Genomic DNA, 121,896 nt, shown 5'->3' with positions numbered 1-121,896 from the left:
ACAAATGTTCCAGAAAGACTCTTCCAAAGATTAATGCATTGCAGTAAATTGAGTGAAGATGCAGGGGCTTCTATGGCTAGGCCATCTGACTTCCCTAAACATAACAACTTTCCAGAAGATAACAAAAGGGAAGTAGTAAGTTAGAAATTTCTAATCGATTAAAAGAGACATAGTGATGCTACAGAATTATGAGCATCTCGGAATTAAACATGAATGCTAAAGACATGCTAGCTACTTAGTGGATACTAAATGTCTGTTCTAGCCCCAGGAGTGTTTATTACTGAAATTTGTTGGAGGGCAACATTAAGAGCAATTCTGTTCAACAGAAAGTGTTTGCTTTTTGATTTTCTAAACTATTAGTCATAGCTTAACTATAAACTATTAGAATCAGTTTATTACTATTAGTTTTGATATTGTTTTTTCTAGAAAAATTGTTTTAATACAGTAGTGTCTTTTCAGATTTTTTTTTTTAAATGTGGAAAGTTGCTCCCTTGAGAATATACTCATGTGAAGCAAGCAGAATCTTGAATGTTATGAAGAATTAACCCACTTTTCTACTTAAATTTTCAACCCCTTTCCTAAGATTCTACAATAAACTAAGCTTTAATAATCAACCCAGCAGATTATGTCTCATCAATACTGTGTTTATTCTGTGTTATGGATCATCCTATTATAAGTTATCACTACATTATTTAAATAGCATTTAGGCAGACAAATGCATTTGTTAGTTACTGGTTTAAGACTTTTATATAAAACTCAAGCGTGTGGGATTTATTTTAGGACCGAGATAGTAACAATATAAAACTTGTAGTTGCATAAGGAAGCAGCAGCTCCAAAGTGAGAGGACTGGGAACCTGCAGAATTAGTTTTCATCCAAATGTTGGTTCAGAAATTTCATAGTTGAAAGCTTCACAGTTAAACCACAAAATGACACAAATGGAAGAGGGTATGTGTAAATCTGATTTTTGTTGTTAAGACATGTTTTCCATCTTTACATGCTATGATGCTGTTGTCCCTTACAGGTTTATACCCGTATATCTGTTATCAGCAAAAACTGAAGATAAATCTGAATAGAGAGCTAATTAAGTCATTGCATACACAAGGCATATCAGCAGCTACATAATTTGGTTATGAATAAAAGTACAACAACTTATTTTTGAGGGGGAAAATTTACTTATTTTGTCTGAAAAAATATGCTATAGAAGAAAGCTGAAAGTTTGTTTGTTGGTGGCTAAGATTTTGCTCGAAAATATGGTGAGAAAGAAGACAAGAATTTTTTTTTTTTTTTTTTTTAAAAAAGGAAAGCTGCACATCTAGAAATTTATAGATGGATGAAACCCAAAATAGGAGTTTGGATCCCAGTACCCTAAGGCCTCTTTGGAAATTCCAGCTTTTACCTTTATTAGAAACAGACAGTTAAGGAGAGAAAAAACTAAACAAACAAAACACATTAAACAGGACACATCTTAAAGAGCAGAGATAATTCTAATAAGTTATAATTATTTCTGCATTTAATTCAAAAATACTGCAAATTAAGTGTAGTGTAAGAAGAAACTTAAACTTGTCTGAATTTTGATTTTTTTAATTTCAAAATCATAAACAGTGGTTTCCATTTTACCATGTAAATAATTATTTCCTGAACAGGATAAGATGGTACATTACCAGTTATGGAAGAATTTCAAGTAAGGTTCAAGTTGATAACATTAATTATTGGCTGGTAGAAGGATTCTCTTCACATTTTATGAAAATGGAAATGCGTTTTCCACAATTGCCAAATAATATATATATATATTTTAAATCCTTAAAGCAATTTTGTCTACATCTTCAAGGCCATGAAAAAAGATTTTTTAGCAGCAAACAGGACTGATCTGTCTTAGTCTTTTTTTTCTCCCTGTATGCAAGTGCAGCAATAAATGAACTCTCATAAAGTCACAGAAGCGGGAGGGAACTCAACAGCACTGTTTGCCCACAGAGATTTTTTTTTTTTTTTTTTTTAAATACATAAGTTTACTAATGTCCATGTTTTCAGTTCTCTACAGAAAAAAGTTCGCAAACACAGCTGTAGCAGTCTACAAACATTTCAAACACATTTACACAAGGATTCAGTAAACAATCAACATTAATAAATACTATTTCCTCCTTCAAAAAATCAATTCTTGAAGAAAATAGATCATTTATTTGGCTTGCACACAATTTTAGTGCATTTTGAAAGGATCAGGTTGAACAATAAAACCTTGAAAATGGTCCATTTTTAGTACCTGCCCTTATCTACATGTTTTACCTAGTAAACAAATACAAAACATCATGGCTTTTATTAAAACGCTCAAACAATCTATTCAAGAGCAGGGGTCCATGGTAGGAGACAATATTAAAATCCATAGTTTTTTGGACTAGCAATCTAAAATAAAATACCCATGTCTCTTTAAACTTTAGTTGAGGATAGTTTATGCTGCTGTCCTGTGAATCCAGATGCTTTAGCCAAAGGAGAGAGAAGGGAGGGAAGCTTTTAAATGAACGAACAGCCTGCATTGCAATTTAACAGTGCTTCATATCCCTCATGATTCTTGCTGGGCCCTCTTCTGTGAGGTTTTCCGAGTTATGTATTTATTGGAAAGGCTGCCTAAGATTGGGGGGGAGGGGGGAAGCATTAAACTTTAAAAGTTAAGAAAAACAAACAAACATAAAATAACTGAAACATTCAAACATCAGTCAGGAGAAAAAAAACTGTTGAACTATGATAAAAACAAACACAAGTCAACTTAATATTATTAGCTGCTAATGGACAGCAGGGAATATTAAAATATAAAGATGATAATTTTTATAACTAAATCCTAATGACAAATCACTGTGTAAAAAGCCCAACCTTAAGTCTTGAGAAGTAGTGAAAATAGAAAATACTCCAAAATTGAGAATTTAATTTGAGACACTTGATTGCAGTTTAGTTTTCAGAAGTTTGTGAACACTGTTTATTTAATTCCCCCTTTAGATGCCCCAAATGAGAGCTATGTGAAGGTTTGCAGAGTTGCATTCAAGACTCAAGGTAATTAAAAAAGCAGTTTTAAAAAATCTTCATTGTACCATTAAATGAGTTAAGTGTGTAAAATTATTGTAAGCAAGCTGCAGTTGCAACCATACATCTAACAATACACACATCTCTGATCCAGAGACAGCACATAAAAGCCTTTGTCATGATCTGACTGTTGCTTGCCAGTATAATTAACTTTTGTGCATGCTGGCAGCTCAGACAAAGGATGTGCTTCCATAGACTAAAGTTAGCTATCACGTGGAATTTTAGATGATTATTCTGAGGAAGCCCCACAAGAAAGTGCTCCACATGTGGTCCCTGAAGAGAAACACAGAACCCCATATATGCCAAAACAGGAAGGATAAGAGAGAAATGGATAAAACCCAATACATCAATCTGCAAAATAAATCTATTGGAGCTCACTAAAGAACAAATTACAGAGAAAACTGGCATGCCTTACAAGTTTCACTTCCAAAACAAAACCAAAAAAACCTGTACACTTTTTCAGTTAGAAAAAATGGCTTCACTTCAGAATTACCTAGCAACCTATCTGGACTGCTGCTGTGTTCAACATATTGGGCAGAGTTCCCATAGGGATTGATGGGGAAAGCAAGAGACATGCTTTTACACTGAATTTCTGAATTAAGAGATACAAACCTGATTGGGGACTCAAAAACACTTTTCCTTTTTGTTTCTTTTTTTCTTCATGTATAGGCATTCCCTATAAAGAACATATACACAGTGATGAATAAAAATGAATTATGACATTCCACAAAGAAAAGTAAAAGGGTCTCTTTGAAAGCTTATGTAAATCTATTGCTAGTTACTTAATACGGGCTTTAGCACATTTAAAGAGAAAAAGACTTAGAAAGAGACATTTGGTGTTTACCTGATTCAATCTACCAACATGTTTAGCAGCACTGGGTAAAGAAGAGGATCCACACAACACTTCTGATTTTGAACTACCTGAAGAGATCGTAATATAACAAAGATTTATTAATTTGAAACTCAATTTCTCTCTCAGATACCATAAGATATAAAAATACCAGAATACTTAAAATCTACCTTCATAACACATAGAAGGTAGGACATTATTTTCATTAATTTTATAATATGGAAAATGGGCACAATAAGGCAAGATCCATCTCACTTACAACTAAACATTTAAGTTTGTAACTGACAATAAGTTAAGCTCTATATCTTCCTCTAGCATCAACCAAAGGGGTTAGGGATCTTCAGAGAAAGAATAAAGATGATATTGGGATAGTGTGAATTGTCCATAGTCTCACAAAACGTTTATAGCACAGCAAGGAACAAAAATCAGATCCCTCAGGTCCTCTATTTAACTAGAGGGAACACTTTGGGCATGAAGCAAGAAAGGGAAGGGGGGGGGGGAAAAGAGGAAAAAAGACTCAACCCACCATAATACTCTTCTTCCTCAAATTCAATCTTTCCCAAAATATGAATAATAGACAAAAACCTCTGCTCCAGAATTAATGATTTTTGGACACATGTACAGTCACCATTCCCATATACTGAATGGTATAAAATACAGCAGTGTCAGTGACTCCAGAACAGTCCCTTTCATCTTAAGGAACTGATATCATAGCAAATGGAAGGGTAACAAGAAACACTCACAGAGACTGGGTCAAAAATACAGAAATTCAAAAGTTTAGATTTAGACTTGATTTGAACCTTCAAAAGGTCAGCAAGTAAATGCAGTGTAGCTTGGATTTTTTTAAACATTTTTGTCCACCCAATATGTCTAGTGGTTTGATCAAGTTGTGAATAATTTTGAGCATCTTGAACATTCTGAATATATTCGTACCATTTTCCTCCCACTTCCAGTATCTAGGTATAGCATACTCTTATGCCTTCTTACACTGCATACATCTGACATAAGGAGAATTTGTTTATCTAATCAGGACAGAATATTTTTGTTGGTAGAGAAGAGTTGGTTTAAGATTATATTTATGCAAAGGATTCCTATTATTACCTGGCCTCTTAAAGTAACAGAGTAATCTGCATAGCAGAATTTTCTAGCATGAATTTAAGTTTCTCTAGCTATATCTAAAGAAAAACTGTAATACTATGTTCATTTGGAAGCTAACTAAAGACACCATTCACCATCTTAGAGTCTCATTTTTCTCTTAAGAGTGATCTTCTTAATTTACAAGGCAGATGATAATAGATTTTTCTTATCTGAAGGACGACTTAGCTACTGTATAGTAGTTCACTGTTGCTTACATGTCTGTCGGTCAGGATCTGTGTTTAGGGACATTCCTGTGATTTTTGGATTTATTTTTAAGCAAAAGTTGCAGGTTGGGTCAGAGGAGAAAAAAAAGATTGCTGTGGAGAATATCCCTCTGACAGCTAAAGTTGGGAGGAATGTTTTTTATTCTATTGCATTCACAATATTCTATTAGAGCAATTATACACTGTCATAATGACTTGAGTATTTATGGGAGAAGTCTGTTTCAGGTGACAGCAATAAAAGCTAGCCTGTAGCTCTTCCTATTATGATGTACTGAAATGAAATTTATAATTTGAAGTGTTAGCAAACTATTATATGGTGAAGGCAATGGAAGCAGTTTCAACATATTAGAAACTAACACCCTTTCTATACAAGCATCTTACCTGCTACAAGAAACTATGTCATATCTCTCTGCTACAACAATGTTCCAAAAAGTAGGTGAGGATGAAGGGAAAACTGTTCAAGTGTGACCACATTTTAAAATAAAGTAACTTTTAATGACATAACATAAATGCAAAAGCCTTATCCATTAGTCAATCCTGTTAAATAAACCAAAAACCAAAACAAACAAAAAAAAAACCAACACACAGTAAATCGTTTAAGCTATTCAACTATATTGGTTTCATACCTGTAGCTCCTTTATACTGTGGGCATTCTTTTTTAATATGACCACCTCTTCCACAGAGAAAACAGCATTTTTCTCTCAAGTCTCTGTCTTCTAGGCACTTCCACTTCTCCACTGATTGCCTGGGAGTCTTGTCTCTTCCAGTTTCTACTATTCCCCTTGCTAGTTTGCTCTTCTGAGGTGTACATAGCTGCAACTTTCCCTCCTTGATTGAGCTTTCTCTTTCTGTTGTTTTATTCTGAATTTCTTTGTCCTCTTTGCTTCTTTTCTCTTTGTTTTCTGTGCATCTTTGGGTTTTGATCTCTTCATAATCATGTCGCCGCCTCAGTCTGCAGGAAAAGAAAAAGGCTGCAGTGTTCATAAGTCTTACAATCATACGTGGAAGAAAAAAAGAAGTTGCATACAGATGACAATCCTCGTGTATTTCCTCAGTGGGTTAAATAAATTGAATTAATGCATCCATCCCTTTACTATAGCACTGTTTGGTAGGAGAGTGAACCGAATGTATCCTTAATAATGTAACTTTACAATTAAGATTACAACATAGCACTAAAATCTAATAATTACACTCAAGAAACATAAATGAAGATCTAGATGCTGGAGTTGCAAGAAACATGCAGGAGAGAAGAAACACCAAGCAAAATGCTAACAAGCTATAAAAATGGGACTGTAATTTTATTTCTTTTTTGTATACTTCCATCAGAAGTTTTGCTTCCCTCCACTAGTCTGAAACTGTGTATATTCACAGTATTTCTAAAAGTCTTTCCTACTGGGAGAAGCTTCTAACATTCTATGTGACAAAGATCCAGCAATAGGAACCCAGGTATTACTGTTGGACTGGTTTATTCCACCTCTTCATTCATTATACGGAGGAGCGGAAACATCAGCGGAAACTTCCAAGTCCAGGCTCTTTCAGTCACATACAGCGCTAATGGCTAGCAACTTGAAAATAACCTCAAAAAACTGAGTGAATGAGTAAAAAGGTGGCAGATGAACTTCAGTGTAGGTAAGTGTAAGGTAATACATCCAGGGGAAAAATAACCTAAACCATGTCTATATGTTGTTGAACTGGGAGCTGGCAGTTAGAACTAAGGAAACAGATCTTGAAATAGTTTTAGAGAAATCTCAAAAATTAACAGATCAAACAGTAGCAGCTGAAAGGATAACAGGATATTGGTATCATCAGATAAAATATGAGAACAGAAAACATTTTGTTGCTATACAAAAACCATGGTGTGCCTACATGTGAATACTGCATGTTGGTCTGGTCTCCATAATTTAAGGAAGTAGTGAAGTTAGAGAAGGTACAGAGAAAGGTAACTAAAACGATCAAGGGAGCAACTGCCTTTGGAGGAGATACTGAAAGACTCTTCACCTCACAGAAGGTGGCAGAAAGGAGAACACAATCACGACTCAAACTCACCAACGCAGAATTATTACTAAATCCCACAATACTATAGCTATGGAATGCTTGATGAAATTAAAGTGAGTTTGGTTTAAAACAGATAGAGTAATACTCTAAACAGCAGTTAGCTTACTTCTGGAACTAGATGCCATAGAAGATTGCTAAGGAAGACAGGAGAAGCAGGTTCAAAACAAAAGATTAGACAAAAATCGAGCACAAGTCTGGTCCACAAACGAATACTACAAGACCAGGGCAGGTATGTGCTCTCATACAGCAATTGTGGATGCTGGGGGAATACAAGAGAAGAGACTGCAGAAAACAACCAACTAGCATCTCCTATTGTGAGTGCTGAACAGAGGACTCCGCTAGATGAACCAGTGGTCTGACCCCAGAAGGCATTTATGTTCTTGGAAGTAAAATCCCATTGCTTTGTGCATAGAGCATAGCTGCATACGTGAAATGAACTGGGGTTTCGCTCCAGAATGTGGTATTAAGTCAGGCATATCTAAAACAGCAATTTAGACAGAGTAGATTTTCAGAATGTCTTCAGCATTCTTTATTTTCAAGTATAGTAGCTGATGATAGCTTAAGTTTGTTGAAGTTTAATAGATTACTAAGGTAATGATCTTAGCAATATTAATTCAATTCTCTACAGTGCAAAAAGGCAACTTGATCTAATCTTTCTACATCAGCTTTTTAGCTACTTACATAAAAGCACAGGTGATTTTTAATTACAATTTAAGATAATACAGACTCTAAACAAAGGTTATATTTTCCATTCACCTTACAAATGAGCACAAAGGCTTTCATGATTTCCTCCTCTTGAGGTTTTATTTGCCGATTTTCACTGTCTTATAAACATGAAGTCTTTAAAGGGCTTTAGTGTCTTTACTAGAAAAAAAATCAATGGATCAGTTTTAAGTTTAGACTGTTTGTCATGTAAAGAGCAAGATAATCAACTTAGCATTCATTTGCTACAGGAAGGTATTTACTGAATTTTGAATACTTGGTGACTGAGGATCAGAAAGCCTTGCTCTTGAATATAGACAGGACATTGTTCTGATCTATATGTGCTTAAAAAAAGTTATGCTGTCATGCCATTATTTTGCTTTTGGACATGAATGGCATGATTCTGTGAATATGACAAAAATGCATCTCCTGCAAGGAGCACCAAGATTCTAGAAACAGGAGCTATGAAATGAAAATATGTAAAAAGCTTTCATGAGTGCTCTTCACAGCACACAGCTATTCAGCTTTGCATTTAGATTCTCTTCAATTATTGCTTTCCTACATAAAAAAGCTCAGAATCAGCATCTACCTCCTTAGGCTAAGTAGAGAGGATATTGGGTAAAGCATTTCTTGACCCAGGTAGTGGAGGAGCCAACGAGGAGGGGTGCATTGCTAGACCTTGTACCAACGAACAAAGAAGGTCTGGTTGGAGATGCGAAGGTTGGGGGCAGCCTTGGCTGCAGTGACCATGAGATGGTGGAGTTGAGGATCCTGCAAGGAGGAAGCAGGGCAATAAGTAGGATCACAACCCTGGACTTCAGGAGAGCTGACTTTGGCCTCTTCAGGGACCTACTTAGGGGAATCTCATGGGGTAGGGCCCTAGAAGGAAGAGGGGTCCAATAAAGCTGGTTAATATTCAAGCATCACTTCCTCCAGGCTCAAGATGGGTGCATCCCTCTGAGTAAGAAGTCCAGCAAAGCGGGCAGGAGACCTGCATGGATGAGCAAGGGACTCCTGGCAAACCTCCAACAGAAGAAGGAAGTCTACAGAATGTGGAAAAGGGGACAGGCCACTTGGGAGGAATACAGGGACGTTGTCAGAGCGTGCAGGGATGCGACAAGGAAGGCTAAGGCCCATTTGGAATTAAATCTGGCAAGGGATATCAAGGACAGCAAGAAGGGCTTCTTCAAATACATCAATAGCAAAAGGAAGACTAGGGAAAATGTGGGCCCGCTGCTGAATGGGACGGGTGCCCTGGTAACAAAGGTTACAGAGAAGGCAGAGTTATTGAATGCTGCCTTTGCTTCAGTCTTCACTGCTAAGGCCAGCCCTCAGGAATTCCAGACCCTGGGGACAAGAGAGGAAGGCTGGAGAAAGGAAGACTCTCCCTTGGTCGAGGAGGATCAGGTTAGGGATCATTTGTCCAAACTTGACATCCACAAATCCATGGGCCCCGATGGGATGCATCCACGAGTGCTGAGGGAGCTGGCGGATGTTATCACTAGGCCACTCTCCATCATGTCTGAAAGGTCCTGGAGATCAGGAGAGGTGCCTGAGGACTGGAAGAAAGCCAGTGTCACGCCAGCCTTCAAAAAGGGCAAGGAGGAGGAGCCAGGGAACTCCAGGCCTGTCAGCCTCACCTCCATCCCTGGAAAGGTGATGGAACAGCTCCTCCTGGAGGTCCTCACTAAGCATGTGGAGGACAAGAAGGTGATCAGGAGTAGTCAGCCTGGATTCACCAAAGGGAAATCATGCTTGACCAACCTGATAGCCTTCTATGATGGGATGACTGGCTGGGTGGATGAGGGCAGAGCAGTGGATGTTGTCTTTCTGGACTTCAGCAAGGCTTTTGACACTGTCTGCCATCACATCCTCCTAGGTAAGCTCAGGAAGTGAGGGCTGGATGAGTGGACAGTGAGGTGGATTGAGAACTGGCTGGATGGCCGAGCTCAGAGGGTTGCGGTCAGTGGTGCAGAGTCTAGTTGGAGACCTGTAGCTAGTGGTGCCCCCCAGGGGTCAGTCCTGGGTCCAGTCTTGTTCAATGTATTCATCAGTGACCTGGATGAAGGGACAGAGTGCACCCTCAGCAAGTTTGCTGATGATACTAAACTGGGAGGAGTGGCTGACACACCAGAAGGCTGTGCTGCCATTCAGAGGGACCTGGACAGGCTGGAGAGATGGGCGGAGAGGAACCTCATGAAGTTCAACAAAGGCAAGTGCAGGGTCCTGCACCTGGGGAGGAATGACCCCAGGCACCAGTACAGGCTGGGGGCTGACCTGCTGGAAAGCAGCTCTGCAGAGAAGGACCTGGGAGTCCTGGTGGACCACAAGTTAAGCATGAGCCAGCAATGTGCCCTTGTGGCCAAGAAGGCCAATGGCATCCTGGGGATGCATTAGGCAGAGTGTTGCCAGCAGGTCGAGGGAGGTGATCCTGCCCCTCTACTCAGCCCTGGGGAGGCCTCACCTGGAGTCCTGTGTCCAGTTCTGGGCTCCCCAGTACAAGAGAGACATGGCACTACTGGAGAGAGTCCAGCAGAGGGCTACAAAGATGATGAGGGGACTGGAGCACCTCTCCTATGAAGAAAGACTGGGAGAGCTGGGCCTGTTCAGCCTGGAGAAGAGAAGACTGAGGGGGGAATCTCATCAATGTCTACAAGTATCTGAAGGGAGGGTGTCAAGAGGATGTGGCCAGTCTCTTCTCCGTGGTGCCCAGTGACAGGACAAGAGGCAATGGGCAGAAACTGAACCACAGGAAGTTCCATCTGAACCTGAGAAAAAACTTCTTTCCTGTGAGGGTGACTGAGCCCTGGAACAGGCTGCCCAGAGAGGTTGGAGTCTCCTTCCCTGGAGATATTCAAAACCTGTCTGGATGTGATCCTGGGCAATATGCTCTAGAGGCCCCTGCTTGAGCAGGGGGGTTGGACTAGATGATCTCCAGAGGTCCCTTCCAACCTAAACCATTCTGTCATTTTATGTATTGTAGTCTTCTATGAAAAAAATTCTGGTAAACACTAGAGAAGATGCTAGCAAAAAGTGAAGTTGCAATTCAACACTGACTGAAAACTTAAAAACAGCCCCTTCCACCCCTGCTGCCGAAGTTGACATTGATACATATTCATCTTAACAGTAAAGAAATCATTTGCAGTACATACAATTTTTGCTTTAGCGTTAGTATCCTAGTATTTCTTCCAAAGCAAGCTAAGGAAGTGTTCCACACAGATCCCAAATACTCACTTTCTTCTCATGGGACAATCTTTCATGAAATGGCCAATTTTACCACAAATTCTGCAGCATCTATCATTCGGTGCCAATTCTCCTTCTGTCAGTACCTCTGGATCAAAGAAATACTCCTGAAAAAGAAATCATGCATTCAAAAAACAAATCCACACACTCGAGAATCTAAGACAGATAAACAAGAGTTAAAATACATTGAGTTATGGAAAAGAATAAACCTCTGTGTGTAGCTGAACTCCTGAAAGACCAGATGAGATAACTGGCCACTGCCGCCTCTTCTTCACAGGTAGCCTGCCGACCACCATGTCTGCAAGCTGTTTTTTAACTGCAGTTTTTTTTTTTTAAAAAAATAGTAAGTTATTTTGATAGGGACTAAAATTTACAAGTCTGTACCATGAAGCCCTGACTTGACTAGTATGCTGCACATTACCACTTTTCACATATTACTGAGTACTGTTTTTGTGGTGTTTATAACTGTCACAAAGATTTGTTAGAGTACCATTTAAACGAGAAGAGCGTAAAGAGAGTGCAACCATACTCCCACAAGTGATACCTTATATACCGTAAGATCAGGCCCACGTACACACTGCCCTTTTAAAACTGCCGCATCCTTTAAAGCAACTTACCATTTTTGATGGATATTCTTCAGGGAATATTTTTATAGGGGTACCAAATACCCTCCTCCCATTGATAAAAGCCTTCATTATAAAGTTTGTCACTGAAGGGGGGGGGGGAAAGGGGGGGGGGAGAGAAGAGTCATCCAAATATGAAACAAACCAAAACAAGATCTAAGATAAGATCATCATTTTATGCCCAAATTTGTGAATAGAAAACTTACTTTTTCTTGACAATCCAGCTCCAAGATTGTGGTTCAGGTCAAAGGGATCTGTATAAAAAGCATTACATGCATTACTCGAGTCCAGGGCAAAATCAGCATTGTATATATACATGAACAACTCAAGGCAGCTATTCCTGATGCAGAATTAATATACTGAAATTAAATTCTTTGCAAGTTTATTGAACGCAAATTCACTCCAAGGACAAAGAATCACAGCAGTTTAGCTCTGAACTGACTGAAATATTATAAAAGAATTAGTTTCGTGTTGGGGCAGGAGAATAGAAATCCTTCCTGTGAAAATCAGATGGGCCAGTGAATCATGGCTTAAGGAACTTTTCTAAAACATGTCAGTCCATTTTCTTCATACCATGGTATTACTTAATAGTGTAACACATGCATTTGGTATGATCAGTCATAAATATGGAGTCAACAAAATATAAATTAGTGAAAAAAAAAAAACTTCAATTGCGTTACAGCTAAGTTCTTCTCCAAAGCATTTGGATAAGTTCATTTAAGTCAGTTGCTGCCGTTATGCAAAGTATGAAGTTTACTTTACAGCTTCTTTTCAGATAGAAAAGAAAAATCGAAGAATTTCTAGCATTACTGGAACTCAATGATAATTTTGCTAAGATTTCAAAACATGCATAAATAGCAATTTCTAATCTAGCAATAGAAAAATGAAACAAACCGTGTGGAAAGACCAAATTTTTCATGTGGGCGTTAAAGGAATTCCACATATTCATGTGCTTTATGTGCTTTTACCTTCAATTACAATGTATTTAGAAGTCCACCGCTTTTTGAAAGTTGTGAGTAGATTTTTTCTCCTAATGCATATGACATGCTCTTTAAAATCAAATTCCTCTGTGTAGAAACGGAGAAGTCCCAGCCACAGCTGCCCAACAGATTCAGTGTTTTTGCCACATTCTGGCCAAACAACAGACTAAAAAATGATAGAAATATTTATTTTTCCAATACTTACATTGTTTGAGTTTCAAATAATGAAAATAATTATACTTAATATAAATTATTTTATAAAGAAACACAATTGAGTTACTCTGGAATACCTCCCTTTTCTTCATAACTAGTATTAATAAATCAATTTGGACTTTAAAATGATCAGTATTTTTTAAGCATTGAGATTCGCAACAGAAAAGTAATATTTCTAACATTTAGTTTTGCCTGTTATCAAAAAGTTTATTAATTCACTTGCAGGGTATTTGATCGATGTAATACAAAATTATTGAAGTGGATTAAACAAACTGTGACTAGACATGCAGCTGATATTTGTAGGAGATATCTCCACCCAGTAACGTGACATACGCAGCAATTAATCATCATTAACACCTTAAAATCATTTCTATCAAATCTATTTATTCAGATTTTGCAGTTTTTTTTTTTATACTTAAATACAATCAGTTACGTTCCGAAAATTTCACAGCATGGGATTGGGATGTTCAAAACAATAGCCACTCCGCTTCCATTTCTTTGTCTAGTGTTTATGTGTATTACTAACATGGTTTTCTTCTTTGTCACTGATGCAGAACTTACAATCAAAGATCGTTTTTTTTAGAAACCATTTTCTATATTCAACCACCATGTTTGAAGACAACGTTCCTTAAAATGAATTATTTTTCGTTTGCTAAGCTACAGATAACATCATTTCAAATTCACTTTCTGATATACTCACCAACTCTTCTATCTTATCAAAGAAATAAACGTTCCAGCCATCAACTAAGATTTCAGGCTTCTTTGGATCTTTGTAGATCTAAAAATATAATATTAACTCATTAGAAGAGCTGTTCAGATTCAGCACTTTGATATCAGTACACAGTATTGACCAGAAGAATGTCAATTTCTTCCTTGAGATACTGTACCTCTTGAAGAACAGGGATGACAGGTGGATTTCTCTGTTGAAGAAAATAAAGCACCATAAGAGTATATGCATAAGAAGAAAGGCTACCTCGAGATGCATCTCCAATGTCACACATCTAGAAAGAGAAATATGAATTATGATTTTCATAGTTATCATTTCTTACTGTAGGTGCTACTGCTTCTAGTATACTTACCTTCGTAAAAACTTTCATTGTGTAGCATAGATATTTTACTCTAGGATCAATGGCTGCATATGATGACAGGAGTCTTGTGTTATGCAAGGCCTATAAAAATAAGAAAGTCATACACAAAAAATATGCCCTGCAGAAAAGAGGTAGTAAGCTAAAGCCTCTGAAAACATGTAAAACATTTTTAGTCAAAATAAGCAAAGTCAAGGAATGATTCAGAGTACTGTAGTTGGAGAGTTCACATGTATACGTGCATGCTTTTTCCATTCCAATTTATTTAAAAGTCATAATGAATTTGTGGACAAAAACACTAGAGTTGTGTGCTCAAAAGCAAGTGTGAAGCCCTGAGTAGCAGAATGTATATAATTGAGAAAGGAAGCATTCAAAACAATGAGGTTATCACCTGCTAAAGAGGTGATAAACATCTTTAATCTGCTCACAAGCGGTACAAAGCAGCATTCACAGAACAGTACCTCAGAAAGGGAAGCATTATTCTATTACTGTGTTTTCAAAACGTTTGGTAGAATGTAAGTTCTTGAACTAAAAGATTTTCAACTCAGATGTGAGAGCTATCAGCTGACCCATATGGATGCATAGATTCAAGAACAGACTTTCAGACTTGCTAAGTGGCTGAAGTATCCTCCTCCTTAAGACTCCCCTTGGGCTGATACAGAAACTTCAGAAAGTTTAAAGCTTGTCTCTAAAGCTTATTTTCCCCCTTTGACATTTCAAGGAACTGGCTTTTGAAGTTCATAGACATTGAAGAAAACAAACAACTTTTTTTTTAAAAATATTTGGCCAAGGACTTGTGCTCTTTTGTAGATTTTAACACATGTCCCAGTTCATGCAAGTTGATTTCAAAAAACACTATCTCAGGTCTCAAATTCTAAGTAACAGCCATGACTGGGGGTGGGGGGAAAGACTGAAGTTACATTACTTTTCCTTTGAGTTACAGAAAGGCTCAAACACCTAAAAGACTAGCGCTTACTCTTACTGAAGAGGAAACATATCATCTTAGAGAAGTGACAACTCTAACGTCTCAACTGTGTAACTGACTCTGCTTGTAGTCTGGTACTCAAAAATCTAAAATTGAAATAGGTAATTGATAAGTTATTACTGAACCTCAACAAAAACAGCATTTCATCCTCACCCAGAAGCCCCACTTTTTCCCCTATTAATAGAAAAGGGGATAACTTTACCAGAGTGTTATATAAACTGATGTCTACTTCAAGACCGCTTCTGACATGGAAGAATTTGACAATTGGGACTTTAGCAGTTGTTATAGGCAAGACATTCCTTAGACCTAGAATGAGAAGTTTAATTATTGAATGACTACATATAGTCATAACAGTATCAAATGCTCAAAACACAACCCAAAACTGCATCAGAAGTGTTACAAAATAAAATCTTAGCTGATGTTAAAAAATTAATTTTTTAACATCCATTTTATGCATTTGTCAAACACTGTGAATCTATGAACAATTATACATATATGCACACATATACATACACACAAATGAACTGAAGATCTGTCTAAATTTTACAGCAAAATAAACTTTAGATCATTGATAGTTCACTGCAAATATCTTAAATTTATGTGAGATGCACCAAAACCCTGTACAAATCAGGGTTTTTGCAAATAAAACAGAATGCCTAGTGCGAGCTTCTGTCAACCTGCCTTTTACTATTAACTTTTTGAGCACAGAACATACAACGTAGCTACTAACCTGAAGCCCCAAACTTTAACTTAAGGCTTCTTCTCATGCATATAGGTTATGAATAGCTGTTTGCCCAATTTAGAACTGGTCCTACAACATTATAACCTCAAAGACCACCATATGTAAACAAAAATAAGAATGAGGGTATATGTTGTGAACATTTTACAAATATCAAACTCTTTAATGCAGTTTTATCTTAACAATTATCATGTACAATGCCCCAGAAGTTTCTCACTGCATCAAAGTCACATAAACAAAGCCACTTATTTTCAAGAAAGTACCTGAATGTTTCTTGAGAACTTTTGCTAAGTCTTCAATGATTCTGATGCAATCAAGGCTCTAAGATATTACGGAAAAAAAAAGAAATCAATACTAAAGTTGCATCGGCTTGAACAGCTCTAGACAAAGTATGACAGGTAATAAAAGGTTTGTCTGAAATTAAGTTTAAAGCTAAATAACTCAGGGTTTCAAATTGTACAGAATGATGTGAATACCAAAAAACATTTCAAAATGGCACTTCTTGCAAAACCAATACTAGACAGGGTCTTAACAGTGTCTTTTTAAAAATTATTTTGTATTAGGCATGGTCCTTTCCCACTATCTTCCATTTCTAGTTTTATGTTACAAAGCTACAACAATGAAACAAATCCATCCTATTTATTTGCAGAGTTAATATTAGAAAAACATTAGTGCAGAATTCAGAAAACTGAGTACTGAGTAAAAATTTTTAAAGGCATATCTAGAACAGCAGCAAACAATTCCCAAGATACTACCCGCATTACCTGATTTTGAGGCACCTATTTGCATTTTCCTCTAATCTGAAGTACTTTTACAAAAAGTAAATTTGTTTCAATATATTACACAATTAATTTACCTAGAAGTTTTGCATTTGTTAAAAAAGTCTTGTCAAACTACCTCAGCCGTTTCAAGTCCATCAACTGTCAAACAGATATCAAGGTCACTTTGTTTGAAGCCAAAACCATTTTTGGAGGAGCCAAACAAATTCAGCTTGGTTCCTGTAAGAGGTGCAACAGATTATAACATATTGATGCAGAATCTCAAATTTTATACAGCTTCACACCACAGCATGTCTTAAAAATAGTAATGTGTTCACGCATGTGTTATGTGGTACTTCAAACCTTACTTTCTCAATCTTTTTGATTAGGAAAGAATCCCTGCTTTTTTTTTTAATTTTTTTTTTTTTTAAAGTTCAAATGAGTCTTTTACAGATCCAGAAACAAATTAGGTGGTCAAATAATTAAGTCACCAGCATGCAAGCTAAAATCTAGAAAAAATATAAAAGATTGCTCTCTATAGAGATCTTCGGGGTAAGGAACAGATCTGTCCACATACCAGGCTCCAGTCAAAAATGCTTTTGCAAATTTTAAAAGACTGAAGTCCAGGTACTACAGATAAGAATTCCAGAAATAAAAGAAACAGCGTCAAACAACTAGGCTTTGCAGACAGGTCAGATGTTTAATATATTTAAGTTTATATATTTATATAAAGTTTATATATTTAAGTTTAATATATTTAAGATATTCCAAAAACAATAAGTTGTGGTAGGGACACAAACTCTCCTGGCCTTGTGCAAGTGGGGTTTGTTTGTTTTTTTTTTTTTTAATACTTCTAGACATTATCAATTTTTCTCTGTCACAGTCAAAATAAGAACAAAGAAGAATGTTGAAATTAAGGGAAACATATGTATATGAACTAAAATATCGTTTCTTAATCTTGGAATCAGGACTCCTAAGGGGGTTCTTAAGGACTACAGAAAACTCGCTGTTGTAACTGTTCTTACAAACAAGACGACGACTGCCTAATAAATGAGGTTAAAATGACAGTTATAGAACTGTTCCACTACTGCTTTGACTGTTGTTTTCTTAACTTGCCATTGTTCCTTCCTACTTACGTGTTCTATTTCTGACTAAGAAAAAAAAAAAACCCCAAAGTCAATTTTGTTTTAAGGTTTTAAATAAACACAACTGACATGATTTTGAAGCCTTTGTTTTTTTAAAGGAAGGGAATCCATGTCAACAGGGAGGGAGCCCAGGACATGACTTAATGTCTCATCTGTGTATATCATATTAGTTATATGGTTACTGTAATGGAAGATAACACAAGTTAATGTAATATTATATACTAATTTTGAGCAATGTCATTTAAATGTTCAAATACCAAAATGTTTATTCTGCTGACATGCTAACATACTTTGAAAACACTGAAGTATAAAGCCAGAACTACATGATTACCTGGAAAGTCCTGTCTAATGAAGTTTTCTAAATTTTGTCGTATATGTTCCCGAGCCTGATCCTCTACAATATTTGGAGCAAAATCCTCTTAAAATAAATAAATAAATAAATTAGGCAAAGTGATTTGTAAAAACAGTCAACAGCAAAGATTCAAATGAAAAAGTGGGAGGGTGGAGGGCAGGGAGCAGGGAGAAAAGCAAGAGAAGATTCACATGTAAAAGAAAAAGCAAGGATGAAGTAGAAGAGAAATACCTGTTCAAAGAAATACATTAATTAAAAAAATACATTTTGTCTGGTCAGAAACAGCAAGAGAGAAAGGAAGAAAATTGGGTCACTTTGAAAAGAACAAAAATGGAGAAGTGTTATAAAACAGTATTCTTACTCTGATTTTTCTAGAGCATAGATGTCTTTGTTTACTAGAAATCACAACCAGAGGAATAGCAATAAAATTCAAAGTAGAGACAAATGTAAAAGTGTTAGTCAAAAAAAAAAAATCACTAAAAATTAAATTCTTGGATTTATATTAAGATGCCTAAGTGAGTCATCAGACAGTCAGAACCTTTCAGTATGCAGAAGATAAACCTAAAAATGTTTTATTTCTCTAGATAAAAAATGTTCAGTAGTCCTATAATAGCCCTTACAAATCTAAAATTGTATATAATGGAGTTGGATGCTGTGTAGCAGATAAATTGGTCCCCTTTATAACACCATTAGTCAGTGGTTATTTCATTATTTTTTGCAATGCTTTTCTTCCCCACAATGATATTCAAAGGAAAAACTTACGGTAACACTGGACACAAACTTGATCTAAAATAAATGAAAATTTGGGTGTCAGCACTGGCAGTGGGTCTAGCTCAATTTTCTTGAAGTCTTCTGGACAATCTCTCTTTAAGTGACCTTCCCGTTTGCACAAGCTACATACTACTGTAGGAGACTGCATGAACAGAAAGCAATATTGGTTTTAAAAAACATACAATCTTTTAATGAAACTGAACAATGCTTTCATATAACTGATAGAACATAAGCAATATGTTAATGTTCCAATAAAGCTCACTTACCTTGCCCTTTGTAAAAGCTGGTTTACTGAATTCATAAACAAGTTCAGAGTCTAAACACTGTTCTATAGCTGTGTTCTCTTCAAAAGAGCTTCTTGTCTCAGTAAGATCCTCTTGACTCAAATTGATCCTCGGAGGTCCATCCATTTTTGATTTGAGACGCTTGTCTTCATATTTAATAGGGATGGACAAATCCTCCTCTTCCTCAGACAGTGCATCCTCATCTCCAGATCCAGTGTATGTGTTATGTAGTTCACCTTCAGCTCTTCTGATATCATCACACTTTGTCTGGTTTAGAAGACATGATTCTTCCTCATCATCCGAGTTAATCATTTCGGATAACCGATTCTGTGTTGAAGGTATGAATTTGTTTGGGGATTCATCTAGTTCATCAGTACCTTCAGTGCTCTCCTCGTCAACATCAACCTTATCATCCATTATACCACTGCACTCTAAACCAAATTCAATCTCTGTAAATGCAGTGTTTTGAAAACCTTCAAAGCCTAAAGTACTGCATGTTTCTATATCGTGCTCATTCACTGTAACGGGGAGATCCCCATTTTCACTACATTCATCTATTCCCTGATCAGTAGTCATCAAGTTATTACTCCATCTTCTTTCTTGTTCTTCCTCATCTTCCTCTTCATTCCCACTCTCTGTCTCTTCACAACTTGGTTTAAAGTCTTCATTACCTCCAGAAATAATTTCTTTAATTACACAGTCCAAATCTTCATGGGCAATTCCCAAATGACTTGTATCATCAGCCAGTTCTTCTGTCAAGCTTTCTGAGCCATCACATAGAATTGATCTTTCAAAACTATGTGCTTGAGGGATACCAGTACTCTCAATTATGCAATCATCTACTCTTGCTCTGTTTGTTTTGCCATCCAAGCTTTGCAATTCAGAGTTTTCATGCTTTATAGCATCTTTTTCAGGGTCCAGCATGTGGGATTTCTCCTCACTGGCATTTAGAGGGCTTTTTTTGATGAACTTTGTGGTTTTTTTGCGAGGCAAGGCAAAATACCTGTATGTTGCTCTCAGGCAGTGAAGAATATAGTCATACACTAGCTGGCTGTTCAGAGTTCTTGCCACGTTCCTTTTGACCGAATATGGGTCTAGTAGAAAGAAGTGAGCCAGCAGTATAGGAGTTAAAAAAGTTATTTATATCCTTACAAAATTTAAATTTAGTACCATCAATTACAGTAAGGATATAAAAATCTAAAAATTGTGCTGAAGTTTTTATTTATTTATTTTTAAATCTATTTAACTACGTTTGATGTTGATAAAAATACCTACCCAAAAGAAACATTTAAATTGATTTTTTTTCCAAAACATATTATTAGGAATCACAGACCAAGATAAAAAAATTCTAAGTTATTACACACAATGTCAATAGCCAAGGCAATATCCCAGGAAATTTAAGGTAACAACTCTTTAAAGTTTGATGTTAAATATCATATACCTTCCACAGCAATGCGCTTCTTAGGCCAGTCCTTTAATTCACGAGACACTGTTTCTTTGAGCCGTATGCTAATAACCAAATCAGTCAAATTAAACTCCAAGGCATAGAAACGAAGCAGCTCTACCCAGAGCTGCCCAACTGGCGCTGAACACTGGTGTCCTGAATCAAACACTAAGGGAACCTGTGAATTACAGAAGAAAAGCTTAAATGATATTTAATGCATACATAGGTATTTGGGGGGGGGGGGGGGGGGGCAACAACAACAAAAAAATCCAACACACCTCACCCCACACACCACCAATCTAGAATATGCACTTGTTAATAATGTCATGTAACTTGATTTCACTGTACTTGATCTGTAACGTAATATAACAAAATTTATAGTTGTCTCCATATTCCATGCTCATGTCTCAACATGAAAGATTAATACTTTACCCAGATAAGAAAAATTGCAATAAAAGAAAAAAATTAGAGATAGTATAAACTAGGATTATAAAACTTCAAAATCTAAGATTGTAGTAATGGTTTAAGAATGACATCAATGATTAATAATAATTGCATAAGTGTTTTTCCATACTTAATATACTTCAAGAAAATATCACATCAAATTTAAATTAAGAGAATGGATATAGCCTCTTTTGAGGTAGAACGAGTGCACAAAATATACTGAATCTTCCTTCAAGTCTACAGAAGGAAAACACATCCAAGGAAGGCATGAAACAACAGAAATTTTATCACTTAGACTTTCTGGATGCTTATCCTGCCAAGTCTGCAAACATTTAACCTCCATGAAATAGTTGTTTTTTTTTAATCTTATATCTACTTGGTACACAGCAACAGGCAATAGATGCCATCAATATTATCTCAATATTAAAAGATACAGTGCATGGTTTTTTAAAATAGATATTTTTTGTTTGTCTTATGCATTTCATCTTAATATTTGTAAATTTAATAAATTAAATAATTTGTCAATGTATTCATATAGCACATTTAGAAATATTTGACACAAGAATAATTTTAGAGGTTTTAACAAAAAGATATAACAATAACAGATAGTTTTACTCTTTAAAAAGATACAATTAGCTATTAAATGAAACTGCATCGTTAAATGTCATAATATGCAATTATATAGTGGTATGTTTATTGAAAAAATGCTATAAAATAATTTTTAAGAATAGTTCAAGACTAATATTATTCATATACTTAATCTAATTTTGAAATAAAATTGCTTCAAGTCTGTAAGCTCTATTTTCTCCTCTGGTTCAGATTAAAACTGCTGTCTCAGAGTTCGAAGTAGCACCATTTTCTGCTAGCTTCTCAGCACCAAAAGATAAGCATAGTAAGCCTTATATCAAGCAGCCATGCAATTTCTTAGTTCATCTTATGGCTTTGCAATACAGAGACAAAACAAAAATAGAAGATGGGTCTTTTTCCAAGAACAGCAATGACTGCTAGACTACTGCAGAAGTAAGTTAAAAGGTCAGACCTTGCCCTTTTTAGGAGACGTTTCTTTTGGCGAATCAAAATCATCAGTGGGGTTATACTCCCAAACCACAGTATCATTCTCAACTTCTTTAAGATTAAAGTTTGTTAAATTGTTTAATGAGAATCCTCCAATCTGAAGGAAGTAGAAAAAGCATCATAAAGTTTAATATCATGTGAACTTTAAATTATTTCCCCCCAAGGTTAACAATCCAAAGAAAAGCAGAACAGAGTTTAAAGATGGCTGTTCCCCATCTAGAATATTCTCTGCCCTGCTTCTCTCTTCCTTATACTTTTCTACAGAAAGCACTCAGGAGTTCAGTGCTTTTGAAAGTGTATCCATATGTCATAAAACCTTGTCTTAGCAGATAAAAACAAAAACAAACAAAACCACACACACCTGGAAGATACTTTTCCTGGAAGAGAAGATTCCTGATTTCTGGTCTCTGTTCTAGGGACTGCTTAGGCATTTCACATTACAGTGTTTTTGAATAAAATACATAAACAGTGCTGGGACCAGAAACTAGAACTTGGGATTCCTCTCAGCAAATCATACTTCTGCTTTCTCTGGTCTGAGGAGTGTTGCATTCTTGCCTACACAGTGGCATAATTTCAACTAGGAGAGTTGATAGTACTTTCCATTCCAGCCCATCCTAGAGCTGAGTGCTTAGGCTACTCACTTGAAAAGCATTAAGAAATGTGTCTGAATCCCTTCAAATTGAGGAAGGCATAAAGTAGACATCAGGCCCATTAGGCTTATACATAAAAAGCTGAGCATGCTCACTACTATTTCTAAAGGAGGAGCCAATCTTCTTCATTGGAAACAAAGAGTTAGATATAAGTCCAATACGTTGTTTTGGCTTGTATCTATGTGAATTCAAACTTTTCAAGAGTTTGGAAAAAAGGCTGAACAAGTGAGGAAGTAGGTGGGGTTATGAATCACATTCTTCATTGCCCAACTCTCCCTACTCACTAAAGAGGAAACAGAAGCACCTAGTTCAGTGATTATGATTGTGAATTGCATCCTGAAAGCCAAGCATACAAAGATCAGGTGTAGGCTGGCTAAATTCACATTCTTTCCAAATCCAAGCATAAACGACTGGCTTATAGCTCGCTCAGTGGAGCAAGAAGCGCCACAAGTGAAGGACCATCCTCTTGTTCATAATGTTCAGCGTATTAATACACATACCCATGATCCCAAATAAACAGGTAGAAATGGCTCTTTCCTCTGTTGCAGAAAGAAGATAACCATTAAAGCAAATACATAAGGTGACAAGCCTCCTTCTTCAGGACAATCAACACAGCACAGCTGTAAAGATAAATTGTGCAGTCATTAAAATGTCTTTTCAAGTGACACTGAAAAATATTCTTATAATTTCTCTTCCGAAGTCTGTCAAATTAACTACTGAGGGAGACTCAGATGTCTTTGACCTCCTTTTATGAGACGGAATTGGCTCTGAAGGCCTTCATATTTTCTGGAGTCATATTACTACTATAATCTTTTCAGTTAGAGTCCTACTCTTCAAATACACTGAAGAGTCATTGTATGCAGACTGGCAAAACAGACGGCATATTGCACATATGCAAAAAAGGATAACTCATTTTACATAGATATAACAGAAGTTCAAACTCGATGCTTTTCTTAAGTCATATTTTAATCGCATGTACACAAAATTTTGGAATAAGTCATTTTGGTTTATAGGGTTTTTTTAAGTTTACATATAGAGATATAAACATTTTTTCCTTTCAACTTTTTCATGATGGATTAAGTTTATAGGAAATCAGTGATTCTATCTCATATAGATTCCTCTGACTTGTTTGGTAATGTAGAAGAACAGGACACCTGTAATCTGTATGCCACTGGCTGAAACTAAAAATTCCCCTTTTGCAATTTTGCACAACACTATATGTGCAAATAATAATTATATAATTTATAGAATTTACAATTTATAAAAACTTAATATCCCTTTTCCAACTCCTTCCTTAAAAAGAATTTCAACAATGGTTTTCTAAATCATACCTTCAGTCTCACTAGCATAACATTAATGTTCATTCAATATTCATTCACAGATGGGAGAATACAAAGAACTCTTACCTTTGCCCAGTACCTGAAGGCAATCACTAAAGGTACAACAGTAGGTTCTAGTTTTCCAAGAGTAGCCAAATGGTTTGTTGTCAGGTAAGCATTTTCATTCCCTGCACTTACTTTACAAATAAGACCACTAAAAAACAAAAAGAAACAAAGTAAAAAATCTTGGAGGTGTTATGAGAAGAGTGATAGATCAGATGACATCTCTCAAAACATCATAGTTTTGAGGCTGTAAAGAAAGGATTTAACAACCTCTCAAAGACACCACATTTACATAAAAGAAAAAACTAGTTTGATTTGTGATTAGATCAAAAACACATGCATTATAACTTTCTATAAAAGTGTTTTCAAATACAATTCAAATTTAAGTATTTGTTGCTAATAAAATATTAATACACTAAACTAAATCTACAGTACTAAATTTCTTCATGAAATAAAAACATCTTCCCATTCCACACCCATAATAAGGTGGTTTCTATAGTGTTTCTAGAGCACAAGAAAAGTTTTCAAACAGTGAAAGATCAAGGTAGCAGCAAATAACCAGTAACATTTCTGTATCAGTAGCCATTTATAGAACGTTTCATGAATCTTAAGTGATATCCATTAAATGGGCAAAATAAAATGTCATTCTCCTGTTCTCAACATACTACTGAAGTTAAGCAAGCTGCTCTTAAAGAAATCCTTAATTTAATATGGTATCTACATTATCTAGAAGGAAAGAAGGAAGTTTCTGCTTAAGCAATTATCCCAAGTGGAAGGATAAGGGTACATGCTGGAAATCGTAACTCTTTAGGGGATTAGGAAATAGGCAGTTGAGGACAGAACAACCCTTACCCTCTTATTCTAGGCTAGGAATGACTTGCCCATGAGTGTTAGTTTGTGTTTCAAGATCCATGGAACTGTAATAATTTAGTACAAAAATGTTATTTTTCAGATGTTGGTATATATAATTTACATTGTTACATGCTATTAGAACACACAAAGTGACAACTGAGACCTTTGCTTTTCTCTGCACACCACCACTGGTATTCTAGCATGGAAATCTGCATCAACTTCAATAAAAGATTCTAGGGGGGAAAAAAGAAAAAGCTACATTAGGCACGGTAGTGATAAAAAAATTCATGCAGCTAGAGGAGTACACCTAGAGTCTGAATCTCAGTTTCTTAACAATCTCAAAATTAGTTATTTAATTAATTCAACCAAGAATGCAGTACATCTGACAGATCAATCCTGTTATTCTTTTAAAGCATGTTTTAAAAACGTAACGGGAAGAACGTGGTCTAAACTACGTTAAGCAGTGTTGTTAAAGAAAATACTTAAGAAAAAACAAAACTTTCCAAAATTCAATATATACAGTAGGTATAATACAATTAAGCAGATGTATTCAGTTAAGTGTTGGCTCTACTGCAGACAGGTTAATCTCTAGAAGAACTTCAGGCAGACCAATGACATTTGTAAAAACAAAATTAAAGTGAAAGATGAAAAATATAGAGTTATCTCAGTACTAAACAGAAAGAAAATATCTCAGCTTATTTTCCCTGGTAATCTAGGAACAATGCAAGTGTTAGAGCCAGCTTTTTGACATGATGTAATGTCTTCTTTCTATACTTTTATCCCCCCTCCTTATCTTTTATATAGGTTTCCAAATTCAGTTCAGTTTTGTTTTTATCTTTACATTTAAGAAGTTCAAATGCCACTCCGTTCATTTTTCCAATAAGAGCATATTGATCAAAACCAGAAGCTACTATTTGACACCTAGCTGTTTCACTGGGCCAGATCCAGAAGAAACTATGATGCAATTTTAGATACCTAATTCAGAAATGTTGAAACTGAGAAGTGTTTTCTTGGTGCCACCTAGCCATTGTGACACCTAACCTTTTTGAAAACATCTTGGTTTTGACACTGGGTTCTTCAAATGCCTAATGTTCTGCCCCTGTATCTCCTGACTCACAGGAAAAGGCTTTGCACAAGGTGTTAAAGCAACTGTTCCTTCCTTTTAAAACACTTTAGGGATCCTGAGTTCTTTTGGGATCTGGGCCTTCATACCTCCACTCTGGTTTAGCAATAAACAATTCCATTCTAAAAGACTGTACAGGTCATTTGACAAGAGAAGATGATGCACAGACGTTAAGGGAGGGAGAGGTGAGAAAAAAGACAGAAAATCTAGTTCAATAAATATATTCATACTTAATATACATGTTTGGAACTATACTTCTACTTTCCCTCCTATGGACATAAAGCAAAAAAAGACAAAAAATTAATTGAAATTCACATTTAAAAGGAAAGGGCATCTTCTCTTTTTTTTTTTTTTTGCCTGTATATGCTCTATTTGGTTGGAGTGCAATTTTTAAGATCTTAAATTTTATTCGCCTTTATTAGTACATAGAGTTGTACTTGTTACATGAAAACACATGTCTGTATGCATTCATTTGTACATGGCATCAGTGCGCTACCAGGCATATGCACTTAACCGTATATATAAGAAAAGTGACAACAATCTGAAAATAAGTCCCTAAGCTTCTGAACACAAGTTAGAAGAGCCTAAGCTACTTCCTCTACTATATGATAAGGGTAATAGAGCAGTATGGGGAAGGAAAAGTAGCACAGTCATGGCATCTTTGCTTATAATGTAGAAGAACACTCAACTAGAATTTCTCACACCAACAAAAATAATTGGACTTCAGTAGCCTTTAAACAGAACACAAACAAAAGCAAGTTTTGTCAACATATTTTCTACAACATTTTTCACTCTCACATTATTCAACAGAACAGCATATGGCTTATCTGCTCAGCAGAAGTAGAATTCAACATTATTAAATAGTAAGAATAATGCAAAAACTAAGAAGGAAGTTTTCTTACCACTGTACTTTAGACTTTCTTGCACAAGTAAGAGAACATCTGGTTGAGCCATCTGTGAATAAGGCAATAAAGTTGTTTTCATTGCTGTCAAAAAGGTGGTTTTCCATAACTCAAAAAATTTTTAGACATACCCGCTATGCCACTTCTGCTCCCCCCAGAATGGGCAGCAAGAAGGAAACAAAATAACAGCAACTAAGAAAATATAATCTAGCACTAACTAAGGATGAAAAGTTATATCAAAAGGAACATGAACTCTGCTTATTTACAAGAAAAAAATCCTGGATTAATTGTAAATAAAGCTATTTTTACCTCTACGTCAAAGACTTGGTTATGTAAAAACCTGAAGAAATACTGTTTCAGTGTTTAAATATGATTGCTTCCTGACATAGGGGATCTACCTCATGTCAAAGCTTGAAATCACAGTCTTATTTTTAATTATATATATTTATGAACTTGAATAGTTTTTTTCGCCCCCATTACATTTCCATCTTCGTGTCCTCGAGAAAGTGCTAAATTTTAGCTATGAGGCTGTCACACCTACTACAGCAGAAATAAGTTCAAGCACAGAATCAAAAGCTTTTCACAATCCTTAACTTCTTTTCAGTGTTCAAACAGAGAAACGTAAAGAAATAACTCGAATAGCAAATGAAGACTTTAAATTGCTTCACAAAAATGACAAAGATGGTTTCATGGCTCAAACATAACCTAGCAGTTGGGAACCCTAACGCGCATATACCAGTGTAGAGGCAAAAGCACGGATCTGCCTTTTTATTCAGCTATAAGAGAAAATAACTGTGTCTTATAGGACTACCAGGAGTCCAGGTGTTTTAAGTTTTTTTTAGAAGGAAGGTTCAATAAAGCACAAAGTCACATTATATTACACGACCATTAGTGGTGTATGAATGTTATTTTAAGACAGCATTAATGTGGTAGCTCTGTTTTATCTAATGCATTTTCATTAAAAAAACAAAAAAACTATTACCACACTGTTGCAAGTTATAGTTAAGCCATAATCTACATAAAGGTGCAAACATCTGAAACCACTTGGACATATGTGATAAAAATGGTCTTACTTACATTGGCAGGAAACTGGATATCTATGTTTACATCTGAAGTTTTGAAACCAAATCTGCTACAGGAGGAGCCGTACAATCTCAATGAGCCCTCTGCAATGGAAAGAATTGTACTGTATTCACTCTATATCCAGTTGTAAGTCTAGAGCTACTTTACAGCACTGCCAGTAGATCTTAAACCTACACCTAGTTTCGATAGCCACAGGAAGTGAAGGGTCTTCCAACAGCACAGAGCTGAGTTAGGAAGTCCTATCTCCCATGCTGTAGGTAGTAAAGGCTTATTGTGAAGGTCAAATGTTCCCCATGTCCTGTTCATCTTTCCCTACAATACAGGTCTGTTTGGGTCGTTAGTACCCATTGTAATTTAATTCTGATATGAGGCTACTTTGTCACATCACGTCATTCAGCAGAATGTAGTAACTAAATATAATGTTTTATTATTTAATTAATCAAGGTTTTTACTTAAGTTTTCACCTTTGTGAAATTTTTCAAGTTAGCATATCTAGCATTAAAGCAAAACAACAAATAATACCTGGCAATTTTTGATGCAATAAGTTTTCCATCGTTGTTTTAATTTTGAGCCTTTCTTCTAAATCTTTATTATTTAAGCCAAACTCTTGCACTACATTTTCAATGGTGACACCAATAGCTTGTATTTGGGAAGGTGTTGGACGAGGCAAGGTAGTCAGCAGCTGTTCCTCTTTCTTTTCCTTTAAAAGATAAGACTGATGTTTTAATGATTTTCTTTAGTTGCTTAGTGTGTTAGAATGAATGCATGTAATTTATCCCAATTAACATTACCACAGCTTTTCAAAATACTGGATGTAATTGGAAACAAGTATATCAAGACAGAAACCATAATAGATGCAAAGAATTCCAGGAGGCTTTAGTAATGTGCAGAGGTACATTACATATATTTGGAACAGAAAAAAATGCCACCAACCCTTTCATCTGCTATGAAGTGGGAAAGGGTAGGAGTTAAAGAGGAAAGAAAAAAAAGGAAAAAAAAAAAAGGAAAACCTGCACAAAACATTGATTTTCATCCACTTCAAGCTGAGAAAGTAAGAAGGACCAGGAGAAATTTAATTAAAAATAAGTAAAATCGAGGTTATGCTGGAAGTTGTTTTGGTGTTTGATTAAAAAAGTAGTAATAATTTGTTTGAGCATACTTATAAACATGCCTATAATACTCAACAAGCTCTGAATTTCATTTACAGTATTTCCAAATGGCAAGCTTCACCTATACACATAGGTTATTATTTCTAGTTCTGTCATACCAAGTATATTTGCTTACTGTTACTCCTCATTGCTCTGGACTTGATTAAAACACTTCATTTTTGAAATATGCCAATAAAACATGCACTAAGATGACTAAATATAATTATACTATTAGAAGGATTAAAGAACAGCAAGATAGAAGAGTCTGGTACTGCTTTTTAATTATACTTAAATCACCAGTAACAAGATATTACTGAACTATACTTTAAACGAGGATTTATTTCAATAACGGACATGAAAAGGTACAAATTAAATTCCCAAGGTGAGGGGGAAAGCAAAGTCCAGGTCCCAAGTGTATTCTTTTCACCAGCATCACAGAGTTTTTGAGAAGCACTTCGAGTTTTAAAAAACATGTATATGGTAAAAAAAATACATAAGAAATGATTTTGAAAGTAATGCAGTTTCATTGTCATTAGCAGGGTAAGGACAGTTTCATGAATCTGTGCTTTATGCTTCTTTTACTGTCCTTAACTCACCTTTATGCTTTTCTTGTGTCTTTTCTCTTTCATGTGCTTATGAGCAAAAGCCACCGACTCAATCAAAACATCACACAATTTGCAGGTGTATTTTGCTGATGGGTAGCTTTGAGGTTGCTAAAATAGAGATGATAAAAAACCCTTAAGATATAGAAAAATACTACCTTAATTTTATTCAATATCCCTCTCAAGTAGAGCAGTGGTAACTCTAAAATGCAGAAATATGCACACTAGCTTTCCTAATTCAATTTTTTTACAGACAGAAAGTTTGAATATCAAATATAATGCTAGAAGAATGGTGGTATCGGACCAATCAAGCCCAACATCTGGTCTTTTACAGAGGAAAAAAGCCAATACCCATGGAAGATTATATTAATTGGGCAGGCACATAATGAAACTTTTCTAGTATACTGGCCCAGCCTATAGTTAATTCACAAACTAGAAGAACAGCCTATTTGTGCTTAACTTGCTTTCATAAATTTGTGTATTTGATTTTTTTTAATGCTTAAAATTCCTATGAAAGTACAGATATCGACTAAGATTTAATATAGTAAAAAACAAAGGATAACTTGCCTTGTCTTGACAATTCATTAACAGCACCAGTTTTGTCAGTTACCTCAATTATATAACTAGACTTTTTAGCTGCAGTCAGAAAAATTGCTCAAAGTGTACCCTCTACATTGTATTTACAGATTAAACAAATAGGTGAGAACTATATAGGTAAAGACAATGGCACCTTCTTCAGTCTATAAATGCAGTCTTGCTTCAATCTTTCTTCAGCTTGCTGCAACCCAAGAAGGTCCTTTGCCAACAGCACAGATTCATTTATGACAGGATCATCCACTTCATCTTGATCATACTCATCTTTTCTAGTTCTTCTTGATCTTCTTGGTTTCCTATGCTTCTTCATTTCTTATAAAGAGTTATGAGAGCAAACATGTCAAATAACTTCAGAGTACTACACAGCATTTCCCCCCCCCCCTTTAGTTTCTACTCTGGTTACGTGCTAACCAAAGAAGATACAAATCTACCCTGCATGGTTTCCTAGTCTGTTCTGTGCAAATCTGATAATAGCAAGAGCATACATGTATGTCATAACCTACATTATCTTTGTTTTGACTCTCACCAACTAAAGAACTGCAAACAGTTTGCCCCATTAAAGAGAGAAAAAAAAGTCAACCTTATTTAGTTTTGTTAAAGTTGGCAAAAAAAATAAAACTAAATGCAGTAGATTTAACTGCCTACTTGAGATATACCTGTATGCCATTAGAATGGAAAGATAGACTATGTCCAAAGATTTCAGGATGCCCAGTAAGGCTTAGATGCACAAATCATTTGGAAAAAATCAGCAGTCCCACAGACCACCTAGAATATTACAGAATTACTGAGTATAGGCCAATTTGAATGATCTTTTATTTGCAAGAGCTAAGAGCACTAAGATACAGCACTGCAGTGAATTAGTTGACATACAGCAATTTATTATCAGCAGTAACTGCAACAATCGTAAACAACCGTGCGCTTGCCTTTCATTTAAACCAGTATATGGATCAGGATTGCCATCATATTATTAAACTGACAACTGAAAATCAAGATAATAGCCCCTTTTGGCTACTCATGTCAATAAATAATTAACTTGAAAGTATCTGCATACCTTGCTTAATAAAGCTACACATCTTGCAAAAATGAACATGCTCGTAGAGCTAGTTATATTTATATCAATAGTTCTGGAAGACATTAATGGACATATAATTTCTAGCTTTAGGTAAACTTTGCTAGTTTTGAAGCAGGAATTGATAGTGGTCCGAAGAACACATGTAAAAAGTGATCTCAGGAACCTACACAGGCCAATTCATGAGTTCAGATCACATCTTACCTTTCATTTAAGCATCTACACAAGATGTCCAGATGCATGGAATTTTTAAGTTCTGAGTGCTTCTGAAAAAGTTTTATGCAATTTTCTTAAACTCTGAAACCCTTAACATAGCCTGAGGTTTTAATTTGCAGTATTAAAAAAAGATAAAAACACCCATACCAAATTTTTGTCTCTAATAATTGGCAGATGAACTGGTTGTGAATTTTCAACAAGCTGTTTGATTCAGTTCACTGCACTGCATATGTGTGCTAGTGTTGTCAGCAGGAATAGGGAAAGAATAGTAATACACTTCCTTTCAGCAGAATTTTATGCTAGAATAAACAAAACAGAACTAAGGCTTAATAGTTTGCAGGGACAGTACTCCAATGGAACTCCCAGGAAGCAGAAAGAGAAGTCTAACTTATCTTTTAACTTTATGCATCCCTTCCATTTTCCATACTGACTCTCCTGCTAAAATTCCTAAGACATACAACAGCTGTTTGGTTGCATTTCTACTGATCAGTGTAGACAGAACTTGCAGAAAACGTCCAATATATTACTTTGCAAGAAAGTCTATGACAGGTACCTACTAATCACTTATTTCCGTGAGCACAAAGTAACTTAAAAAAAGTTTACAAAGTAAATATTTCTAATATTATTCAGCAGTTACAGTACTGGCAATCTAATTATAGGCTAATGACTAAAAGTACTAAAGGCAAGTTAAAGTTACAGGTCACGCAGAAGAATCAGTGCCTCAGGTTTACTAAACTCCTTCATTATGAGTTACAATGAGATAAGTAAAAAGGTTTAAAAAAAAAAAAAAAAAAAAAAAAAGAGACAAGTACATAAAAGATCTCAAGTACAAGGAAATGCCAAGAGAAGCATTTTTAGTAATTGTTTGTTACCTGTCATAGAATTAGAGCTCAGGAAGGAACCTCAAGGGGTGAGCTATTCCATGCCCACGCTTCGCAGCAGGATTAAATGAGCTTGGTCAATCCTGAGTGATGCTTGCCTGACCTGTTCTTAAAGGCCTTCAGGTACAGGCTCCCTGAGCTCCCCAAATAGCCACCCCAGTACTTCACTAGCTTTACCATTAGAAACTTCTCCTTTATTCCTTATCTGAATCTTTCTTGCTGAACTTTAGGCTCATTGCTTTGTGTCCCATCTGTTAGAAGCACACAAAACAGATTGTAATACTCCTTTAGATAGCTGAAGGCTATTATTATACCCCCATCCCCCCTTTCCTTCTGTAGAAAGATCAGGGATTGTTTAAACTTTCTGTAGTTTTTGCTTCTTTTTGGTCATCTTTGGATTGTTTCTATTTTTTCTGTTGAAATGGGATGTCCAAAGCTGAGCAGAGCACTGCAACTGAGAGCTTGCCAAACACTTACAAAATAAAGAATATTTCAGGTTGCAACTGTTTTCATGCCTCACAACAGCATGACACTGACTACTCATGATCATCTTCTGATTCATTATAACTTTAGATTCTTATCTGAAAAATTACTACCTAGCAGCTTTTTTCCTGCATTTGTGCAGTTGACATTCCTACCTAAAATAGAAATATGTGCAAATACCATTATTTATTTCATCCTATTTTTAGGTCATGTCTCCAATTTTGCAAAATTATTTTAATATCTCTTCCTGCTTTTCTGCATTCAGTTCCTACCAGCTCCATGGCACATGCAGACTAATAAGCATGCTCTCTTCATTCATCATCTGGATAGCGTAATGAACATCAAACAGAATAGGATCTTCATAGATGCTTGCTCAATGCTTCCTTTTGTTTTGACAAAAATCACTGATAAATATTCTCTGAGTATAGTTATCAAATTGGCTCTGCAACACTCCTATTAATTTCATCTAGAGAAATATCCTCTAGTTGACTTATGGGACTATCACATAAAGCGTCTCAAGTATTATTAGCAATATCTATCCACTGCTTCTCCCATGTCCGCAAGAGCTGATCACCCTTTTGAAGAAATAAATTAGACAGACTCAATTTATTCTTGACAAATTCATGCTGACTGCTACTCATCTCTCTGTTACCTTCCAAATACTTATAGTAAGCTATATTATTTGTTCCAGAATGGATTCCCGAGGTTAAAATTGTGTATCTTTTTTTAAATTTTGTGTTTTGTTGTAGTTTAAGAGATGTTTGCCTTTTCCTATTTGTCAGTACCTCATTTCTCCTGAATAAGTTCTCAAATGTAAATGCCAATGATCCCAAAAAACTACTTCAGCAAGTTCATTAAGTTTCACAGGATGAAATTAATTAGACCCAACCAATTTGAGAACATTAAGTATTCTACTCCGCTCTTTCCTCATCTGAGGTTGAGCTCAAGTGTGCAACACAATTTACTTCCAACAATGAAAGGTTGGTACCTGCTCACAGTTCATCTTTTCAGTGACACCTGATACCAAGGGAAAGGACACGTAACTCTTGGCCTTCTTGGCATCAACCATCAATATCCTTCCTTCTCAGCAGAGGGGCAGACCAATGTCGCCCCTGGCCCTTTTCTTAACTAAAGGGAGATTTCTTGTTAACTTCAGAGTTCCCTGTTAGCAGCAGCTCATCAGTGCCTCAATCTTTCTCATTTTATCCAATACATACTCTATTCTTTAAAGCTTTGTACTGCTTTCATCTAGTTGCACTTCTTTCTGGGCTCAAGTTCAATGAAGAACTGATAACACCAAGCACCTTAACCCCTCCTGCCTCTGTTCTCCTCCGCATTTCAATATTTAAGAAATGTACTCTCATTATTAGTATCAGTTGTCCCATTTCATCTAGAGAAGTTCAATATGCACAGAAAATTATTTTTGTTATTACTGTATTATTGCCTCTTGCCAGTAAAAAATCCTTACAATATCTATAATGCATTGTTTTTATCTTCATTGAGATATACGGTTAGGGACCTCATTGATAGCTCCAAAAATCTTATTCTGCAGCAGTTTAACTGAAATACCCCTTATCAGTCTTGACAGATTCAGTCAAATTGTACCTGGAAAACTGCAAACAGGGATGCTACACAGATGCCGCAATCTACTTATACCTACCACTTATAAATCAATTAATCAAGCCAACACAATTTATGAGGCAAGTTCTGTATCATGTGCTGTAACAATTTGTTGTGCTGCAATATAGTACAGTTGACAGTTTGCAAGGTGTTACAGAACAAAAACGATTTTTTGTTTTAACAATGAATCTTGAAATTGTACTTTTCAATAGTATATACAGAAAGCTACTTTATGGAATAGGTATGTAAAAATAAACAAACATGTTGATTACCAGAGCTTCCTTTCTGCATGTCTGAAATGTCTTCACTTGTTAAGTCTTTCTGAAGTTGTCTTCTTACATTTCTGTTTCCTGCACCTTCGACCTCCTGAAAAGAGTCCTTTCTTGTCCTATTAAGCATGGGAATCCAGACTGCAGATCTGTACTCTCTCCAGCTGTCAGAACTATCACAATGGTCATCAGATATCCACTTCTTCATTTGGTCTTCTTGGATATCAAGTAACTTTGACCCTTGATTGTGACATATGTTTTTAAGTGAATTTGGGCAACTCAAAACACTACGTGGCCCTCGTCTGGGACTGTTTCCATAACGAGCTGGTGTTCCCTTTTTCTTCTGAAGGCTGATATCTATTTTATTGCTATGACCATTTCTGTAATCATCCATGACTTGGTAGTCTTTTTGTAAGGGATTCCCTTTTAATTCTTCACGTAAAATTTCCTGTTCCTTATTTTGTTTGGCAAAACAAGGTTTTGCAGCATCTCCCATTGTTATTGCCATTCAATTTAATGATTTGCACCTAAAAATTAGAAAGTTAAAGTAGCATTTTAAAATAATCAACTGATAATAACAGTGCACCTGTGTTTATTTGAGAAGGAAATTGCCAACAATCAAAGCCCTGGCCCTGTAATACCATCAAGGCATGCAAGTCTTGGCAGAAAACAAAATTTGCTCCTACCAAAAGGCAGTCTGAAACTCAGCTGGGCTTTCTCCTCTTAAAGTGCCTAAACCTATGGGTGGTTCACAAAATTCATTGACAGCCCACACACTTTTGGATATGAAGGTCTAGATGCCTTTAGGACAGATAACAAAGTTGCATAAATTGACTGTTTCAAGAGTCCACATCAGAGCCTCAGCTCACAGCACAGGAAAGCTTTGAAAGAAAGATTCTAGGAACTTAGGCACACATAGAATATATGTGAGGCAATAAAGAGGATGCCACAAAAGCCATTCTACTTCACCTGAATAATCACCTTCTCCCAATAGTAGACACTGCTCACCTTGTTAAAAATGAAAGTTGTGGTCAGATAGGATAGAGATTCAGAAGTTGAGCACCAATCTGTCTGTGAAGCAATTACCACACAATGATTAAGAAACAACCCTGCTTTGCCCAGTGCACTTTGCATATTTTATGTAGACCAGCAGTCTGAGGTCTCGTATCACTGGATATTAAACACTTCTATGTTATTTATGTTATTTTAATATTTTCTAAGAAGTTTGGGCTATCAACTTGCCCCCCAGACTTGGTCATGTCCATGTTCTTACTGCAATGTTTCCAGAAAGCTGTAACTCAAGCACTAGCATAAACCTGAGTGGACTGTGAAAAGAGGCGCTATCTGAAAAAGACTAGCCCAACATAAATAAACAGCAGCAATCACAACTACACTGATCATTGTTTGTTTTAAGTAAAGACACATGCAAATGAGAACAAAATGTTTTCTCTTTCAAAAGACATGTATGTGCTTAAGGACGCAGAGAAGGCTGTAGGGCATTTACTAGAAGCAGTTAAGCAGATGTACTTCTGTTGTCTTTAATATGGGAGCAAGGTGTCTGACTTGCCTGAAAGCACCTTTAAGGCCTGCAGAATTTAAAAAGGCATCTAAGCATCTCAGTGTCTGCTTTCTACAGGCTTGAAGCTTTTATTATTTACCTCTCTCGTAAGCAGAAAAGGTGTTTTGCTCTTAAGAGTGACAAAAATAAACTGGATGCCTGTCCCAAAAAACTAAATTTATTATTGTGGAGAGCCAGTTATTCTAGCTAGTAAGCAAAAGACTTTAAAACGCACAAAGTGAACTTGCTACCTATTTTAAGAAGGAAACAGTTACGAAATCTGTATTTTAAAGTGACCTAGAAACAGCCTGTTTGAGAGTCATCCCAAGAAGCAAAACCCACTACCCAACCATCAGGTTGGATGATGAAACACACCCTATGCTGGAAGAGAGCACAAAGTCAAAGTTCACTTCAGCATTTGGTTCAGAAACAAGTGAGGTGCTGTGCTAGACAGTTGGGCAATGCAAGAGGCTCAAGAGCAAGTGTAACTGAAGGATGAAATCACTCTCTACGGGCTCAGAAGCAGCAGGTAGCAGCAGCCCAGTTATCAACCGGACCCAGACACCAATCTTATGACTCCAGATTGCCACCACCCCCGGGCAACCTCCTGCTGCCACTCCGAGGCCCGCCACCCCTTTCTCCAACACCCCCCGCCCCCGACCATGGACGGGGGCCTCCAGCCCTCCCCGCCCCAACGACTGCAAACAGAAACGTGAAACATGGCCCGGGGGACAGCCCGCCAGGCGGTGGGAGAGGGGGCCGCAGGGCCCACGCCGCCCCGGTCCGAGCCCCACGACACCAGGCCCGAGCCAAGGGGGAAAACAGGGCCCCGGGCTAGGCGGGCGGCGGAGAGAGGGCGGAAGACCCCAGAGGAGCCGGCGTCAAAGGCGCTCCCTCCCGCCCGGCCCGGCCCCGCCGCAGAGAGGGTACTTACCCGGTCACCGCCACCGCTACCCTCACCACTACGCCACCATTGTGCCACGCCGGAAGCAACCCCACTACCAGTCCCTCACGAACGCCGTCCGCCACTGCCCTTCCGGCAGCGCTCACCCCGCCCCCAACAGGCCGCCCCGCCCCCGTGCTGGCGGTGTCGCGACCCCATCGCCATGACGCAGTGGGAGGTTACGCTGCCGGCTGTTGGCAGTGCCCCTCCCTCCTCTCCAGGGGGGTCGCAGTCGTTGCCCCTTGCAGCGGCCGTTAGTCGTCCCTGCGGAGGGCACTCACTGTCTCGCGTCGCTCCGGCGTCTCCTACGAGCTCGGCCCGCGCTGCTCGTCGGGCGGCCCCCCAGCCCCCGGGGCGGCTCGGCTGTTGCCGAGGGCCCAGCGGCCGCCATGGAGCGGCGCGGGCCGAGCGGCCACCAGGCTGAGCTGCGCTTTCCCGCCTCAGAGCTCATGTTAGGCTGCAAAAGAGGGAAACTGAAGCCTCTAGTTGTGGGGGAGTATGAGTTTTACCCCAAAATATGGGATTTGTGACTGCCTTCCTACTATGTCACAACACAGGGTCAATTTTAGAACGTGCTTATATCCTTAAAGACAAAGCTGAGAAGACAGACAGACAGCCCAGGAAAAGTAGATTTTTTTTCCCTTAAATAATGTGAAGGATGCCAAATACAAGTGTTGACAACATAAACTTGCTTTACCTACCAATGTCCCTGGACACTCAAGTTTCAGTAGTCAGTCACTGGTGGTGAGAAAGTTACTTTGCAAGCACATTTACAGTTGACTAGCATCACAGATTAGATTTATTTTGATGGAGTTTTTATCTGATATACAACATGGCCAGATTTTAGAAATTAAATTATGCAGTCATGCAAAGGGAAGAGTATATAGGACTGTGTTTTGGTGGAGGCTATGGGTTTGACATACATGGAATTAGCAGAAAAGAAATCTGTCCCATTCTCCCAATCTGGGATGGGGAAAATATTTAAGACTAGGCCTTGTATGCATACAGATGTTGTTCCACTTCAACTTAAGCTAAGTCAGACTTAGTCCAAATAGAGTACAAGCATTTGTACTAGTTGAACTGAATCATTTTTAAAAATCAGATTTCTTAAATGTATGAGAGTTTCATGTGTAGATTAAGTTTAAATTTAACCAGGACAGCCCTTCAAAATAGCTAGATGTGCAAATATTCCAGGACATCTCTTTACGTCTGTGATTTGGGCAACTTGCTACAGAGCTGGGATCGCACCAGTCATTTCACATATATGTCACCAAACAGGCTTCAGATTGCAAGGGCATCATGTCACAGCCAACCCTGCCAACACAGGACACATTAGTGAATACAGTTGTTTCTTATAGCTGGGAGAATACTTCAATAGATTTTCTGTGAAAGCCAACTAATCTAAAAAGATGTTTTGTCTGTATTTTGGTAATTTTACTGGAAATACAATAGTAAATAAACGTACTGACAAGTACAATTAGAAAAACTACAATATTAATGACTATTCTGAATGTAATGTCATTCACTGATCCAGCAGAGAACTGAAGGCGTGCCCATGTCACTGGGAACCAAAACCAACCCCATGTAATCCATGTCTCATCAAAACTAACCAGTATAAGTAGGTAACATTCAGAGCGAATTACTCATTAGAAATATAGACACAAATTACAGGAAGTGGGAAAAACCTGGTATGGTGTTGCTTCCCTAGTGGTAGTTGAATGGATTACCTTAAAAAGGAGAACAGAAATGCCAAACTGCCCTGCTTACAGTTGAGGGGGCTGGGAAAATGAACACATATCTGGTTTCTTGTAGAAGGAGAACTTCTACTTCCCTTATCTAATTTCTTCTTACTGAATTAAATGGCATGTGTATTTTGTGAATATTGCTTGCACTTGCTCAGCTTATTCCTCTTATTGCTTCCTTCTATTTCTACATGCTATCACAGAATCACAGAATCGTTTAGGTTGGATGGGACCTCTGGAGATCATCTAGTCCAACCTCCCTGCTCAAGCAGGGTCACCTAGAGCATATTGCCCAGGATCACATCCAGACAGGTTTTGAATATCTCCAGCGAAGGAGACTCCACAACCTCTCTGGGCAACCTGTTCCAGGGCTCTGTCACCCTCACAGTGAAGAAGTTTTTTCTCAGGTTCAGATGGAACTTCCTGTGGTTCAGTTTCTGCCCATTGCCTCTTGTCCTGTTGCTGGGCACCACGGAGAAGAGGCTGGCCTCATCCTCTTGACACTCCCCCTTCAGATACTTGTACACGTTGATGAGATCCCCTCTCAATCTTCTCTTCTCCAGGCTGAACAGGCCCAGCTCTTGCAGTCTTTCTTCATAGGAGAGATGCTCCAGCCCTCTAATCATCTTGGTAGCCCTCCGCTGGACTCTCTCCAGGAGTGCCATGTCTCTCTTGTACTGGGGAGCCCAGAACTGGACACAGTACTCCAGGTGAGGCCTCCCCAGGGCTGAGTAGAGGGGCAGGATCACCTCCCTCCACCTGCTGGCAACACTCTGCCTAATGCACCCCAGGATACCATTGGCCTTCTTGGCCACAAGGGCACACTGCTGCCTCATGTTTAACTTGTTATCCACCAGCACTCCCAGGTCCTTCTCTGCAGAGCTACTTTCCAGCAGGTCAGCCCCCAGCCTCTACTGGTGCAGGGGATTATTACTGCCTAGGTGCAGGACCTTGCACTTGCCTTTGTTGATCTTCATGAGGTTCCTCTCCGCCCAGCTCTCCAGCCTGTCCAGGTCCCTCTGAATGGCAGCACAGCCTTCTGGTGTGTCAGCCACTCCTCCCAGTTTAGTATCATCAGCAGACTTCCTGAGAGTGCACTCTGTCCCTTCCTCCAGGTCATGGATGAATATATTGAACAAGACTGGACCCAGGACTGACCCCTGGGGGACACCACTAGCCACAGGCCTCCAACTTGACTCTGCGCCATTCACCACACCCCTCTGAGCTCGGCCATCCAGCCAGTTCTCAATCCACCTCACCGTCCACTCATCCAGCCCTCACTTCCTGAGCTTACCTAGGAGGATGTGATGGGAGACAGTGTCAAAAGCCTTGCTGAAGTCCAGGGAGACAACATCCACTGCTCTGCCCTCATCTACCCAGCCAGTCATTCCATCATAGAAGGCTATCAATCTGATTGGTCAAGCATGATTTCCCTTTGGTGAATCCATGCTGACTCCTCCTGATCACCTTCTTGTCCTCCACATGCTTAGTGATGACCTCCAGGAGGAGCTGTTCCATCACCTTTCCAGGGATGGAGGTGAGGCTGACAGGCCTGGAGTTCCCTGGCTCCTCCTTCTTGCCCTTTTTGAAGACTGGGGTGACATTGGCTTTCTTCCAGTCCTCAGGCACCTCTCCTGATCTCCAGGACCTTTCAGAGATGATGGGGAGTGGCCTAGCGATAACATCCACCAGCTCCCTCAGCACTCGTGGGTGCATCCCATCGGGGCCCATGGATTTATGGATGTCAAGTTTGGACAAAAGATCTCTATCCTGATCCTCCTCAACCAAGGGAGAGTCTTCCTTTCTCCAGCCTTCCTCTCTTGTCTCCAAGGTCTGGAATTCCTCAGGACTGGCCTTAGCAGTGAAGACGGAAGCAAAGGCAGCATTCAATAACTCTGCCTTCTCTGCATCCTTTGTCACCAGGGCACCCACCCCATTCAGCAGCGGGCCCACATTTTCCCTAGTCTTCCTTTTGCTATTGATGTATTTGAAGAATCCCTTCTTGTTGTCCTTGACATCCCTTGCCAGATTTAATTCCAAATGGGCCTTAGCCTTCCTTGTCGCATCCCTGCATACTCTGACAACGTCCCTGTATTCCTCCCAAGTGGCCTGTCCCCTTTTCCACATTCTGTAGACTTCCTTCTTCTGTTGGAGTTTTGCCAGGAGTTCCTTGCTCATCCATGCAGGTCTGCTGCCCACTTTGCTGGACTTCTTACTCAGAGGGATGCACCCATCTTGAGCCTGGAGGAAGTGACGCTTGAATATTAACCAGATTTCTTGGACCCCTCTTCTTTGTAGGGCCCTACCCCATGAGATTCCCCTAAGTAGGTCCCTGAAGAGGCCAAAGTCAGCTCTCCTGAAGTCCAGGGTTGCAATCCTACTCATTGCCCTGCTCCCTCCTCGTAGGATCCTGAACTCCACCATCTCATGGTCACTGCAGCCAAGGCTGCCCCCAACGTTCACATCTCCAACTAGACCTTCTTTGTTCGTTAGTACAAGGTCTAGCATTGCACCTTTCCTCGTTGGCGTCTCCACCACCTGAGTCAAGAAATTATCATCAATGCTTTGCAGGAACCTCTTTGACTGTTTGTGTCTAGCTGTGCTGTCTTCCCAACAGATGTCAGGGTGGTTGAAGTCTCCCATGAGAACCAGGGCCTGTGATCGTGAGGCTACTTCCAGCTGTCTGTAGAAGGCCTCATCAATGACTTCCTCCTGGTCAGGTGGCCTGTAGTAGACCCCCACAACAGTGTCACCCATGTTAGCCTGCCCTTTAATCCTTACCCATAGGCTCTCAACTTGCTCTTCATCCACCCCGAGGCAGAGCTCCACACATTCTAGCTGCTCCCTCACATAAAGAGCAACTCCACCACCTCACCTTCCTGGCCTCTCTTTCCTAAAAAGCACATAGCCATCCATGACAGCATCCCAGTCATGTGAACTATCCCACCATGTCTCTGTAACTGCAATGAGATCATGGCCCTGTGACTGCACACAGATCTCTAGTTCTTCCTGCTTATTCCCCATGCTGTGCGCATTGGTATACAGGCATTTCAGAGAGCCAGTCAAGCATGCAAGCTTCCCAGGAGAGGTGCAAGAGGATCCTCCATAGCCATGTCCCATGCTGTCTCCCCTGGCTGCATGCACTTGCTGGAGGCATCCTGACTTGAGCAGTGTTTTACTGACTCCCCTGCCACTATACCACTCCCCTTCCCCCATCTTGCCTAGTTTAAAGCCCTCCGTACCAGGCTGGCCAATCTGTTGGCAAAGACATGCTATCTTCATTACCTTATAACTGCCTAGTTTAAGAGGGTTTCTTCCTACTGCTCTTTTGCATCCATATGCATGGAAAAGTGCTCTTAACTGACCCTAGAAGTAGTCCTCATGTGAATACCTTCCCATTCCAATCCAGTCTTTCTTAGCAAATTATGTGCAAGATTTTGAAGGGAGGTAAAAGGTAGAGACATATCAAAATTACTGACAATACCTTTTGAAGATAGAACATTATAGCTTTGAAGTCCAATGCTTTGCAATCCATTTCTAGTGCCAGGATTACAACTCAGAAATTACTTTTGCCTTCCCTTAGAGGACCCCCTCAAAATAAGAAAATTCCCCTGGTAGGACATTCTCTGGTCTGGGCCTGGAATGCTATGACAGCTTAACTTATCAAAACAATTGCTGTGAGCAAATGTGGCAAGTGTGCCAAATATAGAAAAATTTCTAAGCCCTGTCTTGCCTCCTTCCATAAAATTGTTCGAATGGCTGTAGGCTCGACACGTTTCATGTCATATTGACTACTCTGGGTCAAACACTGCTTGGTCTTGTGGAAGCTCCTTTCTAGTGCATTCATATAAGATGGTCTGAAATTCCTTTTTTATGCTTCATAGAAACTCACAGATTCTGTTTTAGATTTCTATTAGAGAGATAATTGTATATTCAAATGCTATCATCTTCTAAGATTGCCAGACAAATATGAGAGGACGTATGATAAAAGGGTGATATCTCCTAAATGCATGTGAAATGTGGAAGACCAGACTTTGATTACCTGGGGTTTTGTTGTGAATAGGGAGCATGGAAGGAGAGTTTATCAGCTTTTGTGAGAAAGACTAAACTTACTGAACTGAGTATACTTATATTGAAATGGGAAACAGTAGTACTAGAATTTGGTAGGTTTACCTGGAATAAAAGAAATCAAGAGACAGAAATTTAAAAATATTGAAAGATTGCATAGCACTAAATCAAATAAGAAAGCCAGATTCATACAAATGATAACATTGAACTTAAAGAACAAGACAGCGTTGGGTATTATAGAATCTTATTTTATTTTTGAAGACATCTAATCCTTTGAATTTCTTGGACACTAATCTTGAAAGCCACTGACTTTTTGCTGCAAGCAAGTCATTACATTTCCAATTTCTCCATAACCAAATGATAATAACAATGTTTACTTAGCTCAGACAAGTATTGGGTACATTTTTTTAAATAGTGTCTTTGTGTTGCGAAACAGATACTATTTTCTTTTAGGAAAGCTTACAAAGCAAAAAAAAAAAGATTGAAGTTTTCTGTGGTTTTGTGAGCTAAACTGGGCCAATGAGGGGTCAGAGACCTGCCATACTGGTGTTAATGGGGGTGGGACTGTTCAGGAACAGGAGTGGTAGGAAGCAGAGGTGGAGTGCCTATTTTGGCAGTGACTCAGCCACCTCTTGGAGCCTTACCCCTAATCTGTCTTTGTCACCTCAGTATTTCACTGTTGCAGCACTCTCTAGCTTGAAAAGCTACTGAGAAGCTCCCAGTATTGAAAATGTTGCTGCTTGTCTCTGTTGAACATCAGTGGAAAATTGCATCTCTGTTCTGATCTATGCAGGCAAGTCAGACTACCTGGCTGCCAGATATCTTACAGCTGAATTTTCCTGAAGACAACAAAGCTATCTATCTATCTGATTTATACCAGCAGAGAACTTGCCCAATCAAAACTCGGTGTTTACAACTTTTCAAAATTGAGTTGTTTTGATTTAGATGTTTAAATATGTACTTATCTCACTTCTGATGTGTCAATCTATCTTCTTTCAACACAGTAAACATTTCAGGGACTTTGCAGTGATAATCCAGGTCTGTGGAGAGTGATTTAATGAAAATCCACAGATGTTAAAACCAAAGTGACTTAGAATTGTCCAGAGATGGTATAAGGCAGAGGCAGCCTTATATTGATTTTACCTTTACATTTGGGACCCTGCTGGAAAAAAGCATGCAAACCATACCACACCATAAAATGTACCTTCAAGTGGAGAGAGAGTGGGAGAAAATCCTGAGTGTCTTTCTTAGAAGCTCACAAAACACACCACTTGCCCTGAAAATCATAAATTACAGCTTGATTCATGTTCACTAGATGGCAACAGATTCAAAAGAATAGCTGAAAAGCCATAATTCAAATAAACAGCTTATGAAAACAGGGCTTAAAGATATGCCTATGCAGCAAAAATAAAGGTGCGATTATAAAATGTGATTAAAAACTTAGCTAGTCTGGGTAACAAGAACGGGGGAAAATGGCAGCACAGGCATCAGCATGGTCTAGCAAGCAGAGCTGTTTGCCAGGCTTTCCATACAACTTGTGTTTTGTTTGCCACCCCAGGCTGGAGTTCCTGCCAGTGTATCTCCAGTTCCCCAGGCTCACTAGATTAAGGCTAGCATGGCTGTGCCTCCCTGCGCCACATCCAAACATTCATTCTCTGTGTCAATAGTATCTAAGAGACTGTTTTAGACATGTGACATGCTTGTCTGAATACAATACCTATTGTAAATGAGATAACTTGGGAAATAAAGGGCCTGAGATTTCAGAAAAAAATCAGAAATGGGAAGGGTAGGCCCTTCCACTGGCAGAGATAGGTTGAGAACAGGATGTCTGTCCAGGCACTCAGGTCTGTAAGTTGGAGGGTTGCCAATATCACCATCTCAGCTGCACTGCTAAAGCTGAGATATCCGATCCTGGTGCCTGAGGACTGGAAGAAAGCCAATGTCACTCTAGTCTTCAAAAAGGGCAAGAAGGAGGAGCCAGGAAACTACAGGCCTGTCAGCCTCACCTCCATCCCTGGAAAGGTGTTGGAACAGCTCATCCTGGAGGTCCTCACTAAGCATGTGGAGGACAAGAAGGTGATCAGGAGTAGTCAGCCTGGATTCACCAAAGGGAAATCATGCTTGACCAATCTGATAGCCTTCTATGATGGGATGACTGGCTGGGTAGATGAGGGCAGAGCAGTGGATGTTGTCTCCCTGGACTTGAGCAAGGCTTTTGACACTGTCTCCCATCACATCCTCCTAGGTAAGCTCAGGAAGTGAGGGCTGGATGAGTGGACGGTGAGGTGGATTGAGAACTGGCTGGATGGCAGAGCTCAGAGGGTTGCAGTCAGTGGTGCAGTCAAGTTGGAGGCCTGTGGCTAGTGGTGTCCCCCAGGGGTCAGTCCTGGGTCCAGTCTTGTTCAACGTATTCATCAGTGACCTGGAGGAAGGGACAGAGTGCACTCTCAGCAAGTCTGCTGATGATACTAAACTGGGAGGAGTGGCTGACACACCAGAAGGCTGTGCTGCCATTCAGAGGGACCTGGACAGGCTGGAGAGATGGGCGGAGAGGAACCTCACGAAGTTCAACAAAGGCAAGTGCAGGGTCCTGCACCTGGGGAGGAATAACCCCAGGCACCAGTACAGGCTGGGGGCTGACCTGCTGGAAAGCAGCTCTGCAGAGAAGGACCTGGGAGTCCTGGTGGACAACAAGTTAAGCATGAGGCAGCAGTGTGCCCTTGTGGCCGAGAAGGCCAATGGTATCCTGGGCTACATTAGGCAGAGTGTTGCCAGCAGGCCGAGGGAGGTGATCCTGCCCCTCTACTCAGCCCTGGGGAGGCCTCACCTGGAGTCCTGTGTCCAGTTCTGGGCCCCCCAGTACAAGAGAGACATGGCACTACTGGAGAGAGTCCAGCGGAGGGCGACAAAGATGATGAGGGGACTGGAGCATCTCTCCTATGAAGAAAGGCTGAGAGAGCTGGGCCTGTTCAGCCTGGAGGAGAGAAGACTGAGGGGCGATCTGATCAATGTGTATAAGTATCTGAAGGGAGGGTGTCAAGAAGATGTGGCTAGACTCTTCTCCGTGGTGCCCAGCAACAGGACAAGAGGCAATGGGCATAAACTGAAACCCAGGCAGTCCCATCTGAACCTGAGGAAAAACTTCTTTGCTGTGAGGGTGCCTGAGCTCTGGAACAGGTTGCCCAGAGAGGTAGTGGAGTCTCCTTCCCTGGAGATTTTCAAAACCTGCCTGGACGAGATCGTGTCCAATGTGCTCTAGATGACCCTGCATGAGTTGGGGGTGGGGGGTTGGACTAGATGACCTCCAGAGGTCCCTTCCAACCTTAACCATTCTGTGATTCTGTGAAAGCTATAGCAGCAAATTCTCCTAGCAGAAGCTCATGATAAACTCGTGGTACAAGGTAAATGGTAAATGGTTCATCTGTGGGTACATCCTGCAGTGATTCCCCATATGAACTAAGTGATACTGGCAAAAGGTTTTTTAGTCTGCAGAACTGCATCGACAATGGGGCTTTTGCTGGTGTATGTCAGCCAAAGGTGTGATTTTTTTCCATGGCACTGTTCAGAGTAGACCAGGCTTAATGTGCAAAGGGATAATGAAGCCTGGTTGTGATGCTATTTTGTGGCAGACATCCCAGGATATGTGCTTACCCCATAAAACTGACCTCTCCTACTCTCAGAGCAACCAGGGGATTTGGATGAGATCACTGATGTTACGGAAAATATTAAGTAATAATCCCTTCCATCAAGCGAATTCCCAGTTCCTCAGCTAGCTAAAAATGCTCTAAGTGTTTTATTATAGTGGATAGTTTTACAACCCCACATGTTTTTTAGTTCCCAGGTTAACTAATTTTTGGAACATTATCATAAATTAGAAGTACAGAACATGACAGGTCATTCAAACAATAGTACTGTGAGAAGTATATAAATAGTATTGACTTTAGTAATTTACTGTTTATAAGAACCTTTACATTGTAAAAAGTTATGAAATATTTTCATTAAATACAGCCTACATGCACGCAGATAGATGTACATATCTCTGTGTGTGAGAATGTGTAAATATGAGAGGTCAGATACTCAGTTCATAGAAACTAATGACTCCAGAAACAGAGAATAACCACACAATACAAGTCAGGAAACAGCATGGACCAAAGAGCCTCTTAAGTCAAGATTTTCTCAAGATGGTTGGCTATAGTATTATATATTATATATATAGTATATTATATTATAGTATAATAATATTATAATATTATTATATTAATTATACTAATATTATAATATTATAATATAATTAGTATATTATATTTTATATATATATATATATTATATATATATAGTATTGGCTGTTAAATTCAAAGCTGTGCACAGTGATGTAGTTAGAAGTACTGATCTTCCTCAGATTCAATTCCTCAGTTGCTGGAAATGTGGTGGATGCCAGATGCTTGATGGTCTCTTTGGGCCCAGTGGGCATGCATAGGATTTTCATGTGTCCGGAAATGCATTGGGAACAATGCATAACAGATGGACAAATTCTGTTGTGTTTTTGCATTGCTATCAAAACATACCTCATAGAAGATCCAGTGTTAGAAATATGTTAGTTTATCTATTCACATGCATCATTTAAAAAGCCACTGAATATATGAGGAATGTAGGAAGACAGAAATATTTTAGAAAGGGGGAAACTAGGAAAGTGGACAATCTTAAGACAAAAGCTTTAAGATTGCTTGTCTGATATTTGGTCGTTAGATATATTGATTATAGTAATATTTGGAAAAAAACAATGAGTTTTTGCCTGGACATATTGATATATATTGTTATTTATAGTTTCTAAGAAAGTAAGTATGCAGTTTGGTTGCCAAAATTGGAGATGTACGTTGTTACACACAACACTGCCAGTTTGCTTGATGTATGTACTAGTATATTGCCCTTGCTCTGGAGCAAATCACTTCTGCCTTTAATAATTCCTTTGTGACAAATAACAGTGAGCCAACATTATACATAAACTCAGAGCGGTTTAAGGCTTCTCAGCAGCATAGGCAAAACTGAATTTTGCTACCCCATGGGTGAGGACAAAATAGCTTTCTGGGGGCAAGAAAGGGTGATTTTGTGGTAGTGCTGGGGAGGAGGATGCGGGTAGGGGAAGAAGCCTGGAAGGGATCAGCCAAAGGCAGGAGAAATGGGCTCAGAGGAGTCCCTGGAGGTTTTGGGGTGCTGCTGGAGGGGGAATGAGGGGGTGAGTGGCATTTCAGGAAAATCTCTGGAGGAGCAGGGCCAGAACTACTCAGAGTTACATCCAGGAGAGGCATGAGACCAGAGAGCGGGTGTGCTGGTGGGTACGCAGGCAGCAGGGGGACATGGAGTTGTCCCACTCCCCTTCCCGTTAGTCACCAAAGGGGAGCACAGCCATGGCTGGCTCTGGCAGCTGGGTGAGGGCAAAGGCAGAGCTGTGGCAAGCAGGCTTTTGTCCAGGGTGAGCCTCCCCATTGGTACACACTCCCCCTACCCCAACATGTTGCTGTTTTTTACAGCTTCACATGCTATATTCGTCTTTTTGCTTCGTATCTCTTCTACCCGTTCGTGCCCGATGAGCATGTGCAGCAGCTGGGGCAGTTGGAGAGAGGGACAACCCTGCTTGGGTGCACAGTCTCCCTTTGAAACATCGTCCTCACCAGGTTGCCTGGCACACGGTTCTCCTGCATCACCCTTTTCTTGGATGGGGACACCTTTAAGCTACTGCCTACTTACCTGAAGCTGTTCCTGAAGTCTTTAACTTGCAACAAGTTGGAGCTCGGAAAGTGGATAAATATCATACTTAGATGATTAACCAAGAGTTCCCATAGAAAAAGAGAAATATATTGCCCCAAACAAACAAATAAACTTCATTGTAATCCCAATGATTGTGCTTAAGAACAAGAGCTCCTTCAAAATCCCAAATGCCCAAAAGATATCTGGAAGGTATCTGAAACACAATCGTGTCCTCATACTCAGATGGATAGCAATCTGTAGTAGTTTCACTGCCTTTATGGGACACTGTTTCAAAGGCAGCAGCACCATTTGGCTCTACACAGTATTTCCCTGGAATCTCAGTAGTTGTGAAAATAATGAGAAAAGGGCTTGGACCAGATCACATGCAAATGACCGGGGTGTTTGTCCTTCCTCTGTGCGTGTCGGATTTGTGTATGTCTCTGCAAACATGCGTGTCTCCCCTTGTGTTGATGTGTCTGGGATCACGCAAGGGTATGTTAGTGAGGACAGCTTGTAGCTGCCAAGCCACAAGAGGGACCCAAAGACACACATTGCTTTTTAGGAGCCCCTATGTATTTGTAGGACCTTTAGCTTCCTTTTTTTTTTAAAGCTTCTTTTCTTTTAATTTTAGTTTTTGGGAAATTTGCTACTACTCACCTATAAGCTTTCTGAGGGAAAATCTGAAAAAGGCTCTTACAAAAAGGCTGCTTTTGATAATAGGTGATTTTAAACAACTATCATGGATGTCTAGTACACGGAGAAGGGCTGTATAGCTTCTAGACAGATAGTCATAAATCACGTGAAAACATTAGGAGGAAAGCATCTGCACTGATGTATTATACTGTGAGCGCCTACACGAAAAATATTAAATAAATACAGCATTTGGAATTTTCCTTTTATTATTGTTTTTTAACATTTAGACAAGCTGGCAACTGCAGATGTGATGAGCCAGTTCCATAAATTAGAGGAAAACATTATTAAAAGTAAAGTTGCTCCATAAATATAATAAATTGGAGACACTCTTTAATATGTGGCTTTGCTGCTGCAGTAACTCACTGTTCCTCCCACAGCTGTGTCGCCTCTAAAACGTACAGTGCATGTGGAACCAGGGCATTTCTGCTGCGGCAACGAAAACCAGCTTTGATAGCTTCCATTTTGGTATGGAAGGAGCAGAACTGTCTGTAGATACACTGGTTCAGGGGCTTCATTAAGCTGTCTTGAGGAATGACTTCCCCAGTGAAGAGATGTCAGATGCCTTCACTCTTCGGGGCTGCTCCTCCTCCTGGCTCATCCTGTGGTCAGTAGATGTGAGTCAGGGTTATGTCTTCAGGGCTGACTGTCCTTCTCTTGCTGCCTCTTCATGCTATTTTTGTCAATGAAAATGATAGCAATATTTTGCTATTTACAAGAGCAATCTCCACTGGGGTGACTAGGGTTTGTTTTACTGCAGTGACAGCTCCTGGCTCTTGAGCTGAAAAACTAATTCTGATGGGGGGAAATGTGATGATTTGGCATCATTAAAGTAGCACCATGTTGCATCTGTGTAGCACCCTCAGTCTGCGCTCTAGATGAATTACAATTATTAATGAAATCACCTGATTCTGTTTTTAGAGGAGGCAATAAAATGTTGTCCATAATTTACTGAGAGGAAAGGTGAGGCTCAGGAACTGATTTCCTTAGGGGCAGAGGGTGAGTCCGAAGCAGGACTGAGAGCAGGACCCAGCCCCTTCGTGGCCTGGGAGGAGGCCAGTCCCTTCCATAAACTTGCTTTTCTTCTGCTATTTCCCCTAAAAGTCACCCGACAAGTTGCCTCCACAGGCTCTGAGATGCTACAAAGCCACCTACGCTCTCAATTACACATCCACCTCCGAGATCTGCCGGGACTTCTCTATAATCCCAGACTCGGAAGAGGCTGTGCTACCCAACGCGAAAAGTGAATTCGTTATCTTCACATCCGTGTTGCATATAAGGAATATACAGTATGAAGTGTGGTGACAGCCTGACACAAAAGACAATTCCCTTCCCTTTCTGATTTTCCTGGCAACGGCTGAACATGCACCGACAACACACCTTCCATTACTAACATTTTGAAACTTAGAGCAGGAGAGTGCCTCAAACCACAGCCTTATAATGTAATGAAGAATACACACAGCTGCAGTAACAACCACATAATTATTTAATTAGTTTTTGACAGCTTCAAATTGCACAGGCAAAGGAATGCATGAACTGCACATGGAAACCTGCCAGCAAAGGTTTTACACATATGCAGATGGCTTTAGCTATTGTAAATGCAAAGGCAGGTTGCTGCACTTGTACTGCAAAACCTAACAGCGCATCATGCACCGCAGAAATTATATCAGGGGAATAAAAATGGTGGATGTAATTATTTCTTCCCCTTTATGTCATAGTGCTGCTTTCATTGTATTTAACTTCCCATAAACTTAGCACACTGAGACCAAAGATGGGAATATTTTAGTACTAAATTAAGTAATCTGTACAGTAACAGCTTATTTGGGGCTTTGGAATAAGCAGTTATAATGCCACTAAATAACATTATATAACACTTTCTATTTTCAAGTCCTGTTATGGATGTGAATTAATTAACAGCTCTGTTGGGAGGCTAAGTATTGCTATCTTTATTTTGAAAAAAAGAAGACTGACACTCAGAGAAGTGAAATAATTTGCTAAAGGCTACAGTGTGATTCAGGGACAAAAGTGACATCAAATTAAGGATTTATTCAGTTTTCATTTGACTCTATGGAGAACTAGAACAAGAATTTTTCATATAGAAATGAAGGAAAAAGAATTGCCTACAACAAAACTGATGAGGAGGGGACTAGCATTAGTAGCAATTTGTCTTTGGAAAATGGATTATTTCAAAGGGGAAGATAATAATTTAGAAATGAAGTGAAGCCTAATGTACTGTAAATATTTGCTCTTCTGCTGCTGCAAAGCCCACACCTATCTCTCAAGTCACTCCAAAGTGTTTATAATTTCCATGTGTTGTGAGCTCCATGATTTTATATTAGAGAGGAAGTGATTTCTCCTGAGTGAACCTAATTAAGGCTAACTGTTAAAATAAAAAACAAATTAATTCAGAACTTCACTCTGAGCTCTAAATGAACACAAACTTACTTTGAGGTTCAAAAAGTTAAAAGTCCTCCCTTTTTTCCACATAATTGTAGTTTTCATATTTTCCAGTCTTTGCTTTTTATGGTTCTGGCTGGGATAGGAAATGCTAGAAGCTCTCAGGAAAAGATTATTCCCATAGAGCTGTGTAAGATATTCACAACAAAAACTTAAACCATGTGGAACACATGCGGTTTCAAGTTTCACAAGAAAGTCAAAACTCAGACTATGTTTGTTGAAGTTTGTAAAATGGTTTGAATGAAACAGGGCCCATTTTCAAGCAAATCTGGTCAGATTCCTGGTTGCAAATTGAAACCATCAAAAAATTCCCAGTTTGGCAAGGTCTGAGAAGGCAACTGTTGTATTCAAATGAGTCCCATGCACATGCGCTCATCAAAAATGGGCCAGTGAATTTGGGGCTGTATTCCCCCAGATCATCTCTCTGAACAGTCTCCAAATCTTCTGCTTGGCTGAAGCACTGGGAGGGGATCGGATGTGATGTAGGAAATGTTCAGGAATGGAAAAAGCTGCTCTGAAGGGGGGCCTTGGGGCAGTGCCTCATGACTTCCTTGGTGTGGGCATCACTTCCTGGCTAAGGAGAAACCTCCTTGCCCCGCACAACAAGGGTGAGCAGACAGATTTTTGGGGCTGTAAAAAGGAGCACAGCGTTGGTGGGTCACTTGGTATAGAGGACTTCAGTCAAAGAAAGTCATACAAAAGTAGGATGGGGGAACAAGACCTTCAAAGTGAGGCTCGTGCCTGGTGCAGGAGATCCCAGGGAGCTCACAGCCCACCCCAGGGAGGGCATTCTGCTACACCTTTTTATACAATTCTGGTACAAGATTGAGAATAAGGGTAAGGAGACCCAAAATCCTTCAGCATTATATCCACCACTGCATTGTGTTTTGTAGGATTTATGTTGGTGTTGTTGCAGCTACAGGGAAAATACAGCTTTATTTTACTGAAGGAGATTTGTCTGACTAAGGAAATGAAAGGATGTGAAGAAATACTTAGCTAGCCAGAAAGCTTCTGTTTGAAAACATACACAGAAATCTTGGAAAAAGCTAATTCCAAATGAGAAGATTTGCATCACTGTCCTGCAACAACACACTGGAAAGTAGCATTAAAATGCACAGACTCTTTTAAGAACAGTATATAGGGAGGAGTCACTTCTTGTTGCTGGAACTTAACCTCCACAACTTCAACCTTAAGGGATGTTATCAAATTAAAAATTATGAACTCGGTTTTGGCATTGCAAGGGTAGATATCAGAGCAGAATTTCTCCTCATGTATTTCTAAAAATATCCTTAACTGAGCTATTAATACTACCATAGATTACTGAAACTGAAGGGTTTTTAAATCAACCTTACTTTCAGCTGTCTTTACTGCTAATCACTTTAAAAATTTCTGTTGCCACAAGCAGTGAAAACAGGGCAGAAAACTTATAATCAAGGCTTTAAAAATATAGCTAGAATAAAATATTATCTTTATAGACAGGTTTTTTTTGATATTGTACACCTACATAGCAATATTTTCTCCCACATATATGGCTATGAGAGCATTTAACTAAGAAAATAAAAGCTGTTTCCCTTTCAGGCCAAAATTTAAGCAAAGAACAGAGCAGATGGTTTGTGAGTACATGGAAAAACAGCATATATCTGTATATAAGGTAATAGCTCCATATCAAACTACTGAATAGTGTGTATAGTTTCCCTGTTTTCTCTAGTGAGGCATATTTTGTATGTGCAGTTTTGTGAATTCAGCACAATGAGGGCAACAGTTATGCTCACAAATGAAATGTAGCTCATTACAGCTCCAGTTCTTCAATCCTCATTCACTTTGATTAAGCATAGGCAAGAGTCCTGCACATAACAATTATTTACTATCCTGTCACTACTTTTTTTTTTTTTTTTGCAAGTGGCTGTGTTTTGGCCATAGATGACATGATAATGTCCCTGTTGCTAACAAATCTTTCAATGCAGCATAATTTTGCTCTGAATCTTAACAGATGCTGACAGTATGTAATTTTCATTATTCAGGCCTGCTGTTGTTCCTCTTAAAAAAATACTAAAGGACACAGTTACTATCATCCACCAACCTGCTTTTGCAAGATGCAGTCCTACCACACGTTAGTGTCCAGACCAGCTGAAAATGTCCCAAACAGTCAGGTTTTCACCACTTCCCTGAGTGACAAATAAGCATCTTGGTGATTTCCTGTATGACACCTCTCTTGTTCAAGAACATGGAGGAAACAGCCCCAAAACAGCCTTGCTGTTTTCTTTCAGATCCATCCTTTTCCCTGGTGCCTCCAAGGAATAGATGGCAGTTGAGCTGCTGGTGTGTTGAGACCTCTCGGAAATTATTGCTGCCATGCCCTCACAGGCTGTCTGCGTCCCTCTTTAACCCCTTTCGGGGGCTGCCTGTGCGCAGCGTCACGGCCTGTGACGGGCTCCGAAGGCACCTCTGCACCCTCATGGGCGTCCTCCCAGACATCTTGCTTATCCTTGCACTGCCTCCGTTTCACCACCAACATTTATTTTATGCTTATCTTGCAGCATTTGTCAACAGAATTATAACACACAGAGAATAATACTTCAACAACTGATTACAAAAACCTAGGAGGGGCATATTATTTTTAAAAATCATATTTATTTGTAATGATTGTATTGTGGAGTGGCAATATTTTTTTTCAAATGTTCCCTACTTGCATCTAAGGCTCAGTTATGCTGAACTGCTAGTGTTTAATGAGAAGATTAGTAGACCTAAAAAAAAAGAGAGAAAAAGAGAGAACATAGAAGGTGCTATGGATACTGCCAAACCGCTTCTCAGCTTTGTAAAATTGAGCACGTGGGCAAGTTTCTCACCACAAAATCAGCATAAATATCTCTGCATTACTTAATTTTTTTTTGGCGGATTCCCCCCAATATTCTGATGGCAATTTGATAATCTGTCAAAAAATCTTAAAAGAAATTTTATTTCAAAAGGAGATTTGAAAGTGTTTTGTTGTTTGTTTGTATAATATATCTTTTATATTGCTCAATGCTGTACCAAGGTTCCTGACATAGCACTGGCTTTCCACTGCTTCTAAGAAGTCTGATGCTGTCTCCTTTCCTCAGGTGGACTAGCATCTTACTCTAAAAACAGCTCCATTCATTTCAGGAATTAAACATAGTATAATCTTACCTTGAACAATTAGCACTTATTAAGTTGTCTGCTTTTCCTCAACAAAAATGAAATATCACTATTTCGCAGGTTACTCGAGTGGTAATTATAGTGTGTGTGGAGTTCTACATGTAATATCACTCTGTGCTTGAAAACTATTTGCTGCACTGACTTTGAATTACAAACGAATGGCATGTTTTGATTGAAAGAATGGCTGTGACCCAATGATTAACTACCAGACATGTCTATTTGAGATGATGGAAATAATTGCCATTGACAGTGTTACTCCTTAGAAGGCAATTTTCCTCACCTCAGAAACTATTTTATCACAGTATACTGGAAAAAGCGAACAAACACAAGGAAATGCTTTCAAAATTATCAGCTTCTAAAGAACACCAATAATCACTTTGCATAATCCACATCTGGGCTCAATCCAGTTTTCCTTAATTAGCTACAAATGCAATGCCTGCTGCTATGCCTCAAATTTTCACTGCATGTACCTATTAAAATGGAAAATGAATTGGATTCTCAAGAATATTACTTAGGCGGTTAAGAAGATTTAGAAACTGTGGCATTCTTTGTACTATAAATAGCACAAAGGTCATTATTTTTCAGCTTTTAGAACCAAGATACTCTCGTTTTACGAGCAAGCAAATGTTTAACAGTTCAATAATCAGTAATTCACACACACTCAGGCCTCGTGTTCATCCTGTAAATACAAATAATGCTTTAAAACCAGTGAGTAACTATACCTTCCAGGTGTCTGAGGTGCCTCCATACACCTGCCTTTCACTTTTTCCTAGTTTAGGCTGGATGTGGTATTCACACCCAGGCTTTATTTTTCTCAAGGCACTCCGGGTAGCTGGCCCACACTGCTCCTGGGGCAACACCATTATCCCAGAGGATGTGCAAATCCAGCAGGGAACTCCTCCTGCTCTACCCTGTCATTCTGAGAGCTGAGATGAAGGATGCACAAAGCTGTTTGCTTTGCCTACAGTGGAAAAATAAAACAGCTCCCCCTCAAACTTTTGCTCAACTAGTCATCAAAGGAAAAGTGCCCTGCTAAATGTGCTGGTGGCATTATGGCAAGTAGATGAATAGCCTCTCCTGTCCCTCAGCTGTTGCTAATATTTATTTTATTATGTTGTTCACATATATACACATCACTGTCCAGTTGCAACATCCTGTTTTTACCAAAGGTTGTCCTAACAAGGAGGGCGAGAGTGTCCCCTTGGCATCCTACCAGCTTGAGGAGGTCTTCAAAGCGGCACCACTTGAGTGAGACCCCCAGTGTCAGCGTTGCCATCCCTTCCCAGAGCTCTGTGCCTCACCCCCGTGTGCGTGCTAGTTTGCAAACAGAAAAAAAGATCTGGTCTGGAAGTTAAATTTAGATTTTTTTTTTTAAATTAAAAGCTGCAAGGAAAAACCTCAGAAAATTTGAAATGGTTTCCTGTCTCTGCTTCTGCTTTCTTTTCCCCCCAAATTTTTCTTCACTGATGCATTGTTGAAGGCATGATCCAACCCTCAGTGCAGCCAAAGGAAGCCCTTCCAAGAGCTTGCGAATATGATAGATCAATATCTAAATGAAAATGTAAAAATGACTTCAAAGCTGATTTTGTTAAACAAAAACAATGAAAAAGCATTTGGCGCTTAGACCAAGAAACACCGTTGCTAGGTTTCACCTTAATATCTAAATCCCTGGGAAGAAACTTGGCAGGCCGCTGGGACTTTCTGCTTTCTTAAGCTCCTGGCTGGAACAGGTGAGCAGGAAACCCAGTTCCCAGGTTCAGGTCTGTGTGCATGTATCTGCGCATCGACCCTCCTTTCCCCTCCCAACCTGAATGTGTTATGTGCCTATTTTCAAAGAAAAGATTCAATAACATTTGTAGATAATTTGCCCTGGGGCAGTCCCTCCATACAGAAATGGCTTAATTTAAATAAAATAAACAGTTCTTTGAATCATTGCCTCCCTACTACCTGAAAGCCTGTGTAAACCCAACTTGAAGGACAGGCTCTTGAACCTGAGCATACTGAGCGTATTGAAGATCTTTCTATTTTATTCTACAATAACTTTTTTTTCTAAATGTTCCTCTCTGTCCTTTAGATCGCAGAGCTCAAGACAAACTCACACTTGCAATACATATTTTTGGTGTGCCAGATCTTCAGCTGAGTGTCACGGCACAGCTCTGGCGACTCAACTGGAACCGGGCTGATTTATGAGTGGAGGCTCTGGGTGACGATGTCTGCTCAGAGTATGGACCAAGGCTGCAAAAGTGTGCAGAAAAATCTGTCCAAAAATACATCGTCGCACTGTTTTGTATCTCATTTATTAGTGACAGCAATTGGGACTGATGTTTTTCTGCTTTCAAAAATGTACTACTAAGGAACTAAAGGTTGAAATAATTTCTTCTTCTGTTCACATTTTTGGTTAGTCATCTTAGGTAAGATGTTCCTTGGAAATGTTGTTTAGTACTACACACAACTATTTCCAAAGCATCACAGAATCACAGAATGGTTAAGGTTGGAAGGGACCTCTGGAGGTCATCTAGTCCAACCCCCCTGCTCAAGCAGGGGCCTCTAGAGCATATTGCCCAGGATCACGTCCAGGAGGGTTTTGAATATCTCCAGGGAAGGAGACTCCACAACCTCTCTGGGCAACCTGTTCCAGGGCTCAGTCATCCTCACAGGAAAGAAGTTTTTCCTCATGTTCAGACGGGACTTCCTGGGTTTCAGTTTGTGCCCATTGCCTCTTGTCCTGTTGCTGGGCACCACGGAGAAGAGTCTGGCCTCATCCTCTTGACACCCCCCTTTCAGATACTTGTAGACATTGATGAGATCCCCTCTCAGTCTTCTCTTCTCCAGGCTGAACAGGCCCAGCTCTCTCAGCCTTTCTTCATAGGAGAGATGCTCCAGTCCCCTCATCATCTTTGTAGCCCTCCGCTGGACTCTCTCCAGTAGTGCCATGTCTCTCTTGTACTGGGGAGCCCAGAATTGGACACAGGACTCCAGGTGAGGCCTCACCAGGGCTGAGTAGAGGGGGAGGATCACCTCCCTCGACCTGCTGGCAACACTCTGCCTAATGCAGCCCAGGATACCATTGGCCTTCTTGGCCACAAGGGCACAATGCTGGCTCATGCTTAACTTGTTGTCCACCAGCACTCCCAGGTCCTTCTCTGCAGAGCTGCTTTCCAGCAGGTCAGCCCCCAGCCTGTACTGGTGCCTGGGGTTATTCTTCCCCAGGTGCAGGACCCTGCACTTGCCTTTGTTGAACTTCATGAGGTTCCTCTCCGCCCATCTCTCCAGCCTGTCCAGGTCCCTCTGAATGGCAGCACAGCCTTCTGGTGTGTTAGCCTCTCCTCCCAGTTTAGTATCATCAGAAGACTTGCTGAGGGTGCACTCTGTCCCTTCCTCCAGGTCACTGAGGAATAAGTAGAAGACGACTGGACCCAGGACTGACCCCTGGGGGATACTGCTAGCCACAGGCCTCCAACTTGACTCTGCGCCACTGACCACAACCCTCTGAGCTCGGCCATCCAGCCAGTTCTCAATCCACCTCACTGTCCACTCATCCAGCCCTCACTTCCTGAGCTTACCTAGGAGGATGTGATGGGAGACAGCGTCAAAAGCCTTGCTGAAGTCCAGGGAGACAACATCCACTGCTCTCCTCTCATCCACCCAGCCAGTGATCCCATCATAGAAGGCTATCAGGTTGGTCAAGCATGATTTCCCTTTGGTGAATCCAGGCTGACTACTCCTGATCACCTTCTTGTCCTCCACATGCTTAGTGAGGACCTCCAGGAGGAGCTGTTCCATCACCTTTCCAGGGATGGAGGTGAGGCTGACAGGCCTGGAGTTCCCTGGCTCCTCCTCCTTGCCCTTTTTGAAGACTGGAGTGACACTGGCTTTCTTCCAGTCCTCAGGCACCTCTCCTGATCTCCAGGACCTTTCAGAGATGATGGAGAGTGGCCTAGCAATAACATCCGCCAGCTCCCTCAGCACTCGTGGGTGCATCCCATCGGGGCCCATGGATTTATGGATGTCAAGTTTGGACAAAAGATCTCTAACCTGATCCTCCTCCACCAAGGGAGGGTCTTCCTTTCTCCAGACTTTCTGTCTTGTCCCCAGGGTCTGGAATTCCTGAGGGCTGGCCTTAGCAGTGAAGACTGAAGCAAAGAAGGCATTCAGGAACTCTGTCTCCTCTGTAACCTTTGTTACCAGGGCACCCGCCCCATTCAGCAGCAGGCCCACATTTTCCCTAGTCTTCCTTTAGCTACTGATGTATTTGAAGAAGCCCTTCTTGTTGTCCTTGACATCCCTTGCCAGATTTAATTCCAAATGGGCCTTGGCCTTCCTTGTCGCATCCCTGCACACTCTGACAACGTCCTTGTATTCCTCCCAAGTGGCCTGTCCCCTTTTCCACATTCTGTAGACTTCCTTCTTCTGTTGGAGTTTTGCCAGGAGTTCCTTGTTCATCCATGCAGGTCTCCTGCCCACTTTGCTGGACTTCTTCCTCAGAGGGATGCATCCATCTTGAGCCTGGAGGAGGTGATGCTTGAATATTAACCAGCTCTCCTGGACCCCTCTTCCTTCTAGGGCCCCTCCCCCATGAGATTCCTCCAAGTAGGTCCCTGAAGAGGCCAAAGTTAGCTCTCCTGAAGTCCAGGTTGTCCTGCTTCCTCCTTGCAGGATCCTCAACTCCACCATCTCATGGTCACTGCAGCCAAGGCTGCCCCCAACCTTCACATCTCCAACTAGACCTTCTTTGTTTGTTAGTACAAGGTCTAGCAATGCACCTCTCCTCGTTGGCGTCTCCACCACCTGAGTCAAGAAATTATCCTCAGTGCTCTGCAGGAACCTCCTGGACTGTTTGTGCCTAGCTGTGCTCTCTTCCCAGCAGGTGTCAGGGTGGTTGAAGTCTCCCATGAGAACTAGGGCCTGTGACTGTGAGGCTACTTCCAGCTGTCTGTAGAAGGCCTCATCGACTTCCTCTTCCTGATCAGGTGGCCTGTAGTAAACCCCCACAACAGTGTCACCCCATGTTAGCCTGCCCTTTAATCCTTACCCATAAGCTCTCAACTTGCTCTTCATCCACCCCTAGGCAGAGCTCCACACATTCTAGTTGCTCCCTCACATAAAGGGCAACTCCACCACCTCGCTCGCCTTCCTGGCCTCTCTTTCCTAAAAAGCACATAGCCATCCATGACAGCAGTCCAGTCATGCGAGCTGTCCCACCGTGTCTCTGTAATCGCAACGAGATCACGGCCCTGCGACCGCACACAGATCTCTAGTTCTTCCTGCTTATTCCCCATGCTGCGTGCATTGGTATACAGGCATTTCAGAGAGCCAGTCAAGCATGCAAGCTTGAGGAGAGGTGCAAGAGGATCCTCCATAGCCATGTCCCATGCTGTCTCCCCTGGCTGCATGCACTTGCTGGAGGCATCCTGACTTGAGTGGTGTTTTACTGAGTAACTAAGTTTGTTTCCTAAAGGATTAAAGAAATGAATGACAGCTTGGAACCTTATGGACCATTAAAACTCTCTGCTAGAAAGATATGTCAGCATAATTGATATGTAGAAATTCTCTTTTTAAAGCCTTTGAAAAGTTGTGTTCCAGTCTTCAAACTCTTGGGAGAAACCTCACTAAATTGCTTCCTGTTGTCTAGTTTCTTAAAAATATCCCCATCAGAAGTAAAACAACAATAGGTTCATGACAGCAATAGAAAGATCAGGTGAGCCATATGCATCAAGATCTATGGGGAAAATAGCTTAGTTTGTTTATTATTGAAACATTTTATTAGGTAAGAAGAAGAGAAAATAATAGCTGGAAGCTCTAGGTGCATTAATATAAATCATTCATTTCAATACCATTACTGCAGCAAGAACACTAAACCCTCTGCAACCTTGACAACTCAAAATATATCTGACTGAACTAGAAGTAGGAAAGAAAAATTATTTAAAAAATAGTTTGAAAAGAAAAAAGTCATCATACTGGAGTCATTCAGTGATATTATTTCAATTATGATGAACAATTTTTATCCTGAAATAAGCATGAGGGCTTTGGTGATTCTTATTGACTTAATACTAAGTCGATGCTCTTTCTTCCAGAGAGGAGTGTATATCTAATCCAGCAAATAAACCAAGAACTGCAAGGAAATTTTGCTGAAGGCCTCCAAACTGTTTGGCTCAATTTGTTCTTGAGCCATAGACATGAATTATGTGTGCTTGTTGCTATCTGCGAGCTTTTCAGCATCGCTGGCAGCCTGTCAGGGCTGTGGTGCCAGCCTGGTGAAGCTACAGTGGCAGCAGGTGGCTGCCTCATTTTCTGGCTCCTGGTAGTATGTGGGTGAAGAAAAATAATGTTAGTGTTTGGCTGACATCATATGATGGCTTTCAAAATATCAGCTCAGCAGAGTTGTCTCATCCAACAAAAATGGGCTCTTGCTGGGTATTAGTAGTAACACACACACACCCACATCCACAGTCAGTGGGTGTCAAATGCAAAAGGGAATTTTGCCAGCAAGTTTCCAAATCCAGAGCTGCAAATGGGAACTGCATGCTTGGACCGAAGGCATGAGAATGCTCTTGCTCTTTGTATCTTCTTGTTCCTCTGACATTTGGGGATTTTATGTGGGCATGATGAAAAATTCCCCTAATCCCACAGAATCAAATCATGGCTTTCCATACAGGCTACCAGAGAAGGATCACTCCCCCGAAGCACATCTGTGCACACTCAGAGAGCCAACCCAGTGAGCTTGGGGTCCTGGGACACACCAGAAGTGTTAAATCATGCGCTGGTCCCTGTGGTGGTGGCACTGCTGAGCGTCGCTCCAACATAAAGGCACTGTGGGAAGCGCTTCAGACTGCCCAGCTGCGAGCCTCCTGCGGGGAGCTCAAGGCCCACGCAGATATGTGTGCTAGCACAGCCCATGAGTGGAGAACTGCATGCCTGTTTGCACGACGGCACGTTGCTTCTGGCTTGCACGGAGCTATAGCATGGACAGGAAGTGGCTCCAGAGTGCTTAGGAACATTGGACCAGCTGGGTTTGCTGTGAATGAGCTCTAACAACAGCAGGATTAGGCTGTGGAGGGATGTGGAGGGAGCGAGGAGATTGCAAGGCTAGATGGACATGTAATAGTTTAGCTATTACCAACCAAGCCAGAAATCAGGGCAAGATTCGGGGATCGCAAGTCTAAGTCCCTGACGTGGCACATTGTCCTGGGGAAAGGCATATAGCAGAGGCCGGGGAAGAGCAAACGTGGTGTAATGACCTGTTGAACGATGTATGTGCTGCAGTACTTAGTGAATCCAAGACAGGACAGTGAGAGCAGGACGTTTTATCAATTATCAATTCATTATTATACCAGACTCAGCAAGAAAAAAAAAAAAAAAGCATGTCTCAGTTATGGAAACATTTCCTGCTGTAACTGTACTTCAGTGTAATACCATCAAAAAGTGAGCCTGGGGGTTTGGGTGAAACTCAATCATCAAGAGAAGAATTTTACATCCGAGTTTGTCATTTTTCAATACTTGCTAGACCATTAGATCTGCAAAAGAAGAAAGAAAAAATGCTGTTGGTTGATTGCAGATAGAAGAAGTTAGAGTAAAATTCAGTTACAATAGATCAGCCTGCTGTGTTTTAGGTTTGAAATCTATTTCCTTTAAACACTTCCTTAGTCTTATGGAAACAGAAGTCTGCATCTTTTTTGTTCACAGAAAAGAAGAATGACTTTGAATCTAAAATCGCAATTAAAAAATGTGAAAGAAACAAAAATTTAGAGAAATGTTGCTGTATATACAAAAATAAAACTATATCTGTTATAATACAGCTTTATTCCTGAAAGTCTTATTAATCCTAGAACTGTTGTGTAGCATATGATTCAAGGATATGTATTATTGTGCCAATAGCCAGGGTTTTAAATATCTAATCCCTAGCATACGAAAATAAGCATAGATCTCCCTACACTTTAGGTCATATTTCATTTTGCACAGATTGGTAGGGGAGAAAGAAAGAAAGGAAGAAAGAAGAAAATGGACAACAAGATATAAAAAAGAAAAGAAAAGACTAAATAAATAATAAATAAAACCACTAAGGCTTAGAGAAAAATTGAGAGTGGTGGGTGGAGAGAAAAAGCTTAATAAAAAATTAATAGAATCCTAAGCTGCAATAGCCACTCTTTTACAGATTTTTCTATTTCTAGTAATTTTAAGGTAGAATGCCCTTCCTTTTCTTACAGTAGGAGGCAGAAGAGACTCAAAGGCGGAGCCTCTGTGAATGTCCCAAACAGGGTGAGAGGCTCCAGGAGCCCTCAGCTTGAAAGGGTTCCTCCTCCCCCTGAGAGAGCCTGCCTTCATAATGTCATCACAGCATGTTCAGAAATCAAAATGATGGTTGCATTTAGAAGAAATCCAAACTCAGGCTTTTAAATGCATAGAAGAGGAACCTAACCACCTTAACTCTACTAGTAATGATACAATGCAAATATTTATGACTAGATTAAGATATTTTATTATTTATTGCTTAAATACATATATATTATCTACTCTCCAATTCGTTGGACAGTGGCTATCTTTGTTACCTGTTTGGCTACTGTATTCCTCATCTGCTTCATAAATCTTGGATGTAATATCATCCAGGACTGTTTAGATGATAAATTTACTTCCACGTGTCTTCTTCTGACACCTCCATCTTTGCTGACATTTCATTTTTATTACTGGCTAAGAGCTTGGCCAATATCTTTAGCAGTAAAGACTAATACAAAGAAATTGCACAGCTTTCTCTTTATCTTGTTTAATAATTTTAGCCTGTCTAGTCATCAGATCCCTCCCATTTCCTTCACAGGTTTCCTGCTTTAGGTACACCTAGGTAAGCTGATGGTGTTTGTTTTTAAACTTTATGCTATTTGCTTTGCAAAATCCAGCTTAATCCTTCTCTTTTCTCTCTTAGATCCTACTCAAATTTATGTTCTTGCTTATTTACTTCATTCAGGTCAGATCTCTAAATTTTGAAGACTTTCTCTTTGCCTCAAAGAAACCCTCCCTACCATTTAGTTATATTGATATATCTCTTGTCTTTCTGGTTCTCTTTTCTACTCACCAGCGCATACATTTCCTGAGACTCAGTAGTTATATATCTAAAATACTTTTTAGTGTTTTGCTTCATTTAAGCTACTGGTCCTTTACAACTAACCTCTTCCTTTTAATGATATCTCCCCTTTATACGATGTTGTGTTCCTTTCTGAGTCCCAGTCCATTTCCTGAATGCCAAACCTGACTGTATCAGTTTCTGCTAGTTAATGGCATCCATCCTGCCCTTTGGTGAATTAGCTCCTGTATGTTACTTAAGATGAAATCAAGAATAGCTTCACCTTGTGCTTGCTTCAAAACTCCTCCAAACAGCATATACTCAAAGTGTTAGGACATCAGTTCTAACATCTTTTGTGCCATATGTGGAGATTGCAATAGCAGATCATAGAGCCCTGTTACGAAGCTGAGAAGCTCCTTCTGTTTAAAAAAGGTCTACTCTTCTAAGTGCTCAAAAACCTCTGCCAATTTTGCTAATGAAGTAACTGATAGCAGCATCAGGTTGTCTTCCCCTGTGTGGAGCCAGCTCTAGGGGAAGACGAAAACCAACTGACAGAAAAGGAATGGTGGGACAAAAAGAGCCAGGGTTATTTTCCAGGCTCCAAAGCAAATGTGCACACCCTGCTGTCTCCACAGCTGCGAGTCTCCCCCGAGGCTTTAAACTGCCTCATTCCTCCCATACACTTTCCCCTGCAGGTTTGCCAGAGGAGGAGGAGGCTGAAGCTTGCCTGTCTGTGGGGCCAGCAGGGCACCTGCTGCTGTGGGAAGGAGGCTCCCCAAGAGGAGCTCTGTCCCTCACCCTTTGCCTAGAGCTACTTTTCTGCTGTTTTCCTTATCCTGCATTTACTGCCCTTTCTACTCCCTAGGTGTTTCCCGGCCCTTTGCCCAACCAGCCACTGTCTCAGCCCCAGCCCCACCACAGCTAGTCCCCACCTGCCCCCAAACCCAGACACCTGGCTCTCTGCACACCTTAGCTCTAGCTGCCCACTCCCATCACCTTCCCAATCCCCTTCTCCCCACTTCTGGCTGTGTCCTAGCATAGCCCCCCACCAGTGTCCCCTCTCTCCCTTGGCTGTGCAGTATCAGCACTCAGCAATCCTATCCTTCACCCTATTATCTTAATTTAAACACCCATGTGCTCAACATGCCAGGGCTCAGCTGACATTTTAATTGCATTCAGCTATGAATTACAGCTGGTCATTATAATTGCAGATGAGCACATCTTTTTGGCAGAGGCTCCACTTTCTGCCAGCAGTGATTGATTGATTGATTTAAATCCTCCTTTTCACCACCTTCCCAGCTACAAGCAAGAGCCTGACACATCTTCCACCATGGTGGATTTGCATGTAAACCTGGAAACATTTAATGGCACAACATTGCCAAGGCCCTGGAGCTCCCAGCTCCTCTCTCTGGCTTCTTCTTATATCACTGCCTCCAAACACGAGCTGTGGGCTTGGGTTCCTTCCCAGGAAGCCACCAAGGCACCTTGTGAACCCGACCACTTTTATTTTTAAGTTGTTGTGAAAAAACAATTTAGCCTGGCAGTGCACAGGAAAAGAGCAGGTGCATTCAACCCAGCATCCAGGTTTAGAAGTTGTAGTTCATTTTGAATTGCAGACCTGGCGGGGCTTGGGCCACTGAGGAGCATGAAGGAAACTCCGCACAAACCTGGCAGGCTGCACTTAAATTTTCCCCCATGGGCTACGTATTTCTTCTAAACTTAATTGTCTGGGATTAGGGTCTGATTCCTGGCATCACTGAGGAGGTTAGAAATTCTTAGGTGCCTGGAAAGTTCCTGCTCTCAGTACATGGGACACATAGTTTGGCTGTTTGACTTGAGAGCCTTTTCTGTGAGGAGGCTGGTGCTGTTCCTGCCACTGGTGGTGGTAGAAGAGGCCTCTGTTCATGCAGAAGACTAATGTACCTTTAAGGAGGAAGAGATAATATTGGTGAATTCAGAGTCAGAACAGTGTGAGAGATTCTACAGTAAATGGGAAAGTTTGGGGATTCCACCAAGTGGCAGAAAATACTGTAATATTACATTGCCTTGGTGGCTGCTATGGGCTGCTCTGCTCTCTCCCAGCCCACTCCCACCTCTGCCTTAGCCACAGGTTTTTACAAACTCCTAAGAGTATAAGTTAGGGTTATTCCGAGACAGGGATTACATTTTAAGACTTGATTGTCCACCAGGAATTTGACTGACAGGCTCCAACCACTGAGCGTGTTTGCTCAGTACCGCAGGCTTTCAGCTTCGTGCTAAGGTTAGCCACGAAGCCCTTCCCTTCCCTCTGCCCTGGGTAATACAGCTCAGGATTTGCTTACCTACATAGCAAGAAGAGGTTTACATGTTTTCAGAGCAATAAAATTAGACTGTAGCAGGCAGGTATAATGAACACCACATAAAACAGTGGGAATCTGGGTGCCCAGACCGCTGGCAGGCTGAAAAAAGTGTTGATACTCACTTTAGTGGGGTTGACTTTAATGTGCAAGTGGAAAGATAGGATTTTTTTCCCCCCGGCTGTGGACTTTTCATTTCTTTTTATCCTAATGCATGTTATTGATGAGAACGTATACTTGAACGGGCCTGAGCATTAGTCTGGAGAGCATAGAAATGTGGAGAGGCGATTCTGTGCTGGCCTGAGTGCGATCCGAGTGCCACTGCTTTATCAGAAATGTGGAAAAGTTTCCTTCAGAGAGCAGCTGTTGGGTGCCGTCCTCCCTGGAGCATGACGAAGAGGGCTCAGAGGGGCCCCAGTTTTGGCTCTCAGCATTTCAGGTGGACCAAGTTTCACAATGTACTTCTGTTATGTCTGGAGACTCATTTTTGGCCCATTGCTCATGATGGTAGTTTACATCCACATGGGGAAATCTGATCTCTTAGAACTTTGTTCTTTTCTGGGGAACAGGAAGCAATATTTTAATTTTTAATTTTTTCACCACCTTATGCAATATCTATCTGAATCACATCCAGTATACTTCTAGCCACTCCATTTTTGAAGGAAATTTTTTTTCTAATGGTGGCGCAGATTGTTTAGGTGAGCTATGCAATACACAAAATCTTCCTGATGAGCAAATCAGCACCAGGAACTTCAGAACAATTAATACTACTTGTTTGATTTAGTTAAAATGGCTCTGTTTTCATTGCACCTATCATTTAAATCCTATTATTATTCTTCAAAGTGGTATTATAGAGACTTGTAGTTGTGTTAAAATCATTTCAGATGGGATTAAAAATACTATTATGCACCTGCAGAGTGATCGTCATCCAAAGAGCTCAAAGAGCTTTGCCAGCATTAATTTGGCCTCCCAGCACTACTGTCCCAAACAACATCTAGATGAGCTAATCCCAGTTTTTAAATTATTCTCAAGTCTACAAAGAACTGAATACTAATGATCCTGCTCAGTTTACCTCCAATCTTTACCCATGAGGCAATCATCTATTCATTCCAAAAAAGCTTGAAATAAAAGGTGCTCTCTTTGACTTGGAGGGGAAAGTAATGCTTGTGTTTTCCTGTGCACATCTGTGTGTAACTAATGAATTCAAATCTAATTCAATACCAGGTCTGATATATAACTCAGTAGTGATCAGACGTTCCTGCTGCCAGAAAGCAAACCCCAAACCACCTGCGGCTTGCTCTCTCCTGTCACCTGTATTAATTCCCCACCATTGACATTAGACAAGACGTGCATCTCTGACAGATCATGAACTTTTAAAAAACACTAAAATGTTGTAAGTTGTGTCATTTTTCACTGACATTGCTGGTACTGAGGGATATGTTCCTAAATCTAGAAGGAAAATTCAATGAGCGTTAATAACAATTTTAAAGCACAAATAGTACGAGCTGTAATTTAGTGTTCATTAGCAGGCACAGTGTGCAATACTAGTAGGTCAGCTGCAGTGGAAGAAAGTAAGTTCCATACTCTCTCTTCTATCACATTTCATAGGAGCATTTCATTTACAGTAGATTAATGTCCTAACCTCTTAGCTTATTAGTGTGAAGCACAATTAACCTTATGTAATAAGATGAGACAGCAGGAGCTTAAGCCAGTGCTGATTTTTAATCAATTTTCCACCAGTTAGAACATACAATGAGAGCTAGTAGACTGGAAACTGAATATCTGTTCATGCCCAGTATGAAAGTCATCATTATTTTTCACAGAACTGACCAGTTGCAAAGAAATATTTGATGTGTTTTACATTTTTGTGCTGCTCCACTTAGATCTGGATTCTTAAGTGTATAATAAAGCTTGAACAGTTGGACAACATTACTGAGTAAGGCTCAGTGAGATTTTGGGGTAGAAAAGAGCTGATCTGACTACGCAGCGCACAGGATTAAGAAATGATGAGCAGGTAACTTCAGTGTCTGCTGGAGACAGTATTTTGTGTTATCAACTGTTCTGATCTACAGCCCTTCATAATGTGTGAAAAAAGTCCAGCAACTTCAGCTGACTATTGCTGAAACCCTGGGGCAGTAATAGGAAATTTTTGCCATCACTTAGTGCTTTACATGATCTGATTTTTACTGCTCACCATAGTCATCTTAGATGTGCTGTTACAAAATCCAAATTTTGACTCCTTGTAGTATGCTTCAGTTCTGTCTTCAGAGGGACGCATTCCCCTATGAAACCACAGAGTAACCCTACTATCAGGAGTGAGAAAGCTATTTTCTAGGTGTGTGAGGGACATAAGGATAAATTCTTTGCACATAATTGAAAATTCCCCTCTGTAGCTCTGACAGCAGAGTTTGCTTACCGTTAAGCTTTATAGTTCCAGGAAGACAGGAAGTCAGCTTTGCCTAGTGGGAAACCACTGTGGCTGCATAATAGTCTCTTTAAAGAGGATTACATGTTCCCTTGAATTTTTATATAAAAGTCATCTCAATAGCAAATTTATCAGATTTCCCTGTGGCCAGGTTTTATCAAAAGCCACCAGCCTTGGTGGATTGAGAACTGGCTGGATGGCAGAGCTCAGAGGGTTGTGGTCAGTGGTGCAGAGTCTAGTTGGAGGCCTGTAGCTAGTGGTGTCCCCCAGGGGTCAGTCCTGGGTCCAGTCGTCTTCTACTTATTCCTCAGTGACCTGGAGGAAGGGACAGAGTGCACCCTCAGCAAGTCTGCTGATGATACTAAACTGGGAGGAGTGGCTGACGCACCAGAAGGCTGTGCTGCCATTCAGAGGGACCTGGACAGGCTGGAGAGATGGGCGGAGAGGAACCTCATGAAGTTCAACAAAGGCAAGTGCAGGGTCCTGCACCTGGGGAGGAATAACCCCAGGCACCAGTACAGGCTGGGGGCTGACCTGCTGGAAAGTAGCTCTGCAGAGAAGGACCTGGGAGTCCTGGTGGACAACAAGTTAAGCATGAGGCAGCAGTGTGCCCTTGTGGCCAAGAAGGCCAATGGTATCCTGGGCTGCATTAGGCAGAGTGTTGCCAGCAGGTGGAGGGAGGTGATCCTGCCCCTCTACTCAGCCCTGGTGAGGCCTCACCTGGAGTCCTGTGTCCAGTGCTGGGCTCCCCAGTACAAGAGAGACATGGCACTCCTGGAGAGAGTCCAGCGGAGGGCTACCAAGATGATTAGAGGGCTGGAGCATCTCTCCTATGAAGAAAGACTGCAAGAGCTGGGCCTGTTCAGCCTGGAGGAGAGAAGACTGAGAGGGGATCTCATAAACGTGTACAAGTATCTGAAGGGGGAGTGTCAAGAGGATGAGGCCAGTCTCTTCTCCGTGGTGCCCAGCAACAGGACAAGAGGCAATGGGCAGAAACTTAACCACAGGAAGTTCCACCTAAACCTGAGAAAAAAACTTCTTTGCTGTGAGGGTGACAGAGCATTGGAACAGGTTGCCCAGAGAGGTAGTGGAGTCTCCTTCCCTGGAGATATTCAAAACCCGTCTGGATGTGATCCTGGGAAATATGCTCTAGAGGCCCCTGCTTGAGCAAGGAGGTTGGACTAGATGATCTCCAGAGGTCCCTTCCAACCTAAACGATTCTGTGATTCTGTGACTGCCACCCAGCACTGCAGAGTCTCACCAGCTCTTTAGAGAGAAGACAGTGCACTAAATAGGAGGCAGGACTGCAGGAACTGCCCATGCTCCTGCAGAAGGTATTTCATTACTTTGTAGAATTGCATTAGAAAAACTAATGCTGTTGGGGACGAGATTAAAACCCATGTTTGTCTCCTCTGGTACACCCATGCCTGCTCACTGCAATAAATAAATAGAGAGGAGCCTGGCTCTACATTCTTTCTGCTTTTACATGGCTAAAAATAATAAGTTTTTACAGGAAAATTATAAGCTGCTGCTTCCTTTCATTTTAATAAGTGTATCTAGTTGTTTTAAAAGCCTTAAAGGAACCGTCGCAGTGAAATAGACCTCAAGCTTTCCCATTTACTTGTTTGTAGGACCTAATTTAGCGTAAGAATTCTTTGTATACAAGGAACACAAAACTGACCAAGAAAATTGCATGAACAGATAGCTAATGATGCTGCACTGGTCCATAATTTCGGTACAGATCTCTATGGTGGTAGGCTGCTCACGTGTAAATCCAAGAGAGCCTGAGGGTTTGAAGGATAGACAGCAGTCCTGCTTGGCTGTGTTCAAACAGACACAGACATGAAGGATTACTTGTACAGTGCTAATACCCTCTGGATAGGTGATTAATGCAGGGCAGGATAATTACTTCTGACATCTATCATTCCTGCTTCGAGAAAACCAGACTCATGGTGTGATGCAGTTGCATATAGATCATGATCACGTGGCTCCCGACACTGCTGAAACATTCCCTTTGCTCACATTAAAGCCAATGGGAAATTTTGTGCTTACTGCAGAGGATCTTCTGCAGACAGATCTTAGAACGGAGCTGTGAGATTCAAGGAACAAACCAGTCCTAGAGCCCTTGATTTTAATGCATTTAATGCTCACTGATTGTTCTAGCATGAAATCTACCCATGTGCTTTCTGCATGTGATTGCTAGATCCGATTTTCCAGTATATGGCTCTGCTGTTCTGAGTAATTTCTAAGAAGGGAGAGTCCTCTTTCTTGCCATAGCAACTTCAGGATCTGTTTGTGGCAAGCTGGCACTGTGTGTAGTCATTCTGGTTAAGTCTCTAGCCAGGAAAGAAACAGCATCAGGTTGGTCTTAGCAAATGGAAAACCAGTCATATTGACTGAGCCAGTCTACTATAAGCACCCTTGCAGGAATTCACAGGGTCACTTACTATATTCAAGGCTCTTTGGTCAATGAGAGCTGTCATGAAGGAGACTAGAAGTGGAGGCTGTCCCTCCAAACCCGGAGAGCTGCTTTTACGCGGTGCCTCACAGAGCAGCCAGCCCTTGCTGCTCCCTGACGCCCAGAGATCTGAAAACCCTCCAGAATATTTTGCAATAAAAGTCTTCACCTAGCGTTTGGGCCGTTTCTGGCAGTTGGAAACTGTTTCAGTGACTCTCACATCTTCATGATGATGTGGAAAATAACACAATTTCATTTTTTAGCAATTTTTGACATTGCAGAGCTGAACCACGTGTTTTTGATGTCAGTTTTCCACTGATATATGTACAGTACAACTTTGGGCTTGTAACTCACCATGAAACACTCAACCTATTTCCATATCGGGCCAAAACCTATATTTCTGAAACTGTTCAAATACAATGTAATTTGAAACTACTGTAGGATAAAATAGTTTTAAAGTGGCTGAACTGGCCAGGATTGATGAGGCCAAACCATTAGTCCACACTGACTGGTAAACTATATTGACCCATTTTAGACTAGAGTAATTCCTTAGAGTTTTAAACTCTTTAGGCTAAAACAATTTTAACACAAATGTAGGCTGAATCTTAGAAAGTCAATTCTACTTTAGAACTAGATTTTTTTGACGACTGAAACATTTTGTAAAAAAAGAAGCTGTGTTTTGGTGAAATTAATTAAAACATGTAAAGAGTTTGCTTTCTGCAAACATTTTTCCCTGAAACTGAAAATTTGAGCCTGAGAGGGTGGGGGAAAACTGGTCCACCTCTTTCAATTTGGAAGCATCAAAACATTATTAATCAAAAGGAAATTTTTCTACATCCCCAAAGGGAAACGTTACCTTTTTGCTCCATGCAACATTAAAGATTTCTGCAGTGCTCTGATGCTTCATGGAAATTGTAGTTCAGATGCCACATGCCCCCTCCCATCTGCCAGGACATTTTGGCAGGATGCACAACGAGTACAATCTCCCCGTGATACACCATGATGGATCATTAAGATTACAGTGCATAATAGCTAATGGAGCCATGTAGTTGCCACATGGGAGCAAACAAGTCAGACAACTGAAATATAACTTTCTGAAAGCCACAGAGTTTGGCCACAGTTTGTTGTCAAACTGCTCCCAAATGAAACATTTCTGTCTGATTCAAAGTACTGAACTCTTTTCTGTAAGTTTTCTCTAGATAAACTGTTGGTTTTCAATCCTGTATAGTGAAGTTGAAATAGCGGAATGTCTCTGTGATATATTACGTGTAAAACTTAATATGGTTCCTATAGCTCCTATAACTCCTATAGCTGAAAAGAATATTTTTAAACATTGCTCCTAATTATTAATACAATATATATAACCTAAACCCACAAAACTATGTGTAAATTGCTAAATATTTACATTAATTTATCTTTGTATTTTTTATTTGAATTGATACATATTCTCCTCTAGAATATCTAAACAAAGCAACTGATGTAGTAATTAATGTATTTTAGAAGCACAGTATAGCAAAGATAACCTCAACTGTGCTAAACCCTCTACCACATTTGATCTACTATGCATCTTTGAAGGGATTTGACAATCTCTGTGGATGAAGGAATAGCACATTGACCCATAAAATTGTGCAATTTCCTGAAATGGTTCACTAGGACCGTGCATTAGGTGCGTTATTTGGCCCTTGTGGTTCAGTGTGACGCGCCACTAGAGGGACATCCATGATTCTTTTGGATCCTGGGGTTAGCTGCACTGAACTCGAGAGAGCATCATTTGTCCAGTGTGAGAATTTGTTAGAGCTAAGTGGTTCTACACATATGATGGACACTGGACAACACTAAACAATTAACAACAGACAAGTATAACAAAGCTAAAAAGTATAGTAAAGAACTAAAAATAGAATACACATATCAGAGCTCTGTGGTCAAGCCCCGGATGCACGGTATAATAACCGCTCTTGCCCTTTCCTTGTCCTTATGGGCCACCCCTCCGGTAGAGTTTTCCCTGGATTGTTCTCACCATGTTGGAGCCATGCCAAGATGATTCAGGTTCTCCCTGGCAGTTGGCATCAGGGGCGTTCCCGCTGATGGGTAGGTTGTTGGGTCTGCGGGCCAGCTGATGGTGAGTCCGAGCGCACACCAGAGGTATGTGGCTTACTCCCTTTTATCCTTCCTGGGCTTAGTTCATTATCCAATTGATCAATGCCAGACCACAGTTACACAACAGAACAGATGGCCTCAGTCAATAACAGTATGGATACCAACAGGATGGTCAACAGGATGCTCAGCAGTATGGTCAACAGATAACAGTACGCATATTCAACAGATAACCCAGTGCAAAATTCCACAGTACCTAGATGCCTCTGGTGTGAGTCTGTGGTGTCACTTCTCCTTTGCTGACTAGGTTTGCTCAGCACTCATAGGGTCACTGGAGGGCTATGGTAGCCCCATAGTGTGGTGACTCTGGCTGTGGTGCACCCGGGGTTCCTAAACTCTTGGGGAGCCCCCCAGAGCAAACCCCTCTTCTATGGGCTGCACCATCCTGAGTCTCACGCTTGCCTGTGTGGCGCCTATCACTCCACCCCTTGACACTGTCAGACACACACATTTTTATTTTCAGAAGCCAGTAACTTCTGCTTGGTTTCCAGTGTCTGTCATATGTGTAGAACCGCTTAGCTCTAATAAATTCTTATATCTGACAAATGATGCTTTCTCGAGTTCAGTGCAGCTAACCCCAGGATCCGAAAGAATCCCGGACGCCCCTCTAGTGGCACATCACATTCAGTTTCAAGGTTATCAGAGACATTGACTCTTAGAGATGGAGTTGAAGCTATGGTCTAAATGCACAAGCAATGCCTTATTGTCAAAAGATTAAATAAAAAGACTAAGAACATGTAAAGAGGAAGAAATACAAATAGCAGCTTTGATCTGCATATGCTACCCTGCTGTGTTTTTTTGTGGTTCTCCTCTTGGTGCTGGCAGCTTCTGCCTGGACACAAAAATCCTGCTTTGACGGTATTTCTTGCATGACCAGAGGCAGTGTGGATCACAGAGTATCATTCACTCTGCATGGCGCAGGTGGGGAGGATTTCATGCCAGTGGGTTGGAGAAGCACCATCTTGCTGTGTGTTTATCCAGAGCAAACAAAGCCCTGGAGCTAGGCTGGGCTCAGGTGAGAGGAGCTTGTCGGTGCCAGCAGAGCCTGCCGGAAGGGAGGTGACCGAGCGGTGCCATCTGCCCGCGGCACCGTGCCAGGGTCCTGCTGTCTCTGATGCTGACTCACCACAACGCGTGGCACAGGATGGGTGATCCTAATGCTGGCCATGCCCTGATTTATCAGCTGCTCAGGCAGATATGGTGCGAGGGTTCGCGTGCTGGTAGCTGCGGTGAAGAAGTTGCTTTTTTGGTGTTCCAGGAGCCTGTTCACTTGATCCTTCCAGAATTAATAACTAAAATATATAAACCATTAGGTAATAGCAATAAATAAATAACCCAATCCAAACAAAAAAACATTATGGAAATCACCCATGATGCTCACTGGTAATCAGAACAAGGAAATGGAGGTACCTGATAAGGAAAGCTGAACGTTTTAGTAAAAACATCTGTGCCAATAGGGTTGGGACAAGGGAGGAATTCTAAAAAAGGTCCTCACAGTTGATGTAAAATGATCAGTTAGAATGCAAAGCATGGAAGCAGTTAATTTATCTGTCTGTATCTGGAAAGAATTGGAAAAATGCATTCATATCTGGTAAGGCAATATTCTGTATTCCATCAGTAACTATGGAGGATGTTAAATAGCAATTCTTGTAAAATCAGCAAGATCAGAAATCTTGCTTCCAAGAATACTGAAAGAATATTTTTAATCATTAATGTTGATTTTTTTCAACACAAACCCTGAGAGAGTTTCAGAGGTCTGAAAATTCTGATTTTATGCCAATATTCAAAAAATCAAATAGGGTGATCCAATGACTAGTAGGTATATAGCTGGGTAACCAGGCATAGGTGTTGAGTGAAGTTGCAGAAAAATTGATGCAGTAACTCATTTAAGATAGTTTTCAGATAATAGGCCTTGTTATGTAGCCTTGTTGTCATTTCTGAGGAAATCTGATGTTTGAGGAAGAAAACAGTGCTGCTATATTATCATCATCATCATTGTGTTTTACCATCATGGCCCAGAAGAGCCCTAGGGATCGTTCTGTGCAACTATGACATCTGTAAGTGAAATGCGTGGGAACTGGCAATAACTCTTTAAACAGTTTGGTAGCAATTCAGCCAGCCTAAGGTCTAATATCTTTTAATGTAGAAGCCAGTGGATTCCAACAGAGTGACCCTAGTCCTATGTAGCCAGACCTTGTATGTTTTTGCCACTTCTGTATTTAATAAGCACAGTTTGAACTCTACAGAATCTACGTGAGCTTTTAATTATTAGTGTAGCAGGTAGCAAAGATGAAACCAGAAAATATTTGACTTAATCTCATATGATATGCAGATAAAAGAAACACATTCTGGACTTAGCATTACATAAAAAAATGAAGAGTATAATAAACATACATTAAAAGCTGCTTAACAGAGCTCAAAAATGACTGAAAATGGAGATGCAGTGTGCTAGAAGGGCATTCCCAGTGTGCTTCTCAGAGGTCTAATTTTGGCCACATGATGGTCAATGACCTTTTCAGTGAACAGGAAGAACATATGAAATCATTGCTAGTGAAAGTGGAAAAGGATCCAAAAAGCAGAATTTGTAAATAATTGCATGGTTACATCATCTATATGGAATGATAATGGTCACTTGGTAAAGGAAGCAATATGCTGGTGCTGGACCATGATTCTAGAAAAACAGTAAGAATGGGACATTTTTATAAAAATATGGAACTTTACCCTGTAGATCAATCTGAAAAATACATAAAAATCATATTAGGCTGCCAACAAAGAAGGCGGTCCTATGGCAACATAAGAGCTAAATTTGTGAATGCCATCCTTGATTGCAGAACCAAGAGGAAGTCAAAATAGAAAAGCAGCATTATCTCTATATGTAACATGGATGAGAGCATTACCAGAGTATAGTTCTGGTGTCCTTCCCTCAGAAAAGACACTGGGAAGCTGGAGCGTGTTCAGAAAAGTTTATGAGCATGACTCAGGGTCTAGAAAACATACCTGACATTAAAATTTAAGAAACGTAGTCCATTTTGTTTATCCAAGAGAAGATTTAGAGGTGAATTAATTTCAGCTTACATGGAAAAATACTTTTGATCACGGCAGACTCTGATTTACCAGAAAAAGTCATATTGAGATCCAGTGGTTGAAAGCCGGAGCGAGGCAAGCAGATGAAAAATGAGGTGCAATTCTTTAAAAGGGAAACTATCTAAGCTTTGGAGCAATTTGGGTATGGGTGTGGTGCATTTTCCCACACTCGATCCTTTTAAGTCAAAAGTGGATATTGGTTCTAAGAGATATACATAAAGCTCAAGCAGAAATTAAGCAGCTAAAGAGGATCTATGGTTAATTGTGAAGCTTAAAGGATATTCTAGGTAAAGTTATTCTAGGATTCCATCTATGTTGCATATACAGCATTTTATGAAACTTTAAAAAACAGCTGCTCCATATTTCCAGAGCAGACCAGCTGAAACTCATCAGAAACAAGATATGACCCTAACATCAGTTATGAGGACTACTCTAACCTCATGTCATCATGTTTACAACAACTCAGCACGTGTGACAAGCCCTTTGTCCTGCTGCTCCCCTCAGCCAAAAGTTCCTATCAGCATTACCCTGTCCTCCTTGCACTAGATGCCGTGGATCTCCCCTGCGGCCCCTTGCAGACCTACTTTCTGCCTGTTAGGACTGTATTGACTTTATTTAAGTCCATCCCGCCTCACTGCAGGGAGATAGGTAGGATGGTAACAGCAGATCTGAGGGGGGTAGAGAGTCACTCAAAAGCTACCAGGAGCAATTGCTAGAGGAGGAATCACTTAGGGTTAGGGGACAGCTTGAAGGACAGGGCTGGTGGGAGCCAAGGCTGGTCAGCACAGCTCTGCCAATCACTCTCCTACTGCGTTGTCTGGAAAGGCCAAGTTTTTTGCCACCTAAGTTGCAAACTTGCCTTATTTTTTTCATCTCGCTGGTATTCAGACACCCTAGGGCTCAAGGCAGTGTCGGCTCTAGCTCCAGTGCAATATGTACCCATGTCCAGCCAGCACACATCAACCTGTGCTGCAGTGCAAACCACCTCCGAGAAAAGCTTTCACAAGGAAGGCATAAATCTTCAAACATTGCCCATCACAACATGGACAAGGGATTTCTACAGAACTCTTTTCACCCTTCCTTTAATCAGACAGACCCGCTCATTTGAAGGAAAAAGGGTCTAGAGTGTTTTCCCCTATTTTGCATTACAAGTAGTTCTGTCAGGATTTGTGAGCAATGGCTTGTTCACTCTTGCTGTCCTGTGCTGGGTTAGGTCATTTGCAGAAGACCATTTCTTCCAGGAGAACAGTAACTACTCATATGGGATATAAATCTTTGAGGAGGGCTATTTTTCTGCTGACCCAGTAACCGGAAGTTGTGATATACGTTAACTGTTTTTTCATCTTCGTTCTCCACAATGGACACTTACCACTGTTCTCACAGCAGCCTCATGAAGCAATTTTGACTTCCCCACTCCCTAATTACTTATCGTTACACAAAGACTCTTGGCTACAGGGAATAAGAAGCCCTCTTAAAATCCAGCCCAAACTTCTACCTCTTATGCCTTTGGATATTTTCAGTGAGTCTTTTCCTCGCTTTCTATTTAATTTTGTGATTTTAGAACACCATAGTGGGATAATCTGACTTTCAAAAAATAACAATGAAGTAGGGAGGGGACTGACCTGGTCTAGTGTTGGTGATAATCCTGCTTTGAGCGGGAGGCTGGACTCGATGACCTCCAGATATCCCTTCCAATCAGCTTTTCTAGATGTCTATGAACAGGGACTAAAATATATTAGTGGAAAAACTCAGGCAGATTTAGTAAAGGATGACTGTTCTGAGGCAACCAGGATTAAAAGGAATCTGTGTTTTTTGTCACCTTTCAGAGTGCAAAAGAGACAATGGAAATTCTATTTACTAGGGTGAAAAAGCAAAGTTATATGATGGAGCTGTGTGAGCCATTCCCATTTTTATCTGGAATAGGTTTGCCAGCTTTGTGTCAGAAACAGTTTACATGGATTTGCATGTCCTGAAGTGTGGAAATGTACGGATATGAACAAATCCAGCTTTCCCTTACTCAAATCCTGTTCTGAATCCAAGACAAAGTTCAGAATCAGTAGTCTTATGGATGTTTGTATAGGTTCACCTTACACAGGATATGGCCCATAATCACAGAATCACAGAATGGTTGAGGTTGGCAGGGACCTCTGGAGATCATCTAGTCCAACCTCCCTGCTCAAGCAGGGTCCTCTAGAGCACATTGCACAGGATCACATCCAGATGGGTTTTGAATATCTCCAGGGAAGGAGACTCCACAACCTCTCTGGCAACCTGTTCCAATGCTCTGTCACCCTCACAGCAAAGAAGTTTTTCCTCATGTTCAGATGGAACTTCCTGTGGTTCAGTTTGTGCCCATTGCCTCTTGTCCTGTCACTGGGCACCACGGAGAAGAGACTGGCCTCATCCTCTTGACACCCTCCCTTCAGATATTTGTATACATTGATGAGATCCTCCCACAGTCTTCCCTTCTCCAGGCTGAACAGGCCCAGCTCTCTCAGCCTTTCTTCATAGGAGAGAGGCTCCAGTCCCCTCATCATCTTTGTAGCCCTCCGCTGGACTCTCTCCAGGAGTGCCATGTCTCTCTTGTACTGGGGAGCCCAGCACTGGACACAGGACTCCAGGTGAGGCCTCCCCAGGGCTGAGTAGAGGGGCAGGATCACCTCCCTCGACCTGCTGGCAACACTCTGCCTAATGCAGCCTCAGGATACCATTGGCCTTCTTGGCCACAAGGGCACACTGCTGCCTCATGCTTAACTTGTGGTCCACCAGGACTCCCAGGTCCTTCTCTGCAGAGCTGCTTTCCAGCAGGTCAGCCCCCAGCCTGTACTGGTGCCTGGGGTTATTCCTCCCCAGGTGCAGGACCCTGCACTTGCCTTTGTTGAACTTCATGAGGTTCCTCTCCGCCCATCTCTCCAGCCTGTCCAGGTCCCTCTGAATGGCAGCACAGCCTTCTGGTGTGTCAGCCACTCCTCCCAGTTTAGTATCATCAGCAGACTTGCTGAGGGTGCACCCTGTCCCTTCCTCCAGGTCACTGAGGAATATATTGAAAAAGACTGGACCCAGGACTGACCCCTGGGCAGACCCCCCTAGTCTCCAACTAGACTCTGCACCACTGAACACAACCCTCTGAGGTCTGCCATCCAGCCAGTTCTCAATCCACCTCACCGTCCACTCATCCAACCCACACTTCCTGAGTTTACCTATGAGGATGTGATGGGAGACAGTGTCAAAAGCCTTGCTGAAGTCCAGGGAGACAACATTCACTGCTCTGCCCTCATCCACCCAGCCAGTCATCCCATCATAGAAGGCTATCAGGTTGGTCAAGCATGATTTCCCTTTGGTGAATCCAGGCTGACTACTCCTGATCACCTTCTTGTCCTCCACATGCTTAGTGAGGACCTCCAGGAGGGCCCATGGATTTGTGGATGTCAAGTTTGGACAAAAGATCTCTAACCTGATCCTCCTCGACCAAGGGAGAGTCTTCCTTTCTCCAGCCTTCCTCTCTTGTCCCCAGGGTCTGGAATTCCTGAGGGCTGGCCTTAGCAGTGAAGACTGAAGCAAAGGCAGCATTCAATAACTCTGCCTTCTCTGTATCCTTTGTTACCAGGGCACCCGTCCCATTCAGCAGCAGGCCCACATTTTCCCTAGTCTTCCTTTAGCTACTGATGTATTTGAAGAAGCCCTTCTTGCTGTCCTTGATATCCCTTGCCAGATTTAATTCCAAATGGGCCTTAGCCTTCCTTGTCGCATCCCTGCATACTCTGACAACGTCCCTGTATTCCTCCCAAGTGGCCTGTCCCCTTTTCCACATTCTGTAGACTTCCTTCTTCTGTTGGAGTTTTGCCAGGAGTTCCTTGCTCATCCATGCAGGTCTCCTGCCCACTTTGCTGGACTTCTTCCTCAGAGGGATGCACCCATCTTGAGCCTGGAGGAAGTGATGCTTGAATATTAACCAGCTCTCCTGGACCCCTCTTCCTTCTAGGGCCCCTCCCCCATGAGATTCCCCTAAGTAGGTCCCTGAAGAGGCCAAAGTTAGCTCTCCTGAAGTCCAGGGTTGCGATCCTACTTATTGCCCTGCTCCCTCCTCGCAGGATCCTCAACTCCACCATCTCATGGTCACTGCAGCCAAGGCTGCCCCCAACCTTCACATCTCCAACCAGACCTTCTTTGTTTGTTAGTACAAGGTCTAGCAATGCACCTCTCCTCGTTGGCGTCTCCACCACCTGTGTCAGGAAATTATCCTCAGTGCTCTGCAGGAACCTCCTGGACTGTTTGTGCCTAGCTGTGCTCTCTTCCCAGCAGGTGTCAGGGTGGTTGAAGTCTCCCATGAGAACCAGGGCCTGTGACTGTGAGGCTACTTCCAGCTGTCTGTAGAAGGCCTCATCGATGACTTCTTCTTGATCAGGGGGCCTGTAGTAAACCCCCACAACAGTGTCACCCATGTTAGCCTGCCCTTTAATCCTTACCCATAGGCTCGCAACTTGCTCTTCATCCACCTCGAGGCAGAGCTCCATACATTCTAGTTGCTCCCTCACATAAAGGGCAACTCCACCACCTCGCCTTCCTGGCCTCTCTTTCCTAAAAAGCACATAGCCATCCATGACAGCATTCCAGTCATGTGAACTATCCCACCATGTCTCTGTAACTGCAATGAGATCATGGTCCTGCGACCGCACACAGATCTCTAACTCTTCCTACTTATTCCCCATGCTGCGTGCATTGGTATACAGGCATTTCAGAGAGCCAGTCAAGCATGCAAGCTTCCCAGGAGAGGTGCAAGAGGATCCTCCATAGCCATGTCCCATGCTGTCTCCCCTGGCTGCATGCACTTGCTGGAGGCATCCTGACTTGAGTGGTGTTTTACTGACTCTCCTGCCACTATACCACTCCCCTTCCCCCATCTTTCCTAGTTTAAAGCCCTCCTTACCAGGCTGGCCAATCTGTTGGCAAAGACATGCGTGCCCCGCTTGGTAAGGTGGATCTCATCTCTCCCCATCAGCTGTTGATCTTTAAACAGGGTCCCATGGTCATAGAAACCAAAGCCCTGCTGCCAACACCAGCGGCGCAGCCAGCTGTTAACTTGGAAGGCTCGTCTACTCCTCCTCCCGTCCTTTCCCCTCACAGGCAGGATTGAGGAGAAAACGACCTGGGCTCCCAGACCCTTGACCACCATTCCCAGAGCTCTGAAGTCCCGTTTGATGGCTTCCAATTTGCCTTTTGTGTCATTAGCACCCACATGGAAGATCAGCAGAGGGTAGTAGTCTGATGCATGGACAAGCCTTGGCAGTCTTTCCATGACATCTCTTATTTGAGCCCCCGGCAGGCAGCAAACCTCTCTGGACAAGAGATCAGGTCAGCAGATAGGTGCCTCTGTCCCATGCAGCAGGGAGTCACCCACAACAATCCCTCGCTGCTTCTTCCGGGGGTTCCTGCACAGCACAGGGTCTGCCAGGCCAGTTGCCTCCCTTGGAGCCATGTCCAGCTCCTCCTCAGCTTGGAGGGCGCTAAACTTGTTCCTCAAAGGCAATTCTTGAGGAGGAGCAAGAGCCTTTCTCCTTCTACGAGAGGTCACCAGCTTCCAGCCCTCTTCAACAGTGTTATGACAGAATCTCTAGTGAGGAGCACTCCTTGGAGAAAAATGCATGCATATAGTTACTTTCATGGATGAGAAGCTACTGTAGTAAACTAGAGAAAATGTTACTCCAATAAGAAAAATGTTTTAAATTAAGGATTGTCTGTTTATTTCATGAGAGTGTGGTGTGATGCGAATAATAAACATATTGAAGATTTAAAGTGTTTCCTAACAAAGTACTTTGAGTCCTGACTATTTCTGGTATTCTCATCCTGCTGCTGCTTTGGAATCCACTCATAAAACAGTTTCATGGGAGCTTCTTTTCATTTTATATGCCTTTTGAGGTACAATTAGTCCTTACATGAAACTGTGTTCAGTATTCAGATATGAATTCACAAATTCAAGCTTATTTCTGTCCTTTTAATAGATTGTCTGTCTGCATGCCTGCTTTTAGTGGGATGGTACAAACTATTTTTAAGTCATGCAAAATATATTTTTATGGACCTCATTTGCTGGAGAGCTGCCAAAACCTCGTCCCATTTGAGCATGGTGTTGTGGGAAACAAATATGAGCAAGAGAAGCTGACAAAGATGAGCTATCAACAGAGCTGCTAGAAGAGTATGGGTAAAGTTAGACTGTTTTATAGAACATTTGAGGCAGGTTTTTAGTCCTGGATATAACATTCTTCTACTAATGGGAGGTTACACAGCACACAATAAAAAATGTTTTCCTGACTAGAAGGTTTCATTTATATCTGTGCCAGAAATAAAATAGTCTCTGAGTTACAGTTCTGCTGGCTGAACAAATTGTTTGGTGTGGAAATTTTGACAAACTTGTCTGGCCTTACTTTTCTCATTAGGCATCTTCCTCTGTCCCCTGAAAACATATTTCATACTCTGTGAATCCAGTCCTCTTTATTCCTTTCTTTTTCTTTTGCTGCTGCTGAGTTTGATCTCTTCAACCTGGAAAGTTAAACTTTAAGCCGTGATAGTTGCTTTTGTCACCTAAGTCTTCTTTCTGAGAGTAAGACTTTTCCTTCTCAGCTCTAAATCCTTTTATTTATTTATTTATTTATTTATTAAATAATTTATCACATCTCTTGGAAGTCCTGTTCTTTTGGGCATTGCCCTCTGTTTAAGGCCTTTCCAAGGTATCTCTCTATTCAAGGTCACTTCCTACTTTTTGTGATTACGTTAGCATCCATCATTTTTGCCTCTGGACCATTGGTACCATTTAACTCTCCAGCTGAGATTTGAAGAGGTCTCACAGTTTCACCCTGTCTCTACTGATCACCCTCCTCTTTCTGGGACCTGCTTTGGCACGGACATGCTTGGTTGGGACAGGTGAATTCACACAGCTGTGAATGTCAGCTAAACGACCTGAGCATCACAAGCCTTAATGCAGAGTCATGGTAGAGGTCCATGAATGTCTTCCAAATGAGCTTGTACCTTGTACTGTCTGGCAGGCAGTTTTGCTACATTAGCACAGTCTGACGGCCAGGCTAAGTAGTCTTACCTCGTGGCAGGGTTAGTGAGTGCAGGCATGTCTCAGTGCTGGCACAGCTACGCTGGTGGTGGGACGTAAATCCATCCATGGTGCTTCAGGGACCTCTGTGCTGGCCTCTGCTGTGTGGTGTGGACACGCTCCTGAGCTTGCAGTCCCTCCTTCATACACATGTGCATATGCACATGCACACATTTTACTCATTGTCTTTGGTTACCAGGAGTCTTGGCTTGTCATTTGAATTTGAATCTATGTTTCTCAGGATCCTGACTTGACAAGATGTTTAGGAACATGCTTAAAACTAGTAGATTTTCAGTTTCCAGCACTTGCAACATGCACATAAGGCAGCCATTTCTTTTTTCATGATGAAGAGTAAACACAATCATGACAAGTAACATAGCCCTCCAGGAAGTATAAAATGAAGTTAAAATGTAGCCTTATCTTCCACAGTGTGGGTCATATTGCTGTACCTTTGAGTATGTCCTTAAATCTCTGCTGTATTGCAGATCTGGTAGTTATATACAATGAATCCTACACTTTGTCACCCTATTTTCTCTTGCCCAGCCACGTAAATAGACACACATACATGCAGCACTGCAAGAACCATGCAACCTATGCTCTCTCACCTCCATCAGCACAGGCTCTTTGTGGATGTCCCAGAAGACAGCAGCAAAACTGAATGGCTTTTCATGAGGCCCTTCCTAGTTATTAAAGATGGCTGAAGTCACTGGCACTGGAGAGGTGCTGCCCAGAACGTGTTCCCTTGGGGCACAATGGGGCCCTGCGGGCACCTCTGACACTTCCATGGTGACTTTTGCAATAGTTTAGTCACAAGCCAGAGTGCTTACAGTAAAATTCCTCTTCTTGAGGCTTGATTTACTAAGCCTTTACAAATGCAGTAATGATTGGAGAATGGGAAAATGATGTGGTAAGAAGCCATTTGGCCACTGTACAATTGCTCCTGTGCATCAGAAATGAAGTTAACAAACTACTGCCAAAGGGAAAGAATATTTTACTGTTTTGATTTGTCCTTAATACAACTGCATTATTAACATGTTTTAGATACTGGAATTTACTGTTTAAAAACACTCAGAGGGGGGGGCTCAGTTTTCCTGGGTTTCTGGCTGGGAGCTTGAGGCATCAGTCTTAAGAAGGGACCCATCACCATTAGACACAGTCTACGCTACTGCCAACACCACTTAGTGAGAGGCTTACATGTGTAAGTGTTTTGTTGCAATCTGGAGGCAGAGTGCTTCCCATCCTGCAAAATCGAGCTTGCAGATATCCTACTTTTTCTTTTGGTGTAGCAGCCACCCACATCTGGCCAACTCTGAGAGCCTATTTGTGGTGGCAGGACAAGTGCTGTCTTCAGTTCACGGGTTGGAATAAACACATCTGAAAATAAATAAAGCAAAACCAATCCCAAAACAAAGGGCCTGTCCATCAGCATTCCTCTTAGTGGAAGAAATCGTTTGATGTTTAAGTTCAATGGCAAAAAAAAGCACCCTTTGCCATTGCTCAGCTTTGCCCATAGTCTCAGTAATGAGGGCAAGGCAATTGCGGGCTGCACTCTGGGATCACAGAATCACAGAATCGTTTAGGTTGGAAGGGACCTCTGGAGATCATCTAGTCCAACCTCCCTGCTCAAGCAGGGTCACCTAGAGCATATTGCCCAGGATCACATCCAGGCGGGTTTTGAATATCTCCAGGGAAGGAGACTCCACTACCTCTCTGGGCAACCTGTTCCAATGCTCTGTCACCCTCACAGTGAAGAAGTTTTTCCTCAGCTTCAGATGGAACTTCCTATGCGTTGGCAGTTGGTGCTTGCATACCCCTCGGCCCCTCTCCCTCCCTATCAGCACACTAAATGCACTGAGAAGGGACCCTTTGGTGCTTCTGCCTGCTTCAAAACAGCAGAAAGTGCCTTTTCCAGCTTCTTGTTGCTCCCTGCATCAGGTCACTGGGGAACTGTCCAGCAAAAGAGCTCCTTTGAAAATTAGGATGGCTTGGTGATTTCTTTTGTGCAGTTATGTCTGAGGCCCATCAGGGAGAAGAGAAATGCTTGCAATTTTCAGCCTAGGACAAAGCTCAGTAATTCAAGATTGAACAATAATGAAAAAAAGAGAGGAATCACAAAAGAGAAAGCTGGCCACAGTCACTACTACAGTTGCTGCAGCCCCTGCAGCTGTTCACACTATATTCAGTGCCAGAGATAAAGAAAATGTCCCAAAGAGCAGAGTATTAGCACAGGTTATAGACCTTTAAGGACATTTGCACTTGGCAGCAAAAGTTCTCAGAATTTGAATCCACAAAATACTTAAAATCATAACATGAGAATTAGGAAATTTGTAATTCCTGCCTACTTCCTGCATTTGGCAACATAAGATTGCAAGGTGAAATCAGTGCTGGTGAAATGGATGGGAAGACAACTGTCTCCATCTGTCCAGCACTGGACTTTGGCTTAAGCACCATTTTCCCCCTTCCGGTGCCCTGCGCTGGTCTTTGCCATGCTGACTGCCTTGGCAGAGATGCTGCAGAGCATATAGATATATTGCTCCTCCTCTCCACTTCAGAGCAAATGGTTAAAAAGATTCAGGACAAGGCCAAATCAGGGCCTGTTTGATTCCTGGGCAAGTGGCATCCTCTTAAGAGACTGCAGGTTGGGAGGTTTTACTGTCTGCTAAAGTCCAGTTGGACTCACTGGGGTTCTTTACACTTATTTTAGCAGGAAATAGATCAGTCTTCAGCTCTAACTTGGATCATTTTGTGCAGAACAGGGCTGTTACGGACACTTTGCTTATGGACAACTCTCTTCCAGTCTCCCTGGGTGAATTCTTTACTCTGTCTTCCTAACAAGTGCAATATTAAAAAAGTTTCCAGTAAAGCTGAACCATATGCAGAACCATATTCACAAGCTCTCTACATTCTGTGAGTTCAAGAGAAAATAAAAGCCTTGGAAGTTCATGTATAATTATGAAGAAAAATTGTAATTCTGTTGCAGAAAATATTATTTTCTGTTATTTAAAAATTGATGAAGATTAATTGTTCCTCAGAGTGCTTGAAGTATCAGTCTTAACTGTAGCGATTTTTTTCCCATTTTGGAAGCAAATGTAAGCATCTTTTCCAAAAAGTGTGATAGCACACCTATGCATATAGCTGCTTTTCCGATTGATTTGTTCACTGATAGCATTTTGGGTGAGAAGTATTTCTCACTCTATTTTCACATAAGCCAGTCAAAAATGACTGTGAGGACTGGCATTTCGCCCACGCATGACTCGGGAACTGTTCAGCCCCCACTATTTGCAAAGCATCAGTGTGTTTGTGCACCCAGAGTGGCAAAACTGAGGTTTTTGGTTGGATCAGCTGCAGGCTAGGACAAGCGTTTGTGGCTGGACCAAGATACACTTAAGTGCTGATCTCTATTGAAAACAAAGACACAGGCGCACTCTACAAGGGTGTATAATATCATCAGATGGTTCATATTATTCCCTGAAAAAATAATGCATCAGTATTTATTATGAAAACTAACTGATTTGGTCCCATGTCAATTTTTATTTGCCATCAATACTGCTTTAGTTTTCGGTGGAACCCTGCCAACCTTTCCTGTTCTCCTTGCTCCAGCCAAACCCCCAAACTCCTGGAAGCTGACTTTCACAGGCCGTCTGCGATTAGACAGTGGAGTCTCTGTAAGTGTGGTCTCATATGAGCAGCTGTATGTTTTTTTTTTCTGTAGAGGGAAATTGTCATTAAAGAACTGAGAAGATGAGTGGGTGGTACCTTAAGCTGTTTTTCTTTTAATTTGGCCCTCGTTTACTTTAGACACTATGAAGGAGTCCACATTAGTTGATGGTGCCCACAATTCACTTGTACTGATGAAGGCAGCTTGACAGCTGCATAAATCACTGCTAGATACTACTAATAGATTGCTGCATACGAATTTGTGGAGGACCACCCAAGCACAGCTCAGGGGCGGCCTGCAGTCACACTAGGCATGCACATAAGTACAGTAATACAAATTTGCTTAACTCTTTGTTGGCATGTCGTATAATCTTCCTTTTAAGGAAGGTATCCTTGTTTCTCCACTTGATCTTGGACCTATTTGCCAAACAGAAGTCGCCAGCGTCCAGTGCCTCCCACCATCAATAGTTGCAGGCTTGAATGTAAATTTTATTTGTTCGTTCATGTAGGGATACCAGCTTGCTTCCTTGTCGTGAATTGTACAATCTGATGGGAGGGAGAAGGAGGGTGAAAAGGGTGGGAAGAGAGAAATGAGCTTCTGGCTCAGTGTAAGTACCTCTTGTATGCTGAAGTGAAAAGCTTGGGCAGGGCAGAGCGATCATTAAATAGCTACAGTATGCTGCCTGTCTAACCCTGAGGAATTGTATCCTGCTGTCTGTAATTAAAGACAATGGAGGTCAGGACTTGGTAACATACCTGTCAAAAGAAATAATACTAAGAGCACAGAAACTTGTTTCTAGTGGCTGCATGTGCAAAGCCTGACGAGGACTTTAGCTGGTGCATGAAAAGCTATAAGGCTATTGATCCATTGCCACCTGACATGAGCCAAGCCCTGGAAAGCATTAATCAATAGCAAGGTTATGTTATCCATCACAGGGCATAGGATTAGAAGCTGCAAAGCCTGATTTTTATCAGATGCTTTGTCATTTGCAGGGCTCTGCAGGGCCGCTGTGTCCCACAGCTACTGGTGCCACGGCTTTCGGCAGTGGCAGCTGCTAATGAATTCTTGACCTTTTGACTAATGACTTTGGTATCAGCAGCTTTATGGTTGCCATGTGCTTTATTAGGGAGTGCTCATCTCACTTTAAAGAAATTATAGACTTGTGCTAACAGCGTTTACTCCTCTGGCATTCCCAGCTCTATCTGCCATGGTACTGTCATGATGAAAAATTCTCCATCTTTCTTCCCAGTATAACATTAATCAGAATGACAGTTTACCATCATCTGAAGCATTTCTTCCTTATCAGTTGTTACTAGAGACAGGAGTGTCTCAAAGAGGACATGTTCCGCTCTCACAGCCTGATTTCAAATCTGAATGGAAGGACAGAGGGCCAAACTTTCAAAAATGTGCATTCCTTTAGTTTGCATCCATGTAATTACCACCAGGATGTGCAAAATCACAATTCACAGATAGCTTTTTAAGCTCCAAATAGTGATTTGTATGGGCGATGATTGCTAAGACTGGGTGTGCAGTTGTGGTAACAGTAACAGAGAGTGTGTGTGTGTGCGCGTGCACGTGCACGTGTGCTTTGCAACTGTATGGCCTGTCCTGTGGGGTGGAAATCAAGACCACAAACAAGTATTGTGTAACTCTTATGGGAGGGAAAGGGAGTTACAGAGAGTGCACTTTGGGGCTGGAGGGAGTGGGAATTGCTGTGTGTCTTCCCCCCCCCCCCCCCCCGCCGCGGCCTTTTGTTTCTTGCTATACCTGTTTCTGTGCTAGCATCTGGAAATTCCCTCTTTGTGTCGTGTGGCCCCCCACTTGATCAGTCTTTGACTGTCTAAAGGTCAAATAAAATCTCCTCTGGGAAGATGACCCTCAGCCGCACAGTGCCCTACCTCCAAAGTTTCAGTCTGAAGGAGGTGAGTAGTGAGAAAAGACAACCTGCAAGAACTGACCTGCTTGTTAACACCTGGGGGGGGAAAAAAAGGAATTTGTGCAAACATTCACACTTACCTAGAGCCTTTTCCTGTTGAAAAGAAGTCTTTGTTTTCCCATCAGAGACCAGCAATAATACTCTCTGACTTAGTCATTCATACTTCTATACTGGATATGATAGAGTAGTATGTATAATGGCATTGACCATTAAGAAAAATGAGATCTGTCAATCAGGAGTTTTAATTCCAGGTTAAAAACACTGCAGAAGTGTCTAGTAGCAGTGAACTGAGCAGAGAGATGGTCTTCAATGTAAAGAGCATTTAGTGTATGTTTCTTGGCAATAGTCTAATGAGTTACGTGCACCCTCAGCTATTTTTCATAATATGCCAAAGCACAGAATCACACCTTGCACAAGCATGAAAGCACAAGTGGGTTTGATAAGTCTAAACTTCATCAGTTAGAAGTATTTGCTATGTTCCTGTGCTCAGTTATATGTTTTGAGAAACCAGCAAATTGGTGCAGCTACAAATGATAGCAGGGTTGCTAAATGGGGTGGTAACGAATGCCATGCCAGCTCTCAAATTACATTTATTAACTTGGCACCTCTAAAATAAAGAAAGTTTTATTTAAAAAAAGATGACTAAAACATACACTTGTACACATCTGGTTTTATTTTATTTTTTTTTTAATTAGATTTATTTTCCTTCTCCACTCACAGGAAATATATTTAGGAACAATGTTCATCTTGGAATGGCATGCTGTGGTATGGCATGCTGACACTTTTTGAAATCTATTTACTTCCTGCCACTCAACAGTTGCTAAAATGTTCCTGGAATGAATAGTGATTTGTATCCCTTGAGTGTTTGGATCTTTGCATCAAGTTACAGTACTTCTTACACTCATGATTAAACTCCAAATTGCCTTGACAGTTGGGATACCCGTTAGCAGGAAAAGAAAATGGTCATGGTTCTCTGTGCTGGAATAAGCTTGTGCAGTGAAATGCTTCGTTCTTCAAGAGACCCTCAGTGTTTTCCTGCTTGCAGGAGGTGGGGTGTCCCCACTGGTCTCCGAGCAGCTCTGGCTGCTCCCCACAGGGCCATGCTGTCCTGGTGTGGCGTTGAGTGCCAACTGCTGGGGCCTGCTCCCTTCCCTTCTGGGGTGGCCTGTGGATGTGAACACTTTCACACCATGGCAGGAAGGCATCTCTGGTTTGAACAACAAAGCTCCTTGTTAGCAGGTAGTGGGTTAGGTTTTTCACTGAGATGGTTAAGAAGATAATTTTACATAGTTTTGTTCCTGGTGTTTCTTGTCTAATGCAAAAGACCTGGAGAAAAGCAGTGAGTTTTGGGTCCCCTCTGCTGCAGCATATGTACAGAAACTTGTTGCCTCCCAGCTCCAGAATATCCATCCCCCAAGTTCAGAGATTTGGGGCCTTTCCATGTCAGGTTTGGTGGCCTCAGTTAGGAGCCAGGCCCTCAGGTCACCCTTGGGTCGGAGCTGCCATCCTTGGAGGGACTTGGCAGGGTCATGCTGCCGGTGAGGGACCACATGCTGCCCCTGGCGGGTGGCAGGTTGGAGAGCCCACTGGGCTTGTGGTGCACCTCGAGGTGGCTGCTGAGACCAGCCAAGCTGGTGGTCTTGGGAGTTTCACTGGTGTGGTGTCCCTTTGCAAGCGTTTTGCTCCTGGATAGGCAGTCTGCCCGATGCATGAGATGATAGATAGCTTTGTTAACCAGGAGATCCTGAGAGGACCAACATGCAGAGGCAGAAGCGTGGACTGACGAAAAATGGGTTGGACTGTCAACCTTTTCACGCCACGTTGCTCAGACTGCCTATCTCAACAAGCTTTCGGGGTCAACCCTCCCCATTGTTCACCCCTTAAATGGCTTATGCAAGCAGAGCTGGGTCTTGCCAGGTAAAACAGAAGGGAAGTAGTTACATTAATAATGTAACTGGATTAATAATGTAACTGGTAGAGCTGCCACACCACCTTGTAACCCTACAAAGGCTCCAAATATTCTGTGTGTCAGTTCTGTGCCTTGGAAAGGCTTCCTCCACTGGGAGATCACAAAGACTACTATTCAACCTAGAAAGGCTGCTTTATGGCTATACTAGGCTGTTTGTTACTGATAGGGTATATATTATCCTCATGTCCATACAGAGTTGGATGTTGATCAGGAAGCAGTTTTCTGTCATGAAGAATGCTGTGAGCAATAGTCAGCAAATGTTGTGCTAGACTAATTAACACTTAAACTGTTTATATGCGTTCTTAGTCACTAAAATTATTTATTATTTAATACTACTTGCCCAGTAAGTCCTATGGATAATTCTTGGCCTGCTTATGATTTACAGGCTGCTGCTAGTGATTCTTCAACATTCAACAGCTGAGCTGCAGTGGTGAAGTTTGCTTTTTTGGAAAGAGATCATATGGTCGCATATATAGTCATATCATGCAGTATGTCTCTGTTTCCTGGTTGGATGATGGTATTTAAATTGATGGAGTCATTTGTGTTTACCAGTTCAAATGTCAGAGTCCCTGAGCATTCCCTGATTTTCACACCCAATTTGCATCACCAGCATTCCCCCCAGAACAATTCAGTAGCATATCTGAGACCGTCAAATGGAAAGGGACTCTTTACAGATCTAAAGTGTGTTCTGTTTCTTAATTTAATGTTTCTGGAAGTTTTTTGAGCTCAAGTCCTATGGATATGCAGACCTGGCACTGCCTGCCAGAGCACATGTTCAGATCAGGCTGGCTGCTCTCCATCAAATGGGTGTTTAACGAGGCAGCCTGGCAGCTGGTGCGAGCTGCTGCATTCCCAGATGCATTGTTTTGGTGTGAAAATTACTGTGCTTGAATAATTTAAATTATGCAGTGGTCAGAAACACTACCTGTGAATACAAAAACAACAGTCTGATTAACTGAGCAATAATTGGGAAGTTGAACTCAAGATGTCTTTTCAAACAACCTTTGCTGACTACAAGGGGCTGGTTACAGTCCTGCCTTGTTACTGCATGGTTTATCCTTTAAAAAGTGGAGGGAGAGAACAGCAACAACTCATCTCTGACATCTAATTTTAGTTATCAAGGAACCAGATGTTTTTTAATCACTTTTGAGAAGCAAATTGTAAGGTAGCACATGTTGGAAAGCGACTAACTGTACAACAGCTTGGATCCATTTAACAGCCTCTTTAATTCATGCTTTTAAATAGTTTGTTTATAATAAAGATGAAGAAATGAGAAAATTATGATCAACATGATCAGGGTAAAGGCTCTTATTTTCTTTTAATTCATTTTGGTTTGTGTTTCTTTGTTGTTAAAGCTTGGCTAATCTCTCGTATCTTGGAGCCAATTCCTACTGACAGCGTGGAAGGAATAAAAAACTTCCACTGTCTTGGTGATAAGTTATCTAAAGAAAGATCACCAGTTACACAAACTTTCTCTGTTCATCCTTCTTGGATGTTTTGAGCTTTTGGGAAGGATTAAAAGGGAAAAAAAGATGAAGAAGAATACCCTCTAAAACCAAAGTGTCGTTTGGGAAGGTATGTAGCTAAGTAAATTGACCCTATTCTCCTCTCACTTACTTACACTAATGTAACCCCACAAGAACTACACTGAATTCAAGAGAACAGCATCAGTGTAAAACCAGCATAAGGGAGAGAAAAATCAGTTCCAAGCTGCTTTTAAATACATTGGATTTGCACTTAAATGGCTCAGGATTTTCACAGATTGTTTTAGATGACTTCTTCTGCATACCATGTAACACAAACACATCGAAACATTGGAATTGAAAGATGAAGCCAAATTTGAGAGTTGAAACTTGTGAATGCTGCAGAAGTACAAATCTGAGGTTTGCTGCTGGCTCACAGTTGTGTCATGGCATCAGTTAAATTCTGAAGTCCAAACATATTTTTATATTTTAAGGAGGCTTCAACAATAGGACAGATCAAGCTTTGTGGCTTGGACTTGTTTCTGTTTAATAAGTAATTTTATCAGTGACCTTTCCAAAGCCTGTGTTGATATTTTTCAGCTGGAGCAAATCAGTAAAATGCTGCTGAAATCACTGGAAGTTCATCAGTTAACCCAGCCTCACATACACAAATGGCAGCTGATGCCCAAATTGGGATTTTACTTGGGCAAATTGATAATTTTGAAATATTATATGAGGAAATAACTAGAAACGTCCAAAAGTTGAGAGGGGTTCACTTTGTCAATTTTTTTGAATCTTATTTACAGTTTTTGTGTCTTGTAAATTCATATCAATTTCACTGAAGTTCCACTGAAAACGTATTTCAGCTGGTTATGATCTTAACCATCCCAGTATCATCCAAAGTTCACTCACAACAAGAGTCCAAAAACTTGTGTAAATCTTAGGAAGGATTCCAACAAACTTGCAAGTCCAGAGCTATCTAACAGAACATAGGACATCTTATTTGTGTTTTGTTAGCAATATTTCACTCTGCTAGAGAAAAAGTCTAGCATTCAAAATAGTCCTAAACTGAGAGTGCTGGTGAACACACAGCAGCATGGTGAAATTTAATGTAACTCACTGACTGTAGGTAGGCATTTCTGAGAAAAGATGAGTGAGTTATTGGAGAGATACTACAGAAAAGCATTTTGAATTTAATACACAAGTCCTGGAAACCACTCAGACCTCCCTCTAGGGAGTCCCTGTTACTGAGAATGATATGGAAAAGTTTTCTTGGACTCTATTTTCCTCATAAAGAGTGGTGTCTAATGTCTTCCAAATTAAATAACAAGTTTGGTGTCCAAATGTTAAGTCCAAAACCCACATCCAATGCAATCTAGAGGAAGCTAGATCATCTTCAAAAGTGGTAAAAGGGACAAAGCCAAAGCTTACAACATCAAAGTCACGCTCAGATGTGCTTACGGTATCATCCTCTCACCCAGATAAGCATCTTGAGAACTCTCTTCTCCCTGAGGATATATTCTCATACCCTTCCTCAAAAATTTGAAATTTGATCTGACCTGGCCACTGCAAGAGGTCAGATAGCCACCAAGGAGTTTTACAGAGTTGGAATCTTCTGCCTTGTGGTGAGAAAGGAGCATATTGTTATAATTAGATTATTTTAACAAAGGGAATATCTGACACTCTCAAACTGATGTTACTTGTATTTACAGCTCCCTTGTCCTTACTGACCTCTGAATTTCAGGAAGCAGCATGAAAAATAAAAGGAGTCATTACAAAATAAGTACTATAACTTAATTTCTCAAGTGAATTACATACAGGAGTCAAGAAGAATTTGGAAGGAGGATGATGGTGGGAGTGAAGGAGCCCTGGGCAAATCTTGAAAATTGAATGTCAAAAGGAATGCTCAGCAAGTAAAGCTAAAACCTATCATAATAATAATAACAAAAAAACTGAGAAGTATCTGACACTGCTGGGAAAAGGCTTTCCTGCAATTTATGGATGTGAATGATGAAACCAGAAAAGAAATAGGCCTTTATTACCAGAAGTCATGCCACAGGCCCTTTGGCAACACAGAGACAGCCAGTCCCAGGCAGTACTTCAGGAAGACATTCCTGGTGCAAAACCTTCTGGAAATCTGGGCCACAAACTTCCCAAGAGTCTGGAGCATCTGCAGCAGCCGCTCACCTTCCTGGTAAGAAAATGAACCTCTTTTTGTGCTGTTGCTGGAAGCTTTGTGTTGCTTCTGTGCAACGTACAGTGTCAAGACTGTATGGTTATTAGATCTGCTCACAGGAAAAGGAGTAGTAGGTTTTTGGGTTTTTTTTCAGAAAATGACATTACGTCTACTCACTTCTCAGTGAATATTAAAAACTAGAAAACTCTTCTTTGCTGACTGCAAAACTAGTCCTATCTTATGCATAGAACAAGAAATAATATAGGAGGTGCTGGGGCACCTTATCCTGCCTCCTGTTTGTGGGTTAGTGCCCATCATGATGTACAGGAGTGCCTGAGCGCTGAGCACCCTCCCGCCCCATTCGGGCTCACAGATGACACTAGTGGGGCAGCCACGGTGTCCGGTCTCTGCCCTGCTGCATAGCACGCCTCAGTGTGTTAAAGAGAGACCAGACCAAACCCATCCTGGTCCTTGAATTTCTTCAGCACAGGCAAGACCTTACAAACTCTCTATCAATGTGACTGACCATGGAAAGCGGAGGGGACTGCATCCAGCTGCTCCGTGCAATTTGCTGAGCAAGCAGTAAGTCTGGGTCACCTAAATTATCATTATCACCATTATCGGTCAGTCACCTCGGCCAGCTGATTGCCCTTGGTCAGTCACCTCAGTTCAATAAAGTGCTGCAGAGATTCCACGGCACTGGTGGGTCTTGCATTAAAAAAATGGAGGCCAAAAAAGCCATCAAGATTGCTGGTGTTTTCTATTTTCCTTTCATTTGTAAAAATAATAAAAGGGCCCTTTAACATACAAAATTATTTATGCTTTTTATCAAACATGAAGTTCATCAGGAACACTTTGGGTATATTTTAGTAGCATTTTAACTGCAATGAATAACCTTGATTTTAAATGTTGCTTGAAAAAAATGCTCCCTGGTCTAGCATGCTACTTTCTGGAAATAGTACCATACTAAGACACTGGTTCAATGCTAACAGAGAGGAGTGCTGAATCATCCCCTTCAATCTTATTCTGCTTCTGATATCAGATTGCAGTTTTGTAAAAGAATAATATTTCATACGCTTAAACGTTAAATTCTCTATTAATCCCCTCTTCTGTCTGTCCCAACTGCCAGAAGAAAAGGAGGAAACAAGATAGTCTATGGATCCTTTTCTCAGAAATGGCAAGCCATCCTTTAATTAAAAAAGATTTAAGAGCACAGATGTACATTATCTCTTCTCCTTATGTGAGATTTCATTGTTCTGCAGTGAATCTCTACCAGAATTATGTACCTACTACACATGCCAAGCTGCAAATGTATCTCCAACACTTGTTTGCCTAAGGAAAGGCAAGATTTTGGGAGCTTCAGGTTTTGTATCGTGCCTGGCTCATGACGACAGACAAGGGTAATCTACCTCAGCCAGAAAGCAGTTAAATCTCTATTTTCACAGAATCACAGAATGGTTGAGGTTGGAAGGGACCTCTGGAGATCATCCAGTCCAACCTCCCTGCTCAAGCAGGGACCTCTAGAGCACATTGCCCAGGATCACATCCAGATGGGTTTTGAATATCTCCAGGGAAGGAGACTCCACAACCTCTCTGGGCAACCTGTTCCAGGGCTCAGTCACCCTCACAGGAAAGAAGTTTTTCCTCAGGTTCAGATGGAACTGGTTCAGATGTGTTTCAGTTTGTGCCTGTTGCCTCTTGTCCTGTCACTGGGCACCACGGAGAAGAGTCTGGCCTCATCCTCTTGACACCCTCCCTTCAGATACTTGTAGACATTGATGAGATCCCCTCTCAATCATCTCTTCTCCAGGCTGAACAGGCCCAGCTCTCTCAGCCTTTCTTCATAGGAGAGATGCTCCAGTCCCCTCATCATCTTTGTAGCCTTCCGCTGGACTCTCTCCAGTAGTGCCATGTCTCTCTTGTACTGGGGAGCCCAGAATTGGACACAGGACTCCAGGTGAGGCCTCCCCAGGGCTGAGTAGAGGGGCAGGATCACCTCCCTCGACCTGCTGGCAACACTCGGCCTAATGCAGCCTCAGGATCCCATTGGCCTTCTTGGCCACAAGGGCACACTGCTGGCTCATGCTTAACTTGTGGTCCACCAGCACTCCCAGGTCCTTCTCTGCAGAGCTGCTTTCCAGCAGGTCAACCCCCAGCCTGTACTGGTGCCTGGGGTCATTCCTCCCCAGGTGCAGGACCCTGCACTTGCCTTTGTTGAACTTCATGAGGTTCCTCTCCGCCCATCTCTCCAGCCTGTCCAGGTCCCTCTGAATGGCAGCACAGCCTTCTGGTGTGTCAGCCACTCCTCCCAGTTTAGTATCATCAGCAGACTTGCTGAGAGTGCACTCTGTCCCTTCCTCCAGGTCATGGATGAATATATTGAACAAGACTGGACCCAGGACTGACCCCTGGGGGACACCACTAGCCACAGGCCTCCAACTAGACTCTGCGCCATTCACCACAACCCTCTGAGCTCGGCCATCCAGCCAGTTCTCAATCCACCTCACCGTCCACTCATCCAGCCCTCACTTCCTGAGCTTACCTAGGAGGATGTGATGGGAGACAGTGTCAAAAGCCTTGCTGAAGTCCAGGGAGACAACATTCACTGCTCTGCCCTCATCCACCCAGCCAGTCATCCCATCATAGAAGGCTATCAGATTGGTCAAGCATGATTTCCCTTTGGTGAATCCATGCTGACTACTCCTGATCACCTTCTTGTCCTCCAGATGCTTAGTGAGGACCTCCAGGAGGAGCTGTTCCATCACCTTTCCAGGGATGGAGGTGAGGCTGACAGGCCTGTAGTTCCCTGGCTCCTCCTTCTTGCCCTTTTTGAAGACTGGGGTGACACTGGCTTTCTTCCAGTCCTCAGGCACCTCTCCTGATCTCCAGGACCTTTCAGAGATGATGGGGAGTGGCCTAGCAATAACATCTGCCAGCTCCCTCAGCACTCGTGGATGCATCCCATTGGGGCCCATGGATCTCTGGATGTCAAGTTTGGACAAAAGATCTCTAACCTGATCCTCCTCCACCAAGGGAGAGTCTTCCTTTCTCCAGCCTTCCTCTCTTGTCCCCAGGGTCTGGAATTCCCCAGGGCTGGCCTTAGCAGTGAAGACTGAAACAAAGGCAGCATTCAATAACTCTGCCTTCTCTGTATCCTTTGTCACCAGGGCACCCACCCCATTCAGCAGCGGGCCCACATTTTCCCTAGTCTTCCTTTAGCTACTGATGTATTTGAAGAAGCCCTTCTTGTTGTCCTTGACATCCCTTGCCAGATTTAATTCCAAATGGGCCTTGGCCTTCCTCGTTGCATCCCTGCATACTCTGACAACGTCCCTGTATTCCTCCCAAGTGGCCTGTCCCCTTTTCCACATTCTGTAGACTTCCTTCTTCTGTTGGAGTTTTGCCAGGAGTTCCTTGCTCATCCATGCAGGTCTCCTGCCCACTTTGCTGGACTTCTTACTCAGAGGGATGCACTGCTCTTGAGCCTGGAGGAAGTGATGCTTGAATATTAACCAGCTTTCTTGGACCCCTCTTCCTTCTAGGGCCCCTTACCCATGAGATTCCCCTAAGTAGGTCCCTGAAGAGGCCAAAGTCTGCTCTCCTGAAGTCCAGGGTTGCGATCCTACTTATTGCCCTGCTCCCTCCTCGCAGGATCCTCAACTCCACCATCTCATGGTCACTGCAGCCAAGGCTGCCCCCCAACCTTCACATCTCCAACTAGACCTTCTTTGTTTGTTAGTACAAGGTCTAGCAATGCACCTCTCCTCGTTGGCGTCTCCACCACCTGAGTCAAGAAATTATCCTCAGTGCTCTGCAGGAACCTCCTGGACTGTTTGTGCCTAGCTGTGCTCTCTTCCCAGCAGGTGTCAGGGTGGTTGAAGTCTCCCATGAGAACCAGGGCCTGTGACTGTGAGGCTACTTCCAGCTGTCTGTAGAAGGCCTCATCTATGATGACTTCTTCCTGATCAGGGGGCCTGTAGTAAACCCCCACAACAGTGTCACCCATGTTAGCCTGCCCTTTAATCCTTACCCATAGGCTCTCAACTTGCTCTTCATCCACCCCGAGGCAGAGCTCCACACATTCTAGCTGCTCCCTCACATAAAGAGCAACTCCACCACCTCGCCTTCCTGGCCTCTCTTTCCTAAAAAGCACATAGCCATCCATGACAGCATCCCAGTCATGTGAACTGTCCCACCATGTCTCTGTAACTGCAATGAGATCATGGCCCTGCGACCGCACACAGATCTCTAGTTCTTCCTGCTTATTCCCCATGCTGTGCGCATTGGTATACAGGCATTTCAGAGAGCCAGTCAAGCATGCAAGCTTCCCAGGAGAGGTGCAAGAGGATCCTCCATAGCCATGTCCCATGCTGTCTCCCCTGGCTGCATGCACTTGCTGGAGGCATCCTGACTTGAGCAGTGTTTTACTGACTGCCCTGTCACTATACCACTCCCCTTCCCCCATCTTTCCTAGTTTAAAGCCCTCCTTACCAGGCTGGCCAATCTGCTGGCAAAGACATGCGTGCCCCGCTTGGTAAGGTGGATCTCATCTCTCCCCATCAGCTGTTGTTCTTCAAACAGGGTCCCATGGTCATAGAAACCAAAGCCCTGTTGCCAACACCAGAGGCGCAGCCAGCTGTTAACTTGGAAAACTCATCTACTCCTCCTCCCGTCCTTTCCCCTCACAGGCAGGATTGAGGAGAAAACGACCTGGGCTCCCAGACCCTTGACCACCATCCCCAGAGCTCTGAAGTCCCGTTTGATGGCTTCCAATTTGCCTTTTGTGTCGTTAGCACCCACATGGAAGATCAGCAGAGGGTAGTAGTCTGATGCATGGACAAGCCTTGGCAGTCTTTCCATGACATCTCTTATTCGAGCCCCCGGCAGGCAGCAAACAGACAAGAGGTCAGGTCGGCAGATAGGTGCCTCTGTCCCCTGCAGCAGGGAGTCACCCACAACAATCCCTCGCCGCTTCTTCCAGGTGTTCCTGCATGGCATGGGGTCTGCCAGGCCTGTTGCCTCCCTTGGAGCCATGTCCAGCTCCTCCTCAGCCTGGAGGGCGCTAAACTTGTTCCTCAAAGGCAAGTCTTGAGGAGGAGCAAGAGCCTTTCTCCTTCTATGAGAGGTCACCAGCTTCCAGCCTTCTTCAACAGTACTATAATGTACCATTCCACACGGTACAGAGCCCTCCGACAACTCCGCTGCTGTGGGGGCTGGGGACTCCTGGAGCTGCACAGTCTCCGAGAATACCCTGTCAATCTCCTGCTCATCTTCTTGGATGCTACGCAGCCTACTAACTTCCTCCCGTCACTCCTTTATCTGGTGGTGCAACTGGTATTTTGGGTAAAACAAAGCTAACTTTTGGAATTTACTGATTTAGGTGTGCATTATAAAAGCAAAGTAATGCCACTAGAATAATCTCATCCAGTGAGAAAAACAAAGAATACCAACCTCTGCAAAGTTGGAGCAAAGCATAAGGCACCCTTGGTTTCAAATGACCATGGGTTAGCTCTGATGGCATCACTGTCATTTTGTTCCCCTTTCACTTAGACTGAGACTTGGCATTAATGAGTGGTCTGCCTGCTCTGAGGGTGCTGCTCAGAGGGCAGGTTTAAAAACCAGTAGCAATATGCCTATACAGTTCAGTAATATCATTTTATAGGGACATAAAATTTTGTCCCTGCTTTTTTATAGCCCTGTAAGAACATCATTTTGTACTGTGTGAGGGGAAAAAAGGAGAGAAGAAACTCCTAGGTAAACAGGTAGTGGACAAGGCTTTCTGAGACTGCTGTAATTAGAAAAGCCTAAATGATCCTAATCAGATTTGAGCAAATTACATGCAACAAGAAGCTTAGCTAAGTAAACCAACTCTCTTGCTTTCCACGGGCATGAATGATGAGTGGCAGCACCAGACTTCATTTCCTTTCCACTTGTTCCTAATCCTTTGTTTAGGAAGCCTTCATTGTTGTGAGAAAGGTTTATTTAGCTCCATCAAAGCAAAACTGCTCTGCAGCATGGTCCCACCTCTTTGATAGGGTGGGTGTGGGAATGAGAGCTGTCAAATGAGAGACTGTGGGGTGCTAGGGAGTCAGGCGTTTTCTATAGGACATTTTTCCATTGCGGTGTCAGTGTGAGATGTGTCCTCCACTGGGGTTTCAGTGCTAACCACATGAAAAAAATGTCTGCAGTTCTTTAACATAGGAACCAGAGAATTCACTGATGTATTTGATAGAAAGTTTAAAAAATGTAGTTAAGCATTTTATGATTATTGTTGGTAAGAAATTGGGGAAAAGAGAACTAGCCTGGCAAAATGAAGAATCCTTCCAGTGAAACTGTGCTGTGAGGGTATTGCTAATTCTTTATATGCATATCATAATGAAATACATACTAAGGCTGCATTTTTCTGTCACATTCCTCTTTTGCACACAAGGTGTAGTACTTCCTTGACAGCTATTTATTTTGAAACCACTCCTTTGAAGAACTAATCACTTTTAAGCCATGACTGTAGTCTGCTAATGGCTATTTAACCCCACCTGTGCAATCATTCAAGGGATCAGCTTTTGTCACTCTTGACACTAGAAAGTGCAAAACAATAAGATCATAAAAGTTCCTCAGGCAGAGGTCCCATGCTACTCCCAGTCTCAGCCTTGTAACTCTGCGATAAGATAGATAGATATCATTGGGACTGTTATGAATTGACCTAAGTTTAATTGAGAGTAGGGTCTATAAAGGATAATGAAGTCCCTTATATTTCACACCAGCACAGAAGTACAGTGAGGCTGATCCACTTGCAAGAGCAGCACTGTTCTGAATTCCCTAGCATGAAGACTATGCAGATGCGGTTATGTTGGCTCCACTTTGTGTATTTAGGGCTAAATTAACTCATGTTCCTTTGAAAAGTTAGTACAGATACTTTTGTAGTTTTACACCAACTTCAGATCCTACTGAAGGCAGGGGAAACTTTCCATTTGACTTTCGGTGGAGCACAACTGGATTTCTGTTGCTCCTGTGAGATGTTGAACACCTCTTTTGAATTGTGCACATGTTATTGAATATCTGTCAGGAGGTGTTTGGTGCTTTGGGGAGACTGGGCTGACACATGCCTCTGACCCCTGTTAATAGGCTATGGGTTCAGGTAACCGTACACTGCAGTTTAGAGTGGAAAAAGGTTCCAGTGTTTGAGGCACTTCATGTAGGTGACCAACTCTTTAAAAATAGCAATTGATTTAACGGGTACAATTCACTCCCACTAGTAAGTGACTAGAGATGTATATGAACCTGCAAAAATTACAGAATGTCTCACTTCTAGTAATATATTTTTGTCTTTGAAGGATAAGCTCAGTAATTGTAGGGGGGTTGTTACTCACAGGGCATATCCCTGACATCTCCCTGTAAAAAGATCTGATGGCCTAATGTTTGCCTGTAAGTAACTAATGTCTCACTACTCCTGCACTTACCTTATAGGATCCATTTTAAAAAGGCATGAAAGGTGCACACAACCGATATATCCAAGCTTACTTGAGCACTTTCTGTTTGGTCTTTCATGCCAATGTAAATCACAGATATCATGGGAGTCAGTATAGATGACTGAATTTGGTGCAAGTAAGGAAGGGGAGAGTGTTAAGCTTCCTAACTCATGTTCCAGGTTCAGGTTAGATTCAAATCACTATTTCAACTGGGAATGTTCTTCAAATTGCAATGCCATATCCAAACAAATGCTGTTATTTAAACTGACAATGCAAATTAAATGCTTGATTTACTTTTTTGTATCAATATGATTAAAAAAGTTTCCTATTTGATGATATTTCCAAGCTACGCCCTTTTCCCAAGCAGTTCATTTCATGAAACACTTTGGTGTTTGGCTTTACTTGGTGCTGCTTCAAGAGGAACTCGTTGTCTGGAATAATTTGGGCTTTTCCACAAGGTGAGAATTTGGTCTCCTGGGCCAAGTGAGCCCATGTATTGAGGAAGAGTGGGATATGGCAGCACTGTGGTGGCACAGTGTGCCTGTTATGCTTGATCCTGGTTGAATGAGCAGGCATCTTCGTGAGGATCAAGAGATATGAAAGATGTCTTAAGCCATTCTGTCCTCTGCATTGAGAGCTTGCCCTGTGATTTTCCTCTTACTCTATCCAATCCCTAAAATAATGATATCATTCAGCTGAGTTTCCCCTCTGTCTTCCAAAGTGACTAACAAGGTGATACTTGTCTATCAATGCAAGCTTTGAATCCTTTCATCTTCCCACCTCCTGTCATCGCATGCTTTCCTGTTACACTTTGTTTCAATGCTCTGTATAAGTCTTTTTGCCTCTTTTGCCTTGATCCAACTGTCCCCATGTTGCGCTGGCCAACTGTTTAACAAGCATCTTCTCTCTTTCTTCTGTGTGGCCCTCATGCACCATGTAACCTTCCCAAACCTAATCCCCTCTTACACAAAGTCCCCATCCATTCATTTTTGGATGGCTCTTAAAAGCCCACTGATGCTTGTCATAAACCTTATTGAGTTGTACAGAGCATCCCTTTGTTGCTCATATATGACCTCTGTCTATCACCAAACTGTGAGTTCCTCAGGCAGGCTAAATCTTTGGTGAAGGGGCTAGTACTGCAGCTCGAATCAGTGTTTCAAAAAGAGGAGCAGTGTTTCAGCTTTAAATGCTTCTTTGGGATAACAAAGATAGTCAAAGCTGATCTATTTCCTTGGACAAAATTCACTTTCAGGAAAGTCAGATATCCTACTTTTCCACTTTATCCATGTTTTATCAGATTTTTATTATCATTTCTTACCATCCTGTATGGGGAAATGCGGAAGAATGTCGAGGAGACAGGCGATGGAAGCTAGCCAGACCATTCCATGGGAAAAGGAGCATCAACAGGGCATGCTGACCCATCGTCATGCCGCTGAGCCCGTGCCAGTGTGGCGCTACACCTGGGCTTTGAATTGGAAGTAGCAATGAGCTCAATATGCTTGCTGCGCGTGTGTGTAGTCCATAAAAACTTCACATAGTGCCCCCCCCCCCAGCGTTCCTCACCCTGGACCGACGCTCAGCAGTGCCAGGGACTCTCCCGCTCCATTATCGCCTTGATCGGGAAATCACTGGGGAACCCCTGCTCAGATGCAGAGGCAATAAATGCTCAGTATCGACCCTAGTGTGCCTTGTGCGTGTGTATCCGTCCCTGCCGGGAGTCCAGGCAGTGCCCCCACCTTACCCTTACACATCTCCACAAAAAATGGGGATTTTTCTGCTAAAAATGACTTCCCCAAGTGTCCTTTAGGGCATCATGCCTTGCAGAAGTGAGGCAAAGGAGGTGGAAGGCATGCCAGCTGACAGACTCAATTTCAGAAACAAACTTGAAAGAGTTAATGATACTGCAAGTTGATGAAACAGGGAATAGGTGAGAAAGACAGTAATGGAAATTTGAGAAGACATGAGCCCAGAAAATATTGTTGAATATTTCAGTTTTGGTAGGTGATACTGATAGCTTGCAAAAGCACCTACACTGTTGGATTAATGAATGAGCTTAATTTGTGAGGTAAACTGTTTTGGTCAGTGGATTTCTACCTTACTGTGCTGATCTATGCCAAAGGAGGGACTGGCACTTGTAAAACACTCCCCAGCAACAGAGAAGAAAGAAGGACCATCAAGCATATGTTCTTTAAATTAGATACCATTGCTAATTGTGAAAATTTCTTTCTAAATTAAGATATAGCTTGACTTCTGTGTAGAATCTAATTTTTTCCCCCAAGGAGTTCATGGTAATCTTTGTGTTTTGTAGTTTACATGATGAGCCCCAAATTCTACCTTGACATCAAATTAACCTCGCCTAGGATACAGGCTATTTGCAGGTGCAATGTATTCAACCGCTCCATGTTCTTTTACTTGCTGTATTTTGTGTCTTTCTGTTGCAGAGTCCTCCTGGAGTGAATAGGACACATACAGCTTTGGTTTCACTGGGCAACTGAATAAATATGACTCAAAAAAGCATGGGAGGATTAACACAGAGGTCTGTGCTTCTTATGTGATAACTGGATTGTTTTATGAGAAGCAGTGAAATCAAACAAATATGGAAACCACCAACCCAATTAGTAAATTAAACTTAGACTATGTTAAAATATTAAGTGTATAATCAACTCAAAAAGGGCAGGAAATACAGGGTTACGGTCCTGTTTCATGTTCTGTTAGCCCTATTATGTATGGGGGCATTTCACATGGGAAGTGACTGTTGTGAAAGGGGCTTCAAGATAGAGTTTCACCTTTAACTCTTGCTTTCCTGGTTCATGTCATTTTAAAGCCAGTGTATGTGACATTTTGGAATCCCACACTTTCCTGCCAATTTTCAAATGTGAGTCTAGAATTATTTTTGCAGCTTTTCCTTACAAATCCTGACAGATGCAAACTGTGCCATACACTGAGCATCTAAATCAAGCTCAGTACACACTAGCTCAACAGTGTTTATGCTGCCAATTAAAGGCATCACTGTTTTGAATTATATAGGGAGTGAAATGATCTCTGACAGCTGTGAATTGCAGAAAAAGGGTTCTATTGTTCAAAGGACTGCCTTTAACATAGAGAAACCCATGCTAAACTTTTGATTCTCAAGTATGGCAAACGTTAATTGGCCATAAACTTAACAAGAGTTGGTTCACTCATGCCACAGTTTTTGCTCCACTCCCCCACTTTCCTTCTCATTACTTCCCATTAGTTGCTCCTAGCAAGTGCTTAACTCAGAAACACCCCACCCCCTACATTCCCATGTTTCCATCTTTATGCCTTCAGCATTCTCATACTATTTTATTTAGCTCTGACTCCGCCGACTGACTTCTACAAAAAACAGACTGGCTGAGTACAGGCAACCTGACAAACTCTCATGGTTTTGTTGTAAGTCTAAATCCCAAAGATGTTTTAAGAGGCAAGAAGCTCAGATTTCACTCTTTTGAGTGTAGCTTTCTAGCCTTTACAGTTTCAGAGAAAAGATTACAAATGTTACCTGAGCACTTCCAGAAAAAACAAAATGTGAAAGAACATCAAAAGGTATTGCTTTCTTTAAACCTCATTTTTTTTTAAGTTGATCTCATGACTTTTGGATTCATATTTCTTAAAGCAGTAGAAATCTTGCACTAGGCTGAAACTATACATGTAAATCTTTATTACCTAGCTTTACAGTCCTTGCCTAGTATGCTACACAAGAGAAGATAATCATAGGACATCAGACAGATCCATTTCATCATTCTCCTCATTCAAATAAGCTTTGAATTTTACAGGCAAACAAAAGAGATTCATAAAGTACAGGAGGTATGTTTTTATACATATATTGCTGCAAGAACTTAACAACAGCCCATTTTTAGACTTTTCAGTAAGGACTTTTTCCTCTCTCTCTTAGGCTTATATTGGTCTTAGAAGGCTATAGAGAAATCTAGGATAAGAAAATGGAAAGAGAGGAGAACAAATATCAGAAAATTCCATGTATTGTTAATTTGAGTAGAGATGTGAGCATTATGCTAATTCTATGAGTGACAAAACATATCCCAAATTCATTTTGGGCACATGCGTAGGAAAGAGCTGCAACATGCTCTGGCTAGCTTCTCCATATGGATGTGCAAGATAGCTGTATCTTAAGACCATCAGGTGAAATAAGGGCCATTTGTGATAGCTGCTGTGCAGACCCATGCTAGTTGTGGGCCCCTCCTGGATGTGCTATCCAACAGAGGAGTAGAAGCAGGGATTAAATTTTGTGCCTGAGGCCACAGAGATGGGGACAGATCTCCATCTCTGGTTTCTCAGCCCCTCCTGTAATGGCTGAATGAAGCCATTTCCCTCTGTTTCTCTCCCATCTTGTCATATTTTCTTTTCCCGTGTCACCTTCCAGCCTTTCTTGTAGACAGGTTGCACTGCCACATTTTTAAGCATTAAGTACCTCCTGTGGCTGGGACTGAACTTTTATCGTTCTGTTGGGAATCCTACCAGCAATATCTGCCTTGTGAACAGAGGAAGTGCTGTTCTTGTCTTCCCATTGATGAGAAGAGCACATATATCCTGCCTGAAGCTTACTTTGCGTACTGCTTCAGGACTGGAGGTGTCTAACAGCATTTGATTTTGACAGGAGAAAGAGGTAAAACGGTCAGGGTAAATTGCAAATCACCTAGGGGCAGGTATGCACAGAAGACAGATGATGCTAACCAATATCGCATCTCTATTTTGTTGGATCTGAATTGAGATATTATTTTAACCTATTGCCCAGTGTGTGTGACTCATTACCAGGTTGTCCGTGAAGAGTTCGTGAGATGTTATGTCTGCCTGGAACAAACACAGAGCACTTCAACTGATCTCAAAGTACTTATAATAAATAATTAAGTGCCAGAGTCTATTGCTCTGATCCATAGCTATTCAGCATATCAACATGAACAATGCAAGTGTGCTAATTAAAATGATGCTGCAGGTTAGAATTTGACAGATCTTTTTTTTACAACCCCTGGGGTGAGAAAATACAGTTTATATTAGTAATTTGCTTGTACAAACATCATTGACTTAAGCTTGACATGAAAGCCATTACTAATATCTGTTATTTTCATACTGATAAATGTTTGGATCTGTATTGTATATATGAAAATATTATATTGTATATATGAAAACATTACACTTTATGTTACTTTGTCAAATAAATTACTGTTGTGTTGTAGTCAATCACTAAATAATGTTATAGTTGCTTATCTACCATCCTGAGTAGGATATGAATGTGCAGATGGTAGATATAAAGGTAGAAAATTGTATTTATTCCCTATTCCAAATATAGGAAATCCAAGTATACAGGAATGAATGTATGGCAGACATAATTTTATGATAATTATTAATAAACATTGCAACTTCATGAAATGAATGATGTAAACATGAAGGAATAGTTATAGAAAAATTATAATGTTCGGAAATACAGTTTTATTATACATGTTCCTCATATACAAAGTACGTCAGGCTTATGGGCTAGTACTTTTTTTGTTTTCCACACAAAAACCTCTCTTTCACAATGTTAAGTTAAAAAATGGTATTAATAAGAACAATAGGAAACTTCTCCCTTCCCCTCCCCAGTCCTATGACATATCATGTGGAACATGAAGCACTACCTCTTTGGGCTGGAAAATAATAAACTAAATATAGGAAAAGACTAATGAAATACAGTCTCCTAACAGGAGCCACGTGTTGTGAGTCTAACTATGGCAGGTAATGGTGTGTCCGCACTGCCAATTGTTGTCTGGCTGTGCAACAGATTACACAGCAGTGAATAAGTCTTTGTATTATTAAATGCGGTACTTCTCACACCAACTCAATTCACATCTGTGGAGAGTGAATGCTTTTCTTTGTTACACAGGGGAAGTCCAGCTTGGACAGCAGCATAAATTCTTCCTCTAATGCCAATGAGGTATGTAAAAACAAAAAAAAAAGCCCTTCCCAGACCATGGCAGATGTGGATCTCATCTGCCTGAACATCTGTGCAATCCTGCATCTCGCAGGCAGCAGAGCTAACTGGGGTGGGGGAGCTACTGCTCCCCCCTTCCCTTTGGGATGCCTCCACCTCCAGAGTTACACCACTCACTGGAATTAGATGTCACCCAGTTGAAACCTTTCATCAGCATTTTGATTACTAAAATCAAAGAAACACTGTTCCAAAGACAGCCTGGCAGATGAGGCAGTGAGGCATGACTTCTGTCCAAAGAACACACAAGGTAGAAAGGAGAGAACTAAAACAACACAGACATGCTAGCCTAAGCGCCACATTGAAACATCTTCATCTTCAGCATGGCTGAGGTCATTAGTGAAAATAAAATGCCTGGACAGAGCTAGGTGACTGTGGATATTACAAGTCTTTTCACTTTTCTATGCTTAGTTATAAAATTTTGGTAATTTCCTGTGACACACCACTAGAGGGGCAGCCGGGATTCTTTCGGATCCCGGGGTTAGCTGCACTGAACTCGAGAGAGCATCACTTGTCCAGTGTGAGAATTTGTTAGAGCTAAGCGGTTATAACGAAGCTAAAGGAATAGCAAAGCCAGAACTGTAACAGGACTGAAACTATATCTACATAGCAGAGCGCTACAGTTCAGTCACGGGTGCCCGGTACAGCGACCGCTCGCGCCCTTTCCTTGAGGGCCACCCCTCCGGGCTAGTTTTCCCCGGCTTCTCCTCACCACGCCGTTGGCATCAGGGGCGTCCCGCTGACGGGCGGGCGCTCGGGTCCGCAGGCCAGCTGACGGTGGGGCCGAGCGCACGCAAACGTATGCGGCTTGCTCCCTTTTATAGCCGGTCAGAACCATGCCAGCCCCCAGCTATGCCAAAGCCGTACGGCTCTAGGCAATAGCAGTGCGCGCATCCCCAGGTGACCTCGTGCTCAGCCCGCAGCACTGCTCCGTTGGCAACGATGCGCCCATGAACGGGTCGTTCTGCGGGGAATGGCTCCACAGCGCCGAGATGTTTGTGGTGTGGGTCTGCGGTGTCACTCCGCCTTCGTCTGGACTTGTCAATCACGGGGTCGTTGGAGGGTGCGCCCCCAGGCCGCAGCGACCCCGCAGTGTGGTGGCGCCGGCCGTGGCGCACCCGGCGTTCGTTAACGCCTGGGGAGACCCCAGAGCGAGCCCCTCTTCGCTGGGCTGCGCCATCCCGGAGTCCCACCCTTGCCTGTGCGGCGCCTGTCATTTCCCAATAGCTGAATGTATGGAATTCAACGTAATACTTCTGAAAGATACCATCTGAGAGGTTGACTTTATAAACTGAGAAAACCCAAGGCAAGTAGCAGTGAAGGCATCTCTCATAACTGATTCAAGAGTTTCCAGATCAACAATTCCTTCGCTCAAGTTTCCCATACAATTTCTGTGCACTAACAGCAAGAGGTTATCTCCACACATTTCACAGATGGAGCTGATCACAAGGGTAAATGCTTAGTGTTTGATACAGATTAATGTAAGAAAGACAAAGAAAAAAATGCTGCTTCTTCTTGTTAGTGGTAGTTATGTGTCTGATCCATCTTTAATGAATTTTAAGCTAACTGCTTACTAAGAGATAATACATGTTAGATCCGCAGCTACAATTTGTACCTGCAGTTGCATTGCCTTTACTGGAGCTACCCTTGCTCTCCCCAGCTGAGTATTTGACCCCCTGAAGTTTTGAGAGGAAGTACATTATATTTTTCAGCTGGAAAAGTGGGCCCAAATCTTTCAGTCCTGGGCTCTGAGCCAAACAGCATAGCTTTGGCCTTTCCCACATTCAGCAACTGCTTGCATTTCAATAGCAAAGTCTGGAAACTATCAAAAACTGCTCTGGAGGTGGATCTGGTCCTGTCTACAGCTACGTTACTGACACGTATATCAGTGCTTTCAATATATTTACAGTCAAATGACTTTAAAGACTGTGGAAACTTGTATATACATCTTTTAACAAGAGAAAAACAGATGTCCTTACAGTCAATAATATGGGAATCAATGTACTCTTATCTGTGTCACCCTTAGCTGCAGGTCATTTGAAAATTGGTCTGGAAAAAAGGGCTGCTCTCTCATGATACATGTAAATGTTTTGTAAACAAAGATCATCAGCAAAGTTAAAATGCACTGTGTCTTCACAAGCTGAAAATATGCTGCCTTTACATGGGATTCAGATGGATTGGCCTCAGATGCTGCTCAGGCCCATTTGTGAGGCTGTAGTGAGTTAAATTTTCCTGGTGTTGATCATGTGAATGGTACAGAGTAACTGTGATTTCTGCAGTGAGAAAGAGCAGAATTTTTTTATTACTTTTGCTTTGACTTTAGGAATTTGATTTCTAGCTGAGCACTCTAAAATTAGGAATATAATTCCATAGGAGCATAAATCCACAGCTAAACTCCAACAGAAAAAAAGGCCTCGTACAGCTTATCGATTGCCTTATTGCCAGCTGCAGGGCATCCATCAAAGGAGAGGTGTATGATGTCAGGCAGGAATGTAAAAAAAGGCCCAAAAAGCAACTTTTTGAATGTTCATAGAGAACTGCGTAATGGGTGTCACTGGAGAAAGTGCATTTGCATCTGAGAGAGAAACGGACGCTTTTAATTAAAAGTTTGATTGAGAGAGAGTCCCTTTTAGAGTGAAATCCCAAACTTTTTTAAGTCAACAGGAATTTTGCCATTGACATCACCGGAGCCTCTATTGTCACTGATGTTTCTAACCTGTTTTCATGCCTGCTAAAATTATGGTAAGCAAGGCAGGCTTGCCATTCACATTACAGGCCTTGGGGAGATCCCGAGTGTATGAGGAGGAATCAGCTCATTTGTGAAGGTCAAAATTGCTGTATAAATATTTGGTGTTCATCATTATTGCTATTCTATGTAAAAGCATGTTCTGGGATTGAAGTATTGTGGCCTCAGCACCTAATGCTCTTGCCACCATACATCTCATATTTTTATATCTCATTTTATATATATATATATATATATGACATATATATATATATATGTTATTTATATATCTGATTTATATATCTCCTATTTACACAGATTGCCACTGTGGATGCTAATTCTTCTCAAATTTGGTGAAGTTCATCTTGACAGGTTGCCAGCAGAAGGTTTAAGTACTACTTACATTTGGATCTTAATTTGCTTGGGCCTTAATTTGCTAATTTGGATCTTAATGATGCTTGGGCCTTGTGCTGGGCCTCTGCCCAGCTCCTCTCTAGCTGAAAGGCTGAAAGGCTGCTTTGGCTGCAGCGGGTGGCTCTTCCTTTTGGTGGGGATGTTGCTGAATTTCATGTCTCATGTTTCATAGGGATGGGGTTCTCTTGTGTTCTTGCTGTTTGTTTGGTTACCATGTAGACAGGAGACTCAGAGTAATCCCTACCTTTTAAAGATGTTTAATAAAAAGAAAAATCAAACTAAACCAAAAGAAACCAACCTAGAAACCCCCAAAAAATCAGTACTCAAAGGGCACCTGCAGTTAGAAAATATACATTGCTCCCAACACAGTCAGGGCCCCAACCCCGACCTGCGGGCAACCACCACAGCCCTGTCCCTGCCCGGCCACGGCCCCAGCCCGGCCCCGTGGCGGTACCTGACACCCTCCCAGGGCTGGGGCTGCCCCAGCTGCCCCCAGTGCTTCCTCAGGGCCGGCCCTGCCCTGCCCCACCAGCAGCCCTGACACTGGCACTGGGAGCTCCTGCGGTACCTGGCTGGGGCAGTGGGTGTTTTCTGAAGGGCTGTCAGAATCACAGAATCACAGAATCGTTTAGGTTGGAAGGGACCTCTGGAGATCATCCAGTCCAACCTCCCTGCTCAAGCAGGGACCTCTAGAGCATATTGCCCAGGATCACATCCAGATGGGTTTTGAATATCTCCAGGGAAGGAGACTCCACTACCTCTCTGGGCAACCTGTTCCAATGCTCTGTCACCCTCACAGCAAAGAAGTTTTTTTCTCAGGTTCAGATGGAACTTCCTGTGGTTCAGTTTCTGCCCATTGCCTCTTGTCCTGTTGCTGGGCACCACGGAGAAGAGGCTGGCCTCATCCTCTTGACACTCCCCCTTCAGATACTTGTACACATTGATGAGATCCCCTCTCAATCTTCTCTTCTCCAGGCTGAACAGGCCCAGCTCTTGCAGTCTTTCTTCATAGGAGAGATGCTCCAGCCCTCTAATCATCTTGGTAGCCCTCCGCTGGACTCTCTCCAGGAGTGCCATGTCTCTCTTGTACTGGGGAGCCCAGAACAGGACACAGTACTCCAGGTGAGGCCTCCCCAGGGCTGAGTAGAGGGGCAGGATCACCTCCCTCGACCTGCTGGCAACACTCTGCCTAATGCAGCCTCAGGATACCATTGGCCTTCTTGGCCACAAGGGCACACTGCTGGCTCATGCTTAACTTGTTCTCCACCAGGGCTCCCAGGTCCTTCTCTGCAGAGCTGCTTTCCAGCAGGTCAGCCCCCAGCCTGTACTGGTGCATGGGATTATTCCTGCCTAGGTGCAGGACCCTGCACTTGCCTTTGTTGAATTTCATGAGGTTCCTCTCCGCCCATCTCTCTAGCCTGTCCAGGTCCCTCTGAAGGGCAGCACAGTCTTCTGGTGTGTTAGCCTCTCCCCCCAGTTTAGTATCATCAGCAGACTTGCTGAGGGTGCACTCTGTCCCTTCCTCCAGGTCATTGATGAAAATATTGAACAAGACTGGACCCAGGACTGACCCCTGGGGGACACCACTAGCCACAGGCCTCCAACTAGACTCTGCGCCATTCACCACAACCCTCTGAGCTCGGCCATCCAGCCAGTTCTCAATCCACCTCACTGTCCACTCATCTAGCCCACACTTCCTGAGTTTACCTAGGAGGATGTGATGGGAGACAGTGTCAAAAGCCTTGCTCAAGTCCAGGGAGACAACATCCACTGCTCTGCCCTCATCCACCCAGCCAGTCATTCCGTTATAGAAGGCTTTCAGATTGGTCAAGCATGATTTCCCTTTGGTGAATCCAGGCTGACTACTCCTGATCACCTTCTTGTCCTCCAGATGCTTAGTGAGGACCTCCAGGAGGAGCTGTTCCATCACCTTTCCAGGGATGGAGGTGAGGCTGACAGGCCTGGAGTTCCCTGGCTCCTCCTTCTTGCCCTTTTTGAAGACTGGAGTGACATTGGCTTTCTTCCAGTCCTCAGGCACCTCTCCTGATCTCCAGGACCTTTCAGAGATGATGGAGAGTGGCCTAGCGATAACATCCACCAGCTCCCTCAGCACTCGTGGGTGCATCCCATCGGGGCCCATGGATTTGTGGATGTCAAGTTTGGACAAAAGATCTCTAACCCGATCCTCCTCAACCAAGGGAGGGTCTTCCTTTCTCCAGCCTTCCTCTCTTGTCTCCAAGGTCTGGAATTCCTGAGGACTGGCCTTAGCAGTGAAGACTGAAGCAAAGGCAGCATTCAATAACTCTGCCTTCTCTGCATCCTTCGTCACCAGGGCACCCGCCCCATTCAGCAGCAGGCCCACGTTTTCCCTCGTCTTCCTTTAGCTACTGATGTATTTGAAGAAGCCCTTCTTGTTGTCCTTGACATCCCTTGCCAGATTTAATTCCAAATGGGCCTTAGCCTTCCTTGTCGCATCCCTGCACACTCTGACAACGTCCCTGTATTCCTCCCAAGTGGCCTGTCCCCTTTTCCACATTCTGTAGACTTCCTTCTTCTGTTGGAGTTTTGCCAGGAGTTCCTTGCTCATCCATGCAGGTCTCCTGCCCACTTTGCTGGATTTCTTACTCAGAGGGATGCACCCATCTTGAGCCTGGAGGAGGTGATGCTTGAATATTAACCAGCTTTCTTGGACCCCTCTTCTTTGTAGGGCCCTACCCCATGAGATTCCCCTAAGTAGGTCCCTGAAGAGGCCAAAGTCTGCTCTCCTGAAGTCCAGGGTTGCGATCCTACTTATTGCCCTGCTCCCTCCTCGTAGGATCCTCAACTCCACCATCTCATGGTTACTGCAGCCAAGGCTGCCCCCAACCTTCACATCTCCAACTAGACCTTCTTTGGTTGTTAGTACAAGGTCTAGCATTGCACCTTTCCTCGTTGGCGTCTCCACCACCTGAGTCAAGAAATTATCATCAATGCTTTGCAGGAACCTCTTTGACTGTTTGTGCCTAGCTGTGCTCTCTTCCCAGCAGATGTCAGGGTGGTTGAAGTCTCCCATGTGAACCAGGGCCTGTGATCGTGAGGCTACTTCCAGCTGTCTGTAGAAGGCCTCATCGATGACTTCCTCCTGGTCAAGTGGCCTGTAGTAAACCCCCACAACAGTGTCACCCATGTTAGCCTGCCCTTTAATCCTTACCCATAGGCTCTCAACTTGCTCTTCATCCACCTCGAGGCAGAGCTCCACACATTCTAGTTGCTCCCTCACATAAAGAGCAACTCCACCACCTCGCCTTCCTGGCCTGTCTTTCCTAAAAAGCACATAGCCATCCATGACAGCATCCCAGTCATGTGAACTATCCCACCATGTCTCTGTAACTGCAATGAGATCATGGCCCTGCGACCGCACACAGATCTCTAGTTCTTCCTGCTTATTCCCCATGCTGTGTGCATTGGTATACAGGCATTTCAGAGAGCCAGTCAAGCATGCAAGCTTCCCAGGAGAGGTGCAAGAGGATCCTCCATAGCCATGTCCCATGCTGTCTCCCCTGGCTGCATGCACTTGCTGGAGGCATCCTGACTTGAGCAGTGTTTTACTGACTCCCCTGTCACTATACCACTCCCCTTCCCCCATCTTGCCTAGTTTAAAGCCCTCCTTACCAGGCTGGCCAATCTGTTGGCAAAGACATGCGTGCCCCGCTTGGTAAGGTGGATCCCATCGCTCCCCATCAGCTGTCGATCTTCAAACAGGGTCCCATGGTCATAGAAACCAAAGCCCTGCTGCCAACACCAGCGGCGCAGCCAGCTGTTAACTTGGAAAACTCGTCTACTCCTCCTCCCGTCCTTTCCCCTCACAGGCAAGATTGAGGAGAAAACGACCTGGGCTCCCAGACCCTTCACCACCATTCCCAGAGCTCTGAAGTCCCGTTTGATGGTTTCCAATTTGCCTTTTGTGTCATTAGCACCCACATGGAAGATCAGCAGAGGGTAGTAGTCTGATGCATGGACAAGCCTTGGCAGTCTTTCCACGACATCTCTTATTCGAGCCCCTGGCAGGCAGCAAACCTCTCTAGACAAGAGGTCAGGCCAGCAGATAGGTGCCTCTGTCCCCTGCAGCAGGGAGTCACCCACAACAATCACTCGCCGTTAATAACAATATGCATTAACTTATGCTAATGTGAAATGGCATCAGTTAGTAGGTGACTACAGATAATCGGCTAACTGGCGCTTGACAACTTGTCATCTCCCTGGAGAAGATGGTAAGTAGTGAGATGAGAATGTGTTTTTAAGGTAGCAGGGACCAGGGCTGACTGCAAAAAATTGCAAGGAACCTTACAAAACCAAGTGACTAGGCAATAAAATGGCAGATGAAATCCAGAGTAGATAAATGTAATGTGATGCATGTGGGGAAAACTGGTTCTACCTTTACATAAATTATGATGAGCGTTAAAGCCCTGAGTGCGTTTCCCCGCCTCCCCAGTCTGCCTGGGCTCAGGGCCAGCTTAGAGATAGTGAAGCTGGTGGCCTTAAAAGAAAGACCTAGAAGAAGTCTCAGCGGGGGGCTCCCCTCTCCTTCACTTGAGAGCTGCCCGCTCTCAATTAAACACAATAAAATAAAATGCACAAACAAAAGGCAATGCTTCTTTCACACAATGCACAATTAAACAGTGGGAATTCATAGTCACAAGGTGTTTTGAAGGCCAAAAGTGTGCTGGATTCAAAGATGGATCAGACAACTCCACAAGGAAAAAAAAAACATTGGGAGATGTAAAATATAAAAATGAACATACAACCTCCAGTTTAGCAACTTCCTAAACCGCAGGAAGCTGGGAGTTGAGTTTTAGCAGAGAAGTTCCTATACTTTACTACTCTGATCTTGCCCAGTACTCATCTTCTAGTAGCCATTGTCAGATCTAGGATTCTGGGCTACATGGACTTTTGCCCTGCTAGGATCTTTTTTTATGTGTATGTGTATGTCTATGTGTGTGTGTATGTATATATATATATATATATATATATATATATATATATATGTAGGTAGGTAGGTATACGTGTATATGTATATCAAAACATATGTGTGTATGTATATGTGCATATATATGTACACACACATGTTTATGTATCTAGACATATCCATATATATATATGCATATGAATATACATGTGCATATAGATACACATACCTTACAGATATATATGTATATTCTTCTTTCTCTCTCTCTCTCTTTCTCTCTCTCTCTCTTTCTCTTATATGATATCATTATCAGTCTAGGTATCTTGAGCCCCTGCCCAGGGTTAATAAATTTCTTAGTGATGAGTCAAGTATTTGATGCAGCATCCAATGCTTTCTACATGAGGAGCCACACACGGACTAAAGCAAAGAAAAGCGCCACCCCACTGAGCAGCTCATCTTTGGGTTGTGTTTGCTAGGGTAAGAGATGAGTGTGACTCTGGCTGCTCAGTCTGGCACTGTGGTTAACTGTCTGAGCCCTGCAGTCTTGGATGGAGCTGGCTGATCTCCAGCCAGCTTGCAGGGCAGGTGGGGATGACACAAACTGGGCCCCACTAGCGCTGATGAGACAAACCTTATGTTACAGTGCAGCAGTGCTGGGTGCAGTTTTGGTACTGACATTTTAAAACTCTCTATTTAGAGGCCTCATGGTAAATACCTGCAGAGTTCAGTGGAACCATCCTGGGTTGAGACAGGAGCTCTGCAACTTTGGCTCATCATGCTAGATATATAATATATTCTGGCACAAGGACTTCTGTCCTTCCCAGCCTCTATGGTCTCTAATACTGTTGCTTTCCCTGCACTGTATAGTAACACAAGCATCCAGCTTGCAATTGCCTCCCACTTGGGAACACTAGCAAGAAAATTGTTCCTATTGAGCAGCCCTGAAGCCCATAGACATGTATATTACATCAGCTGTAATTTGGCCCAGAATAGTTAGAAGTGAGGGACTGTCCTTTGTGCTCTTGGCCTGGGAAGTTAATTTTAAATTGAAGCTATGCCATAGGGTGCAAATGGAGTGTGCTTGTGTAGTTGGTTGAATTCAAGACGGCAGATATTTTTCTAGTCATGATTATTTTTGCTTATGTGCTGTGCTCCATTTTAGAGGAGCATCCATGTTTGCCTAGTCCCTCTCGGATGCTGTGTTATTCTCACTGTGCTCCAGTGGCTAAGCCCTCTCGGTGTAATAGCTGTGCTGCTCCTGCTTTCAGGATCCGAAGCCTTTATTCAATGGGAAACTGCAATGCTCACCCCACATTTACTGGAGAGTACTCTGAAATGTCATGCTAATGGAGCATAACTCTTTCTGTGAACAGAGCCCACAGAATTCTCTGTATAAACTCAGCTTGTTTTAAACTGTTTTTCTATCATTGTCAAAACTCTCTCTCGTGTTTTTCTTTTGATTGTAGTTTTTTCAGGTGTCTTTTTTTGCAGTGTGAAGCTAATGGATGATTACATGAGGAAAGAAACAGATGTGATTTGATATTTCCAAAAGCAAAGGTGAAACCTTGTCTTAATGCACTTTTGAAGTAACCTGACCTAGAAAATAACCAACCTTTCCACACCCTGTAACCTCTCTCTTCTCTAACGGGGTACATTTCATCTTTGATATTATAGGCAGAAATGAGCAACCTGATTAGCATGTACACCCTTTCAAACTTCAGTTTTTCCTTAATGTATCCCTGATCTACCCTGATTTGACAAACTAATTAATGAATTAAATCACAGTTGCTCACATTTTAAAAATACAGCCTATATCAAATGTGGGTGAAATTCTGGATGTGATCAGACTGGCCTCATGCATTTGGGGGACATGATGATATGCTCCCAGGCCTGTAAAGATGAGCTGCAGTGGCATCAGAACCCCATAAAGACTTTAAACTTAATTCACTTTTGTGCTTTCATATTTCATTCTTTGGCAAAGGTTAACAAAGATTTCCCCTCAGATTCTTGTCTGGTATTACACTGCATGTACCATCCAAAGGGCGTTCAATAAGATAGATATGTTTGGCTGCAATATTTTTTCGTTCAGGGATAGTATTGCTTAAAAATAATTTTTTTCTTTAATAAGCTATTTTCATTTCCCATGTTCATGGATAATATGACCTAATCTGGATAAACAGTTTGTTTAACCACACCTCTGAGCACTGGGATCTTGGTGGGGACATGGTCCAGTGAGCTGGTAATCAGAGATGATAAGCAAGCAGGGGTAGCTTAGAGGAAAAAAGGTAGCAGTGGGCAGCCAGACTGGATGAAAAGACAACAAAGCTTGACAAAAACAGGATGAAAATAGCTGCATCTGGAGATAAATCACTCCCCTTCTGACAGCTTCCTGACCAGAAGTTCTCAATTAATCACATCCGATGTGATGTGAAGGAAGTGAATACAGCAAGCATGGTATCACTGCATGTACATACCTTTGCCTTCCTCTGTCATGGCTAGTGAAGCCAGAGGTTCATGTCAAAAAGGACATGTCAAATTGCAAGACTGAATTTTGGCAGAGGATACTCTTTAACGTGGTGTCTCAGGGAATTTGGGGGGGAGGAGAAAGGAAAAAACCTTGAGTTGAAATAAATAGAAAATATTAATTGATATTCTTTAACTGGGCTGTAGCCAGGCACTTTTATTTATGTGTCTGTGTTTTTTTAAAACAAGCTTGTGCTTGGGTATGTGGAAGGATCATTTGGTTCAGAAAACCTGATCCTGGAATTCAGGAGACCACTGGAAAAGAAATCACTCTTACCAGTGAACTTATCCTAGCTGAGCTCTGGGCTGAGCTCTAGTACCCTGTATTCTCTGCATGGACAGGAAGAAGATGACAACATTGCTGTTAGGTATATACAAAAATCAAAAATTAGGACACCTATCTCAAGGCAGTGAGAGATAAACTGGCTTGTCCAAAGCACATACTGAATCCTTCAGCAAGCCAGGAACTATGAGCGTGCTCAGCTCCAGTCACTAGATGCACTGTCTCCCTTGCCAAACCCATGGCTGATGCTTGTGAGCTCTTTTTAGCAGAAGAGATGAGAAACAGCTCTCATTTGGTAGTTCTTAGTTTGTCACATTACACTTGATTAAAATCTGAACTTGGCATATCTTTGAAGATTTTATTCTTGAAGGAATGCTTCATGTAGTGCAAAGCAGTCACTATTGTTTTTTTTTTAACATGGCAAAGAGGCTGTAAAGTTTACTTTGGGTTCACAAAGGAAACTTGGATGGTCAATGGACTGCAAATCAGGATCATGGGGATGGTCTCTAATGCCAATTGGGAAAAGACAGTATGCCAAATATATACAGTCCCCCCGATCCCTTTCCCTCAGTGTTTTGGAAAGCTAAAGCTTTTCCAGATTACACTAAGGGTGGCACTCTAAGCGAGAGCTCATAATAGCATTGTGCAGTTTTCTATCAAGGAAAACCTTAGAAAGGAGGCAGGTCCTTCTGTGATGGGCACCCCACGGGACTGCTCAGCATTTTGGAGCAGTTGTTCTTTAGCCTAGGGGAGTTTCACATTCACGTGGCCACAACACATTGAATTGGCCAGCTCTCTTGAATTCTCTGTAGCAGCTCCATGGAAATTTTCTGATCACTTGACTGCTCCTGTGAGCACCTTGAATTTTATTCAGATTGAGAGTCTTTCTTACTTTTCTAGAAACCAACCTGAGGCTCAGGATAGGAGGCCTGTGCCCCTATTCTTGTTTATAGCTTTTACCTGCAGACAAGCTTGTAGCTCAGGAGGGATTTTTATCTCTTGTTGTTAGAAACAAAGAAAACACATTAGACAATGAGCTATTCCCAGTGTTAGCCTAAAGGTGACGAGGAGAGGAAACTTACCATAGCCTCACTCTGTTCTCATGCCAGTGTTACTCCATTAGGCAAGAGAAACAAAAAATGACACCATGCACTGGTGGCTAGAGCCCCTACCTGGAAAGAAGGACTTTCAGGACAGGTATTGAGGGAGTGCTGTACCAGAATACCCTGTAGCTCACTGATGAAAGTTCAGTAGCTCTTGCAAATCAGAGAAAGGGGCCCAAAGCACATCCTGTGGGCACACAGTGAGTGACCTTCCTTCTGCAGCATTGGTACTTAGATATGTGTCTCCATGTAATTTACCAAACTGAAATGTTTTGGAGATTTGAAGTGATCATTTCCAAATTGTTTTCCAAAATTTTGTTTTCCTGAAGGGTCAAAGTCATTCAGCATAAGCTGTTGTGCTGTAGAACTAGTAGAAGCGCTGCTCTCTTTTGGATAACCACTTATTCTGTGCTTGGCTTCCAGATCTGTTCAGCACCATGTGCTTTACGCCCCTGGAGTTTGAACAGACTCCAGAATCAGCTCCTGGGTGGGATCTCTAGAAATACACCTGGAGAAACAAATCCCCTATGTAGCATCATTTCCAGGGGACTGCGATTTGCAGTCCAGCTCTCTTCCCATGACTAATGCTGAATCCACAAACTCTGACATAGCTTAAACACACCCTTTCTAAAATCTCCTGTCACATTTTATGCACTCTTTAACTCTTGAGAGACACTTGATAAAAGAAAGTAGACTTGTACACACATGCACATATATGTGCAAACGCACAGGTTTTGCACAGCATTTCTGAAGCCATTATTCTTCACAGCATAAAATATAAGCAGATGTATGTATATACTGTATAAACTCTCCCTGCCTTTCCTTTTCTCAGTTCCCTAGCTGCTCTAAAACATTATTTGTGACAGGGTCAGATTGTCTTGTCCAGCTTGTTTTTTCTGACTCCAGTTGATCCCATTGCAAAGTCTTTCCTTAAGCCTATCCAGTCCTTTTCTCTTGCTGGAAACATCTTGTATGACTGTGTCAGATTGTGTGTATTTCCACTGACCTTAGCTGTAGTGGTTTGCGCTTGGTGACTTTCCTTTCTCAAAAGCCTCCTACACAGAAGGAAGGGAGATCACTTCTTCTTATCTCCTTAGCATATCTTTCTGTTAGTCCAGTGGATCTCCACTATATCTGTTCTGGGGAAGATATAATGTAGTGCTGCAAACTCCTCGATAGAGGCATGATGGAGTCTCCTTCCCT

The 121,896-nt window shown here is 41.8% G+C and overlaps 1 protein-coding gene across 8 annotated transcripts; it reads right to left on the bottom strand.

The window, feature by feature from the left end:
* Positions 1 to 1,567: 1,567 nt before the first annotated feature.
* On the bottom strand, positions 1,568 to 37,674 carry LOC104139700 (terminal uridylyltransferase 7). 8 transcript variants are annotated; one of them, XM_068924492.1, is made up of 29 exons: positions 37,545 to 37,674; positions 35,056 to 35,579; positions 30,651 to 30,826; positions 29,915 to 30,031; positions 28,693 to 28,870; positions 28,165 to 28,253; positions 27,088 to 27,139; positions 25,226 to 25,295; positions 24,235 to 24,361; positions 23,329 to 23,448; positions 22,144 to 22,275; positions 20,658 to 20,838; positions 19,199 to 20,310; positions 18,924 to 19,074; positions 18,141 to 18,227; positions 16,804 to 16,904; positions 16,170 to 16,227; positions 15,370 to 15,473; positions 14,177 to 14,266; positions 13,985 to 14,098; positions 13,798 to 13,875; positions 12,873 to 13,050; positions 12,111 to 12,158; positions 11,899 to 11,990; positions 11,273 to 11,388; positions 5,908 to 6,233; positions 3,915 to 3,991; positions 3,683 to 3,746; positions 1,568 to 2,620 (listed from the first exon to the last, which is right to left on the bottom strand). In XM_068924492.1, exons 2-29 carry the CDS (start codon positions 35,558 to 35,560, stop codon positions 2,556 to 2,558), a joined length of 4,608 nt encoding a protein of 1,535 aa, XP_068780593.1. In that variant the 5' UTR covers positions 35,561 to 35,579; positions 37,545 to 37,674; the 3' UTR covers positions 1,568 to 2,555. The 8 variants fall into 8 exon arrangements, 5 of the variants coding, with proteins under 5 accessions (XP_068780593.1, XP_068780594.1, XP_068780595.1 ...); XM_068924493.1 differs by lacking the exon at positions 18,141 to 18,227; XM_068924494.1 differs by lacking the exon at positions 22,144 to 22,275.
* Positions 37,675 to 121,896: the final 84,222 nt, after the last annotated feature.

The sequence above is a fragment of the Struthio camelus genome, chromosome W (genome assembly GCF_040807025.1).
Source record: "Struthio camelus isolate bStrCam1 chromosome W, bStrCam1.hap1, whole genome shotgun sequence".
Taxonomy (NCBI): Eukaryota; Metazoa; Chordata; class Aves; order Struthioniformes; family Struthionidae; genus Struthio; species Struthio camelus.
This window is presented reverse-complemented; position numbering and strand designations above follow the sequence as displayed.

Coding starts and splice junctions, on each gene's coding strand:
- LOC104139700 (XM_068924491.1), bottom strand. CDS start 35,560: ATGGCAATAACAATGGGAGATGCTGCAAAACCTTGTTTTGCCAAACAA. Junction 18,228..18,923: donor AGTTTGTGTCCAGTGTTACC/GTAAGTTTTTCC, acceptor ATTTATTTTAAG/AGGATTTTGCTCCAAATATT. Junction 11,389..11,898: donor AAGAATATCCATCAAAAATG/GTAAGTTGCTTT, acceptor TTTCTTTTTCAG/GAGTATTTCTTTGATCCAGA.